Raw genomic sequence first — 144,179 nt, 5'->3', positions numbered from 1 at the left:
CAAATAAATAAGTAAGGGAGTGTAGTTCACATAGTTTCATTTTCATCCAAATATGACCTTACTACCCTTGCAATCATCAATTGACTACGGTTAGGGCAAAAAACGACTTATCTTACGTTTTTCAGATGGAAGTTTTAAGTTGTTTCTGCTTTCGAGGCAAACCCCCTAAAAAGGAACACTTTTATGAAGTAATAGTAATTTTATCTATCTCCCCTCCTGTTCCCCCTCGTCCTTTTTCTTTAATTTCCTGCTCCCCTGCGTATGCAGCAGCAGACAGATAGAGGAATGAGTTGAATAAATCCCCAGGTTTATCACTCTCAGCATGTGGCTGTTTAGGCTTTCAGAGACAGAATTCAAATAGTCCTCTGGCTCAGACTCTAGGGTCCTATTGTTAGATACTGTCACTGTGTTTCCTCTCCTCTCCTGTTGATTTTGTGTCATGTTCTTGTCATTGAAATAAATAGCACCCTGGTGAAAAACATCAACTTATGTTTAAATTAAATGTAAGCTAATGGTATCTACTGAGGGTGAGTGTGTTTCATGAGAGAAGCATCAGGCAGAGCGATCATAGCAGAGAGTAGAGCTTGGGTGCATGGCTGGTGTTGGGATTCAGGTCATGGTGAGGTGGAGAGAGCAGGTGAGATGACAGACAGTCACATACAGATAAAACACTGTCACACCATCCATCAGAGAGAGAGAGAGTGAAAGAGAGAGGGGGTAGAGATAAAGGGAAGAGAGAAACAGAGCGAGCATAAAGAGAGAGGGAGTGAGAAAGAAAGAAAGAAAGAAAGAAAGAAAGAAAGAAAGAAAGAAAGAAAGAAAGAAAGAAAGAAAGAAAGAAAGAAAGAAAGAAAGAAAGAAAGAAAGAAAGAAAGAGAAAGAAAGAAAGAGAAAGAAAGAAAGAAAGAGAAAGAAAGAGAAAGAAAGAAAGAGAAACAGAGAGAAAGAGATGATGAAAGAGAAAGGGAAAGGAAGAAATGGATGAGAGGGCTTAACACCAAGGACAGGCAGGATGGACTTAACATCTCTCCAGGGGCTGTCAAGGGATCCATCATCTTCAGCTCCTCAGACACTCCTGGGGTAGAATACCAAGAGTGGAAGTAATGTCCCAATAGTCAGAGAGAGCTTTCTTTCCTCCTCTCTTCCTTTTCTTTCCTATATCACTACTGCCCTGTCTTGACTGGGATAGAGAGTGAGTGAGAGAGAGAAAGAGAGAAATAGAGAGAGAGAGAGAGTGAGAGAGAGACAGAGATAGAGGGAGGGAGAGAGATTTCGTAGAATACTTTCTAGATAATCATGGGAAGGAAGGCTGTCTGATTCTTTTGCCTGACAGAAATTAGCGGTATGTAATGATATAATTAGGCATTGATGTAGATGTGATGTAGACGTGACGAAGATGACTGGGGTCCTAATGACATGGCAGTCTCCATAGCCACCCTCATTAACTATTCAACTCAGAATAACCATTCATCTGGACCATAGACCTCAAAAGTCAAATATTTATTAGGTCTGATTAGGAGATCCATATTTTAGATGTGATTATGTCTCATTCCTCTTAGTGACTTTAAATATTGAAATTAGATTAGATGCGACACCAACTCTGATGAATCCAGACATACATCAGACAATTCACGTTCTTTTTTTAAGTGTGTCAAAGGAGCAGTATTCAGCACATTTGATATTTCTGGAATCCCCTCGCTCTTTCTTGTGTGGGCTTTTTGAGAAATTAAACAATGATTGAGCTCCTTCATGGCATTACCCAAATGGCCCTCACACTTTTTATCAATTAATGAATCCAAGGGAATGCTCACTAAAAACTAAATCTCCATTTCCACTATTGTGTTAGCACTGTGGGAAAAATGAAATCCTCAAGATGGATGGAGTGGGGCCTAGGACAGAGGCTGCAGCCTTTGCCAAAGGGAGAGATCAGTCTACTCTGTGAAAGTAGTTGTGTGTGTGTGTGTGCGGTTTGCTGCATGTGTGTGATTGTGTGTGTGTGTGTGTGCATGTTTGAGCGTGTATATGCATTTGTGTGTGTGTGTGTTCTTTGTTAGGAGGAGTGGTGTTTGAGGGTTTAAGAGGCTTCCCATTGACTGTGCCTCAGCCTCCAGGAGCATGGGAACCTGGGTTCTCTCTGAACCTCCATTGGTGGATCAGTTAGCCTGTTAACCCTGCTTCACTCTGGCTGACGAGAATCCATTAGCTCTTTGTTAAAACCAAAGGAAGCCACTACTCCCCTGGAGAAACAGAAAGAGACACCAATATCACTATACACACTGCCCAGTCTATTTCTCTCTGTCTTCCCTTTCTCTCTCTATGTTTTTCCTTCTCCCTCTCCATTTGTGAGATAAATGCTGCCACCTAGCACAAGAGACTTGCTGGAGTGGAAAATAATACAGCAATAGAGAAACTTGTGCCTGCCATAAAGGTTCGGACCCATTAGTAACTTATAGACATACTACATTTTCTCCTGTTACAATAGTTTATTGCACTGTAATTTTGCTCAAAACAGACCTATGAGTATGACGGTTGGTGTAATAGCTGACATATGTGAGGGAAGAGAAAATGTTGCCAGATGACGTGTAAAGATCGGCCTTTTTATATAAACAGACAATTTGATGCATTACTTCAATTAGGCCTGCTTTTGGGGTTGGCTGGTTCGCAATCCATTAAGCAATATGCAAATAGTTGTGTTTGTTTGGGTTGATCGGGAGAGGATGGAGAGAAGGGGGAGGAGAGGAAGGAGGTGTAGAGGGAAGAGAGGAGAATGCTGTATAATTGGACAGTCTGCTTTCCTCTGCTACTGGCTTAATGAGGCAGACACACACACACACACGCACACACATTACTGTTTTCCATTTGCACTGTTAAACATTCCTTAAATGCTAAGTCGTTTTTTTTTTGTATTTATGGTTATCCAGCTGTATGTGTGTATGTATGAGAGACACACATTGCTTTGTTTATTTGGTGCATCTCAAGACTGTTTAAAAGGCATTAGGTGTGTCCCACTTCAGTTGTAGAGAATCTGGGGAGACCTTGCTTCCCTGCTTGTAATCTTCAAATATGTCCAATACAAACTGTCCCAACATATAGTCACATCAGATGGCCTGTGTTTACAGATATAGGATCTTAATCTGATCACCTTCTGCAGGAAATGTAAAACTTGTAGTGTAGTTGAGGTTTAAAAAGGCTTCTGAAGTTTGTAATTTCCACTTTGAAATTTCAGACTTGAATTTCCCATAAGAAAAATGTATCAACCCCTACAAAAATGTCCATTATTTATAATCCACATAATAATTCAAATTTCCTGTGGCTGCAGGATTAAATTCCTGCTGTAGCAAACTGGCTTAAATTAAGATCGTACATCTATATGTATCCCCATCCCGGTGTAGCTATGACCCATTACTAGGTCTTAAGGTATATACTCTATTCTGTTGACTCTACTCTGCAAAAGATAACTTGATCTTGAACCTGGGATGTTGCTGATTGGTCAGTCAGTTAGGTAGCGGATACTTAAATCAGTTATTCAGTTCTCAACTTGATCTCTTAAACCCTGAACTCAGAACATCCTGTAGCCGCTACGCTGCAACTACAACAACCCACATTACTCATTGATACTAGCTCAGCCACCTGAATATGATATTATACTATTGTATTGAGGCCTATCTGAATATGTATCTGAATAAATGGAGATGGGCCAGTATGATAAATGCTTTTGTAAAGACAGATGTCCTATAATGAGACTGGGTACTGAATACATGTAATAAACATGAAATAAATTTGTTTCTATTTCCATGTGTCGGACCCCTTCTCTCCCTCTCTCCCTATTATAATCCCAGTTGGTTTAGTCCTTTTATCTCCTCTCTATCGGTGACCTCTGGGTCTCATTCTCATGCTAAACTGCTGTTCATTGTCTAAAAACATGGCACCGCATCAGTCAGGTGACCTGAATATTAATAGTCTTTACAGAGGAAGAGAGAGGTTTTATGTAGATCCATCTCTCTCCTCTCCATCTTTATCTCATAGAGCACCCCATTACTGCTAACCCTGCACCCTCCAACCAGCCTCCAGTGTGGAACCAGTGTGTGTGTGTGTGTGTGTGTGTGTGTGCCTGTGTGTGTTGACCCCACATTAATTCATAATACCTCCACTAACAAAGGCCAGGACTGACAATAATGCCTCTCTGATATGCTAAACCAGGTCCAATCTGCAGCTGTGTGTTACCGTACATACTCATCCTCACTGAGACCTACTCAGCCCTAATTCTCCTATTGTCTCAGACCAATAGGAAACCACTTATACTGTATTATGGTGGGTGTGTTTTGTCCGTCTGAACAATGATCCGATGTGTGTGTTTGTCAACAGGTAGGGTGAGAGGATACAGGTGTGGTATTAGACAAACAATACAGACAATACATTTTAATTGAATTTGATACATTTATTAAATTTAGTAACTGGATTGTTGTGGCACTTTCACAAAGAGCAGAGAGCAGAACAGCTTGTCCTGGTACAAAGTGGACATGTGATGTTAGATGTATTTATTTATTTATTTATTTATTTATGTATTTATTTATTTATAGGGGACAGTGCACATTAATCAACATCAATATTACAGTAATGTAACATCCATGTAAATGTGCCGGGTTTAGCCAAAAGCTAGTTTGCACCCGTAGTCCCTGGGCAGGTAAGGGGAATTACACAGCCACAATGCAAATATAAAAACTCACAAAAAAGAATACAAAATACAAATACATTACATCCAATACAATACGATTCTAACAACAACCTATTCATAATAAAAACACTATCATCAGCTGTCGTCTTACATATGAGGAAACACAGATAACTCATGTGTACAGGTTTGGAAAGATTTGAGCTATGTTTTCAATTTTGCAGTAATCAGTGCAGTTTCTCAAGTCCATGGGCAGTGTATTCCAGTATATTGTAGCTCTTACTGAGAGGGCTGATTGTCAGAGTTTACTGTGTCGAAAAGAGACAACACAGTCCCCTCTAGTTACTGCCCTTGTTATCCTGGAGGTGCTTTCCTTGAGCATAATATGCTGGCATAGAGGTGGAGGGGCAAGGCCATGCAGGATCTTAAAGATGATGGATGATGGAGCCCATAGTACAGAAGGCTACAGACTTTATTTTAGATACAGTCACCTTTAACCAACACCTATACCAACAACCGACCAAGCCTAATATGTCTGCACCAAGAAAATTACGTATCTGTGTTTGATTCTGTCGCCTAGTACACAGTAGATGCACACATACACACACACACAAATAACCTCACACACAGCTTTTATCCATCATTAATTGATTCCCTCTTTGCCTAATTTACCATAGCTATGAAAAACTCCAACAATTTCAGCCACATCAATTTACTCAAGTTCCGTGAGCTCTCAAACAATTTAGCCTGAACTTTAATTACTGTGCTAGTCATTTGCAAGTTTTTTCCCTCTGAGGCCCTTTTGACATGAATGGTGTTTGTGTGTGTGTGTGTGTGTGTGTGTGTGTGTGTGTGTGTTATAAATCATTTAAAAATATTGTATTACTCCATTGTTGTCATGTCATTACACAAAACTAGATGATCAAAGTTGGAGATGGTACTGGCCTGGATTATGAGTTCTGTGTTGTTGTTTTTTTCATCCTGTTTCATGTTATGATCACAGACGTTATATCAGTTTGTCTGTCTATACTCTATGTTCTATATCTATGGTTATGATGTCAGGTTAGCTTATACTAGATCTTAGCTTAGAGGTAACTTCTATCTTTTTCGGTTTGTATCCATCATCATGTTCTCCACTGCACCTAGCTCTGACCCAAAGACATCAGTGTTTAGCAGCACTGCACAGCTCCAATCATGGTAGTTGTTTGCCTTTTAAAAAACAAACTGATTTCTAACAGGAAAACCAGGTGTTTGAACTCTACAGCCAATCTGTAATACTCAAAATGCAACAAATGCGAGAAGCTGAGACAAATAACAGATACAACAGAGACCTCTAGTGGTGTTTTAGCAGAACAGTCTCAGCATCACTGGCTTTACCTGCAGTCACAACTTCATACAGGAGAGGGCTCCAGCCACACTCCAGTCACTGTGCACTTTGCAGGCACATACACTGAGCAGGCACTCACACATACACAATACACTGATGCCATAGCTCTATTCCCCTGTCTTCAAACCAACAGCAACAGTCTGAGTAATGAGAAAGCAGACTACTACTGGAGACTGAGCATGGACAGAGACCTCTGAAATCAAATAAAATCCAATTGTATTCGTCATATGCTGTAGACTAACAGTGAAATGCTTACTTACGGGCCCTTCCCAAAAATGCAGAGAGAACGAAAATAGGGAAATAATAGAAAAGTAATAACACATAATAATAAAAGTAATAATAAATATGCAATGAGTAACGATAACTACAATGGGTAAATATAACTAGGAATGAAGTGACTAGTCAACAGGACAAATAATAAACAGTAGCAGCAGCGTATGTGATGAGTCAAAAAAGTTAGTGCAAAAAGGGTCAATGTGGATAGTCTGGGTAGCTATTTGGTTAACTATTTAACTAACTATTTAGCAGTCTTATGGCTTGGGGGTAGAAGCTGTTCAGGGTCCTGTTGGTTCCAGATTTGGTGCATCGGTACCGCTTGCAGTGCAGTAGCAGAGAACTGTCTATAATTTCAGTGGCTGGATTCTTTGACAATTTTTACGGCCTTACTCTGACACTGCCTGGTACAGAGTCTTATGGCTTGGGGGTAGAAGCTGTTCAGGGACCTGTTGGTTTCAGATTTGGTGCATCGGTACCATTTGCTGTGCGGAAGCAAAGAGAACTGTCTATGACTTCGGAGGCTGGAGCTCTGACACCGCCTGGTATAGAGGTCCTGGATGGCAGGGAGCTCGGCCCCAGTGATGTACTGGGCCATACACATCACCCTCTGTAGCGCCTTGCGGTCAGATGCCAAGCAATTGCCATACCAAGTGGTAATGCAGCCAGTCAAGATGCTCTCAATTGTGCAGCTGTACAACTTTTTGAGGATCTGAGGGCCCATGCCAAATCTTTTCAGCCTCCTGAGGGGAAAGGGGCGTTGTCGTGCCCTCTTCACGACTGTGTTGGTGTGTGTGGACCATATTTGATCCTTAGTGATGTGGACACCGAGAAACGGAAGCAGTGTGTAGGAGGGAGATTCCTAGATGTGAGAAGTGTACAGGACGACATGAGACAAAGGAATGTGTAGTATCGGTGGACAACGTTCTGTGTGTAAACTATAGGGGTACCCATGGTGCTGGAGAACAGAGGTGTCTGGTGAGAGAAAGACAGGTTGAGGTTGCCAGGATCATAGTAAAAACTCAAATCAAATCAAATGTTATTTGTCACATATACGTGTTTAGCATATGTTATTGCGGCTGTAGCGAAATGCTTGTGCTTCTAGCTCCGACAGTGCAGTAATATCTAACAAGTAATATCTAACAATTTCACAACATACCCAATACACACAAATCTAAGTAAGGAATGGAATTTAAGAATATATACAAGCAATGACAGAGCGGCATGGACTAAGATACAGTAGAATATTATAGAATGCAGTATATACATATGAGATGAGTAGTGCAAAATATGTAAACATTATTAAAGTGACTAGTGTTCCATTTCTTAAAGTGGCCAGTGATTTCAATAGGCAGCACCAGCCTCTAATGTGCTAGTGATGTCTATTTAACAGTCTGATGCCCTTGAGATATAAGTTGTTTTTCATTCTCTCGGTCCCAGCTTTGATATTTCTGTACTGACCTCGCCTTCTGAATGATAGCGGGGTGAACAGGCAGTGGCTCGGGTGGTTGATGTCCTTGATGATCTTTTTGGCCTTCCTGTGACATCGGGTGCTGTAGGTGTCCTGGAGGGCGGGTAGTTTGCCCCCGGTAATGCGTCCGGCAGACCGCACCACCCTCTGGAGAGCCCTGAGGTTGCGGGCTGTGCAATTGCCTTAACAGGCGGTGATACAGGACGACAGGATGCTCTGAATTGTGCATCTGTAAAAGTTTGTGAGGGTTTTAGGTGCCAAGCAAAATTTAATCAGCCTCCTGAGGTTGAAGAGGCTCTGTTGTGCCTTCTGCACCACACTGTCTGCGTGGGTGGACCATTTCAGTTTGTCAGTGATGTGTACGCCAAGGAACTTGAAGCTTTCCACCTTCTCCTCTGCAGTCTCGTCAATGTGAATAGGGGGGTGAACCCTCTGCTGTTTCCTGAAGTCCACGATCATCTCCTTTGTTTTGTTGACGTTGAGTCAGAGGTTATTTTCCTGGCACCACACTCCCAGAGCCCACACCTCCTCCCTGTAGGCTGTCTCGTCATTGTTGGTAATCAGCCTACTACTGTTGTGTCATCTGCAAACTTGATGATTGAGTTGGAGGCGTGCTTGGCCACGCAGTCATGGGTGAACAGGGAGTACAGGAGGGGGCTGAGCATGTACCCTTGTGGGGCCCCAGTGTTGAGGATCAGCGAAGTAGACATGTTGTTTCCTACATTCACCACCTGGGGGCGGCCTGTCAGGAAGTCCAGGACCCAGTTGCACAGGGCAGGGTTCAGACCCAGGGACTCAAGCTTAATTATGAGCTTGGAGGGTACTATGGTGTTGAATGCTGAGCTATAATCAATGAACAGCATTCTTACATAGGTATTCCTCGTGTCCAGATGGGATAGGGCAGTGTGCAGTGTGATGGCGATTGCATCGTCTGTGTAACTATTGGGGCGGTAAGCAAATTGAAGTGGGTCTAGGGTGACAGGTAAGGTGGAGGTGATATGATCCTTGACTAGTCTCTTAAAGCACTTCATGATAACAGAGGTGAGTGCTACCGGGCGATAGTCATTTAGTTCAGTTACCTTTGCTTTCTTGGGTACAGGAACAATGGTGGCCATCTTTAAGCATGTGGGGAGAGCAGACTGGGAAAGGGAGAGATTGAATATGTCCGTAAACACACCAGCCAGCTGGTCTGCACATGCTCTGAGGACGCGGCTAGGGATGCCGTCTGGACCGGCAGCCTTGCGGGGGTTAACATGCTTAAATGTCTTACTCACGTCGGACACGGAGAAGGCGAGGCCACAGTCCTTGGTAGTGGGCCTCGTCTGTGGCACGGTGTATCCTCAAAGCGGGCGAATAAGGTGTTTAGCTTGTCTGGAAGCGAGACGTCGGTGTCGGCGACGTGGCTGGTTTTCCTTTTGTAGTCCTTGATTATCTGTAGACCCTGCCACATACGTCTCGTGTCTGAGCCATTGAATTGCGACTCCACTTTGTCTCTATACTGATGTTTTGCCAGTTTAATTGCCTTGTGGAGTGAGTAGCTACACTGTTTGTAGTCTGCCATATTCCCAGTCACCTTGCCATGGTTAAATGCGGTGGTTCACGCTTTCAGTTTTACACGAATGCTGCCATCTATCCACGGTTTCTGGTTAGGGTAGGTTTTAATAGTCACAGTGGGACCTTATCACCTATACACTTCCTGATAAACTTAGTCACCGTTTCAGTGTGTTCGTCTAAATTATTTTCACAAGCTACCCGGAACAGTAGTGCAGAAGGTGTCGTATGCTGAGGCAGTGACGAGATTAGTAGAGGAAGATGGGTCCAGGGTGAGGGATCCTAAGAGGATCCCTGTGAGTAGGCCGATGCCAATAGAGAGTGATAGGAATAACATCTGCTTCAGTAAGGTTGTTTTTATGGCATTCATGGCCATGGTTTTCAATTGTAGCCCAGGAATGGAACATAAAGGATAGATGTTGTGGTGAATAGATGTTGTGATTGCAGCTGCAGAGAAGTACTTGAATGTAGGATATTTTACTGCAGAAGAGTTTTAAGATCTTTTGAATGATAGTGTCCCATCCTCCCAGGCTGCTGGCCTGAAGTAGGATCAGATAGGGCCAACGTATTGGAATAGTGGTGAGGTTTTAATGGGTGCAGGGTTAGTTGGTAGGGCAACTTTTTCACAAAGTGTAATGAATTCATACTACAGAATAGTAGGCTGACACACAGCCAATATGGTAGGTGGTGGCATGCATCTATAATATTTGTTTGCAGACCGCCATAATACCAAAGAAGAAGACACCGATGAACTTGAAGCCCCACTACATCCCCGTCGATGTGAATGGGGGCGTGCTCAGCACTCAATTTCCTGTAGTCCACAATCAGCTCCTTTGTCTTGCTGACGTTGAGGGAGAGGTTGTTGTCCTGGCACCATACTGCCAGGTCTCTGACCTCCTCCCTATAGGCTCTATCATGGTCGTCAGTGTTTAGGCCTACCACCGTCGTGTCGCAAGCAAACATAATGATGGTGTAGGAGTCATGCGCTGCCATGCAGTCGTGAGTGAACAGGGAGTACAGGAGGGGACTAAGCATGCACACCTGAGGGGCCCCTGTGTTGCGAGTCAGCGTGATGGATGTGTTGTTGCCTACCCTCACTACCTGATGGCGGCCCGTCAAGAAGTCCAGGATCCAGTTCAGAGGGAGGTGTCCAGTCGCAGGGTCCTTAGCTTAGTGATGTGCTTGGAGGGCACAATGGTGTTGAACGCTGAGTTGTAGTCATTGAACAACATTCTCACATTTAGCTCAATGAGGATGTTGCCTGTAATCCATGGCTTCTGGTTGGGAGATATACGTACGGTCACTGTGGGGATGACGTTGTCAATGCACTTATTAATGAAGCAGGTGACTGATGTGGTAATCTCCTCAATGCCATTGGATGAATTCTGGAACATATTCCAGTCTGTGCTAACGAAACAGTCCTGTAGCTTAACATCCACTTCACTGGACCACTTCCGTATAGAGTACGTCCCTGGTACTTCCTGTTTGAGTTTTTGCTTGTAAGCAGCAATCAGGAGGATAGTTATGGTCAGATTTGCCAAATGGAGGGTGAGGGAGAGCTTTTTATGCGTCTCTGTATGTGGAGTAAAGGTGATCTAGAGTTTTCTCGCCTCTAGTTGCACAGGTGACATGCTGGTAGAAATGAGGTAAGACAGATTTCATTTTTCTTGCATTAAAATCACCGGCCACTAGGAGAACCCCCTCTGGATGAGTATTTTCTTGTTTGCTTATGGCCCTGTACAGCTCATTGGGTGCAGTCATAGTGCCATTATCGGTTTCTGGTGGTAAATAGACAGCTACGAAAAATATAGATGAAAATTATCTTGGTAAATAGTATTGTCTACAGCAGGGGTATTCAACTCTTACCCTATGAGGTCTGGAGCCTGCATGCTGGTTTTCTGTTCTACCTGATAATTAATACATCCACCTGGTGTCCCATGTCTAAATCAGTCCCTGATTAGGCAACAATAATTAATAAAAAAATAGTGGAACTGGCTTCCAGAGTTGAGTTTGAGGGGTCTCCAGCTTATCATGAGGTATTTTAACTCAGGCGAGCAAAACCTTGAGACTTCCTTAATATTAGAGATTGCGCACCAGATGTTGTTAGCAAAGAGACACACACCTCCCCCCTTGAGCTTACCCAACGCTGCCGTTCTGTCCTGCCTATGCATAGAAAAAACAGCTAGATGTATATTATCCATGTCCTCGTTCAGCCATGACTCCGAGAAACATATGATATTCCAGTTCTTCAGGTCCCGTTGATAGAATAGTCTCGAACGGAGCTCGCCAGTTTATTCTACAGTGATTGTAAGTTCGCCAATATAACGGAGGGTAGAGGCGGTTTATATACTCGCCGACGTAGTTTCGTCAGGGTGCCCGCACATTGGCCTCTCTTACGCCGCCCTAGGATTAGGGCCTAGTTCGGGCTGAGCAGCATGTCCTGCACCTCTGACTAGTTGAAGTAGAAATCTTCATCCAAATTGAGGTTAGTAATCGCCGTTCTGATGTTCAGAAGCTCTTTTCAGTCATAGGATGCGAGGGCGGAAACATTATGTACAAAAAAGTTATGATCAGCACAGAACAACACACAAAATAGCGGAATTGGTCAGGAGCCCATAAAACAGCAGCTATCCATTGCAGTGCCATTCTATCCATCTCTGGAGATGGATAGAGAGGTGGAAATGAGTAGAGGAGGGATGGAAGGATAGAGAGTTGAAAACACAGATCTAGGTAGAGCCTGTCGAGGCCAGTGGATGTACCTCAGCCTGCTCTGAGATATGAGAGGGTGGATGTACCTCTAACTATGTGATGACAGGAAAGGCTAGATGGTAAAACACACATTACAAGCCACATTACGACTACGACTCCAGCTCTGGCTGTCTGGGGAATGAACAGACAAGAATTAGACAGATTAATACATCAGCAGCCTTGTAAACCCCAGCAGAGCACTTCAATAAGAAGAATTTGACAGATCCTGTCCTTACTCACTTACTAAGTGTGTGGTGACAGTAAAGAGAAGCCAGTGAAACAGACAGTGGCCATTTAGAATGAACAGATACCCTGTACAGTAGTAGCTTATAGGGTCCCAGACCAGTACTAAGTGTGTGATGACTGAATGAACTTAGTCCCTGTGCCATACAGCCGGTCTGCTGTCATCAGATGTGCTCGGTGACTAACGAGGGGAAGAACAGAACAGTAGAGTTCAAGGAAGAGAGCTGTGAGGGTTCAAGTCCAGACTCTCCAGAGTGTCCTATATGGAGCAGAGCCCCAGAGAGGGACTGGCCCCTGGAGCTAAAGCCCCAGCTTGCCTATCAACAACCTGGGAAGAAGAGGGGGTAGAGGAGACTGACAGCCCCATCTACTGTATCTATCACCAAAAGGGTAGAGGAGGAGGGTAGAGGAGGGGTAAGGGGGGAGGTTAAGGTACAGAACCCTTAGATGATCATAACTGTATTATTTTGTCCTGAGCCCTTCCACCTAGTGCCAGATCACCCTCTGACAACTTTCCAATTTAGCCACCATGAGGTATTAAAGAAAGACACAGTCCAGAGAGTGTGATAACCCAGTCCCAGAGAGGGCGATCTCCTGGAGGCTCCTGGACTCATGGTCTTGATGCAGACAGGTGGTTCAGACCAGAGGAGGCTGGTGGGAGGAGCTATAGGAGGACGGTCTCATTGTAATGGCTGGTATGGAATCAATGGAATGGTATCAAACACATCAAACATATGGAAACCACATGTTTGATTCTGTTCTATTTATTCCATTCCAGCCATTACAATGATCCCATCCTCCTATAGCGCTTCCCACCAGCCTCCTCTGGATCAGACACTCCTGGGTACCCGGTACCATGACCCTGTCCCTACCCTGGACTGTAAATATACAGAGGAACTGATGACATGCACCTCTTGTCCTCTCTCTGTCTTTCTGTCGCTCTCCTCTCCAAGTTCAAAGGGATCTTTTGTTTCACTTCACACCAGATTTGACTGTACATCTGTAATGTATTTACAGTACAAAACCTTATTGAAACCCCTGTGTCTCTCGCTCCTTACAGCTGTAACGATCCCTGCAGTCTGAGTCGGTTTCTGTCTGGGTATTAGTTTTTCTGCTCGGGATCTCCAGTTTCCCGAGGGTTCTGGAACGCTCCCTGCCTGGTTGCCGGGCAACGTTGCTAGGCGGGAGCTCTCTTGATTTCCGCACCTGCATCCCATCAGCAATCTGCACACCTGGTCCTGATCATCACCCTTCTTAGGCTCTGTCCTAACATCCATTCCCTGCCGGATCGTTAGCCATGAACAGTATGTTTGTCCGTGTATCAGCCTTGGAACTTCTAGCGTTAGTTTTGTTGTTTTGCACCTTTTTGACTTGCTGTATACTTACCTCCGTTTTGTTCTATCTGCAGTCACTCACCCGGAACCTTCACCCCACCTCTGCCTGATGGTCGGCGGCTGCCGAGCCATTACTGGACCTACCACTGCACCCTCAACAACCCATCCACGCCACCCGCTCTGTTCCCTGGATTATTCAGCCTCACTCGTGGATCTATTAAATAAACACTCACCTTTGTTTCAATTTACCTTGTCCTGGTCTGCTTCTGGGTTCTGGCTTAGTAAACCGTGACAACAGCACTCTGAACCGCATCTCCCTCATTCTATCCCCAGCTTCATTAGTTCTGCAGCTTTTTTCCTTTCATTCTCACTCTGACTTTCCTCTCCACTTTAATTATTTGCCTAATTAATTTCAGGCTGTGCGTGTATCAGAGCTGTAACATTTATGTTAATTACTAGCCCAGCCTGAGCCAAGCTACACATGTTTCTGATTAGTTATACATTACACTCTCCAGCTCTACATCTCCAACATCGTTACAGTAATTAGCTCTTCCCTCAAGCATCACATTTTGTTTTGCATAAGTGCCAAAAATGTAATCAGTAATTATATTAGAGAAATGTTGCAAACTAATCAGCACGTACTTGAACTTTACCATAGTATGTTGGATGACAAGGTTTCTATTCTAGAGTCTCCAGAATAGAAAGAAAAACAACCTTATCATGTTCAAATATTGTCAATGCATACAGTATATAGTGAGATGGCTAAGTTAGCATCACACAGTGAAATCGCCTTCCTGAGACCAATGCCTTTGTGCTTTGTGGATCCTGAGTCCTCCGTTGCACGTGTCTGTTGAGAGTGTCTGGTTCTATGTGGCCTTGTAAACTCTGTGCATTTGGCCTAGTTGACTTTGTGTGGATGAACCTTAAAGTGGACAATATAAATGTACTGCACTGAACTTCTAACAGCGTTTCAGTCCCTGCTTTCAATTTCACACTCAATAGCTTCCATGTGCTGGAGCCTAATTGGACCAGGGCACGAGGGGGAGAGTGTGTGTGCGTATATGAATGTGTGTTGTGTGTTTGCACGTGTGATCCTGCTGTTTTACTGTCAATAAGGCTTTCATAAAACACAATAATTCCTTCAGTGACAGTTTGTTAAGAACAGCACACTTACTTCAACCTTTACAACACACACTTCACCCTCACGGCTTTTTATTGTCTCCTAAAACTAACAGATCTAAGCTGAATATCAGAAACAGGCAGCATTTATTTTTCAACTCGAAGCAATGAGCCCAATCAGTCCTCCATGACAACAAAATCATAAACAACAGCGAGGCTAATACGTCCTTAGTTTTGGGGTTATTCTCAGGTAAAACAATTTGGCTAATCTATATTTCCAAGTCCTATTCTTGAAGATCAAGGGGTATTACATTAATTGGAATGACTAGAAATCTTTCAGACTTTGGTTTTTAATGTAAAGATATAGGCTAATCGTATTATTATCTGTATTGAAGTAGAATGCAATGGGTTAGAAGAAGCCTACATAACCCATAAAATAATATGCAACATCCATTTATGGCCAGCTATGTAAACTTTAACATTGATTTATCCTGCAATAAATGTCATTCAATTGGTAATATTCATTTTTGTCTTCTTCTAATGCCTCTTAAGGGGAAAGTAATCTAAAAGTAACTGAAAGTAATCAGATTACATTACTGAGTTTGGGTAATCCAAAAGTTACATTACTGATTAAAGAGTAACCAACCCAACCCTGCTAGCTACCTAGTTTAAATATCAACAGTTCTGACACAGCAGCATAACATTTGATTAACGCTTGATGACACTTTACATCATCATCAATATTCAGTTTGGTTGGCTGATATGCACAGCAGAGAGAGGCAGAAAGACAGAGAGGAGCAACTTCATCAACGACCCTCGCTCCGAACCAACTCCATCCCTTCCTCAGTCGGCAGCAGCAACACAGGTCGTCTAGAGTCTAGCTAACCAACATATACACCGAACAAAAATATAAACGCAACATGTAAAGTGTTGGTCCCATGTTTCATGAGCTGAAATAAAAGATCCCCGAAATTTTCCATACTCACAAAAAGCTTATTTCTCAAAAAATGTGTGCACAAATTTGTTTACATCCCTGTCAGTGAGTATTTCTCCTTTGCTAAAATAATCCATCCAGCTGACAGGTGTGGCATATCAAGAAGCTGATTAAACAGCATGATCATTACACAGGTGCACCTTGAGCTGGGGACAATAAAAGGCCACTCTAAAATGTGCAGTTTTGTCACACAACACAATGCCACAGATGTCTCAAGTGTTGAGGGAGCGTGTAGTTGGCATGCTGACTGCAGGAATGTTCACCAGAGCTGTTGCCAGATAATTGAATGTTAATTTCTCTACCATAAGCTGCCTCCAACGTCATTTTAGAGATTTTGGCAGTACGTCCAACCGGCCTCACAACAGCAGACCACATGTATGGTGTTGTGTGGGCGAGCGGTTTGCTGATGTCAACGTTGTGAACAGAGTGCCCCATGGTGGCGGTGGGGTTATGGTATGGGCAGGCGTAAGCTACGGATATCGAACACAATTGCATTTTATCGATGGCAATTTGAATGCACAGAGATACTATGACGAGATCCTGAGGCCCATTGTCGTGCCATTCTTCCGCCACCATCACCTCATGTTTCAGTATGATAACGCACGGCCCCATGTCGCAAAGATCTGTACACAATTCCTGGAAGCTGAAAATATCCCAGTTCTTCCATGGCCTGAATACAAACCAGACGTCACCCATTGAGCACGTTTGGGATGCTCTGGATTGATGTGTACAACAGCGTGTTCCAGTTCCCGCCAATATCCATTATATCCAGAATATTATATTATGAAGTTATTATTGAAGAACATTGAAGATAAATCACAATCAGTACAAAAAAATGTTGAGGTCGCTAACTAGCAGATTTACATCCAGCCTGGTCACCTGTGATACAAGTCAGTTTTCGACGTCCAGACATGTCTGAGGACGTCGGAAGATGACGTGGAAACCGGCCACTAGGGGCAACATTGAGCGCTGTTACTTTCAAGTAGGCTTCAGTTTTGTTAGGGTGTTGTGGAAGGGGATGATGGCTGGACATAAGCATCTGCCTATGATTCCAAAGGCTGCAAGGTCAAATCCAGCGATAGAAAGTTGCTTTTGTTTTAAGCCTATCCCAAACCTTAGTCCTTACCTTAACCATTCGGAGTTAATGCCTAACCTTAAGATTTCAGAGTTAATGCCTAAACTTAACCTTAAACAATTTGAAATTTGACGTTTGGAACAACTTCGAAATTTGATGGTTGACAAACATGGATGAACGTCGAATTCTGACATGAGACTGTGAGAGCTGTTTACATCAATCATCAACATCAATGATCAGCTGATAGCCCCCCTCTTTTCACAACATCAATCATGTCTTTAGGAGGCACTGTAACTAGCTTGCTTACAATTTGTGATAAGTGAGTGTGTTGTTGCAGAAATAAATAGGCCTATGGTAAACAATGTAAAAATGTTCGCTACATAGGCAGTTAGTATGTTATGAATTGTGAGATATGAGCACCTGCCCCCTGAAAGGTCTGAGCATGGCCCTGACACCACTCAAGATTTCAAAACAACAACAACAACAGAACTGTCAAAGCTGTAATTCCTTCATAGAGCTATTGCTCTGATTAATTAATTCACTAAAATAACCTCTGTTTTGTATAGAAATCAATAGTAACAGAGCAGTTAAGGCTCTGAGAAATATTGCAACAGAAATAAAAAAGAGAGGGAGAAAGTGAGCAGTGCAATGACAGATGGGAATAGAGACAGAGACAGAGACAGAGGGAGGAAGCAAATAGGGACATATACACTGAGTGCACAAAACATTAGGAACACCTTCCTAGTATTGAGTTGCACCCCCTTTTTCCCTCAGAACAGCCTCAATTCGTCAGGGCATGGACTCTACAAGGTGTCGAAAGCGTTCCACAGGGATGCTGGCCCATGTTGACTACAATGCTTCCCACAGTTGTGTCAAGAAAGACTGGATGTCCTTTGGGTGGTCCCAGCAGCCTTGCAGTTCTTGACACACTCAAACCGGTGCACCTGGCACCTACTACCATACCCCGTTCAAAGGCACTTAAATATTTTGTCTTGCCCATTCACCCTCTGTATGGCACACATACACAATCCATGTCTCAATTGTATCAAGGCTTAAAAATCCTTCTTTAACCTGTCTCCTCCCCTTCATCTACACTGATTGAAGTGGATTTAACAGGTGACATCAGTAAGGGATCATAGCTTTCACCTGAATTCACCTGGTCAGTCTATGTCATGGAAAGAGCAGGTGTTCCTAATGTTTTGTACACTAACTGTAGTTGGCAGCACAACTGGAAGAAAATAACAGGGTGAAACCATGACCCAGTGAACATTTCGCCTTTAGAAAGCCTGTCATATCACAAGTATTATGACCCAAACCCTGGAGCAGAGTTGTAGAAACCCTGACTGGCCTTGGTGTGAAAACAGTCAAGAATCCACCTGAAAACACAGTACAGTACAAAAATCACTTTAAACAAGGCCCTCAATCGCTGACTCAAGTGATTTAATCGCAGTGCCTCTCCTTGATAAAAACACAGAGAAGACCATGACGTAGTTCCCTGAAATCACAATAGTTGACTTTGGATTTACTTTATGACCGATAACCAACATTGGTATCATATGGAGAGACAGAGTTGACCTTGGTGCTGCTCTGGTTTTCTTTGAATCCATTACCGTTTATGGAGGTTGAAGTGTCAACATTGGATCTCCCTCTGATATTTACATGTACGTCATTTAGCAGACGCTGTTATCCAGAGCGACTTACAGTTAGTGAGTGCATACATTTTCATACTGGCCCCCCGTGGGAATCAAACCCACAACCCTGGCATTGCAAACGCCATGCTCTACCAACTGAGCTACTGTCACGCCCTGACCTTAGAGATCACCTGTATTCTCTGTTTGGTTAGGTCAGGGTGTGATTTGGATAGAATCTAGTTTATTCTATTTCTATGTTGGCCCGGGTGTGGTTCCCAATCAGAGGCAGCTGTCGATCGTTGTCTCTGATTGGGGATCATACTTAGGCAGCCATTTTGCCTACCTTTACTTGTGGGATCTTGTTTCTGATTCTGATTCTGATTCTGATTCTGATTCTGATTCTGATTCTGATTCTGATTCTGATTCTGATTCTGATTCTGATTCTGATTCTGATTCTGATTCTGCTTGTTGCTGTTAGCGTTTAGAACTTCAGGTTCAGTTGCTTTTGTCAAGTGTTTATTTAATAAATTAAACATGTACGCATACCACGCTGCACCTTGGTCCAATCCTTTATACAACGAAAGTGACAGCTACACAGGATATATTTCATTGTTATGGCAACAAGGACTTTGGAGATACCGAGAAAACAGGGCAGTGGATCAATGATATTGATGGTGCTTTCTAGAGGATGTTGTGTCATTGTGACATGGGTTTGAATCCCAGGTGGTAGGCTATGGTAGGTATGGAGATGTGGAGTGTTGTATGGTTTGGAATTCTGTCTCTTTCCTGAGCATGGAAAGGATGGGAATTAATATATTATTCTCCTTACAGGCCAGCGGGATGTGCTCTGAGTGGTTGATAAGGTGATGAGGTCACCGCCTGTGATGTCCTTATAGACCACATGGTCTATTGGTGCTTTCAAGACAACTGGGAACTCTGAAAAATATGTGGTCAAATCATGACGTCAGTGATCTTCAGGTCGGAAAGTCGGAGCTCTAGAAAGAGGCCCTAGTTCCTTTGGGGGGTTCCCAGTTGTCTTGAATGCACTGAAGTCGGAAGTCTGAGATTTCCGAGTTCCCACTTCCGAGTTCCCAGTTGTTTTGAACGCGGCATATGGCACACACACACACAAACACACACGGACACACACACGCACATGCACACACACACTCTCAATCTCACATGGCTGCTTTGATCTCTGTTTCAGACTGACTGATATTTACATTTGCATTAATGAAAGCTGGGGAAGTGTTTAAATATACTGTATACACATACTAGAGATGTAATATACATACATAATGTACACACAAACTGGGAGAATATACAGTGTATAAAGAGGGCTTGTCAGGTGTCCATGTTAACAGAGAGAGAGAGTGCATATATATTCAAGAATAAACAATATGCATGGTGGGGCCATCACATCAGACTACAGCATTGTGTGCATGTATGTGTCACTCTCACATTTACATTTACATTTTACATTTTAGTCATTTAGCAGACGCTCTTATCCTGAGCGACTTACAGTTAGTGAATGCATACATGTTTTTTTGTTTGTTTTGTTTTTTGTTTTGTTTTTCATACTGGCCCCCCGTGGGAAACGAACCCACATCCCTGCCGGCCAAACCCTCCCCTACCTTGGACGACGCTGGACCAATTGTGCGCCGCCCATGGGTCTGATCATCTTGTGATTGATCACCTCCCCACAGCGTGCTCTCTCGCTCTGTCTCTCACTCCCTTCTCCTCCTCTCTCTCTCTCTCTCTCTCTCTCTCTCTCTCTTACTATTTTTTAAAGTCATGCATCCTGGGAAGAGTAATTAACACTGGGCTGAAGTCATCAGTTAACTGACTGTACTTCTAACAGACCAGACTGGAGTCTCCTGGGGCCACAGGTGGTCAGGGCCTGGGGAGAGAGCTGGTGGACAGAGAATGGGAGGAGAGAGAGAGATAGAGGAAGCAGAATGAGAAAGGGGAGAGGAGAGGACTGGGGAGAGAGATTGGGGTAGAAAAGAGGGCTGGGGACAAAGATGTGGGTAAAGAGGGCTGAGGGAGAGAGATTGGGGGAGGAAAGGGGAGCGTGTTGGGGAGAGAGGGCTGAGGTGAGAGGGAAATAAGGGGGAGGGAGGACTGGGGGACAGAGATTTGCACATTTTAGAGTGGGTTTTTATTGTCCCCAGCATAAGGTGCATGTGTGTAGTGATCATGCTGTTTAATCAGCTTCTTGATATGCCAGACCTGTCAGGTGTATGGATTATCTTGGCAAAGGATAAATGCTCACTAATAGGGATGTAAACAAATTTGTTCACAAAATTTGAGAGAAAGAAGCTTTTGTGCATCTGGAACATTTCTGGGATCTTTTATTTCAGCATATGAAATATGGGACCAACACTTTACATGTTGGGTTTATATTTTTGTTCAGTGTATATAGATCCTGATCTAAGATAAATATATTGATCCTTATTAGCCTTCGTGATTCTCAGATATCAGGAGACATTCCAGGCTCTTTCCCCTTTCAAATAAACACATTGACAATGTAACTCTCTTCTCCCCTCTCCCTTTCTATCTCCCTCCCTCAGTCTCTCTCCTTCTCTCTTTATCCCACCCTCTCTCTCCCCCTCTCTCTCCACCCTAAATCACTCCCACCCCTCTCTCTCATAGGCCATGTGTGTTCTCCTGTTCTAACTACCATCTGGTATTCGTTTCTGTTTCACTATAAGCTCTGATCTAATTAACCATCCCAAGGAAAATTATATTAGATTTAGAACAAGTTACACAAATCAATGTAATGAATTAAGTTTACAGTAATGTACTGATAAACCAAAGTTTCTTTGGAATTTACAGATATCACACTGTATATTTTTTTTACAGTAACTCACAGGTAACCGGCTGCCTGTAAGTTACAGTAAAAACAACAGGATTTTATTTTTAACTGAACCGTTGGAAATGTACTTTGAGTCTACGAGCCTCACAAAGACACAACTGACCAGTACTGGAAGATGCAAAGCAGAGAAAGGGTTTAATTTCTCAGACTTTACTGCCGTCTCGCTCTCTCTCTCTCTCGCTCTCTCTCTCTCTCTCTCTCTCTCTCTCTCTCTCTCTCTCTCTTCTCTCTCTCTCTCTCTCTCTCTCTCTCTCTCTCTCTCTCTCTCTCTCTCTCTCTCTCTCTCTCTCTCTCTCTCGCTCACTCCCTCTCTCTCTCTTTCTCTCAGATTTACGGCCATCCTGTGTGGTTATGTGTGTCAGAGAGTCAGAAAGTCAAGCTACAGACTGACCCAGACTCCATAGGTGTCCACAGCCACAGCCATTAATAAGAGCTGTGTTCACAACCATTAATAACAGATAAGAGCTGTATTCACCACCAGAGAGGATATCCAACATTAAACAAATTTGACCACATGCAGGACTTACTCCATAGCACTCCAAATCGCTCTATTGTCCTCACATGTACCTCTCTGTAGTCCAGTGTACCTCAGTGTTCCTCTGTTTAGTTAGGCAGTTCATGGTTTGCATGCAAACACTTTAGTATAGTATTGCTTTCCTTAGGCTATGCTTTACAGTGTTATAGTTGTTTTTATGCAAATAATCGTTAGTGATTGTTGTTATCTAGCTGCATTCTCCAATTAAAATGTTAGCTACCCAGCCAGGTCACTCAAGATCCATTGCGAAATTCGACGTCCATCCAGGTAAGGAGGGCATTGGCAGATTACTTCAAAACCAGCCACTATAGGAAATTACCATCAAGTAGGATTGGGTTTTGCTAGGGAGTTGTGGATAGGGATGGGGGTTTTAAATAATTTCACTATTCGAATAGTATCATGAATTGTTGTCGGATATCCGGATATTCTAAATACTTGTGTTTTATTAAACTTACGTTTTTAACCTGAGCACTGCTGTGCGAGAGAGAGAGGCTGGCACTCTATTGCTGCAGCTGTGGATGGACCAGTATGTGTGAAACGGGAGCGAGCAGATGGAGGGATAGAGAGAGACGTCGTTGCCACTAGCCAAGGCAACTCGGCTAAAGCATAGACTAGCTAACTTGTAGCAGCCACAATGTTATTTATCATCCCATATAACAGTGTCTGTCTTGACTGGAATAGCCTATCGAAGCTAGCTAAGCGAATTAAGGCTACATCCTGCATTTCTTCCCAACCCCATTCAGATAAAACAACAGCCTACCTGTTGGTTGCTCGTTGTAGTCTACTCCTTCTCATTTCGCTAACTTTTAACTTTTGATTCCATTTCACATTGCATTAGTGAACTCTCACTCCACTTGCTACACATTGAACCTCTTTGCCCCTTTGATTGGCCAAGATAAACAACAAGCTACAGTACACACATGAAGGCAACCTTATGGGGTGCATGTACAAAAATATACATAAAAAAGTTTGTTGTTTTATTAAATGAATCATTTTAAATTGTATGTATATTTTAATTTAATTTAGAAAAATCATTTTCCAAATAGGCCTACAGTGAGGAAAAAAAGTATTTGATCCCCTGCTGATTTTGTACGTTTGCCCACTGACAAAGAAATTATCAGTCTATAATTTTAATGGTAGGTTTATTTGAACAGTGAGAGACAGAATAACAACAAAAAATTCCAGAAAAACGCATGTAAACATTTTTATAAATTGATTTGCATTTTAATGAGGGAAATAAGTATTTGACCCCCTCTCAATCAGAAAGATTTCTGGCTCCCAGGTGTCTTTTATACAGGTAACGAGCTGAGATTAGGAGCACACTCTTAAAGGGAGTGCTCCTAATCTCAGCTTGTTACCTGTATAAAAGACACATGTCCACAGAAGCAATCAATCAATCAGATTCCAAACTCTCCACCATGGTCAAGACCAAAGAGCTCTCCAATGATGTCAGGGACAAGATTGTAGACCTACACAAGGCTGGAATGGGCTACAAGACCATCGCCAAGCAGCTTGGTGAGAAGGTGACAACAGTTGGTGCGATTATTCGCAAATGGAAGAAACACTAAAGAACTGTCAATCTCCCTCGGCCTGGGGCTCCATGCAAGATCTCACCTCGTGGAGTTGCAATGATCATGAGAACGGTGAGGAATCAGCCCAGAACTACACGGGAGGATCTTGTCAATGATCTCAAGGCAGCTGGGACCATAGTCACCAACAAAACAATTGGTAACACACTACGCCGTGAAGGACTGAAATCCTGCAGCGCCCGCAAGATCCCCCTGCTCAAGAAAGCACACATACAGGGCCGTCTGAAGTTTGCCAATGAACATCTGAATGATTCAAAGGAGAACTGGGTGAAAGTGTTGTGGTCAGATGAGACCCAAATTGAGCTCTTTGGCATCAACTCAACTCGCCGTGTTTGGAGGAGGAGGAATGCTGCCTATGACCCCAAGAACACCATCCCCACCGTCAAACACGGAGGTGGAAACATTAAGCTTTGGGGGTGTTTTTCTGCTAAGGGGACAGGACAACTTTACCGCATCATAGGGACGATGGACGGGGCCATGTACCGTCAAATCTTGGGTGAGAACCTCCTTCCCTCAGCCAGGGCATTGAACATGGGTTGTGGATGGGTATTCCAGCATGACAATGACCCAAAACACACGGCCAAGGCATCAAAGGAGTGGCTCAAGAACAAGCACATTAAGGTCCTGGAGTGGCCCATCCAGTCTCCAGACCTTAATCCCATAACAAATCTGTGGAGGGAGCTGAAGGTTCGAGTTGCCAAACGTCAGCCTCGAAACCTTAATGACTTGGAGAAGATCTGCAAAGAGGAGTGGAACAAAATCCCTCCTGAGATGTGTGCAAACCTGGTGGCCAACTACAAGAAACTTCTGACCTCTGTGATTGCCAACAAGGGTTTTGCCACCAAGTACTAAGTAATGTTTTGCAGAGGGGTCAAATACTTATTTCCCTCATTAAAATGCAAATCAATTTATAACATTTTTGACATGCGTTTTTCTGGATTTTTTTGTTGTCATTCTGTCTCTCACTGTTCAAATAAACCTACCATTAAAATTATAGACTGATAATGTCTTTGTCAGTGGGCAAACATACAAAATCAGCAGGGGATCAAATACTTTTTTCCCTCACTGTATATATTATACAGTGATTTGCTTATTTTGTACTTTTGCCCACTGACAAAGAAATGATCAGTCCATAATTTTAATGGTAGGTTTATTTGAACAGTGAGAGACAGAATAACAACAACAAAATCCAGAAAAACACATGTCAAAAATTTTATGAATTGATTTGCATTTTAATGAGGGAAATAAGTATTTGACCCCTCTGCAAAACATTACTTAGTACTTGGTGGCAAAACCCTTGTTGGCAATCACAGAGGTCAAGGACCTTAATGTGCTTCTTCTTGAGCCACTCCTTTGTTGCCTTGGCCGTGTGTTCTGGGTCATTGTCATGCTGGAATACCCATCCACGACCCATTTTCAATGCCCTGGCAGAGGGAAGGAGGTTCTCACCCAAGATTTGATGGTACATGGCCCCGTCCATCGTCCCTTTGATGCGGTGAAGTTGTCCTGTCCCCTTAGCAGAAAAACACCCCCAAAGCATAATGTTTCCACCTCCATGTTTGACGGTGGGGATGGTGTTCTTGGGGTCATAGGCAGCATTCCTCCTCCTCCAAACACGGCGAGTTGAGTTTATACCAAAGAGCTTGATTTTGGTCTCATCTGACCACAACACTTTCACCCAGTTCTCCTCTGAATCATTCAGATGTTCATTGGCAAACTTCAGACGGCCCTGTATATGTGCTTTCTTGAGCAGGGGGATCTTGCGGGCGCTGCAGGATTTCAGACCTTCACGGCGTAGTGTGTTACCAATTGTTTTCTTGGTGACTATGGTCCCAGCTGCCTTGAGATCATTGACAAGATCCTCCCGTGTAGTTCTGGGCTGATTCCACACCGTTCTCATGATCATTGCAACTCCCCGAGGTGAGATCTTGCATGGAGCCCCAGGCCGAGGGAGATTGACAGTTATTTTGTGTTTCTTCCATTTGCGAATAATCGCACCAACTGTTGTCACCTTCTCACCAAGCTGCTTTGCGATTGTCTTGTAGCCCATTCCAGCCTTGTGTAGGTCTACAATCTTGTCTCTGACATCCTTGGAGAGCTCTTTGGTCTTGGCCATGGTGGAGAGTTTGGAATCTGATTGATTGATTGCTTTGTGGACAGGTGTCTTTATACAGGTAACAATCTGAGATTAGGAGCACTCCCTTTAAGAGTGTGCTCCTAATCTCAGCTCGTTACCTGTATAAAAGACACCTGGGAGCCAGAAATCTTTCTGATTGAGAGGGGGTCAAATACTTATTTCCCTAATTAAAATGCAAATCAATTTATAACATTTTTGACATGCGTTTTTCTGGATTATTTTGTTGTTATTCTGTCTCTCACTGTTCAAATAAACCTACCATTAAAATTATAGACTGATAATTTCTTTGTCAGTGGGCAAACCTACAAAATCAGCAGGGGATCAAATACTTTTTTCCCTCACTGTATATATTATAAGTGTTTGAATACTAATTCAAAATAATACTATTTTGCACTATGGCCTATTTATTGCCTTACCTCCATAATTTACTACATTCGCACACACTGTATATGTATTTTCTGTTGTATTTTTGACTTTATGTTTTGTTTACCCATATGTAACTCTGTGTTGTTGTTTTTATCGCACTGCTTTGCTTTATCTTGGCCAGGTCGCAGTTGTAAATGAGAACTTGTTCTCAACTGGCTTACCTGGTTAAATAAAGGTAAAAAATAAAAATAAAAATAAATAATGTCCATTCGGATATTCAAATATTCAAATAACCATGCACATCCCTAGTTGTGGATGGGGATGGCGGATGGGCGTAAGCCTTAAGCTCTGGGCTAGGCACTCATTTTTTAAAACATTTTTAACCCTATCCCAAACCTTAACCCTTACCTTAACCATTCCCAATGAATGCCTAAACTTAACCCATGACATTTGATGTTGATGGGGGAGGGAGATAGAGGTGAAGGTTTCTACACCAGTTACAACCCCTCACCCATACACATTCTTACAACAAACACTCTCATAATGATCCGAAATCACTTGATAACTTTTGTACCTGGCCACCAATGACACCATTACAACTATCACCCGGCCCGGAGCTCAGCCATATGCCCTCTCTTCCAGCCTAGTCCAGCACAAACCAGCACAAACCAGCCCAGCCCCTCTCTCCCTTCCCAGTCCCAGCCAGGGACTGGTGCCACTAATGCCCTTCCAGCCCACTACCCTCTTACAGAGAGAACCATTGTAGCGATCACTCGTTATTTTAATATTTCCTTTATACTGAGGCTCATGATGGTGCAAATAGCAGCCTTACACAGATTTGGTATTATACACTAATTGAGGGAAATGTGTTTTTACAACTCAGTCTGCCTCTGTCACAGTCAGGTAAAAACACAACACACATACATACACACACGCACGCACGCACGCACACACACACACACACACACACATTTACCCAGATTTCCCACCTCACTGACCCTCAGCTTTTAAAACACTTCCACCTACCCAGACATACAATCAATCTGCTACACTGTTTACTGCTGCTACATCACTCTATATTGGAGAGTTGCTTTTAATGAAACACTTAACTACCTTAAACTGTTCCCCATTAGTCCTAATAGTTGGGTAAAAGGTGTTATAGGGTGGTGTAGGAGTTGCGGTAATGATAGTGTTGGTGTTAAAGTTGAGGTTTTTGGTTTTGCAGTAATCTGTCAATGTGTGGATAATTGGATCTCTAAATGCTCCTAATTATGTTCTAGTGCGAAATACAGTAAAATAATAATTTATAGCTTCCAATGAACACCTTAGAGGCCTGTCAGGAAACAGCCACTTCAGAGCTGGGCTGGACCAATAGGAAGCTGTCTATAAAAGCAGTCGCTGGCAGATGTTGGTTCAATAGTACCAGTTTGAATCACTTAGATCTACACAAATTGATACTGCATTTCAAAGTGCGATCCGCAGCGTAAGCCAGGCTTGAGTGAGTGTTGGTATGTGTCTTTTGTGAGAGAGAGGGGGAGGGAGAATTAAGCAGAGTGAGAGAATGTATCAAGTAAGTGCTAGGGAGAAAGAAACTCCAGCAAGACTGTTGAACTTAAAGAGTTGTGCATGAGGACATCTATGCTGCTATCCAAACATCAGCTACAAAACTGCTAGTTGCCCACATGAAAAAATACTACAGTTTACTATAGAATTATATAATAAACTGTAGTGATGTTACGTTTGATACTGTAGCTCCGACGCATACGTCAAAATCGCTAAGCAGCTAATTTCGAAGCAGTGTGCCGACGCGTGTATCAATTTATCAGAAGTATGTCATCAATGACGTCCAAAGCTTCGTTTGATCATGTGCTTTTTCAAACTGTGAACTTCAAAAATGCGAGATCCCACTGATTTTGCCGTGGCTCTGGTGCTTTCTTTGATTTCAAGCTGCTTTCAAACGCCAACCTTTACTGGACACCGTACTTGCAAATATAGTTAGGATTTTGCACATACAATTTCATGCGATCGGTAGCTTAGCTGGTAGAGTAGGGAACTATGGAACATTCAGGGATGTGAGGGTATGAGGTTGTATCCCATTGAAGGCATACTATTTTGAAAATTGTTTTATGTGAAACCACACTTTCTGCACTGTTGTTCAAATACTTTGTTTTATTTAGTATAATATAAGCTTCTGTCTTCAGCATCCTAAATAATGCCATAGATTCAGTTGTTTTTTAATAGTACATTTGAAGGCAAAACATTTGCATATACCCTGCCCATTCCCCTCCCCCATATCGCAATTTGTGCCACACATAAGTGTACAGATAAAATAAAATAAAAATAGCTATCTGTTCAGACCCCAGTCCTGCCTACAGGTTATGGAAAATTATCTTTGACTTCTTTGTCAAAGATAATAAAACACCATAGTAAACAATAGAGTAATGTCTGCAAAACACTACAGTGTACTACAGTTTGCAGAAACACTACAGTAAATACTACAGTACAGAAAAGTCTGCATAAACACTACGGTAAATACTACGGTATACTACAATCTGCAAAAACTCTACATTAATTTCTATAGTATATACTACAGTTTTATTTTATCACAGTATTTATACTATGGTTAACTGTAAATACTACAGTATACTACCGTGAATAGTACAGTAAATACCATAGTATTGACTTTAGTAAAGTCTGCAAAACACTACAGTGTACTACAGTTTGCAGAAACACTACAGTAAATACTACAGTACAGAAAAGTCTGCATAAACACTACGGTAAATACTACGGTATACTACAATCTGCAAAAACTCTACATTAATTACGATAGTATATACTACAGTTTTATTTTACCACAGTATTTATACTATAGTTAACTGTAAATACTACAGTATACTACCGTGAATAGTACAGTAAATACTATAGTATTGACTTTAGTAAAGTCTGCAAAAACACTACAGTGAATACTATATTATTTATACCATAGTATACTATGGTATTTTTTTGTGCAGTGAAATAAAGAAACATTTATTTAATCTTTAACAAATGTTTCACCCGACAGGTAGCCCTATCTATAGGGTGTACTTTTGATGTCACCCTGTTGGGTGAAACATTTGTTAAAGACGGAATACATTTTACTTTATTTCACTGCAAAGTGTGGACCTTCCTCTTTTTTATATTCATTGTAGATATGGAGCTCAACATCTCAAGGTCACCAGAATTGTAACATCAGGGTGGCTTGAGTGTTTAATTTAACAATAAAGAAGTGCAACGTTAGATATTAAAAAGTGGACGCATTCTCAGAAGGATGCCTATGCAAGCTTAGGGCACTAAAAAGCCAGTGGATTACGGTCTGTTTCTGTCATAATCAGTATTTTTAATCAGTGACGTCTTGACCCATCAGTGACCTTTACCACTGTACTCTACTCTCAGCTCTAACACTTCAGCCTCTCAGAGATTCAGAGAAAAAAGAGATGAGCAGATGGAGCTGAACCTCATGAGGTCAACTGAATTGTAATCTCTCGTGGACAGATATATGTAAATATATCTGGCACCGTAGAATCTGTCGGGAAGGAATGGGATGTGTGGGATAACAAGCAGCAGTAGTTTCAGTGTTTGGGCTTTTAGTCACTGGTTATTTGGACAAATCACGATTTCGCAGGTGTTAGCATCTTGAGAATTTCGTAAGGGGACGGTACATTCGGCCCGTAACTTACAAAGAGAGCGGATGGAGCTCCTTGTTCTGGTTCCACTCCTCATTCTAGCATCTCTTCATCCCTTCTCTTAACACTTATGGACACAGAACTGAATTGATCAGCTGACCAATTATGTGAGACTTTAGTTCTGGGTTAACCGAGCTTACCAGAATTGTAACATCAATGGCTCTTGAATGTTTTATGTTTACAGAAAGAGGTGCAATGTAAAATATTTACACATTTTCAGTTGACAGTTACGCAGAAGAACACCTATGCAAACTTGGCCTACAATAAAGCCAGTGGATCCTGGTCTGTTTCTCTCATAAGTAGTATTTTTAATCAGTGTCGTCTTGACCCATCAGTGACCTTTACACTGCACTCTGCTTTTCTGCTCTGACACTTCAGCCCCTCAGAAAACAGACATGAGCACATATGAAGCTGAACATCACAAGGTCATCATCATTGCAACATTGAGTACTATAATAAGTGAGATACTGTAGAACATATATGAAGCCAGTTGCTTGAATGTGTTACTACTAATACAGAAGCAGAGACCGAGTGTGAGCCACCAGTCATTAAGCATTCTACTGGCTCTTCTAATCACAATCAACCAAGAAACCAGTGACATTTTAGCAGAAGGTGACAAGATTACATTAAAACCCATACGGTTGCAGCAGACTACTGTTTGATCTTCAGATCCGACTCTGAAGATAACCTGCTGCTGAACCAGCATGGTCTAGCTCAGGGGTGTCAAACTCTGTCTGCAGGTTTTTGTTTTTTCCTTTCAATTAAGACCTAGACAACCAGGTGAGGGGAGTTCCTTACTAATTAGTGACCTTAATTCATCAATCAAGTACAAGGGTGGAGCGAAAACCCGCAAATACTGCCCTCCATGGAATGAGTTTGACACATGTGGTCTAGCTGGTCAAGCTGGTCTGACCAGGATGGTCTAGCTGGTTCTGCTGGCCGACCAGCCTGGTCTAGCTGGTCAAAATTGTCTGACCAGGATGGTCTAGCTGGTTCTGCTGGCCGACCAGCCTGGTCTAGCTGGTTAAGCTGGTCTGACCAGTATGGTTTAGCTGGTTATGCTGGCAAACCAACCTTCATTGTGTGTTCGCTGGTGATCAGCCTTTGTTGTGTTTTCACTGGTGACCAACCTTCGTTGTGTTTTTCAACGGTGACCAGCCTTCGCTGTGTTTTGGTAAAGCTAAAGCAAAACCAGCATTAAGTCACATTATGTTGGCTTGAAAGTGATGCTTAATTCATATTGGAATCTAGCCAGAGTGGATTCCCACAATCTGCATTCAGAATGACTGCCTGGATTAGAACAATGAATAAATTAGACTATCTAAACTGTAACAAAAATTTCAATAACGGGGGTGCAAAAAATCTAACCAACTGATTGGATTAGTTTAGAAAAATGCATATTATTTATCTTTGTGTTGCATAAGATTAATTAATCAATCAATGTACATGCACAAACATAGATACTGAAACAAACAAAAAACGTTTGGTTCAAAGGCATGTGTATGAGTTTCAGCCCCTGTATTAGGGTAAAACTAGGGCCTCAAAATAAGGCCTTATGAAATACGTATGGTATTGTGTTAAAGGTCCTGAACAGTCATTCTGAAAAGTACTTTTTCTCTCATTGCTAACTACCAAGAAGTTTGAAAAGACAGGCTGAGTGGGCAGAGAGGTTATATTCATGACCTCAACTTGACTGACAGCTCTTTGAAATGCCTATGTCAAGTAACTTGGATGCAGTGAGCAGTTTCACAGTAAAACCATCTCAAGCAAATAAAACAACATTGAAATTGCATCAATTATTATTATTTTTAAATATATACACTATTGGTCAAAAGTTTTAGAATACCTACTCATTCAACGGTTTTTCTATTTTTTAAAAACTATTTTCTACATTGTAAAATAATAGTGAAGACATCAAAACTATGAAATAACACATGTGGAATCATGTAGTAACCAAAAAATTATCTTGGGTTATGTCTCTTTAAGCTTGGCACATCTAGCCACTGGAAGTTTTGACCATTCTTCAAGGCAAAACTGCTCCAGCTCCTTCAAGTTGGATGGGTTCCGCTGGTGTACAGCAATCTTTAAGTCATACCACAGATTCTCAATTGGATTGAGGTCTGGAGTTTGACTAGGCCATTCCAAGACATTTAAATGTTTCCCCTTAAAACACTCAAGTGTTGCTTTAGCAGTATGCTTAGGGTCATTGTCCTGCTGGAAGGTGATTCTCCGTCCCAGTCTCAAATCTCTGGAAGACTGAAACAGGTTTCCCTCAAGAATTTCCCTGTATTTAGTGCCATCCATCATTCCTTCAATTATGACCAGTTTCCCAGTCCCTGCCGATGAAAAACATCCCCGCAGCATGATGTTGCCACCACCATGCTTCACTGTTGGGATGGTGTTCTTGGGGTGATGAGAGGTGTTGGGTTTGCGCCAGACATAGCGTTTTCCTTGATGGCTAAAAAGCTCAATTTTTGTCTCATCTGACTAGAGTACCTACTTCCATATGTTTCGGGAGTCTCCCACATGGCTTTTGGCGAACACCAAACGTGTTTGCTTATTTTTTTCTTTAAGCAATGGCTTTTTTCTGGACACTCTTCCATAAAGCCCAGCTCTGTAGAGTGTATGGCTTAAAGTGGTCCTATGGACAGATACTCCAATCTCCGCTGTGGAGCTTTGCAGCTCCTTCAGGGTTATCTTTGGTCTCTTTGTTGCCTCTCTGATTAATACCCTCCTTGCCTGGTCCGTTAGTTTTGGTGGGCGTCCCTCTCTTGACAGGTTTGTTGTGATGCCATATTCTTTAAATTTTTTAATAATGGATTTAATGTTGCTCCGTGGGATGTTCAAAGTTTCTGATATTTTTTTATAACCCAATCCTGATCTCCACAACTTTGTCCCTGACCTGTTTGGAGAACTCCTTGGTCTTCATGGTGCCGCTTGTTTGGTGGTGCCCGTTGCTTAGTGGTGTTGCAGACTCTGGGGCCTTTCAGAACACGTGTATATATACTGAGATCATGTGACACTTAGATTGCACACAGGTTCATTTAACTAATTATGTGACTTCTGAAAGCAATTGGTTGCACCAGATCTTATTTAGGGGCTTCATAGCAAAAGGGGTGAAAACATATGCACGCACCACTTTTCCGTTCTATATTCTTTAGAATTTTTTTTAACATTTCACTTCACCAATTTGGACTATTTTGTGTATGTCCATTACATGAAATCCAAATAAAAATCCATTTAAATTACAGGTTGTAATGCAACAAAATAGGAAAAACGCCAAGGGGGATGCCTACTTTTGCAAGGCACTGTATGCTGAGCAATTGTTGGCTGCTTTTCCTTCACTCTGTGGTCCAACTCATCCCAAACCATCTCAATTGGGTTGAGGTTGGGTGATTGTGGAGGCCAGGTCATCTGATGCAGCACTCCATCACTCTCTTTTTTGGTCAAATAGCCCTTACACAGCCTGGAGGTGTATTGGGTCATTGTCCTGTTGAAAAACAAATGATAGTCCCTCTAAGCCCAAACCAGATGAGATGGAATATCACTGCAGAATGATGTGGTAGCCATGCTGGTTAAGTGTGCCTTGAATTCTAAACAAATCACAGACAGTGTCACCAGCAAAGCTCCCCCACATCATCATATCTTCTCCTACATGCTTCACAGTGGGAACCACACATGCGGAGATCATCCGTTCACCTACCAATTTTGACTCATCAGACCAAAGGACAGATTTCAACTGGTCTAATGTCCATTGCTCATGTTTCTTGGCCCAAGCAAGTCTCTTCTTATTATTAGTGTCTTTTAGTAGTGGTTTCTTTGCAGTAAATCGACCATGAAGGCCTGATTCACGCAGTCTCCTCTGAACAGTTGATGTTGAGATGTGTCTGTTACTTGAACTCTGTGAAGTATTTATTTGGGCTGCAATTTCTGAGGCTGGTAACTAATTAACTTATCCTCTGCAGCAGAGGTAACTCTGGATCTTCCTTTCCTGTGGCGGTCCTCGTGAGAGCCAGTTTCATCATAGCTCTTGATGGTTTTTGCGACTGCACTTGAAGAAACTTTCAAAGTTCTTGACATTTTCCGGATTGACTGACCTTCATGTCTTAAAGTAATGATGGACTGTCATTTCTCTTTGCTTATTTTAGCTGTTCTTGCCATAATATGTACTTGGTCTTTTACCAAACAGGGCTATTTTATGTATACCACCCCTACCTTGTCACAACACAACTGATTGGCTCAAACGCATTAAGAAGAAAATAAACTCCACAAAGTAATTCTTAACAAGGCACACATGTTCATTGAAATGCATTCCAGGTGACTACCTCATGAAGCTGGTTGAGAGAATGCCAAGAGTGTGCAGAGCTGTCATCAAGGCAAAGGGTAGCTACTTTACAGCCTCATCAACCAATACACAATACGCCATAATGACAAAGCAACAAAAAAAAGACCTTATTTACATAAGTATTCAGACCCTTTGCTATGAGACTTGAAATTGAGCTCAGGTGCATCCTGTTTCCATTGATCATCCTTGATATGTTTCGCTGCTCTGGCACCCCAATGGTGGAACAAGCTCCCTCACGACGCCAGGACAGCGGAGTCACTCACCACCTTCCGGAGACATTTGAAACCCCACCTCTTTAAGGAATACCTGGGATAGGATAAAGTAATCCTTCTACCCCCCCTTTACTCCAACCCCCCCAAAAAAAAAATATAAATAATAATAATAATAATAATAATAATAATTATTATTATTATTATTGTAAAGTGGTTATCCCACTGGCTATAAGGTGAATGCACCTATTTGTAAGTCGCTCTGGATAAGAGCGTCTGCTAAATGACGTAAATGTAAATGTAAATGTACAACTTGATTGGAGTCCACCTGTGGTAAATTAACTTGATTGGACATGATTTGGAAAGGCAGACACCTGTCTATTTAAGGTCCCACAGTTGACAGGGCATGTCAGAGCAAAAACCAACCCAATGGTCTCCCGAGTGGCGCAGTAGTCTAAGGCACTGCATCGCAGTGCTAGCTGTGCCACTAGAGATTCTGGTTCGAATCCAGGCTCTGTCGTAGCCGGCCGCGACCGGGAGACCCATGGGACGGCGCACATTTGGTCCAGGGTATGGGTTGGAATGGCCGGCAGGGATGTAGCTCAGTTGGTAGAGCATGGTGTTTGCAATGCCAGGGTTTTCCACGGGGGGGCCAGTATGAAACAAAAAATAAAAATAAGAAAATCATAATAATGTATGCACTCATTAACTGTAAGTCACTCTGGATAAGAGTCTCTGCTAAATGACTAAAATGTAAATGTAATGAGGTCGAAGGAATTGTCTGTAGAGCTCCGAGACAGGATTGTATCGAGGCACAGATCTGGGGAAGGGTACCAAAACATTTCTGCAGTATTGAAGGTCCCCAAGAACACAGTGGCCACCAAGACTCTTCCTAGAGCTGACCGCCCGGCCAAACTAAACAATTGGGGGAGAAGGGCCTTGGTCAGGGAGGTGACCAAGAACCCAATGGTCACTCAGACAGTGCTCCAGAGTTCCTCTGTGGAGATGGGAAAAACTTCCAGAAGGACAACCATCTCTGCAGCACTCCACCAATCAGGACTTTATGGTAGAGTGGCCGGACAGAAGCCACTCCTCAGTAAAAGGCACATGACAGCCCGCTTGGAGTTTGCCAAAAGGCACCTAAAGGACTCTCGGACCATGAGAAAAAGATTATCTGGTCTGATGAAACCAAGATTGAACTCTTTGGCCTGAATGCCAAGCGTCACGTCTGGAGGACACCAGGCACCGCTCATCACCTGGCCAATACCATGCCTATGGTGAAGCATGGTGGTGGCAGCATCATGCTTAAGGGATGAACGGAGCAAAGTACAGAGAAATCCTTGAAGAGAACCTGCTCAGGACCTCAGACTGGAGCGAAGGTTCACCTTCCAACAAGACAATGATCCTTAGCACACAGCCAAGACAACGCAGGAGTGGCTTCGGGACAAGTCTCTGAATGTAGAGCCCGGACTAAAGATCGAAGACCTCTGGAGAGACCTGAAAAAGCTGTGCAGTGACGCTCCCCATCCAACCTTACAGAGCTTGAGAGGATCTGCAGAGAAGAATGGGATAAACTCCCCAAATACAGGTGTGCCAAGCTTGTAGCATAATACCCAAAAAGACTCAAAGCTGTAATCGCTGCCAAAGGTGCTTTAACAAAGTAATGAGTAAAGGCTCTGAATGGTAATGTAAATGTAATATTTATTTTGTTATTTTTTAAAAATACATTTGCAAAAAAATCTAAAAACCTGTTTTTGCTTCGTCATTATGGGGTATTGTGTGTAGATTGAAGTGGGAGAAAAAACTATTGAATCCATTTTAGAATACGTCTGTAACGTAACAAAACGTGGAAAAAGTGAACAGGTCTGAATAATTTCCAAATGCACTGTATATATCCCGTGTGGCATGTCTCTTGGTAATGCAGTTCACAGCAGCATCTACGGATGTGTTGACTTGACAACTGTGTCAGAGTTTTGAATGACCTTTCCCCCTATTTTGTTCCATGCAGGCTGAAGACCTAGTTAGCCAGTAACAAGCTAACACCAGACACAGATGCAAGGGGAAATATATAAGTATCTTTGCCATAGTAAACTTTTTATTATATTTGCTGACACCCTACAGTCAAGTTTTGGCACCAGTAGAGTAGCTATCTTGCTACAGTGTACATAAACCACACCCCTATGCAAACAAACCTTCTCCAATGTTGTTTACAAGGCGGTACTTATTCAAATTAGGTAAGAGAATATCATGTTACCATTGTTGTATTAAAATTAGAGTTAAGGTGATGTCATCTTGTCCCCTTAATAATGAATCTAAGTGTTTGACATGGGGGAGGGAACCAGTAACTTTATGATCAAACTTTATCAATGTAGAAGCAACAGTCATTTTTCATACTTTGATCTGGTTTCCTTCAAATATCATCCAATTTCATGAAAAACCTAATTCTGACTGTTCATGTGTTGATTTAACCCTCTCAGTGTTCTAAAAAAAATAATTTGTGTGGATTCTACCAATGAAATATAATTTGTTAAATGGCATTTCAGATCATTTTGATTAGACAAATTCACATATAGTTATACTTGCAGGTATACTTGCAATGGATATTCTGTGTACACTGAGTGTACACAACATTATGAACACCTGCTCTTTCCATGACATAGACTGACCAGGTGAATCCAGATGAAAGCCATGATCCTTTATTGATGTAACTTGTTAAATCCACTTCAATCAGTGTAGATGAAGGGGAGAGAACAGGTTAAAGAAAGATTTTTAAGTCTTGAGACAATTGAGACTTCGATTGTGTGTGTGTGCCAATCAGAGGGTGAATGGGCAAGACAAAATATTGAAGTGCCTTTGAACGGGTATGGTAGTAGGTGCCAGGCACACCGGTTTGTGTCAAGAACTGCAACGCTGCTGGATTTTTCACGCTCTACAGTTTCCCGTGTCTATCAAGAATGGTCCACCACCCAAAGGACATCCAGCCAACATGACACAACTGTGGGAAGCATTTGAGTCAACATGGGCCAGCATGCCTGTGGAATGCTTTCGACACCTTGTAGAGTCAGTTTGAGCCAGTTTGCTACAGCAGTAAAATTATCCTGCAGCAACAGGAATGTGAATTATTATGTGTATTATAGCTAATGGACATTTTTGTACAGGTTGAAAAAATATTTTTATGGGAAAATTAGAAACTTCAGAAGCATTTTAATTTTTTTTGCAGTTCTCCTGCAAAAGGGTGATCAAATTAAAAAAGAACCTACATCTGTTGGCCTACTGTATGAGACAAAATATACATCCAAGTAATTGTACTGTAGTACAGTCTTTTAGTTTTAGTTTATTCAAGTTTTATTTCCAATAGTGCTGATTGCTCTGAATGTCCAACTTCTCTCTCTCTCTCTCTCTCTCTCTCTCTCTCTCTCTCTCTCTCTCTCTCTCTCTCTCTCTCTCTCTCCGCATGACTGACTGCAATTAAAAACTACAACCATTAGGGCTGACACAGGATACAGCAATGATTAAAACTGATTCATTTGGGGAATGTAGAAAACGGACACACACTCTCCTTCTTCCCTCTCCTTTCTCCTCTACCCCTCTCCTCCACTCTACTTCTCCCCTGTCCATATCTGTATTCCTCTCTCTCCTTCCCTTCTCTGTAAGTGACTTGAGATGGTTGATAAGCTGTGAGAAATATGCAGTGAGTTTAGTGTGGTGAGGTCTAGGGACCACATGCAGCGCACCACAACCAGCTACAGTGAGGTACCTAGAGGGGAAACTGCCACATGGCAGGGCTGATACAGATCAAAATGTAGACAGTTTGAAAATATAGTGGGGAGAAAGGGATGAAGAATAGAGATAAATAGAGAGTGTGAGAGAGAGAGAGCGAGAGAGAGAGAGAGAGAGAGAGAGAGAGAGAGAGAGAGAGAGAGAGAGAGAGAGAGAGAGAGAGAGAGAGAGAGAGAGAGAGAGAGAGAGAGAGAGAGAGAGAGAATTAGGCCAATACCCGCTAATTATCAAAATCCAGAAAAGAGCAGTTATATTCTATAACCACTTAAAAGGAAGCGATTCCCAAACCTTCCATAACAAAGCCATCACCTACAGAGAGATGAACTTGGAGAAGAGTCCCCTAAGTAAGCTGGTCCTGGGGCTCTGTTCACAAACACAAACAGACCCCACAGAGCCCCAGGTCAACAACAACAACAACACAATTAGACCCAATCAAATCATGAGAAAACAAAAAGAGAATTACTTGACACATTGGAAAGAACAAACAAAAAAACTGAGCAAACTAGAATGCTATTTGGCCCTAAACAGAGAACACACAGTGCCAGAATACCTGACCACTGTGACTGACCCAAACTTAAGGAAAGCTTTGACTATGTACAGACTCAGTGAGCATAGCCTTGCTATTGAGAAAGGCCGCCGTAGGCAGACCTGGCTCTCAAGAGAAGACAGGCTATGTGCACACTGCCCACAAAATGAGGTGGAAACTGAGCTGCATTTCCTAACTTCCTGCCAAATGTATGACCATATTAGAGACACATATTTCCCTCAGATTACAGCGATCCACAAAGAATTAGAAAACAAACCCAATTTTGATCAACTCCCTTATCTACTGGGTGAAAAACCACAGTGTCCCATCACAGCTGCAATATTTGTGACCTGTTGCCACAAGAAAAGGGCAACCAGTGAAGAACAAACACCATTGTAAATACAACCCCATATTTATGTTTATTTATTTTCCCATTTGTACTTTACCTATTTGTACATTGTTACAACACTGTATATATACATAATATGACATTTGAAATGTCTTTATTCTTTTGGAACTTCTGAGTGTAATGTTTACTGTTAATATTTATTGTTTATTTCACTTTTGTTTACTATCTACTTCACTTGCTTTGGCAATGTTAACATACATTTCCCATGCCAATAAAGCCCTTAAATTGAAATTGAATTGAGAGAGAGAGAGAGAGAGAGAGAGAGAGAGAGAGAGAGAGAGAGAGAGAGAGAGAGAGAGAGAGAGAGAGAGAGAGAGAGAGAGAGAGAGAGAGAGAGAGAGAGAGAGAGAGAGAGAGAGAGAGAGAGAGAGAGAGAAATATAAAGACAAAACATCAGTGGAATCTGACGGAAGATGATGCAATAAGTCTGTAAGAATCATTGTTTTTTCTCTCTGATAGAGACCAAGAGGGACAGAGAGGGATATTGATGCAGAAGGATAACAGATGGAGAGGGAGACAGAATCTAGATATCTATCCAATCACTGCTCAAGCGGGGACAGTCAACCCTGAGCACCGCTGGGAGAAGGACCACTGGCACACACCAATTAAACACACACTCATTAGAAGTGGAGAGCACATGCCTCTCACCCCCACTTCCTATCTCCAGCTGACAAGACTTCACTCACATTTGACATTTTTGTCATTTAGCAGGCGCTCTTATCGAGAGCGACTTACAGTTAGCGAGTGCATACATTTTCATACTGGCCCCCCGTGGGAATCGAACCCACAACCCTGGCGTTGCAAGCGCCATGCTCTACCAACTGAGCTACACGGGGCCTTACACATACACACACCACTGATGTTCTCTGACCTGCTCTGATGTCAATCTCCTCATGGCTTCATCATGACCTCAGAATGACGTCATCATGACATGACCTCCCCAAGTGGTTACAATTTCAGTCCATTGCTTGTCTGTTTATGCATTTTTGTAGAGCAGTACATTCAACAGCACTTTTAAAGGACATGTTTAAAGGACAAGTTTATTTATATATTAGTGCTGATAGAGAACTGGAGTCAGATGCAAAACGATTTTCAGTCTTTAACGCTAAATGTTTTGAATCAGTTTATTAAGGGAGGATAGGTCTTTACGATAACCTAACATCTGTGTTTTATCACACATATGCACACGCACAGGGAGGGAGCGAGGATGTTCTTCTTAATCACATTTTAATGTAATACTACCAGACCATGTCAGGACATGTGTTAAACTCATTCTTCATGGTTTTATCTTCCTCTTAGAGAAAGAATGAGGGAGAGATAGAAATAGAGAGAGATAGAGAAGAGGTATTGATAATCAGATAATCTCAACAGATGTTTATGTCATTATGCAGGAATACAACATTAATCAAGACTTGAAACAGTAGCTATGACATGGAGTCTAGACATTAATTAAATACATGCAAAGCACCTACAGTATGTGATTGAATTACATCAGATGTGTGAAGTTTCTATATGTTTAATTAATACTTGATTTGATTATGAATTGAGGAAACTGAGGACAGGATTCTTAATGGAGGATGAAACAGCCTGAGGACTGGCACTACACTACTGCTAGCTGGCTGACAAGACTTTTCAGACAAATAGATTCTACTGAAACTATTCCCTAACATCCTCAACAGGTCAGGCCTATAAAACTCATCTATTTCCTGGGACAGACAAGTCCCCTTCCTATACTCCCTTAAAGCAGAGGAATTAAATGTTAAAGAGATAATGATATTGATATTGGCAGCTGATCCTGAAAACAGTCATTGTAATAATAGTCAAGACAAGTCTGGTTTCCCTGGTTATTTATCAAGCAATCATAAGTCATTACAAAGCAGATTTAAACCATGCCTCATTAACCGAACACTGCACAGGGCAAACTCATAGCTAGACATACACTACATGACCAAAAGTATGTGGACACCTGCTCGTTGAACATCTCATTCCAAAATCATGGGCAATAATATGGAGTTGGTCCCCCCTTTGCAGCTATAACAGCCTCCACTCTCCTGGGAAGGCTTTCCACTAGATTTTGGAACATTGCTGCGGGGACTTGCTTCCATTCAGCCACAAGAGCATTTGTGAGGTCGAGCACTGATGTTGGTCGATTAGGCCTGGCTCGTAGTCGGCGTTCCAATTCATCCAAAGGTGTTTGATGGGGTTGAGGTCAGGGCTCTGTGCAGGCCAGTCAAGTTCTTCCACACCAATCTCGACAAACCATTTCTATATGGACCTCGCTTTGTGCACGGGGGCATTGTCATGCTGAAACAGGAAGTGGCGGCAGGTAGCTTAGTGGTTAAGAGCGTTGTGCCAGTAACCGAAAGGTCGCTGGTTCTAATCCCCGAACCGACTAGGTGAAAAATCTGTCGATGTGCCCTTGAGCAAGGCACTTAACCCTAATTGCTCCTGTAAGTCGCTCTGGATAAGAGCGTCTGCTAAATGACTAAAATGTAAATGTAAGTGGACTTCCCCAAACTGAAGCCACAAAGTTGAAAGCACATAATCGTCTAGAATGTCATTGTATGCTGTAGCGTTTAGATTTCCCTTCACTGGAACTAACGGGCCTAGCTCGAACCATGTAAAACAGCCCCAGACCATTAGTCCTCCTCCACCAAACTTTACAGTTGGCACTATGCCCATCAGACTGCCAGATGGTGAAGCGTGATCCATCACTCCAGAGAACGCGTTTCCACTGCTCCAGAGTCTAATGGTGGCTAGCTTTACGCCACTCCAGCCGAAGCTTGGCATTGCCCATTGCGATCTTAGGCTTGTGTGCGGCTGCTCGGCCATGGAAACCAATTTCATGAAGCTCCTGACCAACAGTTCTAGTGCTGACGTTGCTTCCAGAGGGAGTTTGGAACTCAGTAGTGTGTTGCAACCGACGACAGATGACACAGTCGCACTCGGCGGTCCCATTCTGTGAGCTTGTGTGGCCTACCACTTCCCCGGTGAGCCGTTTTTGCTCCTAGAAGTTTCCACTTCACAATAACAGCACTTACAGTTGACCAGGGCAGCTCTGCCAGGGCAGGAATTTGACGAACTAAGGTGGCATCCTATGATGGTGCCACGTTGAAAGTCACTGAGCTCTTCAGTAAGGCCATTCTACTGCCAATGTTTGTCTATGGAGATTGCAAGGCTGTGTGCTTGATTTTATACACCTGTCAGAAACGGGTGTGGCTGAAATAGCCGAATCCACAAATTTTGAGGGGTGTATTCAGACCACTTGACTTTTTCCACATTTTGTTACGTTACAGCCTTACTCTAAAATGGATTAAATAAAACATTTTCATCATCAATCTACAGTACACACAATACCCCATAATGAAAAAGCGAAAACAGGTTTTTATAAAAAAGAAACATAAATATCTTATTCACATAAGTATTCAGACCCTTTGCTATGAGACTTGAAATTGAGCTCAGATGCATCCTGTTACCATTGATCATCCTTGAGATGTTTCTACAACTTGGTTGGAGTCCACCTGTGGTAAATTCAATTGATAGGACATGATTTGAAAAGGCAAACACACGTCTACATAAGGTCCCACAGTTGACAGTGCATGTACGAGCAAAAACCAAGCCATGAGGTCGAAGGAATTGTCCGTAGAGCTCCAAGACAGGATTCTGTCGAGGCACAGATCTGGGGAAGGGTACCAAAAATTGTCTGCAGCATTGAAGGTCCACAAGAACACAGTGGCCTCCATCATTCTTAAATGGAAGAAGTTTGGAACCACCAAAACTCTTCCTAGAGCTGGCCACCCGGCCAAACTGAGCAATCGGGGGAGAAGGGCCTTGGTCAGGGAGGTGGCCAAGAACCCTATGGTCATGCTGACAGAGCTCCAGAGTTCCTCTGTGGAGATGGGAGAACCTTCCAGAAGGACAACCGTCTCTGCAGCACTCCACCAATCAGGACTTTATGGTAGAGTGGCCAGACGGAAACCACTCCTCAGTAAAAGGCACATGACAGCCCGCTTGGAGTTTGCCAAAAGGCACCTAAAGGACTCTCAGACCATGAGAAACAAGATTCTCTGGTCTGATGAAACCAAGATTGAACTCTCTGGCGTGAATGCCTAGCATCACGTCTGGAGGAAACCTGGCACCATCCCTATGGTGAAGCATGGTGGTGGCAGCATCATGTTGTGTTGATGTTTTTCAGTGGCAGGGACTGGGAGACTAGTCAGGACTGGGAGACTAGTCCGAGGGAAAGATGAACAGAGCAAAGTTCAGAGAGATCCTTGATGAAAACCTGCCCAGAGCGCTCAGGACCTCAGACTGGGGCGAAGGTTCACCTTCCAACAGGACAACGAGCCTAAGCACAAAGTCAAGACAATGCAGGAGTGACTTCGGGACAAGTCTCTGAATGTGCTTAAGTGGCCCAGTCAGAGCCCGGACTTGAACCCGATCAAACGTCTTTGGAGAGACCTGAAAATAGCTGTGCAGTGATGCTCCCCATCCTACGTGACAGAGCTTGCGAGGATCTGCAAAGAAGAACAGGAGACACTCCCCAGATACAGGTTTGCCAAGCTTGTTGCATCATATCCAAGAATACTCGAGGTTGTAATCGCTGCCAAAGGTGCTTCAACAAAGTACTGAGTAAAGGGTCTGAATACTTATGTAAATGTTATATTTCTGGGGGGGGGTTTCTCTAAAAACCTGTTCTTGCTTTGTCATTATGGGTTATTGTGTGTAGATTGAGGAGGGAAAAAAGCAAATTAATCCATTTTAGAATAAGGCTGTAACGTAACAAAATGTGGAAAAAGTCAAGGTGTCTGAATACTTTCCGAATGCACTTTATAGGTGTACTCCCTTGTTTATTCACAGACTAAAAGTTACGGGTCCGGGTTCCCAGACACAGATCAAGCCTACTCCTGGAATAAAAAGCATGATCAATGGAGAATCTAAAAAAGTCAAGAATTTACTTCAAATTAAATACAAATATTTAATTTAATTAAAAGTAGAGTGAGATTCTGCCTGGAGCAGCACCGCATATATTGAGATGACTTGTTGAATCAACTTTGAAACTTGAGATTGACGTGACGAATAAACGTTGAAACTTTGAAACTTGATGAGCGCGATGCAAGACTTTGCTCTCACACAGTCACACACTGCGCATGTGCACAGATGCGCTCCACGCTGCTACAATGTGATAGCTACAAGACCAAAACAGCTGAGAAGTTAACCTTGCGCTTCAACGCTCTTAGTTGTTCCAGAAATTGACCCACTACTGTTTACTTTGGGCATTTACGTAATCTCGCTGAGTCTACCTTTAATTAATCTGTTTCCAGGAAACCGGCCCTTGGTGTCTCAAAGGATGGCTAGGATACAAAAAAACGATATGTAAAAGGACATGTCTGTTGTGTTGGCTGTATCTATCAACCCCCTCCTCTCTGATAGCCCCAGGGTACTGCTGGCAACTCCAAACCAACCAGAGCTCAGTGTAAACTACCCCACACAGCTATCATAGCACAGTTTAAACAACTGTCTGACCTGCTGGAAACAAATAAATAAGTGTATGCCTAGACGCTCGCCAATCACTAACTAAACACACTAGCAAATAAATAGATGATAGAAGGAGAGAAAACTTCCCTCGCTCTCTCCCTCCCTCTCTGATTACATGTTGTTCCTGCAGTTGATCCCTGTGTTTCCTGTTTTCCTTTGACTGTGTGCGTCTGTGAAGTCTGAAACTATGTTTATGTACCTTCTCTCTACTCTCTGTGGTGCAGACTCATACACATTAACATGTTCACATCTCATATGGCATACAGGGTTTGTTTTCAGGAATTATGAATACATGCTATCAGGTGTTTTTAAATATAATGCAGCCTAATGGTTAAGTCAAAGACAACGGGCTGAGATGTGGCCTTGAGTGTGTGCATGTGTGTTACAACAGTCACCTTACACTCAGTAGCAGTGGCAGGGTGTCTAATTGTCTCGCCTTCACACTGTGAGATGACCCCTCACCAGAGGTCACACACAATGTCACTCTCTCTCATACACAAAAAGAGAACGGCGAACGAGAGTCATAACCCGAAAGTGTATAGCTTCACCTATGTGAGTACTGGTTGTATTTCATTATTCTCAGTGACAGCACTTCCACAAGACATTAAAGAGATTCATAGTTACCCGTCCTGGAGAATTGGTCTTCAAGCGTACCTTGTAAATCTTTGGCCCATCTGAGACCTCTGGAGAGGGTTGTGTTTGTGTGTGTTGACCAGCCATAAATAGTCTGTATATACTACACTCTCAGATTTTTTTTTGCATCATTTGTCCCTGTAGGACGACCCCCCGAAATTAGGCTCCAGATAGAACCCTTTTCAAGTCAGATGGAACTCTTCTGGGTTCCAAATAGAACCTGTTAAAGTGTGCTATTTGGAACCAGAAAGATTTATTTCTGATCTTATTTTTTTATTTTTTTTAAGGGTTCCCCTACAGAGACAAATGGTGCCACGTAGCACTCTTTTTTTTTCTGAGCGTGTACTACAGGAAAGCCATTTGTTAGGTCTGAAACATATCCATAAAAGCATAAAACCCCAATCCTAACTGGATATCCCATCAGTTTTTTGCTAAATCGTGAGTAAATCTTCCATTCTATTGATTCAATGCATGACTAATACAAAAATGCAATATCTGCCTCCTGATCTTTAGTTAGTATTGGGGTCCCAATGACTTTCATGTGTTTTGTTGGTTCTCAAATTACAGCAAAACTCTCATGTTAAACTCACTTTACTGCCTAAGCCCTAGTAGGCCCTCTTAAATAAACTCACATATTATCTCTTATCAAATCTTAATCTAATCTAATGACTAGATTTTCCACTGGCCCATCCGAGTGTGTGTGTGTCTGTGTGTGTCTTACGGAGCTCGTCAAAGTGTTTCCACTCCTTCAGGTCCAGGGATGGAACACACCAGTCTGGCTTTGAGGAGTGTCGTCCACTTATTGGTCAGACTCTTCAACCCTCCCACGTCATTCTGAAACATAACCACAACACAACCATAACACAACCATAGCACCATGTGTGTGTTCTACTCTGAGAACATAAAGAGATGTTATGTTCCTAGGTATCACAGTACATAATGCTCTGGGGAGTCTCAACATTGATAACAGCCCTATCCAGCCCCTGGCTCTGACTAGCTGAGACCTAATTATTGATCTTTATCCTAATTATTGATAAGAGATTATTATTGTGTTGCAGCTGTAGCAGAGCTCCGGGTGCCTGTTGGCTTGTATGGTCTACTAATAAGATGATTAGCTAATGATTGCTAGCCTGTTAGTGCTAATGTGTTTCTGTTGGGTGGTGTGTGTATGTGTGTGTGTGTGTGTGTGTGTGTGTGTGTGTGTGTGTGTGTGTGTGTGTGTGTGTGTGTGTGTGTGTGTGTGTGTGTGTGTGTGTGTGTGTGTGTGTGTGTGTGTGTGTGTGTGTGTGTGTGTGTGTGTGTGTGTGTGTGTGTGTGTGTGTGTGGTAAGTGCACTCTTGGGTGAATAAGGCTGGCTGACGTTCTCCTTACACTACAGATCTACTGCATGATTACTGTGGAAGCAGAAATTACTCACAGATTTCTCTACTTTTTAATTGAGCTGTGTGTGTGTGTGTGTGTGTGTGTGTGTGTGTGTGTGTGTGTGTGTGTGTGTGTGTGTGTGTGTGTGTTCCACTGTCCCATAGGACAGTAATAAGCATTTGCTGACTGAAATAAGCTCTTTCCTTTTCATAGAATCCAGGAAAACACACTCTCTTACTAACATAATTGCATTGCTTGGTTCCATTTGGCTCCCTGTGGCCTTCCCTCATCCCCTTATAGCTCCTTACCATACCCAGTCTACAAATATGAAATGGATGGATAGGTGAAATCCATATGGCAGAAACTCCATGTAGCCTGTAGGAAAGCGCAATGGAACACTCATCACAACTGCTTTCATCTATCCATTCCTATAGATCTGTGATAACTGGAAGGGTAGGATCGAAGAATGGGATCATTTTTATTTATTTTTTTCACCTTTATTTAACCAGGTAAGCCAGTTGAGAACAAGTTCTCATTTACAACTGCGACCTGGCCAATATAAAGCAAAGCTGTGTGATAAAAACAACAACACAGAGTTACATATGGAATAAACAAAACGTACAGTCAATAACACAATAGAAAATCTATATACAGTGTGTGCAAATGTAGTACGTTATGGAGGTAAGGCAATAAATAGGCCATAGTGCAAAATAATTACAATTTAGTATTAACACTGGAGTGATAGATGTGCAGAAGATGATGTGCAAATAGAGATACTGGGGTGCAAATGAGGACAATAAATAACAATGTAAATAACAATATGGGGATGAGGTAGTTGGGTGGGCTAATTACAGATGGGCTGTGTACAGGTGCAGTGATCGGTAAGCTGCTCTGACAACTGATGCTTAAATTTAGTGAGGGAGATAAGTGTCTCCAGGTTCAGAGATTTTTGCAGTTCGTTCCAGTCATTTGCAGCAGAGAACTGGAAGGAATTGTGGCCAAAGGAGGTGATGGCTTTGGGGATGACCAGTGAGATATACCTGCTGGAACGCATACTACGGGTGGGTGTTGCTATGGTGACCAATGACCTAAGATAAGGCGGGGATTTGCCTAGAAGTGATTTATAGATGACGTAGAGCCAGTGGGTTTGGCGACGAATATTTAGTGAGGGCCAGCCACCGAGAGCGTACAGGTCACAATGGTAGGTAGTATATGGGGCTTTGGTGACAAAACGGTCTTCCAATTTGCTGAGTGGAGTGTTGGAAGCTATTTTGTAAATGACATCGCCGAAGTCAAGGATCGGTAGGATAGTCAGTTTTACGAGGGCATGTTTAGCAGCATGAGTGAAGGAGGTTCGTTGCGAAATATGAAGCCGATTCTAGATTTAACTTTGGATTGGAGATGCTTAATGTGAGTCTGGAAGGAGAGTTTACGGTCTAACCAGACAACTAGGTATTTGTAGTTGTCCACATATTCTAAGTCAGACCCGCCGAGAGTAGTGATTCTAGTCGGGCGGGTGCAAGCAGCGTTCGATTGAAGAGCATGCATTTAGTTTTACTAGCGTTTAAGAGCAGTTGGAGGCCACGGAAGGAGTGTTGAATGGCATTGAAGCTCGTTTGGAGGTTTGTTAACACAGTGTCCAGTGAAGGGCCAGATGTATACAAAATGGTGTCGTCTGGGTGGAGGTGGATCTGAGAGTCACCAGCAGCAAGAGCGACATCATTGATATACACAGAGAATAGTCGGCCCGAGAATTGAACCCTGTGGCACCCCCATAGAGGCTGCCAGAGGTCCAGACAACAGGCCCTCCGATTTGACACATTGAACTCTATCTGAGAAGTAGTTGGTGAACCAGGCGAGGCAGTCATTTGAGAAACCAAGGCTATTTAGTCTGCCAATAAGAATGCAGTGATTGACAGAGTCAAAAGCCTTGGCCAGGTCGATGAAGACGGCTGCACAGTTCTGTCTTTTATCGATCGCGGTTATTATATCGTTTAGAACCTTGAGCGTGGCTGAGGTGCACCCATGACCAGCTCGGAAACCAGATTGCATAGCGGAGAAGATACGGTGGGATTCGAAATGGTCGGTGATCTGTTTGTTAACTTGGCTTTCAAATACTTTCGAAAGGCAGGGCAGGATGGATATAGGTCTGTAACAGTTTGGATCTAGAGTGTCACCCCCTTTGAAGAGGGGGATGACCGTGGCAGCTTTCCAATCTCTGGGGATCTCAGACGATACGAAAGAGAGGTTCAACAGGCTAGTAATAGGGGTTGCGACAATTTTGGAAAGAAAGGGTCCAGATTGTCTATCTTAGCTGATTTGTAGGGTTCCAGATTTAGCAGCTCTTTCAGGACATCAATGAATTTGTGTGAAGGATAAGCGGGGGTGGGGGGGGGGGGGGGCATGGGCAAGTTGCAGCGGAGGGTGCAGAGCTGGTGGCCGGGGTAGGGGTAGCCAGGTGGAAAGCATGGCCAGCTGTAGCAAAATGCTTATTGAAATTCTCGATTATCGTAGATTTATCGGTGGTGACAGTTTTTCCTAGTCTCAGTGCAGTGGGTAGCTGGGAGGAGGTGCTCTTATTCTCCATGGACTTTACAGTGTCCCAAAACTTTTTGGAGTTAGCGCTACAGGATGCAAATTTCTGTTTGAAAAAGCTAGCCTTTGCTTTCCTAACTGATTGTGTATATTGGTTCCTAACTTCCCTGAAAAGTTGCATATCGCGGGGGCTGTTCGATGCTAATGCTGTATGCCACAGGATGTTTTTGTGCTGGTCAAGGGCAGTCAAGTCTGGGGTGAACCAGGGGCTATATCTGTTCTTATTTTGAATTTTCTGAATGGGGCATCCTTCTTTCCACTCCTCTCCTCTTTTGACCTCACCCTCTCACCGTCCCCCCCTACTCACAAGGCAGGCAATACGCTTGACCTCATCTTCACTAGATGCTGCTCCTCTACTAATCTCACTGCAACTCCCCTCCATGTCTCCGACCACTACTTTGTTTCCTTTTCTCTCTCGCTCTCCTCCCACACTACTCACTCTGCCCCTACACAGATGGTAATGCGCCGCCGCAACCTTCGCTCTCTCTCTCCCACTACTCTCTCCTCTTCCATCCTATCATCTCTTCCCTCTGCTCAATCCTTCTCCCTCCAATCTCCTGATTCTGCCTCCTCAACCCTCCTCTCCTCCCTTTCTGCATCCTTTGACTCTCTGTGTCCCCTATCCTCCCGGCCGGCTCGGTCCTCCCCCTCCAGCTCCGTGGCTTGATGACTCATTGCGAGCTCACAGAACAGAGCTCCGGGCAGCGGAGCGGAAATGGAAGAAAACTAAACTCCCTGCCGACCTGGCATCTTTTCACTCCCTCCTCTCTACATTTTCTTCATCTGTTTCTGCTGCTAAGGCCACCTTCTACCACTCTAAATTCCAAGCATCTGCCTCTAACCCTAGGAAGCTCTTTGCCACATTTTCCTCCCTCCTGAATCCTCCCCCCTCCTCTCTCTCTGTGGATGACTTCGCCAACCACTTTGAAAAGAAGGTTGACGACATCCGATCCTCGTTTGTTAAGTCTAATGACACTGCTGGTCCTGCTCACACTGCCCTACCCTATGCTTTGACTTCTTTCTCCCCTCTCTCTCCAGATAAAATCCTGCGACTTGTGACTGCAGGCCGCCCAACAACCTGCCCGCTTGACCCCATCCCCTCCTCCCTTCTCCAGACCATCTCCGGTGACCTTCTCCCCTACCTCACCTCGCTGATCAACTCATCCTTGACCGCTGGCCATGTCCCTTCCGTCTTCAAGAGAGCGAGAGTTGCTCCCCTTCTCAAAAAACCAACACTCGACCCCACTGATGTCAACAACTACAGACCAGTATCCCTTCTTTCTTTTCTTTCCAAAACTATTGAGCGTGCCGTCTTTAGCCAACTCTCTTGCTATCTCTCTCAGAATGACCTTCTTGATCCAAACCAATCAGGTTTCAGGACTGGTCATTCAACTGAGACTGCTCTTCTCTGTGTCACGGAGACTCTCCGCACTGCTAAAGCTAACTCTCTCTCCTCTGCTCTTGTCCTTCTAGACCTGTCTGCTGCCTTTGATACTGTGAACCATCAGATCCTCCTCTCCACCCTCTCCGAGCTGGGCATCTCCGGCGCGGCTCACTCCTGGATTGCGTCCTACCTGACCGGTCGCTCCTACCAAGTGGCGTGGAGAGAAGCTGTCTCCGCACCACGTGCTCTCACCACTGGTGTCCCCCAGGGCTCAGTTCTAGGCCCTCTCCTTTTCTCCCTATACACCAAGTCACTTGGCTCTGTCATATCCTCACACGGCCTCTCCTATCATTGCTACGCTGACGATACACAACTAATCTTCTCCTTTCCCCCTTCTGATAACCAGGTGGCGAATCGCATCTCTGCATGTCTGGCAGACATATCAGTATGGATGACGGATCACCACCTCAAGCTGAACCCTGGCAAGACGGAGCTGCTCTTCCTCCCGGGGAAGGACTGCCCGTTCCATGATCTCGCCATCACGGTTGACAACTCCGTTGTGTCCTCCTCCCAGAGTGCGAAGAGCCTTGGCGTGACCCTGGACAACACCCTGTCGTTCTCCGCTAACATCAAGGCGGTGACCCGCTCCTGCAGGTTCATGCTCTACAACATTCGGAGAGTACGACCCTGCCTTACACAGGAAGCGGCACAGGTCCTAATCCAGGCACTTGTCATCTCCCGTCTGGATTACTGCAACTCGCTGTTGGCTGGCCTCCCTGCATGTGCCATTGAACCCCTACAACTCATCCAGAATGCCGCAGCCCGTCTGGTGTTCAACCTTCCCAAGTTCTCTCACGTCACCCCCCTCCTCCGCACACTCCACTGGCTTCCAGTTGAAGCTCGCATCCGTTACAAGACCATGGTGCTTGCCTTTGGAGCAGCGAGGGGAACGGCACCTCTGTACCTTCGGGCTCTGATCAGTCCCTACACACAAACGAGGGCATTGCGTTCATCCACCTCTGGCCTGCTGGCTCCCCTTCCTCTGCGGAAGCATAGTTCCCGCTCAGCCCAGTCAAAACTGTTCGCTGCTCTGGCACCCCAATGGTGGAACAAGCTCCCTCACGACGCCAGGACAGCGGAGTCACTCACCACCTTCCGGAGACATTTGAAACCCCACCTCTTTAAGGAATACCTGGGATAGGATAAAGTAATCCTTCTACCCCCCCCCAAAAAAAAATTTGTAAAGTGGTTATCCCACTGGCTATAGGGTGAATGCATCAATTTGTGAGTCGCTCTGGACTAGAGCGTCTGCTAAATGACGTAAATGTGCCCTTGAGCAAGGCACTTAACCCTAATTGCTCCTGTAAGTCGCTCTGGATAAGAGCGTCTGCTAAATGACTAAAATGTAAATGTAAATGTTATTTTTGAAGCACATCCAGGCATCCTCTACTGACGGGATGAGGTCAATATCCATCCAGGATACCGTGGCCAGGTCAATTAGAAAGGCCTGCTCGCTGAAGTGTTTTAGGGAGCGTTTGACAGTGATGAGGGGTGGTCGTTTGACCGCGGACCGATTACGGACGCAGGCAATGAGGCAGTGATCGCTGAGATCCTGGTTGAAGACAGCGGAAGTGTATTTAGAGGGTAAATTAGTCAGGATGATATCTATGAGGGTGCCCATGTTTACGGATTTAGGGTTGTACCTGGTAGGTTCCTTGATAATTTGTGTGAGATTGAGGGCATCTAGGTTAGATTGTAGGATGGCTGGGGTGTTAAGCATATCCCAGTTTAGGTCACCATGCAGCACGAACTCTGAGGATAGATGGGGGGCAAGCAATTTACATATGGTTTCCAGGGCACAACTGGGGGCTGAGGGGGGTCTGTAGCAAGCGGCAACAGTGAGAGACTTATTTCTGGAAAGGTGGATTTTTAGAGGTAGAAGCTCAAACTGTTTGGGCACAGACCTGGACAGTATGATAGAGCTCTACAGTAGATTGCAACTACGCCCCCTTTGGCAGTTCTATCTAGACGGAAAATGTTGTAGTTCGGGATGGACATTTCTGAATTCAGACACTGCTAGAACATCAGGGTTGGCAGAGTGTGCTAATGCAGTGAAAAACTCAAACTTGGGGAGGAGGCTTCTGATGTTAACATGCAAGAAACCAAGGCTTTTACGGTTAAATTTACGTCATTTAGCAGACACTCTTATCCAGAGCAATTTACAGTTAGTGAGTGCATACATTTTTCATACTGGCCCCCCGTGGGAATCGAACCCACAACCCTGGCATTGCAAGCGCCATGCTCTACCAACTGAGCTACACGGTGGGCTACAGAAGTCAACAAATGATAGCGCCTGGGGGGTAGGAGTGATACTGGGGGCTACAGGGCCTGGGTTAACCTCTACATCACCAGAGGAACAGAGGAGGAATAGAATAAGGATATGGCTAAAGGCTTTAAGAACTGGTCTTCTAGTGCGTTGGGTACAGAGAATAAAAGGGCAGATTTCCGGGCGTTGTAGAATAGATTCAGGGCATTATGTACAGACAAGGATATCGAAGGATATGAGTACAGTGGAGGTACACCTAAGCATTGGGTAACTATGAAAGAGATAGCATCACTGGAGGTACCGATTGAGCCGGTCTCCGCGTGTATGGGGGGTGGGACTAAGGAGCTCTCTGAGGCTGGTTGAGCGTGACTGGGGGCTCTACAGTGAAATTGTATAATAAGAACTAACCCAAACCGTAATAGGCTAAGCATATTGACATGGGAGAGAGGCATAACGCAATCACAGGTGTTATTCGAGAGGGCTAAGAAAACAACTGGTAATGGCGACGAAAGTGTGGGCTGAGGCTAAACAGATAAACAGGATGGGGTACTGTGTAAAGGAACAGTCCAGCAGGCATTAGCTGTGTAGCTGAGTGATCATAAGGTCCAGAGAACAGCAATAAGTAAGTCCAGGAGCAGTTCATAGGCTGCTACAGCACAGGCGAGCAGGAGGCACGGGTGTTGATTGCGCGTGCTTGCGGGCCTGGACTAGCAGATGGATCTTCGTGGTCGTCGCAACGGGAAGCCTGTTGAAACCACATCAGACGATTACGTCGGCAGACCAGTCGTGATGGATCGGCGGGGCTCCGTGTCGACACTAGGAGGTCCCGTCTGGTTGACATAGAGGTAGATAGCCGGGAGATGGGCCTGGCTCAAGGCTAGCTCAAGGTTGACTGGTAAGTCGGGACAGTGGTGATTAGCCAACAACAGCCATTCAGTTGCAGCTAGCTAGTTGCGATGGTCTGGTGTTAAGGTCCAGTGATTCAGTGATTCCGGATGAAAATCCGATATGTTCTGGGTCGATAGCACGCTGTGCAGACTGGCCGATAATTGTCCATGCTAGAGCTGGCTGGTAGGTAGTGCAGGCCACGGACAGTGGTGACGACCTCTAACGGTGGCTAATAGCACGTAGCTAGTTAGCTGGCTAGCTGGCTAGTTTCAGCCGTAAGTTCTTGATAAAAATAAAGAAATAATAGAATCCGTTCAACATTGAGTGAGGCGGGTTGCAGGAAAGTATAGTTAGTTAAAGGATGGAAAGTGAGATAGAGAAATATATACGGAAAAAAGACCAAAAAAAAAAAAAAGGACACAACAGAATACACGACCGCACTACTTGGCCATCTTGGATCATATGAATAGGGAATAAGGAAGAAAATGAAATTGAGCCATAGAGTTAGTATTATACAGTGGGGAAAAAAAGTATTTAGTCAGCCACCAATTGTGCAAGTTCTCCCACTTAAAAAGATGAGAGAGGCCTGTAATTTTCATCATAGGTACACGTCAACTATGACAGACAAATTGAGGAAAAAAAATCCAGAAAATCACATTGTAGGATTTTTTATGAATTTATTTGCAAATTATGGTGGAAAATAAGTATTTGGTCACCTACAAACAAGCAAGATTTCTGGCTCTCACAGACCAGTAACTTCTTCTTTAAGAAGCTCCTCTGTCCTCCACTCGTTACCTGTATTAATGGCACATGTTTGAACTTGTTATCAGTATAAAAGACACCTGCCCACAACCTCAAACAGTCACACTCCAAACTCCACTATGGCCAAGACCAAAGAGCTGTCAAAGGACACCAGAAACAAAATTGTAGACCTGCACCAGGCTGGGAAGATTGAATCTGCAATAGGTAAGCAGCTTGGTTTGAAGAAATCAACTGTGGGAGCAATTATTAGGAAATGGAAGACATACAAGACCACTGATAATCTCCCTCGATCTGGGGCTCCACGCAAGATCTCACCCCGTGGGGTCAAAATGATCACAAGAACGGTGAGCAAAAATCCCAGAACCACACGGGGGGACCTAGTGAATGACCTGCAGAGAGCTGGGACCAAAGTAACAAAGCCTACCATCAGTAACACACTACGCCGCCAGGGACTCAAATCCTGCAGTGCAAGATGAGTCCCCCTGCTTAAGCCAGTACATGTCCAGGCCCGTCGGAAGTTTGCTAGAGTGCATTTGGATGATCCAGAAGAGGATTGGGAGAATGTCATATGGTCAGATGAAACCAAAATATAACTTTTTGGTAAAAACTCAACTCGTCGTGTTTGGAGGACAAAGAATGATGAGTTGCATCCAAAGAACACCATACCTACTGTGAAGCATGGGGGTGGAAACATCATGTTTTGGGGCTGTTTTTCTGCAAAGGGACCAAAACGACTGATCCGTGTAAAGGAAAGAATGAATGGGGCCATGTATCTTGAGATTTTGAGTGAAAACCTCCTTCCATCAGCAAGGGCATTGAAGATGAAACGTGGCTGGGTCTTTCAGCATGACAATGATCCCAAACACACCGCCCGGGCAACGAAGGAGTGGCTTCGTAAGAAGCATTTCAAGGTCCTGGAGTGGCCTAGCCAGTCTCCAGATCTCAAACCCATAGAAAATCTTTGGAGGGAGTTGAAAGTCCGTGTTGCCCAGCGACAGCCCCAAAACATCACTGCTCTAGAGGAGATCTGCATGGAGGAATGGGCCAAAATACCAGCAACAGTGTGTGAAAACCTTGTGAAGACTTACAGAAAACGTTTGACCTGTGTCATTGCCAACAAAGGGTATATAACAAAGTATTGAGAAACTTTTGTTATTGACCAAATACTTATTTTCCACCATAATTTGCAAATAAATTCATTAAAAATCCTACAATGTGATTTTCTGGATTTTATTTCCTCATTTTGTCTGTCATAGTTGACGTGTACCTATGATTAATATTACAGGCCTCTCTCATCTTTTTAAGTGGGAGAACGTGTACAATTGGTGGCTGACTAAATACTTTTTCCCCCACTGTAGGTCATACTAGATATCCCAAGTCCATAACATGTTAGTGATAAATACATGTTCTTATCCTATTTAAAGTGCTTCTAATCCTACTGATGGAGACCAAGGCCTGTATACACAAAGCATATCAGAGTAGGAGTTCTGATTTAGGATCAATTTTGACTTTTAGTTCATAATGAATAAGATTGTATGGACAGATCCTAGATCAGAACTCCTACTCTGAGACGCTTTTTGGATACAAGCCCTGATCTGGTATTGTTATACAGTACAGGCTACATTTGGCTCAGGACTTCAAATTACTTATTCTCCCAGTTCAGATCCCCTGGATGTGCTACCTTTTAGTTAAGTCCTAAACAGTATGGAGAAAAGTAATAAACAGCACTTATTTCTACTCTGTGTAAATACATCTGTTCACTTCCAATATTTGATCCTCTAGTAAGAGTATGTGATTTAACAGAGATTAGGCAGGAAGCGTTTTAGGATTTGTTTTTAAATGCCTTCCCACTGGGCACAGGCGTCAGTTCAATGTGCAGTTTTGATTTACATTTGGTTGAGTTGTCAACGAACGTTGAATTCAACGTGAAATCAAAAAACATATGTACCATGTCATTGGATTTAGGGTAAGATTTGGGTGAAAAAAAGACGAAATTCCCTTACGTTGATGACTTTTTGAAAATACAATCAGTTTTCCACGTTGATTCAACGTCCTCACATAGATTTTTTTGGGTTGAAATGACGTGAAAACAATGTTGATTCAACCAATTTTTTGGGCTCAAGTTGAAATGGGCTCAAGTTGAAATGAAATCCCCACTATGTTGCCAGATCTTTTCTCTCATTCTAAATCTATGAAGCAAGTTAGGTTGAAATGCTGGTATGTGTATGTGTGTTTCAGCACTGTCATGGGTGAATGCATTGATGACACCAAAGTCACACACATACGCACACCCATACTCTAGGGAACCATGTTGATGTGCGATGAGTTGACATGAGGAAGGGCAGGAGTACACACACACCCACCCATAACACACACACACCCATAACACACACACACCCATAACACACACACCCACCCATAACACACACACCCACCCATAACACACACACACATACACCCTGTCATAAATCTCAGAACCAGTGAGGGGAGGACATAGCTCTGACCAACCACACCTGTGTGTGTCTGATACATAAAGTTACGGCTCCTGAAGGGAACCCAGTGAACCAGGAAGATAGGCAGGCCAAAGGCAGGCCGCTGAGGATCTCCTCCCTAACACAGCTGTAATCTCTAACCTGCACCTCCGAGGAAGACTGCAGGAATACACCCTGTAGAATAAGAAACAGTAGGGGGCAGATTAACATGCTAGAGAGGATGTGATGAAGAAGCTTGGCGCCGGCCTAGCACAGTGTGAACATTCCATTAAATTAAGTTGCTACCGAATGTATAACCACGTTTGCTATTTTGCTGTAGAATTATCCCAGCAATAGTTATATAATCATCAAAGTCATTTTCAAATGATCCTTTTGCCCCCCGAGGGCGTCCACCATGGCTCTCTACCTCACTCTCTTCTGTGCGAGGGCCTTTGTCTCTTGCCAGGAGAGCCCCGCTTTACTCAATTCCTGTAGTGTGGAGTGACTCCACTTGGTTTTAGGCCTTCCCTGCTTTCCTTTTCCGTGTGGGTTGTAGTCAAGTACCTGTCTTGTCATTTTCTAACTTTATCAGTTGCTACAGTGCCTTCGGAAAGTATTCAGACCCCTTGACCTTTTCCAAAAAAATTTACATTACAGCCTTATTCTAAAATGGATTAAATAAAAACAATTTACTCAGCAATCTACACACAATGCCCCATAATGACAAAGCAAAAACAGATTTGTTGAAATGTTTGCAAATTTATTACAAATAAAAAACAGAAAAATCACATTGACATAAGTACAGTGGCTTGCGAAAGTATTCACCCCCCTTGGCATTTTTACAGCTCAAGTCTTGCCCATTCTTCAAGGCAAAACTGCTCCAGCTCCTCAAGTTGGATGGGTTCCGCTGGTGTACAGCAATCTTTAAGTCATACCACAGATTCTCAATTGGATTGAGGTCTGGGCTTTGACTTGGCCATTCCAAAACATTTAAATGTTTCCCCTTAAACCACTCAAGTGTTGCTTTAGCAGTATGCTTAGGGTCATTGTCCTGCTGGAAGGTGAACCTCTGTCCCAGTCTCAAATCTCTGGAAGACTGAAACAGGTTTCCCTCAGGAATTTCCCTGCATTTAGCGCCATCCATCATTCCTTCAATTCTGACCAGTTTCCCAGTCCCTGCCAAAGAAAAACATCCCCACAGCATGATGTTGCCACCACCATGCTTCACTGTGGGGATGGTGTTCTCGGGGTGATGAGAGGTGTTGGGTTTGCGCCAGACATAGCGTTTTCCTTGATGGCTAAAAAGCTCAATTTCAGTCTCATCTGACTAGAGTACCTTCTTCCATATGTTTGGGGAGTCTCCCACATGGCTTTTGGCGAACACCAAACGTGTTTGCTTATTTTTTTCTTTAAGCAATGGCTTTTTTCTGGCCACTCTTCCGTAAAGCCCATCTCTGTCCCGTGTAGCTCAGTTGATAGAGCATGGTGTTTGCAACGCCATGGTTGTGGGTTCGATTCCCACGGGGGGCCAGTATGAAAATGTATGCACTCACTAACTGTAAGTTGCTCTGGATAAGAGCATCTGCTAAATGACTACATTCTAATTCTATTCTCTGTGGAGTGTACGGCTTAAAGTGGTCCGATGGACAGATACTCCAATCTCCGCTGTGAGGCTTTGCAGCTCCTTCAGGGTTATCTTTGGTATCTTTGTTGCCTCTCTGATTAATGCCCTCCTTGCCTGGTCCGTGAGTTTTGGTGGGCGGCCCTCTCTTGGCAGGTTTGTTGTGGTGCCGTATTCTTTCAATTTTTTTATAATGGATTTAATGGTGCTCCGTGGGATGTTCAAAGTTTCAGATATTTTTTTATAACCCAACCCTGATCTGTACTTCTCCACAACTTTGTCCCTGACCTGTTTGTAGAGCTACTTGGTCTTCATGGTGCCGCTTGCTTGGTGGTGCCCTTTGCTTAATAGTGTTGCAGACTCTGGGGTCTTTCAGAACAGGTGTATATATGCTGAGATCATGTGACAGATCATGTGACATTTAGTTTGCACACAGGTGGACTATATTTAACTAATTATGTGACGTCTGAAGGTAATTGGTTGCATCAGATCTTATCTAGGGGCTTCATAGCAAAGGGGGTGAATACATATGCACGCACCACTTTTCCGTTATTTATTTTTTATAATTTTTTGAAAACAAGTGATTTTTTTCATTACACTTCATCAATTTGAACTATTTGGTGTATATCCATTACATGAAATAAAAATAAAAATCCATTTAAATTACAGGTTATAATGCAACAAAATAGGAAAAATGCCAAGGGGGATGAATACTGTTGCAAGGCACTGTATACAGACCCTTTACTCAGTACTTTGTTCAAGCACCTTTGTTAGCGATTACAGCCTTGAGTCTTCTTGGGTATGACGCTACAAGCTTGGCACACCTGTATTTGGGGAGTTTCATCCATTCTTCTCTGCTGATCCTCTCAAGCTCTGTCAGGTTGGTTGGGAGGCGTCGCTGCACAGCTATTTTCAGGTCTCTCCAGAGATGTTCGATCGGGTTCAATTCCTGGCTCTGGTTGGGCAACTCAAGGACGAAACTTCAGAAACTTGTCCCGAAGCCACTCCTGCATTATCTTGGCTGTGTGCTTAGGGTCGTTGTCCTGTTGGAAGGTGAACCTTCGCCCCAATCTCAGGTCCTGAGCGCTCTGGAGCAGGTTTTCATCAAGGATCTCTCTGTACTTTGCTCTGTTCATCTTTCCCTCGATCCTGACTTGTCTCCCAGTCCCTGCCGCTGAAAAACATCACCACAACATGATGGTGCCACCACCATGCTTCACATTAGGGATTGTGCCAGGTTTCCTCTAGACGTGACACTTGGCATTCAGGCCAAAGAGTTCATTCTTGGTTTCATCAAACCAGAGAATCTTGTTTCCTTCAGCTGCCTTTTGGCAAACTCCAAGCGGGCTGTCATGTGCCTTTTACTGAGGAGTTGCTTCCGTCTAGCCACTCTACCATAAAGTCCTGATTGGTGGAGTGGTGCAGAGATGGTTGTCCTTCTGGAAGGTTCTCCCATCTCCACAGAGGAACTCTGGAGCACTGTCAGAGTGACCATCGGGTTCTTGGTCACCTCCCTGACCAAGGCCCTTCTCCCCCGATTGCTCAGTTTGGCTGGGCGGCCAGCTCTAGGAAGATAATGATGGAGGCCACTGTGTTCTTGTGGACCTTCAATGCTGCAGACAATTTTTGGTACCCTTCCCCAGATCTGTGCCTCGACAGAATCCTGTCTTGGAGCTCTACGGACAATTCCTTCGACCTCATGGCTTGGTTTTTGCTCGTACATGCACTGTCATCTGTGTGACCTTATATAGACTGGTGTGTGCCTTTCCAAATCATGTCCAATTAATTTAATTTACCACAGGTGGACTCCAATCAAGATGGAGAAACATCTCAAGGATGATCATTGGAAACAGGATGCACCTGAGCTCAATTTCGAGTCTCATAGCAAAGGGTCTGAATACTTATGTAAATAAGGTATTTCTGTTTTTTATATTTAATAGATTAGCAAAAATTTCTACATACCTGTCTTTACTTTGTCATTATGGGGTATTGTGTGTAGATTGATGAACATTTATTTTATTTTATCCATTTTAGAATATGGCTGTAACGTAACAAAATGTCGAAAAGTCAAGGGGTCTGAAAACCTTTCGATTGCACTGTATATGTCTCCTGAGTGGCGCAGTGGTCTAAGGCACTGCATTGCAGTGCAAGCTGTGCCACTAGAGATCCTGGTTCGAATCCAGGCTCTGTCGCAGCCGGCCGTGACCGGGAGACTCATGGGCAGCGCACAATTGGCCTAGCGTTGTCCAGGGTAGGGGAGGGAATGGCCGGCAGGGATGTAGCTCAGTTGATAGAGCATGGCATTATAAAAATATGTATTCACTAACTGTAAGTCGCTCTGGATAAGAGCGTCTGCTAAAATGACTCAAATGTAAATATGGTTGGAGATAAGCACAGCGCCATTCACATAGCCCTACTGCCACCAGATGGAGGTATTATTCCTTACATTGTTGGTCATCTTGGCCTCCTGCTTTAATGTGCCCAGCCAGTAGTACACTCCTATCCTATATGTTTTTGGTCGCAGGTTCAGGTATGGCTGAATAATTTATATTATAACATTGACCTGGAGCTAACTCTGCAAATAGCACTGCTGGGTGATTTGAAAAGTTATAGTCAATCGATCAATAATATAATAATACTCTTAGCAAAACATTTTATCTTTAATTTACAATCTGTAGAAACTATGCGAATAGAAAGGTTCAGGACTTTTGTGAAACATCACAGTACAGTTGAAAAATATATGGCTAATCAAAACTCGATGGTGTTCAGAGATAGATGGGAGGGGTTGAGGGAAGCTGAAGGGTGGGACAAAAAAATAACAAAAATAACAAAAAAACAAGAGAACTAATGTAAAATATGCTGTCCGTAAAATGTAGAAGCCTAAGTATTGTTGTTCATTAGTTTACTCCAATTAGGGGAGGGATGATAGGGTTAGGGGAAAATAATAAATAAAGAAAATATATTAAAAATATATGTTTACCAAAATATATATGGGGGATTGGAAATGATGCAGACAATAATAATAATAATAATAATAATAATAATAATAATAATAATAATATGCCATTACAATGACATTGATAGAAGCCACAATCTATCTGCAATATTAAAGGTGATCTACCCCCCTAAAAAATATATAAAAAATTAATAAATAATGATAATAATAAATATACTTCTATCCCCCGGCGACCGCTTAGTACATTAAACATCCTCTATTCAGGGTGCAAAGGAGTCGGTTTCCTCCTTAACTCAATTTAATGGTCCGCCTAACTGCCCGCCCCCCTCCCCCCAAAAAAGGGGAAATATGCATACTGTCTTAATAAAACACAATTTTACACCACCGTGCTAGAGTGGCTAATGCTACTTCCTGATGTTGCGCACCGCGTTCAGCCAATCAGGTTGCAGCAGTCTGTTGTTTCCCCTGGCTGAAGCTTGTGCGCAAAATAAGCAAGTAGCATTTGCCACTCTAGCATGGTGGAGGGAAATCGTGTTTTATTAAGACATTACGCATGTTTCCTCAGTTTTATTCCGCCTTCTCATCATTAAATAGAGATAAGGAGGAAACCAAGGCCTTTGCAGCCTGAATAGAGGATGTTTTATGTACGAACCGGCCGACGGAGGACACACATTACATCAGTCCACTAATTATTATGTATTTTGCAGTTATTAAAAGTATTACTCACTTTAGAAATATTAATCATCAGCTCATTCATTAATTGTTTGCAGCACTTCCGACATGCACTTCCTGATTCTAGGGGGAGATCACAGTGGGTGCCCAATCATACCAAAGATGGTGGATAAGTTAAAATAGTTCACTCAGGCCATTTACCATTGAAAAGAAATGTGTCCGTTCCAGTCTACTTAACTGGGTGTGTCTCCCATAGACACGAATGCAATAGCAGCTGTGTCTGGTCTACTTAGTTCATTCACTTTCATTGAACCAGAAAAATAAATAAAATAAAAACTGCGAGTGGGGTGTCTCGCTTCCTCTTCCGTCTGTGTTCATACCTAGAGAGAATGGAAGCACCACCTTTGGCGCAGGGCTTTAGTTTCTCCCCATTTGTTGTTTTGAGAATATAAATGTATGAGCTCTCTCTATGTTGACTTGAGAAATTGTATGGACTTTTTGTTTTATGCTGAATTATTTTGAGTGTAATACTGTGATGTACTGTAGAGAGATAATGTTGTCACCTCTCTGGAGAAGTGTCGTGGTAGCTTACGACCTTACCTAGGTAGCAGGGTTACCAAATGGTATTTATGCCAGTCTGTTTCAGACCTTCTGGTTGGCCTGATTGTTGGGATCTGCTGGTGTCACATGATATGCACTGCGTACACCTTTCCCGTATGTCATGCGACATGAAAGGCCTGTAGCAGACTTGGGGAGCACGTTGCAAGACCTTGTCAGCTGACAGATGGCCTGTCAAAGGGTTACAGGAGTTGGGGTTCATCTTCCAGCAAGGACTGAGGCACAATGACCTGATAGATGACTGAATTTGAGGCAGGCTGGTAGATCTGTAGGCAAAGTAGACAATAGTCTGTGGAATTCGTGCCAGTGTACCTTCTCTGCTGGCCTGGGATGTTTCATCTGACAATGAGGTGGTTTCTGACCTTGGGTTCTCCAACTGATAACTTCAGCCAGGATGGGTCCTGCTGTTGTTGTTCCTGTAGGTCCTGTCCCATATTGGAGAGTTGGTGGACTAAGGTAGAGGAAGCTTCAGGCTGAGGTGGATCCCTTTGTGGCTCAGGTGGAATTCTGGATGCCTGCTGAGGGTCAGTTTTACACAAGTATCATACAATATTGGACAGTCGTGGTCAAAAGTTTTGAGAATTACACAATAATTGCTCTTCACAACGTTTGCTGCGTCAGTGTTTTTAGATATTTTTGTCAGATGTTACTATGGTATACTGAAGTATAATTACAAGCATTCCATAAGTGTCAAAGGCTTTCATTGACAATTACATTAAGTTTATGCAAAGAGTTAATATTTGCAGTGTTGACCCTTCCTTTTCAAGACCTCTGCAATCCGCCCTGGCATGCTGTCAATTAACTTCTGGACCACATCCTGACTGATGGCAGCCCATTCTTGCAAAACCAATGCTTGGAATTTGATAGAATTTGTGCGTTTTTGTTTGTCCACCCGCCTCTTGAGGATTGACCACAAGTTCTCAATGGGATTAATGTCTGGGGAGTTTCCTGGCCATGGACCCAAAATGTCAATGTTTTGTTCCCCGAGACACTTAGTTATCACTTTTGCCTCATGGCAAGGTGCTCCATCATGCTGGAAAAGGCATTGTTCATCACCAAACTGTTCTTGGATGGTTGGGAGAAGTTGTTCTCGGAGGATGTGTTGGTACCATTCTTTATTCATGGCTGTATTCTTAGGCAAAATTGTGAGTTAGCCCACTCCCTTGGCTGAGAAGCAACCCCACACATGAATGGTCTCAGGATGCTTTACTGTTGGCATGACACAGGACTGATGGCAGCGCTCACCTTGTCTTCTCCGGACAAGCTTTTTTCCGGATGCCCCAAACAATCGGAAAGGGGATTCATCAGAGAAAATTACTTTACCCCAGTCCTCAGCAGTCCAATCCCTGTACCTTTTGCAGAATATCAGTCTGTCCCTGATGTTTTTCCTGGAGAGAAGTGGCTTCCTCGCTGCCCTTCTTGACACCAGGCCATCCTCCAAAAGTCTTCGCCGTGCAGATGCACTCACACCTGCCTGCTGCCATTCCTGAGCAAGCTCTGCACTGGTGGTGCCCCGATCCCGCAGCTGAATCAACTTTAGGAGACGGTCCTGGCGCTTGCTGGACTTTCTTGGGCGCCCTGAAGCCTTCTTCACAACAATTGAACCTCTCTCCTTTAAGTTCTTGATGATCCGATAAATGGTTGATTTAGGTGCAATCTTACTAGCAGCAACATCCTTGCCTGTGAATACCTTTTTGTGCAAAGCAATGATGACGGCACGTGTTTCCTTGCAGGTAACCATGGTTAACAGAGGAAGAACAATGATTTCAAGCACCACCCTCCTTTTAAAGCTTGCAGTCTGTTATTCTAACTCAATCAGCATGACAGAGTGATCTCCAGCCTTGTCCTCGTCAACATTCTCACCTGTGTTAATGAGAGAATCACTGACATGATGTCAGCTGGTCCGTTTGTGGCAGGGCTGAAATGCAGTGGAAATGTTTTTGGGGGATTAAGTTAATTTTCATGGCAAAGAGGGACTTTGCAATTAATTGCAAATCATCTGATCATTCTGGAGTATATGCAAATTACCATCATAAAAACTGAGGCAGCAGACTTTGTGAAAATTAGTATTTGTGTCATTCTCAAAACTTTTGACCACAACTGTAGCAACCTTAACCCACCTAGCAACCTCATCAAGCGGTTCAGACGTCTTGGCTTAACGGTTAAGGTGTTCATTTGTCAGTCATTGGGTTCGAGGCCCAGTCAAGGCTACCCCCCAACTTGCTACATTGGTGTCGGAAGTGGGATGGTGCCCGTGAGGCCGTCAAAGAGGCATGTACATGTGAGCGACTTGTATAGGCTAGAGATGCGTGGGGACACGCTCTCCCGAAGCATTGGGGTAATGGAGCGACCTTAACCCAACACCTAGCGACCTCGTCAAGTGATTGTTAAGGTCTTGGGTTGACATGTCTTAGTAGGGGCGTGGCTTTCATATAGTTCTTTTTGGCCACACGTGAGAGTAAATGTCATTAGGGTTGATCTGTTCCGTTGTATTGTCATCACTTGTTAAGGTGGATCAAAGACACTTTTGTAGCTTTAATGAGGCTTGCGCAAGAGTATGAGTTTCTCAAGTTCCTATGCATAGCCTAATGTTGGGAGAGCTACTACTTTGTTATAATATTATTCATTTCTTATGAATTTTAAGTTAGAATATGTGACGGACCGGCTCAATTCGGTCTTATGTAGCAACATTTAAAATGGTGTTTTTTACATTGGATAAAAGGAGAGACTCAGAACTAGAAAATGGTATATCATACACTACAGTTGAGGAACAATGGGAGAGTAATTCTGCTTTGAAAGTTGATAAACTTCTAACCTCACTTTTTAGAAAATGACCCTTGAATGTTTCGGTACACCTACTGGAGAGCTCTTCTTTGCCTACACCCATTCAGCATCGTTCACACCCTCTTATGCCTTAGCCCCACCCATGTCTTTAACGATTCACTTTTGGCCATGTGCTAAACAGTGAGTCCGGTAGTGTACTAAACAACCAAAGATTTCAAGACTAAAGGCTGGTTTATACTACATCTTTCAACATGTCTGTATACAGTTGTCACAGTGACATTATTTGGTATTTTTGGTATTTTATTAGGATCCCCATTAGCTGTTGCAAAAGCAGCAGGTACTCTTCCTGGGGTCCACACAAAACATGAAACATTACATATTATAGAAAAATAATAAACTAGAACAGCTCAAGAACAAAACTACATACATATTTTTTAAAGGCATAAGTAGCCAACATATCAATACATTCACAAACTATCTAGGTCAAATAGGGGAGAGGCGTTGTGCCGTGAGGTGTTGCTTCATCTGTTTTTTTAAGCCAGGTTTGCTGTTTATTTGAGCAATATGAGATGGAACGGAGTTCCATGCAATAATGACTCTTTATAATACTGTATGCTTTCTTGAATTTGTTCTGGATTTGGGGACTGTGAAAAGACCCCTGGTGGCATGTCTGGTGGGGTAAGTGTGTGTGTCAGAGCTGTGTGTAAATTGACTATGCAAGCAATTTGGGATTTAACACATTAATGTTTCTTATAAAAATAAGTGATGCAGTCAGTCTCTCCTCAACTCTTAGCCAAGAGAGACTGGCATGCATAGTATTTATATCAGCCCTCTGATCATGAACATTCTATTGATGTCCGACATCAAACTTGTCAATTTCATTATAAAAAAGTATAAACACAAAAATGACAGTCTACATGACATCAGCAGCCTGGTGGTCCAAAATAGCATAACTGGTGTATTTTAACACCAATAAACCCATCCGTTTAAAAATTAATTTAGTGTATGTCAATCTAGCAAACCAGGCAACTAAAAGCAACTTTCTAAACAATGTTTTGCTTGGTTTCTAGCTTGTTAGCTAGCTAGCTAATGTTAAGTTAGCTGGCTAGCCAGTTCAAATAATGACCATATCATATATCTGACAACGTCTTAACTTTAGCTAATTTGTATTCATTATTACAGGAAAATAAACTCAAACAAGATCATTATTTACAAGTTATTGGTGAGCTAATTACAGAAAATAGCTTACGGTTGTGAGTGTGATGAAATAAAGGCATGGCATTCTACTGGAGAATTTTAGAACTTGCCACTGTCGTTGGGCTAATGTTATATACTAATTTGACTTTGGTGCAGGTCATGTTGTTCTTCACATTACCGTCTCTGGTAAACACACACTATATCAAATAAAATCTATGTTTATTTGTCACATGCACAGGATACAGAAGGTGTAAACGGTACAGTGAAATAGTTACTTGCATAGTGGAGTCTTTTGTTTAGACATGTAGCTAGCTAGCTAAACAATGAACCATAATCCCAACTCATAACGTTACTACCCTGCATGAATCTACATGTAGCTAAAGCTAACCACCAACTAGGTTCAATGTTAGCTAGCTAGCTAACATTAGGCTATAACTAGCGATGCAAATGTTTCTGAGATACAAATAATATTACTACACAGATCATACATGTAACGTTAGCTAGCGAGCCAGCCAGCCAGCTAACATTAGCTAGCTAGCTAACAGTATGCTTTAACTTGCAATGGATATGACTTTCTGACCAAATTAGAAACATATAATACAGTGGGGGAAAAAAGTATTTAGTCAGCCACCAATTGTGCAAGTTCTCCCACTTAAAAAGATGAGAGAGGCCTGTAATTTTCATCATAGGTACACGTCAACTATGACAGACAAAATGAGGAAAAAAAATCCAGAAATTCACATTGTAGGATTTTTAATGAATTTATTTGCAAATTATGGTGGAAAATAAGTATTTGGTCAATAACAAAAGTTTCTCAATACTTTGTTATATACCCTTTGTTGGCAATGACACAGGTCAAACGTTTTCTGTAAGTCTTCACAAGGTTTTCACACACTGTTGCTGTTATTTTGGCCCATTCCTCCATGCAGATCTCCTCTAGAGCAGTGATGTTTTGGGGCTGTCGCTGGGCAACACGGACTTTCAACTCCCCTCCAAAGATTTTCTATGGGGTTGAGATCTGGAGACTGGCTAGGCCACTCCAGGACCTTGAAATGCTTCTTACGAAGCCACTCCTTCGTTGCCCGGGCGGTGTGTTTGGGATCATTGTCATGCTGAAAGACCCAGCCACGTTTCATCTTCAATGCCCTTGCTGATGGAAGGAGGTTTTCACTCAAAATCTCACGATACATGGCTCCATTCATTCTTTCCTTTACACGGATCAGTCGTCCTGGTCCCTTTGCAGAAAAACAGCCCCAAAGCATGATGTTTCCAGCCCCATGCTTCACACGGGGGGCCAGTATGAAAAAATATTTAAAAAATAATAATGTATGCACTCACTACCTGTAAGTTGCTCTGGATAAGAGCGTCTGCTAAATGACTTAAATGTAATGTAATGTAATGTAAATGTGTTCTTTGGATGCAACTCAGCATTCTTTGTCCTCAAAACACGACGAGTTGAGTTTTTACGCCTAGTTTTCTGAAACGAGTCACATATATAATATGCAAAAATATTGAATGAAAGTTAACTTTGCAGTGTACAAACTTAACATGATGAACAGGAATGACATTCACTCTCACAGCTGGCCAAAATAACTATTGGGAAGTAGTAACATTATTATTTAAATATTATAACAGTGGTAACTGTCCCAACAATGGGATATGCATAGGCACTTGAGGAAATCATTTAGCAGACTCTCTTATTCCAGAGCGACTTACAGTTAGTGAGTGCATACATTAATTATTTTTTCATACCCACATAGCTGATGTTTTGAGGGTGTCAAAGGTGTAACTGCATTGGAGTTGTCAGAGGTGTAACTGCATTGGAGCTGTCAAATCGGTGAGCAACTGCTTTTGATCATTGTCATGAAGCCACACCCATCCCAATGTCATTAGAAGTTCAGAATGAGAAAGTTTAGGATAATTATGACGCTGAAATTGAAAATAATTAAATTAAATAATGAGGATTTCTATCAGCCTAATCAGATGTAGATTACATCTCACATCCCTGTGTCCAAACTTGTAAACAAGGCTGCATGGGATTTCTCTTAATTCAACTCCATGCAGTCAATGGCAATGTCCACTTTAGGTATAATGCCAGGAGCCTCTAGTGGATTTGACAGCTCTAACACAGTTCCACCTCCAACACTGCCAAAACAATCCTTATGTGGATGTTAGCTAAAGCGGATCTGATTGAATAGAGCCCTAGGTTTAAATATATACAAATCAATGTGTTTTCCCTCGCTATTTGGATGGAGGTTATACAGCAGTGCAGTTTATTTTTATTTTTAGGGGGGTTATTGAGTGGGGGTTTGCCATCCTCACTTGCCTCGAGGCAAAACTCCGCACATCCAACTCATCCCTCTCCATCCCATCCATCCAGCATGCGCAAGTGGAGTGCACAGAGAGTTCATCCCTGTGACCGAGACTACCGAGCGTGCGTCAAACCGCTCAGAGGTGAATAAAAAGGAAGGGCGGGGAAATATCGGGGCAATTTAGTTTGTGTGACTTTTATTGCTGCTGTGATATAGGCCAGCTAGCCCCTTGACTGTTTTATTGTTTGGAGAGAGCAGTGCGCGTCAATGACAGGTTTAGGGAATGTTGTTGTTGAGCTGTGTGTGAGTTCGTAACTGGATCATCTGCTCCATCAATACGCACGGGAGGAATCCCGCTCCAGGAGCTACAAGACAACGTTGAGAACAGGTAAATTGATAAATAATTATGGTTAATTGTATTTAATATATTAGGCTTAATGAAGAAATAAGTGAACGCTATATGTATGTAAAATTCGTGTAGAACTTTGCATAATGCAAATAATTTATCTGGTTAGAAAAGTTTACAATGAATAGCCACATTCACATATTTTATTAAATATTTTATTGGGTGTTGGTATTTTAGGCTATGTTTTTTTGTAAGCAGAATGTTTTGATGTCTTCATAGCCTCGTCAGTTTGCCAACAGCTCTTATCTGCTGCATATTGAATTATGACTATTGGCACAGCTAGAGCTCTTCTTGTCTGGAAACACGACATTGACAAACACTAACACACAGGAACGTTTTCTCTCACGACCTCTACAATCCAGAATGTATTTTAATGGGCAGTACTTTACAGGTTGTCTGTGCGGTGGTCCTTTTGGCGATGGGAATGTGTGACAATATATCCACAAGAAAGTAAATTACATAAACTTTTCAAAGCGCTTGGTAGTACATTCTGATTTTTATTGCACATGTTTACATGGTTCTGCGTATGCTTCAGGTGATAGAAATCTGAACGCGCTACCAGCACTTTGAAAATATGTAATTCTACTTTCCTGTGGATATATTGTATCACATTCCTACCGCCAAAAGGACCAACCACACAGACAACCTGTAAAGTATGTTAAAATATAATTTCATTCGACATTCTGCTTGTAGAGGTCATGAGAGGAAACTTTCCTGATTCAAACGCTCATTTCTGCCCTACATAGAATTCAACGCAATTCAACATCGGGTTTCCAGGCAAGAGCAGATCTAACTAAGTATTTCTTAGAAAACAATAGGCCTACAAGAATAGCACACAAACAGTTTATTGACACGGTTTAGATTGGTTTACTAACAAGTGGTGTGTTCCAAAGCTACAGAGATGTAGGACAAAGCTTTTTGATTTAATTTGTGGATTCTAGCTAGAAATAGAAGAGGTGGATAGTTCTCATAAAACAGATTAGGCTACCATGAGCCAGGAGTTGATAAATTGATAAGCCTCATACAGTATACATATTTCTCTCTCTTTATGATATAGTGTTGTCTTTATCTCTCACAGTCCATAAATACTGCATACGATGTGGATGAAAATATGTATCCCCCTGGTATATGAGGAGTATTTCAGAGAGACATAGACAGAATGTTTAAGATAAGTTCGGTATGAGGACATTCTGACAGTCTTCTGACAGTAGTAAACTCTCCTCCTTTACACACTTTTTCTCACCTCAGTGCTAATAGTCTGTGTTCTGAGGTTGTGTGTGTCTGTCTGTGTGTTTGTGTGTGTGTGTGTGTGTGTGTGTCTGTCTGTTTTGTGTGTGTGTGTGTGGGGGGTGTTGATGTGTGTGGTACTGTCTGGTCACTGTGTTGACTCAGTGGCTTTATACCCTTCTGCCAAAATCTGAAGTAGAGCTGAAGTTTTTCCTTAAAAAGAGCTTAAAGGAGCAGCATGACAGAAGATTGACAAAATAATAATATAATAGTTTATGACATTTTATAGTTTAATTATTCATAGTTTTTCTTTGGTTATGTGTGTGTGTTTGGTAACAGTTTTCATAATGTTGCACACACACACACACACAGTGGCTGTGTGGAAACTCTCTGACACCCTGTGGTTTAACTCCAGTCAGTGTAACGGGCAGGAGAAAGACGCAGTCATGACCTGCTACCTTGTTATTCTAGCCATCCCAGCCCAGCCTGCTCCCAGCTATACAGCTGTACTTCAGCTCTACAGCTCTCAGCTCTGCTAAAGGTTTACCTAACACCCTACCAGGACACAGAGTAGGCAGAGAAAGAGAGAGAGAGAGAGAGAGAGAGAGAGAGAGAGAGAGAGAGAGAGAGACATGGAGAAAGAGAGAAAGAGAGAGAGACAGAAAGATCAAGAGAGAAAGAGAGAGGGATGGGGATTGCTCTCCTCTGTCTGGCAGTAGACCAGTAGTGTCAGTCAGGGAGACGTAGGTAAATAAATGCTGGCACATTTTCTGCCATTTCGCCTCAGAAAGACAGAGAAAAACCTCCTGTGATTGGACTCTTTAAACAGCAGCCAATCATTGCCTCACTGACCATGCCTTGTCAGACATGCGTAGGACTGATTAGTGTATGCACAGGCATGGGCATAGACACATAAACACGCAAGCACACACACAGTGGCAGAGACAGGGCGCAAGCAAAGGGCTGGAGGTTGATTCTTATACAGACATTTGTGTTTGAAAATATTTTGCTTTTAGAAGAGGTAAAATGGATAGCAATGAAGAGGCCATATCACACCTGCTTTTATTAAATAAAACAATCAATGCTATATCCAGCTGTGCTGTACAGGCTCCAGTATGCATCAATATTCTGCTGTGTTTAGAATCGCCCTCAGCGCCATTCCTGAGCTGTGTGACAGCGTCATGGGTTTTATGGCTCAACGTTTTCCTGGACTGGGCTGAAAGCATTCCCACTCTCTCAGAACTCTCCTGGTCAGGGGTGGAAGGTGTGTGTGTATGTGCATGTTTGTGTAATAATTATAGAATCTGCACTGACATTTTATCAATAGCATATCAGGATTTTGGGATGTTGAGCCAATGGAACTGTAATCTGTCATGTTTTGTGTTTTGTTTGATTTGAATCATTTCTACAGGAGGTTAAATACCTAGAATCACCTCTGCAGTTGGAAGTTATCTGACTGGTGGTAATAGCATGTCCTTATATGGTTATGCTTTTAGATCCCTTTATGCAAACAGAGAGGGGTACCTTAGATGAGATGGTTTGTGTGTGTGTGTGTGTGTGTGTTGTGTGTGTGTGCCTGCCACATTATTTAAACTGTTACCAAACACAAAAGACGAACATACATAACCAAAGAAACTGACCTTTACTATGAATTATTCAACTAGCGCTCACAGTCTCATGTCAGAATTAGATGTTTATCCATGTTTCCCAAACGTCACATTTCAAAGTGTTTAAGGTTACGTTTAGGCATTAACTCCACATTGTTAAGGTTAGGGTTAAGTTTAGGCATTAACTCCGAATGGTTAGGGTAAGGGTTAAGGTTTCACATAGGCTTAAAACGAAAATCTCAAAAACAACTTTCTATCGCTGGATTCGAACATACAACCTTTGGCCCTAGAAAAACCTACTTGAAGGTAAAAGCGCTCACTTCTGCCCCTAGTGGCTGGTTTCCACATCACCTCCCGACTTCCTCAGACGTTAAATTTTACTTGACATTTTAGTAGACACTCTTTTCCAGAGCGACTTACAGTAGTGAGTGCATACATTTTTCGTACTTTTTTTTCTGTACTGGTTACCCATGGGAATTAAACCCACAACCCTGTCATTGCAAGCACCATGCTCTACCAACTGAGCCACACAGGACCAACATGGATTTACGTTGAATACTGACTTGTATCACAGGTCACCTGGAATTATTATAGTATAAAATGTTATTAACTATTCTATTATTTCTTAGTCAGTCTTCTGTCATGATGTGTGCATTTGTGTGTGTGTGTGTGTGTATGTGTGCATGCATGCATGAAAATGAGTATGTGTGTGCTCAGAGTCTTGAACATCCAGGTGGCACAGGACAGCCCTGCTGGCTCTCATTCCTTCCTGTCTGTCCTCCTCTCTCTTGATACACTGAGTGTACAAAACATTAGGAACACCTTCCTAGTATTGCGTTGGCCTCAGAACATCCTCAATTTGTCGGGGCATGGTGTTAAAGCGTTGACTCCAATGGTTCCCACAGTTGTGTCAAGTTCGCTGGATGTCCTTTGGGTGGTGGACCATTCTTGATACACATTGGAAACTGTTGAACATGAAAAACCCATTAGCGTTGCAGTTCTTGACACACTCAAACTGTTGCGCCACGCACCTACTACCATACCCCGTTCAAAGACACTTAAATATTTTGTCTTGCCCATTCACCCTCTGAATGGCACACATACAAGGCTTAAAAATCATTATTTAACCTGTCTCCGCTCCTTCATCTACACTGACTGAAGTGGATTTAACAGTTCAATAAGGGATCATAGCTTTCACCTGGATTCACCTGGTCAATGTATGTCATGGAAAGAGCAGGTGTTTCTAATGTTTTGTACTCACAGTGTATATCGTTATGTCTACTTCTATTTCCCCTTGTTCACTCCCCTTCACAGAAAGCAATATGGCAGAAACTCAGTTCCCTCAGGTCCATGACCTACTTATCACCATTCAGCTAATAATGTCCTAAAAAAGCCTGAACACCCTTTAGCTCTCCAGGATGGGAGTTGCCCATCCCCTAGCAGGAGTAAGTGTGATGAGTGTTGAAGAAGTATTGCTGTCGCCTCAGGCCACTGGACTGATGTAAATGCAGCACTCAGACCTGTCAAGCCTTTTAGTCACAGGCTATTATTCCTATCAGTGTAGCTCTCAGGATGTTTAGTGTTTAGGGTTACCTGTCCTGTTACTGTCAGTCGGCCTTACCCTCTCTCAGGTGCGTAGGGTTACACACACACACACACACACACACACACACACACACACACACACACACACGCACACACACACACACACACACACACACACACACACACACACACACACACACACACACACACACACACACGCTCGCACACAATATTCTGCACTGACCTGAGGACTCTCACATTTAGACATAACGGAAGATTAAACCGCTACATTAAACATGGAATGAGCCTCTAACAACAGCAGCACAAGTCTGTCATCATAAAACAGTCTCATCTCTGCCAGAGTGCACAAGGACCACAGGGCTGGAACCTGATACTTTCCCTCTTGTTTCCAGCTCTGAGAATGTTTTCCTATAAAAGCTAAATGGAAGGAATTCTGTTGTAATATCGTCCCTTTGGAACCTCACCCTGTATTGATTGAACGCATTAAGGGTTTTGGGGGAAGTTATTTTGTGGATTGCAGCTATTTGTTATCTGACGTTTACATGATAAATGGTCTCCAAAAAAGAGTCACCATTGAAACATCCCCTAACCAAGCCCAGTTATACTGAAAAGTCCCCTAACTAAAGCCGTTATAGGTCATTGGATCCGACCAAAGAGCTTTGTCAGGATGATGTATAGGATTTATTAGGAGGCACATTAGCACAGGAACTACAGCTTTTCCTTATGGCACATGATCAAATAGTCACTGTTCCTTACCTCCTTACCTTCCTTTACGTTTTGGCATGGATTAAAACATTATTGTGGATGAGGTATGATAGCTATTTAAACCTGTAAGATTTGTTCCATCACCATTCATCTAATCATTTCAGTTATCAGATTAGATGGATTCTCAAGTTAACCTGTATGGAAGTATGTCAGGGGGCTCTATAGCAATCATACTGAGTAATCACTTAATAACTTATGCTTAATCAATGTGAGTTTTTAATGTCATTATATAGAGATAAGCATATGCTGCTGTTATGATCAAAAGCTATAATGCGGATAACATCTCAAAGCAGGCTCTCGTTGGTTCCTGTGTTGACTTTCTGTCCTGTTGGATAACCCAGATTCAAACCTCAGAGTGCAGCTGAACAGATATGATGCAATACAGACGCCCAAAACACCTTCACATCATACTATAATGTATTACAGTGAGGGAAAAAAGTATTTGACCCCTCTGCAAAACATGACAGTACTTGGTGGCAAACCCGTTTCTTGTAGTTGGCCACCAGGTTTGCACACATCTCAAGTGGGATTTTGTCCCACTCCTCTTTGCAGATATTCTCCAAGTCATTAAGGTTTCGAGGCTGACGTTTGGCAACTCGAACCTTCAGCTCCCTCCACAGATTTTCTATGGGACTAAGGTCTGGAGACTGGCTAGGCCACTCCAGGACCTTAATGTGCTTCTTCTTGAGCCACTCTTTGTTCCCTTGGCCGTGTGTTTTGGGTCATTGTTATGCTGGAATACCCATCCACGACCCATTTTCAATGTCCTGGCTTAGGGAAGGAGGGTTTCACCCAAGATTTGAAAGTACATGCCCCGTCCATCGTTCCTTTGATGCGGTGAAGTTGTCCTGTCCCCTTAGCAGAAAAACACACACAAAGCATAATGTTTCCACCTCCATGTTTGATGGTGGGGATGGTGTTCTTGGGGTCATAGGCAGCATTCCTCCTCCTCCAAACACGGCGAGTTGAGTTGATGCGAAAGAGCTCCATTTTGGTCTCATCTGACCACAACACTTTCACCCAGTTCTCCTCTGAATCATTCAGATGTTCATTGGCAAACTTCAGACCGCCCTGTATATGTGCTTTCTTGAGCAGGGGGACCTTGCGTGCGCTGCAGGATTTCAGTCCTTCACGGCGTAGTGTGTTACCAATTGTTTTCTTGGTGACTATGGCCCCAGCTGCCTTGAGATCATTGACAAGATCCTCCCGTGTAGTTCTGGGCTGATTCCTCACCGTTCTCATGATCATTGCAACTCCATGAGGTGAGATCTTGTATGGAGCCCCAGGCCGAGGGAGATTGACAGTTATTTTGTGTTTCTTCCATTTGCGAATAATCACACCAACTGTTGTCACCTTCTCACCAAGCTGCTTGGCGATGGTCTTGAAGCCCATTCCAGCCTTGTGTAGGTCTACAATGTTGTCCCTGACATCCTTGGAGAGCTCTTTGGTCTTGGCCATGGTGGAGAGTTTGGAATCTGATTGATTGATTGCTTCTGTGGACAGGTGTCTTTTATACAGGTAACAAGCTGAGATTAGGAGCACTCCCTTTAAGAGTGTGCTCCTAATATCAGCTCGTTACCTGTATAAAAGACACCTGGGAGCCAGAAATCTTTCTGATTGAGAGGGGGTCAAATACTTATTTCCCTCATTAAAATGCAAATCAATTTATAACATTTTTGACATGCGTTCTTCTGGATTTCTTTTGTTGTTATTCTGTCTCTCACTGTTCAAATAAACCTACCATTAAAATTATAGACTGATCATTTCTTTGTCAGTGGGCAAACGTACAAAATCAGCAGGGGATCAAATACTTTTTTCCATCACTGTATAGTTACTATATAGATATTATGACTAATGTTGAGCTCTCTGCAGTCCCATAGGGATGGTAAATGCAGAGTATTTCAGAGTATTTGTTTACTGTAGCCTTTAGGGTTGTGCAATGAAACACATTTCACCCCTTTCACTATAACCCAAGGAGTTCTCGCTCTGTGTGTGTGTGTGTTTGTGTGTGTGTGTGCATGTGTTTGTGTGTGTAAAACACAACAGTTCCCAAACAGTAGAACAGGGAGGTCTCTCTTCAGGAGTGAGGAGAGGTGAGTGAGAGGATAGAGAGCGGTGGCACTAATATTAGTGGAAATAATTGAAAATAAACATTAGTGGAGCATTTATGAACAGTATTACACAGACATCAGTTCAGAGTTCTGTTAGTGTAAGTCAGTGGAAGCATTTTATGAGTGGAGAAACAACAAACTAACACTGTGAGTAAAACATTACAGCACCAACACTGACTGTGAGAAATCCTGCTTAAAGTTACACTGTTGTTATAGGCCCTTCATTTTATTATGTTTCTCTCTTAACTGTGTTTTATACAGTAATAATAGCTAATAGAGACAATTTAAATGTTGCTGGTATATTTTATGTTGTGTATTGTTTCAACATAACATAGTGTCAGTCATGTATTTAGTCTAGTAGACACTCACATAGAACCACATGGGAGTTAGCAACATGCTTTCTTAAACAGCACAAAGAAACATGATTGACTGTTGCCAAGAAAAACAGCTCAAGTCCTGAGAGCTAAAACTAATTAGCTCTGTTATTACGCCAAGTCTGTGCCCTTGGTCAGGGAATAGTGTGTGTGGGTGTGTGTGTATGTGTGTGTATGTGTGTAATAGGAGGTCTAATTCACTTTGTCCTTGATAGATGGAGAGATGTGATTATGGCTTACTTACTGGGTACTTCAGTGGTAGCTAATGCTTTACCAAGGGTGGTCTTTCCTTGTCTCGCTCCCGCTTTCTCCTCACACATACACCATGCATTCAATGGATTTTCAGTCTCTCTCCATTCAGTTAAGGTGTTGAACCGAGAGACAAGGGATTAGAATGTTTCTGCTCATGCCAAGACACGCAGACATCCATGACCTGTTTCGACACACAACCTTTCTCTGTCTATGAAACGTCTCTTCAAACTGTGCTACATAGTTTCCAGGTTAATTAAACTAAGTCTATTCTATGAATTCTTGATGTACCAAACTTAACTTTTTCCATGAAGCAGAATATGTGAGAGAGAGAGAGAGAGAGAGAGAGAGAGAGAGAGAGAGAGAGAGAGAGAGAGAGAGAGAGAGAGAGAGAGAGAGAGAGAGAGAGAGAGAGAGAGAGAGAGAGAGAGAGAGAGAGAGAGAGAGAGAGAGAGAGAGAATATTCCTCTGGTACTGTATATGATCGCCATCAGCAATCCACGACAATTGTGGTTCCATTACAATGATTCCCAAATGATTTGTTGGGGACTCTGGTATGTCGGTTGTGGTTGGTGGTTTAGAAACAGGATTTTGTATATTTAGTGACATGCTTTTTGGTTGGGTGTGTCACTGTTCAGAACAGTTTGGCAAAAACAGTTGGGTAATTCAAAGAAGAATGCTATATTTTTGATGAGACATCATTTTGTCGAGCTGAACACCACACACTATAACAGAACTGAACTTTACACCATCCGGACTCTATTGCTATGGTGTGTGTGTGTGTGAGAGAGAGAACTATTAGCTTTGGTCAGTCACTGACACTATCACCATCATAACCGTTTCCCCTTGCCCCTTGCACTGTGTGCTGCCCACCCTGCCAAAGATAACAGTTACTGTTGCCCTGTCACACACACATACACGCACGCACGCACACACAAACACACACACACACACACGAACACACACACACACAAGCACACACACACACACACACTTAATGCAGCCCGTCAGGAAACAGGGATGTTAGCTTAACCGCATGGCACAGGCTGGGCAACCAGAGAAAAGGAGGCATCTTTCCATCTGCCTCCTTTTCTCTCTCTCTCCCTCTCATGTGATCTATCTAGATGAATGGTGCCTTCAGTATTAGTGTCTTCTGTAATGGAGGCATAGTTACATATTCTCCAGAGACGGTCAGTACGTCAAAGGCTCAGGACTCCATTGACAGTAGGTCAAATCCTCCACACACACACACACACGCACACACGCACTCACACACACGCACACTCACACACACACACACGCACACACACACTCTCTCCCTTTCTATCCAGGCACATAGGGGATCTGATCTGACGTCTCTTTAATACTTGAATAGGGCTGTACCTATCTCTGAAAATAGTGTTTAGTACAGCTAAGCCCACTGCTTTCTTCCTAATTTTCTATCTCTGTCAGAGCTGGCTAAGAGGGTTGTTGAATCTCCTCTCCTAACACTTGAGCTTCTCTCTCTGTTAACACTACATTCTCCAACACATTTACTGCAGAGGTGCTGGTGTTGAATGTTATGTGTGTGTGTGTGTGTGTCTGTGTGTTCCTGTGTGTGTGTGTGTGTGATATGTCTGTTCAAGCGTAAAGTAAGATCCATTACATGAATTTTACTCACCTGGTCTAGATCGTGTCACCACCGCTTGATGTGAGGGAGAAAGACAATCACAACCACTATCTCTCTCTCACACACACACACACACACACACACACACACACACACACACACACACACACACACACACACACACACACATACAAACATACAGTGGGGAAAACAAGTATTTAGTCAGCCACCAATTGTGCAAGTTCTCCCACTTAAAAAGATGAGAGAGGCCTGTAATTTTCCTCATAGGTACACGTCAACAATGACAGACAAATTGAGGAAATAAAATCCATAAAATCACATTGTAGGATTTTTAATGAATTTATTTTCAAATTATGGTGGAAAATAAGTATTTGGTCAACTACAAACAAGCAAGATTTCTGGCTCTCACAGACCTGTAACTTCTTCTTTAAGAGGCTCCTCTGTCCTCCACTCGTTACCTGTATTAATGGCACCTGTTTGAACTTGTTATCAGTATAAAAGACACCTGTCCACAACCTCAAACAGTTACACTCCAAACCCCACTATGGCCAAGACCAAAGAGCTGTCAAAGGACACCAGAAACAAAATTGTAGACCTGCACCAGGCTGGGAAGACTGAATCTGCAATAGGTAAGCAGCTTGGTTTGAAGAAATCAACTGTGGGAGCAATTATTAGGAAATGGAAGACATACAAGACCACTGATAATCTCCCTCGATCTGGGGGCTCCACGCAAGATCTCACCCCGTGGGGTCAAAATGATCACAAGAACGGTGAGCAAAAATCCCAGAACCACACGGGGGGACCTAGTGAATGACCTGCAGAGAGCTGGGACCAAAGTAACAAAGCCTACCATCAGTAACACACTACGCCGCCAGGGTCTCAAATCCTGCAGTGCCAGACGTGTCCCCCTGCTTAAGCCAGTACATGTCCAGGCCCGTCTGAAGTTTGCTAGAGTGCATTTGGATGATCCAGAAGAGGATTGGGAGAATGTCATATGGTCAGATGAAACCAAAATAGAACTTTTTGGTAAAAACTCAACTCTTCGTGTTTGGAGGACAAAGAATGCTGAGTTGCATCCAAAGAACACCATACCTACTGTGAAGCATGGGGGTGGAAACATCATGCTTTGGGGCTGTTTTTCTGCAAAGGGACCAGGACGACTGATCCGTGTAAAGGAAAGAATGAATGGGGCCATGTATCGTGAGATTTTGAGTGAAAACCTCCTTCCATCAGCAAGGGCATTGAAGATGAAACGTGGCTGGGTCTTTCAGCATGACAATGATCCCAAACACACCGCCCGGGCAACGAAGGAGTGGCTTCGTAAGAAGCATTTCAAGGTCCTGGAGTGGCCTAGCCAGTCTCCAGATCTCAGCCCCATAGAAAATCTTTGGAGGGAGTTGAAAGTCTGTGTTGCCCAGCGACAGCTCCAAAACATCACTGCTCTAGAGGAGATCTGCATGGAGGAATGGGCCAAAATACCAGCAACAGTGTGTGAAAACCTTGTGAAGACTTACAGAAAATGTTTGACCTGTGTCATTGCCAACAAAGGGTATATAACAAAGTATTGAGAAACTTTTGTTATTGACCAAATACTTATTTTCCACCTTAATTTGCAAATAAATTCTTTAAAAATCCTACAATGTGATTTTCTGGAATTTTTTTCCTCATTTTATCTGTCATAGTTGACGTGTACCTATGGTGAAAATTACAGGCCTCTCTCATCTTTTTAAGTGGGAGAACTTGCACAATTGGTGGCTGACTAAATACTTTTTTTCCCCACTGTACATACATACATACATACATACATACATACACACACACACACACACACACACACACACACACACACACACACACACACACACACACACACACACACACACACACACACCAGTGGAGGCTGCTGAGGGGAGGACGGCTCATAATAATGGCCGGAACGGAGCAAACGGAATGGCATCAAATACATGGAAACCAGCTCTGATTCCATTTTGTCTGAACAGGAGTGATATGGTGTATCTATGACAATACAAGGATACATTCCACATAACTCCATCTCTCCATCTCTCTCTCTCTCTCTCTCTCTCGCTCTCTCTCTCTCTCGCTCTCTCTCAATTCAATTCAGTTTGCTTTATTGTCATGACATAACAATGTACAGTGGGGAAAAAAAGTATTTAGTCAGCCACCAATTGTGCAAGTTCTCCTACTTAAAAAGATGAGAGAGGCCTGTAATTTTCATCATAGGTACACGTCAACAGACAAATTGAGAAAAAGAAATCCAGAAAATCACATTGTAGGATTTTTTATGAATTTATTTGCAAATTATGGTGGAAAATAAGTATTTGGTCACCTACAAACAAGCAAGATTTCTGGCTCTCACAGACCAGTAACTTCTTCTTTAAGAGGCTCCTCTGTCCTCCACTCGTTACCTGTATTAATGGCACCTGTTTGAACTTGTTATCAGTATAAAAGACACCTGTCCACAACCTCAAACAGTCACACTCCAAACTCCACTATGGCCAAGACCAAAGAGCTGTCAAAGGACACCAGAAACAAAATTGTAGACCTGCACCAGGCTGGGAAGACTGAATCTGCAATAGGTAAGCAGATTGGTTTGAAGAAATCAACTGTGGGAGCAATTATTATGAAATGGAAGACATACAAGACCACTGATAATCTCCCTCGATCTGGGGCTCCACGCAAGATCTCACCCCGTGGGGTCAAAATGATCACAAGAACAGTGAGCAAAAATCCCAGAACCACACGGGGAGACCTAGTGAATGACCTGCAGAGAGCTGGGACCAAAGTAACAAAGCCTACCATCAGTAACACACTACGCTGCCAGGGACTCAAATCCTGCAGTGCCAGACGTGTCCCCCTGCTTAAGCCAGTACATGTCCAGGCCCGTCTGAAGTTTGCTAGAGTGCATTTGGATGATCCAGAAGAGGATTGGGTGAATGTCATATGGTCAGATGAAACCAAAATATTACTTTTTGGTAAAAACTCAACTCGTCGTGTTTGGAGGACAAAGAATGCTGAGTTGCATCCAAAGAACACCATACCTACTGTGAAGCATGGGGGTGGAAACATCATGCTTTGGGGCTGTTTTTCTGCAGAGGGACCAGGACGACTGATCCGTGTAAAGGAAAGAATGAATGGGGCCATGTATCGTGAGATTTTGAGTGAAAACCTCCTTCCATCAGCAAGGGCATTGAAGATGAAACGTTGCTGGGTCTTTCAGCATGACAATGATCCCAAACACACCGCCCGGGCAACGAAGGAGTGGCTTCGTAAGAAGCATTTCAAGGTCCTGGAGTGGCCTAGCCAGTCTCCAGATCTCAACCCCATAGAAAATCTTTGGAGGGAGTTGAAAGTCCGTGTTGCCCAGCGACAGCCCCAAAACATCACTGCTCTAGAGGAGATCTGCATGGAGGAATGGGCCAAAATACCAGCAACAGTGTGTGAAAACCTTGTGAAGACTTACAGAAAACGTTTGACCTGTGTCGTTGCCAACAAAGGGTATATAACAAAGTATTGAGAAACTTTTGTTATTGACCAAATACTTATTTTCCACCATAATTTGCAAATAAATTCATTAAAAATCCTACAATGTGATTTTCTGGACTTTTTTTTCTCGTTTGGTCTGTCATAGTTGACGTGTACCTATGATGAAAATTACAGGCCTCTCTCATCTTTTTAAGTGGGAGAACTTGCACAATTGGTGGCTGACTAAATACTTTTTCCCCCCACTGTACATATTGCCAAAGCTTACTTTGGAGATTTACAATATGAACGTAATTAAAATAATAATAATATTGTCAACGGGACAACAGTAACAACAATAATCAAGGGTCAGAATAACCATACATTGAACAATAACAATATGCATAGAGGACATGTGCAGGTTGGTTGGTTTCACTTTCACTCTCGCTCTCTCTCTCTCTCTCTCTCTCTCTCTCTCTCTCTGTCTCTATCTCTGTATCTCTCTCTCCCTCTCGCTCAGTCTCCATCTAACTTGGTTACTTGGATATGTTTGTTTTTTTGCAGAGTTTGAAAAATGTGTCTATGTAGAATTAATCAGATTAATTAATTTAGTCCGACATTCATGTGTCATGTGTGAAATGTGCAGCGGTAGGACGGAGTCAGGCGCAGGACACAGAACTGAGTACACAACGTACTTTACTCGAAAATAAACAATACTAATCTCCACACAGGGAAAACACACCAGCTCACATAAGTGTATGACACAAAACAAAGTACAAACACGCACAAAACCATGTGGGAACCAGAGGGTTAAATAGGGAAATAATAATAATGCAATGGGAACCAGGTGTGTACAATCAAGACAAAGCAAATAGAAAACAGAAACGTAGATCGGTGGCAGCTAAAAAGCCAGTGACGACGACCGCCGATTGCCGCCCGCACAAGGAGAGGCTCCAACTTCGGCGGAAGTCGTGACATCATGTTAAACATAGATAGGTTGATGTATGTTATCTGTGTGGGAGGTAGAGCGAGAGATAGAGGGAGGAGCGAGAGAGAGGGATGTAGGAAAAGAGGGAGGGTGAGAGGGGGAGAATCTGCATTCTGAAGCATCCATTTGTGATTGGTTAGTTAATCATTAACTAGATGAGATATGTGAAATGTGTTAGGATGTATCACTGCAAGGAAATAACAGATTTTATGAGAGTTCAAGAAACTGCATTGTTATTGGTTACTCAGCCCTACATACAGGTCTCCCGTTAGTCTCACCCCTAGTGTCACCTCTGACCTTCTACTGACTAAACAATTACTATTAAGTCTGTGTCCACTCACCGTAGGCTGCCCCTAAACACTTTGCTCTACTCTCTATCCATCCTGTCCTGTCTAACGGCAGTATTATTGGTCTAAACTCAGTCTTAACACCTCTCTGGTGCAGCGTGAAGAAATATGCAGATCCTAGAACATTTATAACACAACATAAAGGAACAGTTGACACTGGGTCATCAGCCTAATGCAAGAACCATGGGCCAGAATCATCTTGTCATTTAGGTACAGAATTAAATGAGTTTAGCATGAGAAAGAGAGAGACCGATAAAGAAAGAGAGAGGCAGAGAGGGAGGTGAAAGAGACCTTAGAAAGAAGGATGTATGTGTGAAAGATGGTGGCTGTTTTTGTTTGCCTGACCTTCTGTTTTGCGCAAACAGATTTAGATGGACACAAAAGGAGAGGCAGGGACAGGGAACAGCTGATGTTGGCCTGGTACAGAGAACACACATGCCTATAGGGTACCATGGAGAAACAGCTGAATACTCACACACACACACACGCACACACCCTTGCACACACTCACATACACACGCACACACACACAAACAGACAGACACACTCACGCAGGGATAGAGAGGAAGAGAGAGGGAGAGACAGGGAGAGGGAGGGAGAGAAGAGAAAAGACAGAGAAGAAAGATGACTTACCTTGGTTAACTCCCAAACTCCTTGACATTGCTCTCCTCCTCCTTTCAGGACTGTTGAGAAAAAGTAGTGGATCATAGAAGAAAACCTTCACTTTCTCAACATGAAGACTGGAGGGACTGAGCCTGAGCCTGGTGAGAGACAGCCCTGGAGCTTCACTGGAGGTCAGGGCAGGATTAGGCTGTCTCTAGCCCACCCAGGGCTGCTTCTTCTGGGGATGGTACTGCTGGTCCTCCTGCCCTCTGGAGAAAGTGTCAAACAGAGTGTCCCCAGAGTCCATCTCAGCTACAAAGGTAAGAGACTGGGAGCTATGATACAATAATGACATGCTGATGCACTGATAGCTGAATGATATAATCATGTTTAATATATTACTTAACCAGATGAAATTGATTCTACTAGATTTAATAGATGCTTTAGCTGGGAGGATGAACTAGCTATGACCCACCAGTAGGTCCTGAACCAACATTTTGACAAACAGCGGCCTAACTTTAAGTTGGCACAGGTTTTTGGCAACATGCTCTAAGCAAGAAATTACTGCCACATCTACAAAGAGGGAACATGATATCTACAACAGAGGTGGAACTTCATATATGCAGAAAGTGCAACATACACAACAGCTTTTTCTCCATCATCATGCCAGTTACTTTAACTGTTGCTATGATAGCTACCTGCAGTATTTTTATCAGTAGCTATGTTGAATTATCTGTAAATGAGCCGTTCTCTGGTGCACTATCCAGATGATTGTTCTGACTTCTATCTCTCTCCTCTCCCCTCTCTTCTTGATCGTTTTACTTTTATATTTCTTCACTTTTCTTTTCAGCTCATGTGAGTTCGAAGGGTCTTTCCACCAATTCGGTGCCTTTTGAGTAGTATAACTTGGTAAAAATAAATTGCCTAATTTTAACATTATGTAATAAACAGCACATGTTCAACTTAATAAAAAACATGTTTTCCCATCTCAAGAGGTTAAATAAAAAAAAATGACTATAGTAAGTGCCTATTAAGTGCCAAATAAAGTAACAGGGTTGACCATAACAGGGTTGACCGTAACAGGGTTGACCGTAACAGTGTTGACAATTTCTTCTTAAATCAGCCGTAAATCCCTTTGTGACAGGGGGATTGGAAGCATGTTCTGTGCAACAGGGAGCGGCAATTGAATGCAAGCTGCACAAAAAAAATTGAATTGTGAAAACATTTCTAGCCTGTCTATCTATGGGTAACAGGGTTGACATGTTATGCTCGACCCACTCAGCTTTCCACCACAAAACACCACAAAATTGCAAACAAGAGTAACACCAGCTCACCTGCTTTTACACTATGATTTGACTGTTAGATGTTCAATGTTTCTTTTGAAAAACAAATATGTAAAAATAATAGTTTCACCATATTAAAATAAGAGTTCAGTTAATGTAACAGGGTTGACCTTAAAAAAAGGGACAGTTACTTTTTTTTTCTTCCTTAAAATGAAACCCTAATCAAATTAAATACATACTAATCTTCAGAAATTACTTGGTCAAAGCAACAAAATAACTAGGGCTTTACAAAGATGTTGCTGTTAAGTGGGTTAAAATCTTCCTAGAAGTCACAGAGGATACACAGAGGGTACATGTCACAATGCTGCATGTTGGCACTTTAGCAAGCCTTTATCCATAATAAAAATCATATTTATTGAATATTCCATATGGTCTATATTAAAGGGCACTTCATTTAATATAACAGGCTTTTAAAATGCAATACTTGTGCAAAATTTCTACTTAAAACACAAAAGGCAATAATTTCGTGGAACGACACACAACTGTTATCAGAACAGACACACATACCAATACGCACACCAATAAACAATCACTTGGCCGCTGTGTTAAAAGATATGAGGTGTGAAAGCTTGAAAACAGAGAGACAGCTATGTAGGGTGGTCCGTACTGTAGGTACTAAAGGGAGAGCGTAGAGTTGTATTGCATTTATCATGCTGTAAAACTACAATAACTGTAGTCTTTTCAGCCTCCACTGTATGACAACTTGGCTTTAGTCTGTACAGTAAGGAAAATCTCTTTTACACTCTGTTACCATGTTAAATCTCTGAAGCATTTATAGTGGTGATGATGAATAGGCAAACATTTAATTTGTTTTAAATGCACATGTACTTTATAGAGTTCTATATTGATACAGAAATACACAATGAGTATGGTATATAAAGTATGTAGCTCAGTCTGCCATGTGTGTACATAAATCTACACTGAGTATACTAGACACCCCCCCCTCTTTGCCCTCAGAACAGCCTCAATTCGTTGGAGAATGGACTCTACAAGGTGTCGAAAGCATTCCAAAGGGATGCTGGCCCATGTTGACTCCAATGCTTCCCACAGTTGTATCGAGTTGGCTGGATGTCCTTTGGGTGGTGGACCATTCTTGATACAGACGGAAAACTGTTCAGCATGAAAAACCCAGCAGTGTTGCAGTTCTTGACACAAACCGGTGCGCCTGGCACCTACTACCATACCACGTTCAAAGACACTTACAGTTGAAGTCGGAAGTTTACATACACCTTAGCCAAATACATTTAAACTCAGTTTTTCACAATTCCGGACATTTAATCCTAGTAATAATTCCCTGTCTTAGGTCAGTTAGGATCACCACTTTATTTTAAGAATGTGAAATGTCAGAATAATAGTAGAGAGAATTATTTATTTCAGCTTTTATTTCTTTCATCACATTCCCAGTGGGTCAGAAGTTTACATACACTCAATTAGTATTTGGTAGCATTGCCTTTAAATTGTTTAACTTGGGTGAAACGTTTCGGGTAGCCTTCCACAAGCTTCCCACAATAAATTGGGTGGATTTTGGCCCATTCCTCCTGACAGAGCTGGTGTAAATGAGTCAGGTTTGTAGGCCTCCTTGCTCGCACACGCTTTTTCAGTTCTGCCCACAAATGATGCTGCCACCCCCGTGCTTCACGGTTGGGATGGTGTTCGTCGGCTCGCAAGCGTCCCCCTATTTCCTCCAAACATAACGATGGTCATTATGGCCAAACAGTTCTATTTTCATCAGACTAGAGGACATTTCTCCAAAAAGTACGATCTTTGTCCCCATGTGCAGTTGCAAACCGTAGTCTGGATTTTTTATGGCAGTTTTGGAGCAGTGGCTTCTTCCAGACTTGTGGAGGTCTCCAATTGTTTTTCTTCTGACCCACTGGAATTGTGATACAGTGAATTATAAGTGAAATAATCTGTCTGTAAACAATTGTTGGAAAAATTACTTGTGTCATGCACAAAGTAGATGTCCTAACCGACTTGCCAAAACTATAGTTTGTTAACAAGAAATATGTGGAGTGGTTGAAAAACGAGTTTGAATGACTCCAACCTAAGTGTATGTAAACTTCTGACTTCAACTGTAAATCTTTTGTCGTTATGCAATTTAGCAGACACATTTATCCCCAAAATCATTTTTATGTGTGCATAAATGTTTCGTATGGGTGGCCCCAGGAATCGAATACACAATCCTGGCATTTCAAGCACCATGCTCTACCAACTGAGCAATACAGGACCACAATTGGTCTGGCTGTGTGGTAGCTGTGGTCCTCTGTGTGTGTCAGTGTGTTTAGTGTTGGGTAAACTAGAGGCTGTGTTTGTTTTTAAACCCCACCAAAGGGAAGCTATAACTCTTTAAAAACCCATTCTACCCCAAAGCAAAAAAGTGTCCCGGGGGGTGGGGGGTAATAATTATAATAATTTCTGCACTGCAAATTGATCACAAATAAGCCCAAAAATAGATTGTATTTGAAAAGAACAATAATTTGATACCTTGATTACATTGAGACACAATCACGTCTCTTTTTTTTGTGGGAATACTTGGGAACACATTTTTAGCTGAATTCCTGGTGATTTTACAGTATTTTTTGACCGAAACCCCTTTTTTACTAAAAACTTTGTGGGGGCAAAAAAAATACGGGTTTTGGCCCGTGGCTGCCTGTTGCCGACCTCTGCACTACAGTAACCCAGATACAAACCCCCTCATCCCAATTCCAGCCCTGGACTCTCACCCCTTAACACCAACCTTCTTCCCTGACCAAGTCTCCTACAAACCCAGCATGGCTGAAAACATAAGCTCATTTACATGTTGTTATTTTCCAACATAAATACATTGTAGTACATAAGTACTGGTAGAAATAATAACTTTCTGAAACACTCTATTTATTTAGCAATTTGGCCTGTAGAAATATGCATGTCCAGCTCTGCAGCTTGTCTTGTTTCATGCCAGTTGAATATCTGAGCCTTAGAACTCAGCAAAACTCAAATATTCAGAATGTTATCAGATTAGGCTCTGAGAGTGTATTATGAAATCCATCAAAGCAAAAGCTTCCATGACGGGAAGTCAAACTCTACTGAAGTCAATCATCTCCGATTGAACGAATTCCTCCAAAACATCATCATCCCTGATTGACCACACGCTTCAAACAACATCATCTCTTTATGATCACAAACTTAAAATACACACATCATCCCTGGCTGAATGAACTGGAGTTCAGAAAGGGTATTCGCAGTGAACTTTCCTCTCAATAACCATCAGACAACATTTGTCCTTTGATTCCTTCAGAGGTGAAAGAGTTCAGCATTTTTCAAAAGGGAGAACAATCAACAACATAGCACTGTGTTGTGTTGAACAACATTCAAGGTTCACTGATGCTCTAGTCTGAAACCTCTCTCAGTGTCTGTGTGGATCCTAAACATGTATGGCTACAGTATGGCTCCCGTCCAATCACACACAGCTAAATAATCCTGATGTAATCTAAATATTATCACAGCAGACTGTGTTTAGTTATTGTTTTTGTGTGTATTTCCAAAAACCTGTCATGAGGATGAGCTGTGACGACAGTATGAGGGTACTGTACATATGTTACTGTCGTACTAGTGGCTCCTTGCCAAGTAACTAGGCGAACAGTTTGGCTAAAATGTATAATATGATCATATTAGGACATTTTGGTTTATGATGTAATAATACTGGCATATATTCTACAGAGTTAATCTGACTGGCCCTCCCACTTTAAACTCATGCAAATCAGTTGTTCCATAACCCACATGCTGATCCAGATCCAGACAAGCAGTTTACTTTATAGCCCTGAATTATATGTAACTGTAAATCCATGTTCTCCATCTCTCTTTGCCAGGGGAACACTTCCATGTCTTACATTTTTCCAAGCTGATTCAGGTCGATGGTTCTGTGATATTACACAATGTTCCTATACAGTATAGCTGGAGTGTTAACCCTCCAACCCAATACAGTTATGACATTCCAATCTGAAAACAATCCTCATCCTGTTTTACATGACATCGATTAAGTTTGACTGAAGATCTCAATGTTTTAACTCTGGTATCTGATTAACTTGAGATAAAAACTATAAAGTATTTCCCTGCAGGATATTCATCTGTATATCATAAGCAGACACATATTTCTCTGTCACTGTTGATTCCCATCCTCAGAGAATAGGGTGGGGAGGAGAGGAAGCCTCTTAGTCACCATATAGTGAACACACCCTGGGCTATGGCGCTGTAGCTGTCACACGCACAACCGCTACACATGCACTCAGACAGTCCATCAGTTTTATTTTTTAATTTTTTATTTAACCTTTATTTAACCAGGTAAGCCAGTTGAGAACAAGTTCTCATTTACAACTGCGACCTGGCCAAGATAAAGCAAAGCAGTGCGATAAAAACAACACAGAGTTACATATGGGGTAAAAAATACATAAAGTCAAAAATACAACAGAAAATATATATACAGTGTGTGCAAATGTAGCAAGTTATGGAGGTAAGGCAATAAATAGGCTATAGTGCAAAATAATTACAATAGTATTAACACTGGAATGCTAGATGTGCAAGAGATTATGTGCAAATAGAGATACTGGGGTGCAAAAGAGCAAAATAAATAACAATATAGGGATGAGGTAGTTGGGTGGGCTGATTTCAGATGGGCTGTGTACAGGTGCAGTGATCGGTAAGGTGCTCTGACAACTGATGCTTAAAGTTAGTGAGGGAGATAAGAGTCTCCAGCTGCAGAGATTTTTGCAATTCGTTCCAGTCATTGGCAGCAGAGAACTGGAAGGAATGGCGGCCAAAGGAGGTGTTGGCTTTGGGAATGACCAGTGAGATATACCTGCTGGAGCGCAGACTACGGGTGGGTGCTGCTATGGTGACCAATGAGCTAAGATAAGGCGGGGATTTGCCTAGCAGTGATTTATAGATGGCCTGGAGCCAGTGGGTTTGACGACGAACATGTAGTGAGGACCAGCCAACAAGAGCGTACAGGTCACAGTGGTGGGTAGTGTATGGGGCTTTGGAGACAAAACGGATGGCACTGTGATAGACTACATCCAATTTGCTGAGTAGAGTGTTGGAGGCTATTTTGTAAATGACATCGCTGAAGTCAAGGATCGGTAGGATAGTCAGTTTTACGAGGGCATGTTTGGCAGCATGAGTGAAGGAGGCTTTGTTGCGAAATAGGAAGCCGATTCTAGATTTAACTTTGGATTGGAGATTCTTTATGTGAGTCTGGAAGGAGAGTTTACAGTCTAACCAGACACCTAGGTATTTGTAGTTGTCCACATACTCTAGGTCAGACCCGTCGAGAGTGGTGATTCTAGTCGGGTGGGCGGGTGCCAGCAGCGTTCGATTGAAAAGCATGCATTTAGTTTTACTAGTGTTTAAGAGCAGTTGGAGGCTACTGAAGGAGTGTTGAATGGCATTGAAGCTCGTTTGGAGGTTTGTTAACACAGTGTCCAATGAAGGGCCAGATGTATACAAAATGGTGTCGTCTGCGTAGAGGTGGATCTGAGAGTCACCAGCAGCAAGAGCGACATCATTGATATACACGGAGAAAAGTGTCGGCCCAATAATTGAACCCTGTGGCACCCCCATAGAGACTGCCATAGGTCCAGACAACAGGCCCTCCGATTTGAGTGGGGTTATCTTAAGGCCTGATGCTAGCCGCTAGCCGATGTGATATGCTATCTAACTCAAATAAACCAGTAGAACTCCATGGGGATAATCAGGGTTTGCTGAACAGTGCCTGGAGAGAGACTGGCTGGAGCTCAGAGCGCTAAGCTAAGTGCTAACAGTGAGGCTAAGCAGGGCCATTCCCTGGGATCCTAGTGCTGTGTATTTACCGAGCAAATTACAGAGTTAACCAAGGGCTAGCACGACTAAGCTCTCTGTAGGTTTAGTGTGGAAAGGGCATAGGGGCTCTGTGTGTTTGTGTGTGTGAGAGAGAGAGAGAGAGAGAGAGAGAGAGAGAGAGAGAGAGAGAGAGAGAGAGAGAGAGAGAGAGAGAGAGAGAGAGAGAGAGAGAGAGAGAGAGAGAGAGAGAGAGAGAGAGAGAGAGAGAGAGAGAGAGAGAGAGAGAGAGAGTGTGTGGGGGTGATGTGTGTGTAGGAAGAGGTATTAGGGGGCGAGGGAGGGGGTCTAAAAGTTCAAATATTGGTGGTGAGTAACTTCGCTAAGCCTTCACACCCTAAGGCTAATCACAGAGTCAAACCTCTCACAGTGACCCCCTCACACACCCAGATCTCTGGAGTCACCAGCCTTCATTCACCCAGCATAGAAACATAAAGTCAACATCACCTCAATGTGGGGCAGTCTGGGGTGAGGGCAGGGGTGAGGGAAGCTCTGTGTGTGCTTTAGTCTGGTTCGTCAAGTGAAGTAAAGTACCAAGTTAGCTACGGTGGTTTTGGGAAGACTCACCCAAATCAATTACCCCGAACAAGAAAAGTACTTTCCTCCCAAGTATGATTTCATGCAGCCTGGTCTCATTGACGAGACACTAAAATGTGTATGATATGTTACGTTTGGTATGGTTACAAAAGACAGAAGGTTACTTAAGGCATTAAGGCAAAAATACAGGGAGGATGGTTAGGTGGGCGTGTAGGTGGGTGTATAACATGAACGTCTAACAACCCAAAGGTTGCATGTTTGAATCTCATCACGGACAACTTTAGCATTTTAGCTAATTAGCAACTTTGCAACTACTTACTACATTTTAGCTACTTTGCAACTACTTAGCATGTTAGCTAACCCTTCCCCTAACCCTTAACCGTAACCCTTTAACCTAACTCCTAACCCTAACCTTAAACCTAACCTTAACCCCTAACCCTAAACCCTAGCCCAGCTAATGTTAGCCACCTAGCCACCTAGCTAACATTTGCTACAACAAATTAGAATTCACAACATATCATACGTATTGCAAATTTGTAACATATTGTGTGAATTGCAATTAATTACATACAGTATCATACCAATTGTAATTCGTAACATATCATACGAATTGTAATTTGTAACAAATCATACGAAATGGATAATATAAATCCACAAATGAATACATACAATACCTTACCAAACATAATATACATTATACAGTGGGGAGAACAAGTATTTGATATACTGCAGATTTTGCAGGTTTTCCTACTTACAAAGCATGTAGAGGTCTGTCATTTTTATCATAGGTACACTTCAACTGTGAGAGATGGAATCTAAAACAAAAATCCAGAAAATCACATTGTATTATTTTTAAGTAATTAATTTGCATTTTATTGCATGACATAAGTATTTGATACATCAGAAAAGCAGAACTTAATATTTGGTACAGAAACCTTTGTTTGCAATTACAGAGATCATACGTTTCCTGCAGGTCTTGACCAGGTTTGCACACACTGCAGCAGGGATTTTGGCCCACTCCTCCACACAGACCTTCTCCAGATCCTTCAGGTTTCAGGGCTGTCGCTGGGCAATACGGACTTTCAGCTCCCTCCAAAGATTTTCTATTGGGTTCAGGTCTGGAGACTGGCTAGGCCACTCCAGGACCTTGAGATGCTTCTTACGGAGCCACTCCTTAGTTGCCCTGGCTGTGTGTTTCGGGTCGTTGTCATGCTGGAAGACCCAGCCACAACCCATCTTCAATGCTCTTACTGAGGGAAGGAGGTTGTTGGCCAAGATCTCGCGATACATGGCCCCATCCATCCTCCCTTCAATACGGTGCAGTCGTCCTGTCCCCTTTGCAGAAAAGCATCCCCAAAGAATGATCTTTCCACCTCCATGCTTCACGGTTGGGATGGTGTTCTTGGGGTTGTACTCATCCTTCTTCTTCCTCCAAACACGGCGAGTGGAGTTTAGACCAAAAAGCTCTATTTTTGTCTCATCAGACCATTGGCATTGGCAAACTTCAGACGGGCCTGGACATGCGCTGGCTTGAGCAGGGGGACCTTGCGTGCGCTGCAGGATTTTAATCCATGACGGCGTAGTGTGTTACTAATGGTTTTCTTTGAGACTGTGGTCCCAGCTCTCTTCAGGTCACTGACCAGGTCCTGCCGTGTAGTTCTGGGCTGATCCCTCACCTTCGTCATGATCATTGATGCCCCACGAGGTGAGATCTTGCATGGAGCCCCAGACCGAGGATGATTGACCGTCATCTTGAACTTCTTCCATTTTCTAATAATTGCGCCAACAGTTGTTACCTTCTCACCAAGCTGCTTGCCTATTGTCCTGTAGCCCATCCCAGCCTTGTGCAGGTCTACAATTGTATCCCTGATGTCCTTACACAGCTCTCTGGTCTTGGCCATTGTGGAGAGGTTGGAGTCTGTTTGATTGAGTGTGTGGACAGGTGTCTTTTATACAGGTAACGAGTTCAAACAGGTGCAGTAAATACAGGTTATGAGTGGAGAACAGCTTCTTAAAGAAAAACTAACAGGTCTGTGAGAGCTGGAATTCTTACTGGTTGATAGGTGATCAAATACTTATGTCATGCAATAAAATGCAAATTAATTATTTAAAAATCATACAATGTGATTTTCTGGATTTTTGTTTTAGATTCCGTCTCTCACAGTTGAAGTGTACCTATGATAAAAATTACAGACCTCTACATGCTTTGTAAGTAGGAAAACCTGCAAAATCGGCAGTGTATCAAATACTTGTTCTCCCCACTGTATATACAAATGTATGTGCACACCCCTTTAAATTTGTAGATTTGGCTTTTTGAGCCATACCCGTTGCTTTCAAGTGTATAAAATTGAGCACACAGCCATGCAATCTCTACAGACAAACATCGGCAGTAGAATGGCCTTACTGAAGAGCTCAGTGACTTTCAACGTGGGACCGTCATAGGATGCCACCTTTCCAACAAGTCAGTTCATCAAATTTCTGCCCTGCTAGAGCTGCTCCGGACAACTATAAGTGCTGTTATTGTGAAGTGGAAACGTCTCGACGCAACAATGGCTCAGCCGTGAAGTGGTAGGCCACACAAGCTCACAGAACGGGACCGCCGAGTGCTGAAGAACTTGACTGGCCTGCACAGAGCCCTGACCTGAACCCCATCGAGCACCTTTGTGAGGAATTAGAACGCTGACTGCTAGCCAGGCCTAATTGTCCAACATCAGTGCCTGACCTCACTAATGGTCTTGTGGCTGAATGGAAGCAAGTCCCCGTAAAAATGTTCCAATATCTAGTGGAAAGCCTTCCCAGAAGAGTGGTGGCTGTTATAGCAGCAAAGGTGGGACCAACTCCATATTAATGCCCATGGTTTTGGAATGAGATGTTCAACAAGCAGGTGTCCACATACTTTTGGGCATGTAGTGTATCATACTAATTTGAGTGTCCTGGATTTTTGTTTACTTTGTTACGTCTACCCCTGAGTCCAGGTTGTTTATTACATATTTTGGTCATGTATGTGGTGCATAACATAAAGTTTCTAACTGCATTTGAACTATGGAGAGATTAGACTAGGTTAGAGACAGGTGAATGGATATTGTGAAAACATGCATACATACCTCTCACTGGTCTGGCTCTGAAGCTCAGCTCTCACTCTAGAAGAAAGTATTCATGGATTAGCAGGAGATATTCAGGGGTGGAGGGCAGGTGCTGTGGTATCTGGATTAGTTTATGGATGTATGGGAGCTATTCAGAAGGCTTTCCCCTCTGGAACTCAAACTGTAACTTTGATCAGGGTCTAATCTAAACCTAGTCTTGACAGACATGTGACATCAGTTTAATGGTCAGGTTTAACCATTTGGATATTTAGTGAAGATGATGATTGATGGTGTATAGGTATGGATATGTTGGGGTGACAGAGATCTATTACAATGGTGATGGTGGGTTATTGATAGTGATGCAGGTATGGCGGTGACTGAGGACAAACCCACTCTTCCTCATCTCCTTCTCCATCTACAGCCAGTCAGTAACACTGTGGGTTGAGGTCACTTTATCCTGGCATCTTTAACACTGTCACTGTATGAAGATTAAACCCACTGTATTATCTCATTATACCCTTATTGTAATGTGAGTGTAGCGTGCCCATGCATTAGCTTCTCTTTCTGTCAGTCTGCAGTCTAAAGTCTATCTGTGTGTGTAGGAGAGGTGATGAGCCATAAGACCAACACTCTCTCTCTCACACACATGCACAGACACACACACAAACACACACACACACACGCATGCACACACAGAAGGATTTTCAGTCTCTCTTCATTCAGTTAAGATGTTGAATTGTGAGACAAGCGATTAGAAAGTTTCAGCTCATGCCAAGACACGCAGACATCCATCACCTGTTTCAACACAACCTGTCTCTCTCTATAAAATGTCTCTCCAAACTATGCTCATAGTTTCCAGGTTCATTAAGCTAAGTGTATTCTATGAATTCTTGACGTAACAAACCAAACTTCTTCCATGCATCAGAATATGTGTATGAAAGTCGCATGCATGCCTGTGTGTGTTTTGACCCTAACTCTCTCTCTCTCTCGCTCTCTCTCTCTCTCTCTCTCTCTCTCTCTCTCTCTCTCTCTCTCTCTCTCTCTCTCTCTCTCTCTCTCTCTCTCTCTCTCTCTCTCTCACTCTCTCTCTCAGAGCTGGTCCAGGGTGGTAGTGTATCAGTGTTCCTGAGTCCTACTGATGGTCTCCATTCCCACTCTGTGTTGTTGGATGAGGAGAGAGGCAGGCTGCTGCTGGGAACCAGAGACTCAGTTTACCTACTGGACCCTGACCACCTCAGTAGAGCCCCCAGGAAGGTATGCTACACCTGCAACCCTTCTGGAGAGCAACTTTTTACTTTAATTATGCAGGGAATTTGGGGGGCGCAATCTTTATCCAAATAGCTAGATAAATGTAATTGTGTGGGAAAGGACAATGTAAAAATAAAAATATCTAAGCCAACACAGTATAATTTGGCATGATTATGCGAAAAAGGGTATGAGCCGGACCTATTGGAGACAGTATAGTATCTCTCTCCAGCAGAAGGAAGGAAAGCCCTGGGCAGAACTCAAGTCTTAACAGCTGACTAGCTATAACCCCATGCAGACACAAACTGTCACTCCTCAGACATGCACACTCATGCATGGAATCACCCAACTCTCTCCAATAGGCTCCAATAGGCTCAGCTACAGTGCCTATCGGTTGGAAGTCTACACCCCCTTGAACTTTTTTCACATTTTGTTGCGTTACAAAGTGGGATTGAAATAGATTTCATTGTATTTTTTTTCATTGATCTACACAAAATATTCCATAATGTCAAAGTGAAATGAAAATTCTACAAATTTTACAAAAATGAAATAATAGGGGTTAACATAATTTTGGAATGGCTACCACTTCCCCATATATACAACATCTGTAAGGTCCATTAGTCAAGTATTGAATTTCAAGCACAGATTCAACTACAAAGACGGACAGTGATTGGTAGATGGGTAACAATAACAAATCAGACATTGAATATCTCTTTAGGATCTCTTTAAGCATGGTCAAGTTAATAATTATGCTGTGGATGATGTATTAAACCAACCAGACCCATCAAAGATACAGTCGTCCTTCTGAACTGAACTGTAGGACAGGAAGGAAACTGCTTAGGGATGTCACCATGAGGCCATTGGTGATTTTAAAACAGCTAAAGAGTTCAATGGCTGTGATGGGAGAAAACTGAGGATGGATCAACAGCATTGTAGTGACTCCACAATAATGACCTAAATGACAGAGTGAAAAGAATAATACAAATATACAGACAAAAATATTCCAAAACATGCGTATGCAACAAGGCACTAAAGTAATGCAAAAACAATATAAAAACACAGCAAAGGAATACACTTTTTGGCCTAAATGCAAAGCCTTATGTTTGGGGCAAATCCAGCACGATACATCACTGAGGAACTGCCTTCATATTTTCTAGCATGGTGGTGGCTGCATCATGGTTTGTGTATGCTTGACATCAGCAAATAGTGGGGAGATTTCCAGGATAAGAAGAAACGGGATAGAGCTAAGCACAGGCAAAATCCTAGAGGAAAACCTTGTTCAATCTGCTTTACACCAGACACTCCGAGAAGAATTCACCTTTCAGCAGGACAATAACCTACAACACAAAGCCAAATCTACACTGGAGTTGTTAACCAAGAAGACCGTGAATGTTCCTGAGTGGCCAAGTTACAGTGTTGACTTAAATCTGCATGGAAATCTATGGCAAGACTTGAACATTGCTGTCTAGCCATGATCCCCAACACCTTAACAGATATAAAATAATTTTGAAAAGAATAATGGGCAAATATTGCAAAATACAGGTGTGCAAAGCTCTTATTAGACTTACCCAAGAAGACTCACAGCTGTAATCACTGCTAAAGGTGTGTTTTATTGACTCAGGGGGGTGAATACATAACTAATCAAGGTATATTAGTGTTTTATTGTTCATTCATCTTTAAAACATGTTGGAATTTTTCTTCCACTTTGACATTACAGAGTATTTTGTGTAGCTCGTTGACAACAAATGACTATTAAATTCATTTTAATCCCACTTTGTAACACAATAAAATGTGAAGAAATCCAAGGGGGTGTAGACTGTCTATAGGCACTTGGTATGTTCCATGGACTCATTACTAGATACTAGATTTAGTTTCCCATCATTGTATCTGTCATTTAGGCAGTCATTTAAACCTGACTGTGCTTGTGCTGCATATCTTCCACCTGACTACTGACACAGCTATGTGGATTGGATCTGTGAGGAATGCTGCGTAATCAGTGATGTATTGTAGTGGTGGGCAGAGGTTGTAGAGTGGATGGAATTAGCACCAGTCAGTTAACAGGGTGCTCTGTCTGTCTATCAGACTACCTGCTGACCTTGACTTTGACCTAGACCACACACGTGCGCACACACGTGTACGCGCACACATACAGCTGCAAATGGGACACATACACTCAGTATATAAAACATGATATAGACTGACCTAGGGGAATCCAGTTGAAAGCTATGATCCCTTATTGATGTCACTTGTTAAATCCACTGCAATCAGTGTAGATGAAGGGGAGGAGACAGGTTAAAGAAGGATTTTTAAGACTTGAGACAATTGAGACATGGATTGTGTGTGTGTGCAAGACGAACGGGGTATGGTAGTAGGTGCCAGGCACACCGGTTTGTGTCAAGAACTGCAACCCTGCTGGGTTTTTCACGCTCAACAGTTTCCTGTGTGTATCAAGAATGGTCCACCACCCAAGGACATCTAGCCAATTTGACACAACTGTGGGAAGCATTGGAGTCAACATGGAGCGCTTTCATCCCTGTGGAATGCTTTCATCACCTTGTAGAGTCCATGCCCCGATGAGTTAAGGCTGTTCTGAGCAACTCAATATTATGAAGGTGTTCCTAATGTTTGGTATACTCAGTGTAGATTTGAGGTTGTAGAAGCGAGTGTGTGTTTATGCAGGTGTGGTTGATCCCTGCGCGAGACCGAGTTAAGTTTATTTGATCTTTATATCTCGTTGTTGTAAGCCTGAGTGGTGCTTTCTAACTGTTGATTTCTGGTCATTGATACTAATGCTTGCCAGATAGTTAGACTAGATTATTCTGTGGTAGAGCTGTGTGAATATGAGTATACAAAACATTAAGAACACCTGCTCTTTCCATGACATAGACTGACCAGCTGAATCCAGGTGAAAACTATGATCACTTAATAATATCACTTGCCCTGACGAATTGAGGCTGCTCTGAGGTCAAAATGTTTGGTATACTCAGTGTATATCTAGGAATAAGATAGACAGAAAATTAGACACACATTCACAGGTGTGTCTCATTTTCCTTAGTTTGTAACACATCTTACCGTCCTATTTCAACTGGTAAGAACCTGATATTTACAACTATGACTACATTGAAATTGCACTATAGGTACAATTGAATTCAACATAATCCTTACTTACCTGCGACAAATGGTACCTGTTGCAAAAATGGTACCTATTACAATGAATTCCAAAGTTACCAACAAGTAACCACATGATATGCCAAGTTCTAAGTGAATACCAGGTACATTGCAGATTGTGAAATCAAGTGTGACCCAATCATCCCATTGTGAAACGAATGCATTGATTGATTGGTGGTATAGGATTTATGTTACTGGAATTCTCAAATCCAGCTCAAGCCAAAATCCTCTCACGTGCCCAGACCTGTAATGTACTATACTGTGTACTTAATATGTCATATCAGAAGACTTGTTGTATGAATTCAATGGAGCGAGGCAGTATTATAGAATCCTAATACGCTGACGGAGGTACGTGTATATGCGCGTGTGGGGGGATGTGTGGAGTCTGTGTAACCCCAGTGATGGCGCTCCTTGGTAGTGGGTTATGGGGTGAACATGCTAAGAACATAAGCCAGTTATAACATGTGTGAACATCGGCTACATTACATACAAGGGACACAGAACATTATCCCCCCTTAAGATCACTGTTAAGACAGACTGATTCCTGTCTAATTGACATAAGTTTCCTACTCTCAGGGTTTTGTGCGTTATGCTTTGTTCTTATGTGTTGAGTTGTGTGGTTCTAATGCAGGATCAGTGGTATTGTTTGTAGTGTGTTGTATGTCATGTAAACCTCCCTGTCCATCTATTCCCAGATCAGCTGGCCAGCCCCCAGAGACAGAGTGGAGATGTGTAAACTGGCCGGCAAGAATGCTCATGTGAGTACAATCTGGAAAAAGCCTGAAGCCTTGTTTCATTCACATTGACAATACAATCACGGTTCCTTTCTTCTTACTCTCAGTTGGAGTGTGGCAATTTTGTGCGTGTGCTCCACAACTATAACCGCACCCATCTGTACACCTGTGGGACAGGAGCCTTCCACCCCATGTGTGCCTTCATTGAGATCTCAGGACGCAGAGAGGTAGAGTCGGAGAGAACACACACACACACACACACACACACACAACACACACTGCTTACTTACACAGTCTTTCTCTCTTTCTCGCTCTCTCTCTCCTTCTCTTCAGGAGGGTGTGTTCCAGTTGTTGTCCGGTACAGTGGAGTCTGGGAGGCTGAAATGTCCTTACGACCCCTTGCAACCTTTCACCTCTGTACTCACAGGTCAGACTATGCCCCATCATAATGTCCTATTTTTACTACCCTAGACCTTCTGATGGTATCTCAGCCCCACCCTGACACCATTCTACACCCACATTCAGCCCTAACTCCTTCTCGCTCCTGTCCTGGTGTTCAAAACCCCTCTACAAAACCCTCATCATGTACGCTCACACTCTCTGTGTGTGTGTTGTTATGATGAGGTAAGAAAGACATTGTCATCTCCTAAGCCAAATCCTAATTTATCTGAAATATTTTTGTCAAGGCTAGATTCATTGAAACATGTTTGCTCCACATATCTTCTTTCAGAAATCTGGTTACAAAAACCCCTCACTTCATGCCAAAGAATGTCATATCACTGAAAGCATGATGCACAATTTAGAGAGATTGACTTTGTGTTTGTTCAGGTTTGCTTTCTTGCTTTTTATCAGAGTTGGGCTGGCTACTCTAATAGGTTCACATTTACAGTTTTACTTGACCCTCATCATCACTGGTCCAGGCCTAACCCTCCTTGTGTCTGATTGGTTGCAGACCAATTCCTGTATGCGGGCACAGCATCAGACTTCCTGGGTAAAGACACAATGTTCACCCGCTCCCTGGGCCCGCCCCCCGACCAGCACTATATACGCACTGACATCTCAGAGGACTACTGGATCAACGGTACACACACACATACACACACATACACACACACACGCACACACATGCACGCACACACACGCGCACACACACACACACACACACACACACACACACACACACACACACACACACACACACACACACACACACACACACACACACACACATTGTAAATACTTCATTTGAATCCACAAATCACATTACATCTTAAAGGATTCAAACATTTCAAAGGTCGTTGAAGATGCACTATGCAGAAATCTATGCAGAAATCGCTCCAGCATTTCCTGGTTGCTAAAATTCTAGTAGTTTGCCTAATTTCAGGTTATGTGCCAACATAAGCAAGTATAGTGTAGAGAATCATTGTACCATCTACACCGTTGTGAAATATATTTTCTATAACGAAAAATATTGTATTTTCAGCTGTTTGAAGCTGGTGTACAAAACCGAAAGTAAAAGACGCAAAAACTAAACTTAAGAATGGTAGTCATAGAAAAGGTGCACATATAACCGATGCACCGCTTCTTAGGCTTGCTTTCAATGACAAAGACAGATCTATAACTCTATTTCTATGTGAATTTGGTCGGGTCGCCCAAAAAGTTACATATTGCAGCTTTAAGGAAACAAAAAGCACCTTCTCCTCCACACAGCTAGGCTGCCCATAATGGCTGAAACAGAGCAGTACCTAGCCAGTTGATTTGCTCTACCCTTAAGCAGGCCTGTAATCTAAAGGCCACGTACCATAAGCCTATGTACGTGGCCGAGACTGCCAAATATCAATGCCACCAACTTGCATTTGTATCCCAGGCTGTCCAAGCATGATATGAGGGGCTGGTATTTAAAGGTGCTACACATAGTATTTTTTTGCATTTTTGCATTGTAATTTCAGAAAATGTCCATAATATATCTGCAGTAATAGTACAATTATAGTGTTTCACAGTATTACTTATCCGCCAGTGTTGTGATTGGCTGTGATATTCGCCTATTGATTTCTCCCACCGGGTCGTCATCTTTTGTCAAAATGGGAAAGCTGTTTTGACTTTGTTGCTGTGTTATCTAGTGGATATCGGGTCAAGTGGCCAATGTAGATATCTCTCTGTCATTTCCTGGTTGCTAATATTCTACACTGTTCACTACAGTTTCAGTTTATGTGAGAAAACAAGCACTGAATAGTGTTGGGAATCATTGTACCATCTAAATCGCTGTGAAATAAATAGACAAAACAATATCACAAGGCCTTACTTTGATGGCCTAGTTTTACCCTAACACAGTGGTGTTAGGAAACTCCTGGTTTACATGCCACATCAGGCCTGCAAGTCACATTAAGCTGGCTTGCAAAGTGATGTGTAAATCCTATTGGAATCCAGCCAGAGTTAGGATATCCAACAGTTCATTCACCAGCAACCTTCATTCAGAATGACTGTCAGGGTTAGGAAAGTTGAAAAGGAGACTACCTAAACCATTTAAACTGGAACAACCATTTCAGTAACGAGTGCAATACATCTAACTAACTGATTGGATTGGTTTAGAAAAATGTATGTTATTTATCTTTGTGTAACATAAGATTAATCAATCAATCAATGTACATGCAAAAACACCGATATTAAAACAATCCTAAAATAAAATTGACCTGCAGTAGAGCATGCTGGAAAATATGATAATGATGGGAGTGGCTTTGATGGGACTGTTTTACTCTCGAATGTGTAAAACAATAACTCTGGTTATTAACACCAACACTGGGGGTTATTTTACACCACTGAGTGTTAATTTCACTCTTACAGAGTGAATGTAACTCCTGAATCAACACAAGAAATGTTACACAGAAAAATCAACACTGGCCAATTTGCTGTGCACACACACAACATACACACACACAAACACACACACACGTATTGTAGAGCTGTGAATTATGAGTTTGTAGAGCCATTCATTGTGGCATGACATTATATCTCAGTAACTGTTGGCCTGGTTCTTTTGAATACATCCTTCCTCTCAGTCTCGGTACATAAGGCTTGGTTGAAGCAGGTGAGTTCAATCATAGGATAGTTTTGCCATTGAGTGTTTCACTTCCCAGTCTTTCCATTGATACACAGAGCTGTTTTGTGTTCTCAGGGTGGGCTTGAGTGAGGTAATTGGCATTCCTGCCCAAAGCAAACAGTCCAGTTATTCATTTATGACTTTTACATGAGTTCCACACTAAAGACAGCACACCTACTGTACAGGGCATGCATACTGTACCTACTAGGGGATTTACAGTATGTCACAATTCACAGGTCCCTGGTCTACATACACACACTACAAGCACTATTCTATGATACACGCTCCTCTCCATCTATTCTATGAATCACTCTCGTGTACGTTTGTCATGGATCAACAGATGTCACCAGTTTCCAACTCCTGTCACCACATTTCAGAGCCAGGGGCGGGGTGTGAGTGAGATCTCTGGAGGCGTGCTGTCACTGTGTGTGTGTGCGTGCGTGTGCATGTGTGTGTGTCAGGGGTTCTGGAACATCTTACCAAACGTACAGTAACAGTGACTATGTGTAGTGTGTGTGAGCAGGCCTACATTAGACTATTTTAAGGAATCTCCCCAGAGGCTTCGGTTAGTTTCCAGGGTTGATATCATGTTACCGTAACACTCAGATCACGGCCACAGACTCTTTCTTTCTTTCTTTCTTTCTTTCTCTCTCTCTCTGTCTCGTTCCTTTCCTCTGTTCCATGGCTCTGTCTGGAGGTATTTTAATGTTCATAAATCAGGGTGCTCAGAGGAGACTGAGGCGCGTGTTAACTCTAACTTCTAAAAGACGCTCCGCTGTGTCCATAGGGTCAGGCAGGAAATGAACAATGTTGCTTTTATAACTCTCTCTCTCTCTCTCTCTCTCTCTCTCTCTCTCTCTCTCTCTCTCTCTCTCTCTCTCTCTCTCTCTCTCTCTCTCTCTCTCTCTCTCTCTCTCTCTCTCTCTCTCTCTCTCTCTCTCTCTCACTCTAGAGGCCAGGTTTATATCAGCTCACCCTGTGTCCGATACCTACAACCCTGACGATGACAAAATCTACTTCTTCTTCCGAGAGTCATCACGCGACAGGAGCGATAAGAGTGTCCTGTCCCGCGTAGCACGCGTCTGCAAGGTGAGAGAGGGGAGAGGTGTAGAAGGGTGAAAGAATGAAGGTGAAGAGTGAGGGATGGTTTGGGGAGAGGTCAGGGAAGGGGTGAAGAGGAGGACAGCCATCTAACAGGGCGCATGTACAGTGATAGATCTGTGTCCACTACTATAGTGCTAGCTTCTCCCACAGATATGCTTAAACCTCCCTGGGAGGATACATCCTGGTACATTCCTTTGTGTAGTCTGCTGACAGAGGAGCGGACCACTGCTGTCAAAGAGGGTAAATCATAGTTCAACCTCTCTTTGTGTCTGGCTGACAGGGCAGCCTAATGTCTCGTCCCAGTTGAGGTGTATGAATTAAGGATGCCCTTACAAGAAAATTAAAATAAAAACGACAACGTGAAAAAAACACGTAAATAGTCCGGATGGCCATTTGATGAAAAGTTCAGCAGTCTTATGGCTTGGGGGTAGAAGCTGTTAAGGAGCCTTCTGGACCTAGACTTGGCGCTTCGGTACCGCTTGCCCTGCAGTAGCAGAGAGAACAGTCTATGACTTGGGTGACTGGAGTCTTTGAAAAAATTTTGGGCCTTCCTCTGACATTGTCTAGTATATAGGTCCTGGATGTCAGGAAGCTTGGACCGAGTGATGTACTGGGCCGTACGCACTACACTCTGTAGTGCATTACGGTCAGATGCCGAGCAGTTGCCATACCAGACAGTGATGCAACCGGTCAGGATGCGCTCGATGGTGGAGCTGTAGAACTTATTGAGGATCTGGGGACCCATGCCAAATCTTTTCAGTCTCCTGAGGGGAAAAAGGTGTTGTCGTGCCCTCTTCACGACTGTCTTGGTGTGTTTGGACCATGATAGTTTGTTGGTAACGTGGACACCAAGGAACTTGAAACTCTTGACCCTCTCCACTACAGCCCCGTAGATGTTAATGGGGGCCTGTTCGGCCCTCCTTTTCCTGAAGTCCACGATCAACTCCTTTGTCTTGCTCACATTGAGGGAGACGTTGTTGTCCTGGCAACACACTGTCAGGTCTCTGACCTCCTCCCTGTAGGCTGTCTCATGGTTGTCGGTGATCAGGCCTACCACTGTTGTTTAGTCAGCGAACTTAATGATGGTGTTGGAGTCGTGCTTGGCCACGCAGTCGTGGGTGAACAGGGAGTACAGGAGCGGACTAAGCACACACCCCTGAGGGGCCCCAGTGTTGAGGATCAACATGGCAGATGTGTTGTTGCCTACCCTTACCACCTGGGGGCGGCCCATCAGGAAGTCCAGGATCCAGCTGCAGAGGGAGGTGTTTAGTCCAGGGGCCTTAGCTTAGTGATAAGCTTTGTGGGCACTATGGTGTTGAACGCTGAGCTGTAGTCAATGAACAGCATTCTCAAATAGGTGTTCCTTTTGTCCAGGTGGGAAAGGGCAGTGTGGAGTGCGATTGAGATTACGTCATCTGTGGATCTGTTGGGGCGGTAAGCAAATTGGAGTTGGTCTAGGGTTTCCGGTATGATGGGGTTGATGTGAGTCAACAAAGCACTTCATGGCTACCGACGTGAGTGCTACGGGGCGGTAGTCATTTAGGCAGGTTAGCTTCGCTTTCTTGGTCTGCTTGAAACATGTAGGTATTACAGACTCGGTCAGGGAGAGCTTGAAAATGTCAGTGAAGACACTTGCCAGTAGGTCCGCGCATGCTCTGAGTACACGTCCTGGTAATCTGTCTGGCCATGCAGCCTTGTGAATGTTGACCTGTTTAAAGGTCTTGCTCACATTAGCTACGGAGAGCATGATCACACAGTCATCCGGAACAGCTGGTGTTCTCATGCATGCTTCAGTGTTGCTTGCCTCAAAGCGAGCATAAAAGGCATTTAGCTTGTCTGGTAGGCTCGCGTCACTGGGCAGCTCGCGGCTAGGTTTCCTTTGTAGTCCGTAATAGTTTGCAAGCCCTGCCACATCTGACGAGCGTCAGAGCCGGTGTAGTAGGATTCAATCTTAGTCCTGTATTGACGCATTGCCTGTTTGATGGTTCATCTGAGGGCATAGCGGGATTTCTTACAAGCGTCAGGAATTTCTTATACACTACCTGTCAAAAGTTTGGACACTTCATTCAAGGGTTTTTGTTTATTTAAAAAAATGTTTACATTGTAGAATAATAGTGAAGACATCAAAACTATGAAATAACACATATAGAATCATGTAGTAACCAAAAAAGTGTTAAACAAATCAAAATATATTTTATATTTGAGGTTCTTCAAATAGCCACCCTTTGCCTTGATGACAGCTTTGCAAACTCTTGGCATTCTCTCAACCAGCTTCACCTGGAATGCTTTTCCAACAGTCTTGAAGGAGTTCCCACATATGCTGAGCACTTGTTGGCTGCTTTTCCTTCACTCTGACATTGGTGTAAATGTGGAGTTTTCTTATTTGTGAAACTGCAAATTAGAATTGCAAGTTCAGATTTGAAAAACAATGACGTTAAAGCTTTTCACATATGAAACTGCAAATTAGATTTTTACACTTGTAATTCCGCATGTGAAAGTGAGATTTTCATGTGTTGTTTTACATGTGAAAAAGGCAAATGTGATTTTTACATGTGAATGTTTTTCACTAGTAAAACCGCATATCCGATACTCACGTGAACGTTTTTAACGTGAAACCCCACATTTCACATATGGAACTGCAATTCACATGTTATTCTCCTCACGTGTAAAGGTGGTGTTAACATGTGAACTCAAAATGTAATACATGTGAAAATATGGTTTCACTAGCTAAATTGAAGCTCAACATGTGAAAACAGCTATTTCTTTGTAAGGGTGACAGTAGGAGAGTTGGTCCAGTCCCATGTTGGTCCTGCCCCTACTCTAGCCCCCTACCCATTCTTTAGGTTCTACCTCTATCCCTAGCCCCTACCCGTAGCTCTTATTCCTTCCATGTTCACAGTTCTGAAGGAGCTGAATTAGTGAAGCGATACAGCATAAGCTCTACTCAGGCTTGTTGGGGGCTAGATGGAGACTACAGCCATAGAAATAGAATCTAATTCTACACTGTAAAAAAAATCCTGTTGTTTTTATGGTAACTTATTGGCAGCCAGTTACCTGTAAGTTACAATAAAAAAGGTACAGTATGTTACTGTAAATTCCAAACGTTGGTTTAACATCGAAAATAGAAAGAAAAGTAAAAAAATACATATATTTTATTCCAATTTTTTTATGAATATCGCTAGCAACAACAGAATAAACACATTTTGAATTACACTAATTGGAGCCAATTACACTGGTGTATCTGACATAGGCTTTGAAAAAGCACCCGCAAATAGGCTACCAGTGCGGCAAGTGCAGCAAGTGGTAAGCTTTCTTGACTTGAACAATCCTTTTTGCCAAAACATGGCTAACCTTTGTTTAACCAGCTAAACAGCTGCTCTTAGAAAAAAATTGTTTGGAGTTACCTTTCTGTATAATAGGCTATGTTAGAGTGTACACTTCCTCCAATTATAATCTACCAAATCTATTCATTTTAAAATGTTGATTATTCTCCTTACCATTATCATTCACCTGATGTTAATACAAGACCAGATTTTTTTTATTTTTTGTTAATATATGATGGGGGTCCCTGTGCTGCCATTTGCCTGGGAGGGGGTCCCTGGGCAAGAAAAAGTTGAAGACCGCTGCTGTAAAGTTTTCAGTAATGTACTGTTAAGCCAAATTTTATTTGGAATTTACGGTAACATACTGTACCTTTTTTTTTTACAGTAACTCACAGGTAACTGGTAAGTTATCGTAAAATCAACAGGAGTTTTTTTTACAGTGTAGTTCTGTGACTACAGCAGGTTGGTTAGTTGAATCAGGTGTTTTACTTCTTGGCTTGAACAAAAGTATGCACCCACACGTGCTATTGGAAGCTCCTGGCCACTGCTGGACGAAGAGATTCAGTTTCAGTTCCCAGCTATGTGAGGTTTGGTATTTTTTGGTAGTAGGGAGACTGTCCCTGTACTGCGTTATGTCGCCACATCTTCCCAAAATAAAAAGTCCAAGCTCTATTGCCAAATTCCCAGTTACAGGCACTTGGAGTGTTTATGACTTGGGAGTAAGCTTTAAGGCCGGCGAGGCAGGAGAGGCAGGAGAGGGATTCCTTTTCCTGTGTCTACAGCTGACCATAGAGGGGTTCCTCCCTGGATAAGTGGAATAACAGAGCTTCATTTGAAGATAATCCCATTTAGAAAACGCTAAAGCCATTATCCTAACTCTTTCTATAATTGTGTGTCTATTTAAGATAGTCTTCGGGCCAAGTTCAATAGGGAGGTTAGTCTAGGGCCCTTGTGCTGGATAAAGGGGCCCTGTACTTGAGATGTATACTTGAGTACTCCTGCCCTAGCCCAGAGAACGGCACTTTTTATTGAGAAGAGCACTCAGTCAGGGGTATACATATGCTAATTAGAATCTCTGCATAATTAATGAGCTTGCTAGTTTACCTTCAATTATTCTTCCCTCCTCTTTCTATTTCTTTTGTTTTATTTCTCTACTTTTTTTCTGGCTTCAATTCCTCCTTCGTACTGTTATTCTTGTTCTACTAAATCCCTCTACCATATTCTCTCCTCCTTGTCAGTAATTTGCTTCTTCAGTCCTCTCTCCCTCTTTTGTCAGTTTATTCTGACTGCCGTCATCATTACCGTTAATGAGCAGGCCTCATTCCTCTGCCAGTTAAATAATCACATTTAACCAGGTACATGTGTCTGTCTTTATCTGGGTTTATTTAAACTAGTCTCAAACAGGAGTTTAAGATGTCAAGGTCTGTAAAAAGGTGTGCTGTTGTGTTATGCTTAATATGTCAGGTCTTTGGACTAGACTATGGTTGTTTCATGGTTTTAAACCTGATTTCAGTTGTATTTGTGTGTCAGACTATGATTGTGTTATGGTTGTGTTGTGGTTGTGTTTCAGAATGACGTGGGAGGGTTGAGGAGTCTGACCAATAAGTGGACGACTTTCCTCAAAGCCAGACTGGTGTGTTCCATCCCTGGACCTGAAGGAGTGGACACACACTTTGACGAGCTCCGTAAGACACAAACACACACGCACACCTGACACGCTTCCATGTTTACACACACACAACACATGCGCACTAAATGCCACATTCTTACCTTTTGTGTTTGTGTCTGTGTGCGGTGTGTGTGTGTGTGTTGTAGAGGACATATTCATGCTTCCCACTAGAGATGAGAAGAACCCTGTAGTGTATGGAATCTTCACCACCTCCAGGTAAAATTACACTTAGTACACCATACCTTACACCAGTGTTTCCCAACTCCAGTCCTCCAGTACCCTCTAGGGCACACATTTTTGTTGTAGCCCCAGACAAACTCACCTGATTTAACTCATGGAGGGCTTGATGATTAGTTGACAAGTTGAATCAGGTATACTTGTCCGGGGCAACAACAAAAATGTGTACTGTTGGGGGTACTGGAGGACTGGAGTCGGGAAACACTGCCTTACACCATACCTTACTGAGACATCTCTCTACCGCTCCGCTTATTTCTCCCACTATAATATACTTATTACACTGTACTGTGTTACTCCCCCAGCTCTGTGTTCCGTGGCTCGGCGGTGTGTGTGTACAGCATGGCTGACATACGAGCTGTGTTCAACGGACCCTACGCTCACAAGGAAGGACCTGACCATCGCTGGGTAGAATATGAGGGGAGAATACCTTACCCTCGCCCTGGAACGGTACACAAACAAACACGCTCATCTCTGCTAACCCTACCCCGCTCCATTTCCCTCCTGCCTGAAAGCTGACTGCATATTGTTTCTGTTCAGGATAATTTGGAAATACCCTCCTCTTAAATGGCTTACAATATGACCCAATCCTGATATATGACACAGTCCTGATTAACAATAATAAATACCTATCTATTGCATGTGCCTGTGCGCATAATTAATTAATAGTCTGTGAGAGTGTGTGACAGAAGTCAACGTTTATATGTGAAACCATGCAAGTGTTTGTGTGTGTGTGTGTGTGAGGTTGTGTGATATATGACCCAGTCTCTGTCTTGATGAACAATAATAAACGTCAGTCTGGGAGGCAGCTTTGATGATGTCACTAAGTCGTCACGGTGATCACCGCCGTATGTGTCCTGTTCCACAGTGTTTGTAGAACTGATTAGCATGAGGTACTGTGACTGGTGTGTGTGTGTGTGTGTGTGTGTGTGTGTGTGTGCAGGTGGACGTTTATTGGAATGAGTCTTGTCCTTGAGGCAGAACTGAGTGATTTCTGTTAGATGGGCCAGCTGCAAAGAAAAAATTGGCTATATTGTAAAAATTCATTTAAGGTTAAGGTTAAGCATTAGGGTGAGTAGCGTGGTTAAGATTAGGGTTAAGGTTAGGGTTAGGTTTAAAATCTGATTTTATGACATTGTGTGGCTCAGTTGGTAGAACATGGCACTTGCAACGCCAGGGTTGTGGGTTCGATTCCCACGGGGGACCAGTAAAAATGAAAATATATCAACTCACTACTGTAAGTCTCCCTGGATAAGAGCGTCTGCTAAATGACAAAAACATTTAATTGTGGCTGTGCCAGCTAGTGACTTCTCGGCAGAGCTGCCTCCAGAACAAGATTCATGATGAAAAACACTAACCCGCTATGGACATGTTTAACTATACTTGTGGGGACCAGAATGCCCCACAAGAATAGTAAACAAACAAAACATTTGACCAACTGGGGACATTTTGTCAGTCCCCACAAGGAAAAATGCTATTTCTATGGGGTTTGGGGTTAAGGTTAGAATTAGGGTTAGGGTTAGAATTAGTGTTACGGTTAGGGTTAGGTTTAGGGGTTAGGGAAAATAGGATTTTGAATGGGAATTCATTTTATGTCCCCACAAGGTTAGTTAAACAAGATTGTGTGTGTGTGTGTGCTTTACGTGTGTGTGAGAGAGAGAGAGAGAGAGAGAGAGAGAGAGAGAGAGAGAGAGAGAGAGAGAGAGAGAGAGAGAGAGAGAGAGAGAGAGAGAGAGAGAGAGAGAGAGAATCCAGAGTCAACAAGCATAGCGCCATAAACTGATGGCTTATTACTGTATTGTAAAAGGAACAGACCGGTATGAAAAATGTATGCACTCACTAACTGTAAGTTGCTCTGGATAAGAGCGTCTGCTAAATGACTAAAATGTAAATATACTAAAGGATTGTGTGCTCCAAATGTACTTAATTTAGAGGAGTACCTCATCTCACCACCAGATGGTGACACATACCTGTTATTCAGAGGCCACTGGCAAACCTGAAAAAAAATCAAATTAAAATGTATTTGTCACACGTGTTTAGCAGATGTTATTGCGGGTGTAGCGAAATGCTTGTAACTAATGACAGGGAATCCCAAAAATGTCTGTGTTACCAGTAGGTACCTAGATCAGTATTTGCTTTAAGGTAGACATCCATACTGTCTTTTTGTTGACTGAACTTTCTATACCTCTAGATAAATTGTGTCAGTTCATCTCATTTAGTCTCTGAAACTACACATTATTTGATGTCTCTTTTCAGAAACTGACAGTATCTTCCTTCCTCAGTGTCCCAGTAAGACGTATGACCCCAGGATAAAAACCACCAAGGACTTCTCAGACGAGGTGGTAAGCTTCATCCGCTTCCACCCCCTCATGTTCCGCTCTGTCTACCCCCTGACCGGCCGGCCCTTGTTTACACGTGTACGTGTCGACTACACACTGACACAGATAGTGGTGGACCGTGTCATGGCTGAGGATGGACAGTATGAAATCATGTTTCTGGGGACAGGTGAGAGATTCCAACACACACATCCACACACATGCTCGGACGCACACTAACACACACATAATTCTGTTTTTTATGATCTAATATTGATGTGTTTGAAGGCTGTTTGAATGTTGGAGACTGTGTTCGGTTGCAATAGGTTTCTTCAGTGTATGAGTCAATGAACCCCTTATCTTTGCTCTAATGCTCAAAGCTCTACAACATCATAGTCTTTTTGGAGCCAAGTAGTCGCATTTCAGTAGAACTCTCTCACTAGAAAGTTTCCAAAAGAGAAGGCCACTGTGTGCATGTGTCCATGTATGTATGTGTTTCTTATGTGTGTGTGTGTGTGTTCAGATGCTGGTTCAGTTCTGAAGGTGGTGAGCATCACTCAGGAGAACTGGTCCACTGAGGAGGTGATTTTGGAGGAGCTCCAGGTGTTCCAGGTAACAAACACACACAGAGAGTTCATTCTGTTCCCCCGAGGCCTGTTTGAACCTGATGTGAACTTTTTTAAGACAAACACTGTACTTGTTTCTCTCAAGGGGTTGTCAGCTCATCAAAGAGCAGTAAAATATTAATGTCCTTCTATTCTAAACACACAGCAGTAGATCTAGGGGTACAGAGAGGAGAGTTGGTGTGTTTGTCTAGAATCACAGAGATAGAGTGAGTTCCTTTTCTCACATTGATTCACAGACTCATTGGTTGACCTCCCTAACATGAAGTCAGCTCTGTGGCAGGAAAGAGAGCTTGGTTCTTCTCAAGCAGAACTAATTAGCTAACTGCTTTACGTATTAAAGTATGAATCTGTGTGTATGTGTGTGTAGTGGATATAATGGTTACTTTCTCCTCCAGACTCCCACTCCCATCCTAAGTATGGAGATCTCTTCTAAACAGGTAAGAACACCCCTCTTCTCTGTATCCCTCCTTTCCATCTCCACCCCTCCCTACATTTCTCATATAGCTACAATATACAGTGCATTCAGGAAGTATTCAGACCCCTTGACTTTTTCCACATTTTGTTACGTTACAGCCTTATTCTAAAATGTATTAAATTGTTTATTTTCCTAATCAGTCCACACACAATACCCCATAATGACAAAGCAAAAACAGGTTTTTATAATTTTTTGCAAATGTATAAAAAATTAAAAATGGAAACATCACATTTACATAAGTATTCAGACCCTTTACTCAGTATTTATTGAAGCACCTTTGGCAGCGATTACAGCCTCAAGGCTTCTTGGGTATGACGCTACAAGCTTAGCACACCTGTATTTGGGGAGTTTCTCCCATTCGAAGCCACTCCTGCATTGTCTTGGCTGTGTGCTTAGGGTCGATGTCCTGTTGGAATGTGAACCTTCGCCCCAGTCTGAGGTCCTGAGCACTCTCCTGAGCAGGTTTTCATCAAGTATTTCTCTGTACTTTGCTCCGTTCATCTTTCCCTCGATCCTGACTAGTCTCCCAGTCCCTGCAGCTGACAAACATCCCCACAGCATGATGCTGCCACCACCATGCTTCACCCTAGGGATGGTGCCAGGTTTCCTTCAGACATGACGCTTGGTATTCAGGCCAAAGAGTTCAATTTTGGTTTCATCAGACCAGAGAATCTTGTTTCTCATGGTCTGAGAGTCCTTTAGGCAAACTCCAAGCAGGCTGTCATGTTCTTTTTACTGAGCAGTGGCTTCCGTCTGGCCACTCTACTGTAAAGGCCTGATTGGTGGAGTGCTGTAGAGATGGTTGTCCTTCTGGAAGTTTCTCCCATCTCCACAGAGGAACTCTGGAGCTCTGTCAGAGTGACCATCGGGTTCTTGGGCACCTTCTTGATCAAGGCCCTTCTCCCCCGATTGCTCAGTTTGTCCGGGCGGCCAGCTCTAGGAAGAGTTTTGGTGGTTCCAAACTTCTTCAATTTGAGAATGATGGAGGCCAATGTGTTCTTGGGGACCTTTAATGCTGCAGACATTACGGAGCTCTACGGACAATTCCTTTGACCTCATTGCTTGGTTTTTGCTCTGACATGCACTGCCAACTGTGGGAGCTTATATAGACAGGTGTGTGCCTTTCCAAATAATGTCACATCAATTGAATTTACCACAGGTGGACTCCAATCAAATTGTAGAAAAACTCAAGGATGATCAATGAAAACAGGAAGCACTTGAGCTCAATTTCGAGTGTCATATCAAAGGGTCTGAATACTTATGTAAAAAGTTATTTCTGTTTTTTATTTTTAATAAATTAGCAAAAAAATATAAAAACTTTTCGCTTTGTCATTATGGGGTATTGTGTGTAGATTGATGAGGATTTGTTTTTATTTAATCAATTTTAGAATAAGGCTATAATTTAACAAAATGTGGAAAAGGAAGGGATCTGAATACTTTTCGAATGCCCTGTATATCAGGCTCAGTGCTTCTACCTGCATCTTCCACAGCCACCTTCCCACTCGCTTTCCCTTCTGTCCCCCTCCTCCTCCCCTCTCATCCTTCCCTTGTCCCTCCCTCCCCCTCTCCTCTCCTCCCTCGTTATCTGAGGGTCCGGGATGTCAGCAGACCCTTCAACTCCAATCACAGCCTCCCTTCATCTGCCACAGCCTGTGTGTGTGTGTGTGTGTGTGTGTGTGTGTGTGTGTGTGTGTGTGTGTGTGTGTTTTCATCTCATCATAGCCCATCCCCCAGTGTTTTCCATGTTTCCGTTCAGAGTTTGTTTTGGAATCCCTGGTTCAGACGAGTCCCGACAGATCCATACAAAACATCTCTCTCTCTCTCTCTCTCTCTCTCTCTCTCTCTCTCTCTCTCTCTCTCTCTCTCTCTCTCTCTCTCTCTCTCTCTCTCTCGCGCTTTCTCTCTTTCTCTCTCGCTCTCTCTCTATCATGTGTTGTTGAAGGTTTTGTCATTTAAACAAGCTTTAGAGTTATAGGGTTGACTTCCAGTAATAATAATTGGAGGTTAGAACCCTGAGGATACTGTGCTATATACCGCTGGACATGTGGGTGTACTAAATCACACATGTGCACTCATATGGACACACACACTTTCCAAAATGGAGATCAGAAGAACAGATATATTTTACCACAATGAACCATAGAATAGTGTAAACAACAACATATAACAAGGTGATTAGTTGATTAGTTGAACCAGGTGTGCTGGACTGTACCCTTCTCTGAGGTTGTTTGTTCTCTCCATCTCTGTCTCCATAGCAACAGCTATATGTGGGTTCGGGGGCGGGGCTAGCCCAGGTGTCACTGAGCAGGTGTCACCTGTATGGTCAGGTGTGTGCAGAGTGCTGCCTCGCCAGAGACCCCTACTGTGCCTGGGATGGATACACCTGCTCACGATACATCCCTGCATCCAAGAGGTAGAGTACACACACACACACACACAAAACACACACACAAACACACACATACAGAAACACACACAAGCACGCACGCACACACAGGCATACAATGAGTGTACAAAGCATTAAGAACACCTTCCTGATATTGAGTTTCACGGCCCCCCTTTTGCCCTCAGAACAGCCTCAATTCATCGGGACATGGACTCTACAAGGTGTCGAAAGCGTTCCACAGGGATGCTGGCCCATGTTGACTCCAACGCTTCCCACAGTTGTGTCAAGTTGGCTGGATATCCTTTGGGTGGTGGACCATTCTTGATACACATGGGAAACTGTTGGGTGTGAAAAACACAGCAGCATTGCAGTTCTTGACACAAACCAGTGCGCCTGGCACCTACTACCATACCCCGTTCAAAGGCACTTAAAGTGGAACTGACAGCATTTTAGCTACTTTGCAGATATGAAACAAACACACAATCATAATATCAATATCAAATAGGTTCTATTTGCCTCAACTTTATAAGAGGTTTTGATTGTGCCAGAGCGCAGACTAACTGATGAATTTACGAACACGCAGCACCCACAGAATATGACCGACCAGTGTCAGTAAACGTAGGCAACGAAAGTAATAGTTAGTCAAGAATGCTCTAGATAACATGTAAATAGCTGACCAGCTCTGCTAGGGCGAGTAAAATGGTCAGAGTAAGGTGTTTTCTCATTTGTGTCTGGAAGTAGCTAGCTAGCATTGTTGGCAGGCAAGCTGCAGAAGGACGAGTAGGCTACAATTCCCCATCGTCTATTAGTGCAATTTTGACGGGCAACTAATTTAATACATTTGAGAGGGTTTCTCTAATGTTCCTTCGTTAGATTTTAGCTCATCTTTCTCTGGCTCGCATTAGTTGTTGATCTTTTTGTTGTTGATGTGCATAACTGAGGGAGAGAGCCTACCTTTTCATGGTTGTTTGACCAATAGGACTGTACATTTCCCAAATGTAAGATGACTCCCAATTGGTATTGACATATTTGCAGAAATCCATTCAGATGTATTTTTGGCGAATGCATATTCTCCCATATATGAATATAACATTTTGTAGCCTGAAGAACAAATAAACTATACAGGAGCATATACAACAGCTGTGCCACATTGCTATTCCTTTCATCTAAGGTATCTGAACCATAGCAGGCCTCAGGATCAATAGATTACCTCTTAGTTATCCATGAAATGAGGTATATTTGTCATTTACTCTGACACGTTCATCTTTCACTGTCAGATCAGGAATGTGAAGACGTCCACAAGCATGATTTAATGAACCTGAAGAAGAGAGAAAGTTTATCTCTTACCTGACCTTGCCCTATTTTTGTCCCAATTCAGGGCTCTAGGGACTGTAATAGAGTGTTCAGATATTTTCTCTATTTTATTTTTGGTGGGCTTTTGTTTCTTCAGCGTTTCTCTGTGCCATAGGGGTATTCACCTACCTCTTTCTCTCTCTCTTAGGGCAGAAGCATTGATTAGAATCTCTCTGATGGGCTAATGATTAATGTTACTGTTACTCTCCGTTGTCCTCTTTGTGTGTGTGTGTGTGTCCAGAATAAGTAGCCTAGTCAGACTATAGCAGTGGCCCAAAACTCTACACATTACCTAAATCTATGGCGGATAGAGAGAGATGGTGAGAGACGGGGAGAGAGCAAAAGAGAGAAAGAAAAAATATATATAATGTATGCACTCACTAACTGTAAGTCGCTCTGGATAAGAGCGTCTGCTAAAATGACTAAAATGTAAAATGTAAATGTAGAAAACAATATAGGGAGGCATATACAGTGCCTTGCAAAAGTATTCATCCCCCTTGGCATTTTTCCTATTTTGTTGCATTACAACCTGTAATTTAAATGGATTTTTATTTGGATTTCATGTAATGGACATACACAAAATTGTCCAAATTGGTTAAATAAAAAATTCAAAAAAATTAATATCGGAAAAGTGGTGCGTGCATATGTATTCACCCCCTTTGCTATGAAGCCCCTAAATAAGATCTGGTGCAACCAATTACCTTCAGAAGTCACATAATGAGTTAAATAAAGTCACATGATCTCAGTATATATACACCTGTTCCGAAAGGCCCCAGAGTCTGCTACACCACTAAGCAAGGGACACCACCAAGCAAGCAGCACCATGAAGAACAAGGAGCTCTCCAAACAGGTCAGGGACAAAGTTGTGGTGAAGTACAGATCAGGGTTGGGTTATAAAAAATATCCGAAACTTTGAACATCCCACGGATGGAAAGAAAGAATGGAAAGAATATGACACCACAACAAACCTGCCAAGAGAGGGCCGCCCACCAAAACTCACAGACCAGCCAAGGAGGGCATTAATCAGAGAGGCAACAAAGAAACCAAATATTTTTTATTGTCATTTAGCAGACACACTTATCCAGAGCAACTAGGGTTAAGTGCCTTGCTCAAGGGCACAGACAGATTTTTCACCTAGTCGGCTCAGGGATTAGAACCAGCAACCTTTTGGTTACTGGCACAATGCTCTTAACCACTAAGCTACCTTTCCACCCCACACAGCGGAGATTGGAGTATCTGTCCATAGGACCACTTTAAGCCGTACACTCCACAGAGCTGGGCTTTACGGAAGAGTGGCCAGAAAAAAGCCATTGCTTAAAGAAAAAATAAGCAAACACGTTTGGTGTTCGCCAAAAGGCATGTGGGAGACTCCCCAAACATCTGGAAGAAGGTACTCTGGTCAGATGAGACTAAAATTGAGCTTTTTGGCCATCAAGGAAAACGCTATGTCTGGCACAAACCCAACACCTCTCATCACCCCGAGTACACCATCCCCACAGTGAAGCATGGTGGTGGAAGCATCATGCTGTTGGGATGTTTTTCATCAGTAGGGACTGGGAAACTGGTCAGAATTGAAGGAACTATGGATAGCACTAAATACAGGGAAATTCTTGAGGGAAACCTGTTTCAGTCTTCCAGAGATTTGAGACTGGGACAGAGGTTCACCTTCCAGCAGGACAATGACCCTAAGCATACTGCTAAAGCAACACTCAAGTGTTTTAAGGGGAAACATTTAAATGTCTTGGAATGGCCTAGTCAAAGATCAGACCTCAATCCAATTGAGAATCTGTGGTATGACGTGAAGATTGCTGTACACCAGCGGAACCCATCCAAATTGAAGGAGCTGGAGCATTTTTTCCTTGAAGAACGGGCAAGAATCCCAGTGGCTAGATGTGCCAAGCTTATAGAGACATACCCCAAGAGACTTGCAGCTGTAATTGCTGCAAAAGGTGGCTCTACAAAGTATTGACTTTGGGGGGGTGAATAATTATGCACGCTCAAGTTTTCTTTTTGTCTTATTTCTTGTTTGTTTCAAATATTTTGCATCTTCAAAGTGGTAGGCATGTTGTGTAAATCAAATGATACAAACCCCCAAAAAATCCATTTTAATTCCAGGTTGTATGGCAACAAAATAGGAAAAATGCCAAAGGGGTGAATACTTTCCCAAGCCACTGTAGCTCAGGTTCAAGCTCAATTTATAGAATGTATGTGGTTGACAGTGTAAACATCCATAGATACATCCATAGCTTTCAGAGAGAGGCAGCTTTGGTATCTCTAGTCTTTGTCCAAAACACTTGAATACCTGGGTATTGGGTTCAGTGTGTTATCAAAATGTGGCTGTCTGTATTTGGGTTCAGTGTGTTATCTGTCTGTGGTTGTCAGTTGTTGGGTTCAGTGTGTTGTCCATATGTGGTTGTTGTCAGGATGTTCAGTATGTTAGACAGATTTAACAGGGTATCATGACAGACAGAGCAGCTTAAATCACAGCCTGAAGTAACTCCTGTTACCTATAATAGAAACCCCTGGAAAACAGCAACTCAGGACACACACAGGCACCATTTTGTGTGAGCGTTTAGAAGAGTAAAATGTTGCCCCTGGTCTTGCTGTAGGCTAACTGCAATGAACTCACCTCACACGGAAGAATTTATGTATGCAGCCAAACATTACCTTGACAGCAGGACGTGACCTTATTACCTTTATTTACCTTTCACCCCGACCCTGTGGCATGTGTGTGTGGGTTTATGTATGCATTTTGGATTGACAGGAGAGCAAGGAGACAAGACATTAAACATGGCGACCCTTCCAGCCAGTGTTGGGACACAGATGACAGTAAGTGATAACACAACATATGCTTCCCTCTCGTGTGTGTTGCTCAGCCAATCCCGATATAACATGTTAACACTTCATGAATTTATTTCTGTGTTCTCAGCTCTGCATGGAGGCAGGGTGGAGGAGAGGATCATGTTTGGGGTGGAGAATAACTCGACCTTCCTGGAGTGTCTCCCCAAATCACAACAGGCCACCATACGCTGGTTCATACACAGACCTGGAGCTGAACACAGAGAAGAGGTGAGACAGCACGCACACAAGCAAACACACACACAGGGATTCAAGCTTTTCGGCAATAGTCGTCATTTTGATCTCAAAATAGACCATCCACATGAATTGTGTACACAGTACATGTTGCAGCGATAAATCAACACTTAAAGAGTTCATTTTAACACTACTTCAGATAAAATATGGTCCCACTCTACAGAGTGTAGAAAGTACTCTGATTATGGTGTTACATTTTGAGTGTTAATGTAATACTTCGTAGTTTACAGTTTTTTCCAACTGCTTACACACGTTTTCAAAACGTTCTCCTTTTTTCAAAACTCTACACACAATTCCCAAAACTGCACACACAAAATGCAAAATGCCTCACGTCTCCTTCAAAACCACAAAAATCCTCCATACACAAAAAAAAAAAATGTATGCACGCATGACTGTAAGTCGCTTTGGATAAAAGCGTCTGCTAAATGGCATATTATTTATTATATTAAAATGTAACACTGCATTCAAAATGCCATAAACACATGTCAGAATGAAGCATTTGCATTAAATGGCAAACACTTCTTTCATAATAGCAAATTTTTGGATATACCATGTAAACACTGTTGTTCTCAATCTAAAGCTCTTGGTCTTTCATAATCTTATATCTACATTTCAATACAATGTTCTACAGTGAAAGTAATCTGCTGAGAGGGGTAACAAGTACACTGTAAACACCAATGCAATGTAGAATCAGAAAATATTTATTAGGCCAAACATTACTGTTGTATACAGTAGCATACAACAAAACCATAAACATATGTAAACCAAAAGTATATTCTTTAGAATACAGTAAAGAACACAATTGTGTGTGTGGGGTCCCGGGGGGGCAGTCCAGGAATTGGTAGGGGGGGTCACCAGTGCTAAGCTACGCTTCATCTCTTCTCCGGGCTGGGTCTGGCCACAATACTTCGTCCACATCACAAGATACGTTTTCTCTTGCCAAACATCGAGGGAAGTATCTCCTAGCATGGCGTATCCAACCTTGGACAGAGGCAACCTCTATGTCCCCACATGCGTCCTCCATTGCCTGGAGAAGTGGCATGCGGGCATAGGGTTGGCGATCATACACTTTCCAGCGCCAGGCTGAGAAGAATTCCTCAATGGGATTTAGAAAAGGTGAATATGGGGTTAGGTACAAAACTACAAATTGTGGATGGGTGGCAAACCAATTTTGGACCAGAACAGCCCGGTGAAAACTAACATTGTACCTCTACAAAGTCATGTCGCATATTCTTGACTCTGTCAGAGTTTCTCTCAAATGGCACCTTGTAAAGTTGTTTCATCGTCACTTGGTGCCGTTGGAGGATGCGTTGTATGGTCGACAGGCTTACAGCAATGATGTTGTTAAATATGGTGTCATTATTGAAGATATACTCTCTTATCTCTCAAATCCTAATTGCATTGTTGGCCAAAACCATATTTATAATTGCAGTCTCTTGTACATCTGTAAACAAGCGTCCTCGTCCTCCATGATGTCTTTGCCTTTCCATTCCATTACATTTACATTTAAGTCATTTAGCAGACGCTCTTATCCAGAGCGACTTACAGTTAGTGAGTGCATCAATTTTTCATACTTTATGCAATACTATGCAGTCAGACGTATTTTACAGTACATTACTGTAATGCTAAAATAGTAATTAGATAGTTGCATACCTGTTCTAATTATGGACTCCACTGTAAATCAACTCAAGTTGGGCTGGACTCTCAGTCCAGCCTCTCTCACGGTCAAACCGTGGTTGATCACATGATCAACAAGTGTTGCCCTAATCTCATCAGAGATAGCTCTCCTTCCTTCTCTTCTTTGCCCTCGTCTTCCAACTCTTCATCTTTGACTTTGTCCTCGTTGTTGTCCCCTGCCTCTCCCTCCTACTCCTCTTGCTCTCTGTCCATTGTTGGCATCCATTGTTCAAAAACAGGTAATCTGACCTTTGACCTATTTATAGGCCTATAATACAGTAAAGCAGTGATTGGTTAGTGATCAGTTAAGTAATTAGTGTTTGCACATGTGAGGAGTGTGTGTGTGACCTGGTGAATAAGTGTAGCATTTTGATTGGTTGTGTTTGGAAAAGGAAAGCAAGTCACTTCCTATTAGATTTTTGTGTTTTAGGTAGAGAATTGTGTGTAGCGTTTTGAAAAAAGTGTTTTATGCAATTGACAACTTGAGTCAAAGGCTGAGAAATAGCTTATGGTTTTGGAGATTTGGTGTGTAGTTTTGCACTTTGAGTGAGAGGTTTCAAAAATTGTGTGACATGATAAGATTTTGTGTGTAAGCGGTTGGAAAAAACTGTTAAAAAAATAACACTGCTTTACGTTTGCCAGTGTTTCTCAAATTTATCGCTATGGGGTAATTAACACTCACAGTGTTATTTCTATTCAACACTAGCGTTAATCTAGAGCTAACTCCTATTAGTGTTATGCAAAAACACTGTTACAGTGAGTGATTTGAGGTGTTTTACAGTTTTTTCCAACTGCCTACACACGTTTTCAAAACTATGTCGCCTTTTTTCAAAACTCTACACACAATTCCCAAAACTGCACACACAAAATCCAAAATGCCTCACATCTCCTTCAAAATGTAACACTGCATTCAAAATGCCATAAACACATGTCAGAATGAAGCATTTGCGTCAAATGGCAAACACTACTTTCATAATAATAAATTTTTGCATATACCATGTAAACACTTTTGTTCTAAATCTAAAGCTCTTAGGTCTTTCATAGGCTTATATATACATTTCAATACAATGTTCTACAGTGAAAGTAATCTGCTGAGAGGGGTAACAAGTACACTGTAAACACCAATGCAATGTAGAAACAGAAAATATTTATTAGGCCAAACATTACTGTTGTATACAGTAGCATACAACAAAACCATAAACATATGTAAACCAAAAGTATATTCTTTAGAATACAGTAAAGAACACAATTGTGTGTGGGGGGTCCCGGGGGGGCAGTCCAGGAAATGGTAGGGGGGGGGGGCAGTCACCAGTACTAAGCTACGCTTCATCTCTTCTCCGGGCTGGGTCTGGCCAAAATACTTTGTCCACATCACAAGATAAGTTTTCTCTTGCCAAACATCGAGGGAAGTATCTCCTAGCATGGCGTATCCAACCTTGGACAGAGGCAACCTCTATGTCCCCACATGCGTCCTCCATTGCCTGGGGAAGCGGCATGCGGGCATAGGGTTGGCAATCATACACTTTCCAGCGCCAGGTTGAGAATAATTCCTCAATGGGATTTAGAAAAGGTGAATATGGGGGTAGGTACAAAACTACAAATTGTGGATGGGTGGCAAACCAGTTTTGGACCAGAACAGCCCGGTGAAAACTAACATTGTCCCATATAACCACAAATCTAGCAGGCTCCTGATCTGGATCAGGAACAAGCATTGTGTAAATTGCATCCAGAAAAGTGAGCATATGGCCGGTGTGGCATTGTGATGGAGGACCCCGTTTTTCGCAGATTCTTGACTCTGTCAGAGTTTCTCTCAAATGGCACCTTGTAAAGTTGTTTCATCGTCACTTGGTGCCATTGGAGGATGCGTTGTATGGTCGACAGGCTTACAGCATTGATGTTGTTAAATATGGTGTCATTTTTCATGCTCTCTTATCGCTCAAATCCTAATTGCATTGTTGGCCAAAACCATATTTATAATTGCAGTCTCTTGTACATCTGTAAACAAGCGTCCTCGTCCTCCATGATGTCTTTGCCTTTCCACTCTGTAGAGAATTCAAACACAGTATGTGTTCAGCATAGAAACTGTAAACAATGTACACAAAAATGTAGTACAGCATGATAACCAACCTCATTCATTCAATGCAGTACAGTAAATGGATGGCTTAGAGTTACAAATGTTTATGTAATACTATGCAGTCATACGTATTTTACAGTACATTACTGTAATGCTAAAATAGTCATTAGATAGTTGCATACCTGTTCTCATTTCTGAAGGTTCGAATTATGGACGCCACTGTAAATCGACTCAAGTTGGGCTGGACTCTCAGTCCAGCCTCTCTCATGGTCAAACCGTGGTTGATCATATGATCAACAAGTGTTTCCCTAATCTCATCAGAGATGGCTCTCCTTCCTTCTCTTCTTTGCCCTCGTCCTCTTCTTCCTCTTCCTCTTCCTTCTACTCCTCCTCTTCCAACTATTCGTCTTTGAATTTGTCCTCGTTGTTGTCCCCTGCCTCTCCCTCCTACTCCTCTTGCTCTCTGTCCATTGTTGGCATCCATTGTTCAAAACAGTCCTATACTACAGTAAAGCAGTGATTGGTTAGTGATCAGTTAAGCAATTAGTGTTTGCACATGTGAGGAGAGTGTGTTTGACCTGGTGAATAAGTGTAGCATTTTGATTGGTTGTGTTTGCAAAAGGAAAGCAAGTCACTTCCTGTTAGATTTTTGGTGTTTTAGGTAGAGAATTGTGTGTAGTGTTTTGAAAAAAGTGTTTTATGCAATTGACAACTGAGTCAAAGGCTGAGAAATAGCTTATGGTTTTGGAGATTTGGTGTGTAGGTTTGCACTTTGAGTGAGAGGTTTCAAAAATCGTGTGACATGAAAATATGTTGTGTGTAAGCAGTTGGAAAAAACTGTAACACTATATGGTGAAAAGCCTAATTTGCATATTTCCCATGGTGCCGTTTCTTTTCAAGTGAATTGTAGGGTTACCACCCATGACTGTATTTGTTAGTGACAGAGACATGGTTGTTGAATTCGTTCCTTTTAAAGCCATGTTGCTTTCACCACATGAGTACCTATGCACATGTTATCATACCTTTTTTGACTTTATGAAGCTGTTGGCATAGTTTTACCCTAACAGTGGTGTTAGGAACAACCTGGTTTTTACAAATTACAGGCCACATCAGGCCTGCAAATCACATGATACTGGCTGGCAAACTGATGTGTAGTTCCTTTTGGAATCCAGCCAGAGTTAAGATATCCAACAGTTTGAATTTTTATTCACCTCGCTATCTGCATTCAGAATGGATACCAGGATTAGGAACTCAGGTTAAGGAGACTACCTAAACCATTTAAACCGGAACAACCATTTCAGTAACGGGTGCAATAAATGTAACTAACTGGTTGGATTTATTTAGAAAAATATATGTTATTTATCTTTGTGTAGCATAAGATTAATCATTTGATCAATGTACATGCAAAAACACAGATATTAAAATACCCCCCCAAAAAAAAATATATACCTGCATAGAATGCTGGGAAATATGGTAATGATGGGTGTGGTTTTGATGGGACTGTTTTTCTCTCCACAGTATAAAACAATAACTCTGGTTATTAACACCAACACTGTGGTTATTTTACACCACTGAATGTTAATTTCACTCTAACAGAGTGAATGTAACTCCTGAATCAACACTAGACATTTTAGACTAAAATAATCAACACTGGCCAATTTGCTGTGTAGATCCGAAGGTTCATATCGAAATCATTGGCTGAGCGTCTGGACTGAGCACAGAAGGTTAAATGTATTGAACTTATTAGAAAAGTAGTTAAATTGCACTTGTTTCTCATAATTCATGAAAATAATGCATCAGTGATTTGTATATCCTGCAACTTTCTGAAGAATAACGTCTGTTTCTGTGCGCCTGTGTCTTATTGTGTAGCCAGTTAGCATGCCTAAACAGTCATTTCTAAAGGCTTTCCCAATAAACCTTCCCAACGAAATGTTGATTGCAAAGTAGGCCTACCTGGCAGAATGATATCATAATGATTTGTATCAATTGGGTGGGTATTTTTTTAGCAAACTCTCCCATCACATTAAACACCACTACAAGAACCCCTACATAAACACCGCTAGCGAAACACAATGGTCTCTTGTTAGTGTGCAATTTAATTAAAAGCAACTACCCCCCCCAAATAAATGTTATTTGTATTTTCCACAGACCTCAAAAGTGGTCTCCTAATGTGGTCGAAGCATTGTTGTGGACATAGGACTTCCAATTGTGTTGATTTTCTATTTTAAAAAGTGTGATTTTGAGAGTGAGAACCTGAAAAAAAGATTTTATAGTGCCCTCCCACTGAGCACAGACGTCAATTCAACGTCAATTCCACATTGGTTCAACCTAATTTTGTTGAAATGACGTGGAAACAACATTGATTTAGTGTGTGCCCAGTGGGCTATGTATTCCTGTGTGGGGAGACTGAGATTATCATTACATGTCATGATAAACCTTGAACACAGACCAAAGAGCCAAACTCCCTCTGGAACTATTTTCTCTGTCTATTGTAGTTTGGAAAGTTAGGAGTATTGAGATTAATAAAATGTGTATTACGTACTTATTCTCTGAAAATATACTCATTTTTTCTTGCACTTTACACCGTGTTTCCGTGAGGAAATGTTTTTCTTGCCTTTTTTGGGTCCTCACCCTTTTGCCTCCCTGCACACACACACAGCTTGTAAAGAGGGATCAGGTCAGGGAAGAAGTTAATCTTGTGCTATCAGAGGCTTACAGTACTAGCAGTAGTACAGAGGTTAGTTGTAAGTCATCATGTCCCATGGCTGAAAAACAGACATTTTAACTGCTTAAAACAGACACTTGCTGTTACATCATGTACCCTTACATAACAGCAAAACAACACAACCAACCAAAACAACCTGGAGGGGTGCTTCGATGTTCTAGATCAGCAATCTTTGCAAGAAAAGTAACATTTTAGCAGAGAGAAAACATTTACATTTTAAAGTTAATTCCCTGCAATTCTACACATTTTGCCATGGGGCATAGAGAAAACGATGCTTTGAGTTAATTATACACATTTTACCATGGGGCAGAGATAAAATTCTGCAATTTTATAACTAATTTCATGTAATTCTCCACATTCTGCCATAGGGTGGAGATAAATGTTTGCAGTTTTTAAGTTAATTTCCTGCAATTCTACACATTTTGTCCTGATTTATGCCATTTTTACATTTTAGTCATTTAGCAGAAACTCTTATCCAGAGCGACTTACAGCAGCAATAGAGTACCACAGTATGAGTCATAATACCCATAAAACCAAGCGGTCAAACAGGGAAATGGTTCCAATCGTTTATCTTTTTCCACCATTCATTTTTCCCATAGGGGATTTTAGAAACACTTAAAATAAGGGCTGTGTTTCGTGTAGGCTTACCCTGGCGTTGTGTTTTGATAACCCTGTAAATCTCTCTAGGACAAGGTGACATTTATCAATATATTTGCCTGTATTTACCCCCCAAAATGAAATGCTAATTAGCTGCTAATGTGGTTATCATAAAGAATTACAATTGCCATGATGATCTGGACGAGACTGCCGAATCGAGGCAAAGGTAAAAATCTCTGTATTAACTATTTAATGTTAGCTAAATGTAGTAATGAATAAATTGGCAACATTTCTTTATATGGACAATTCTGTGAAATGTCTTGTGCAAGTTTTAAATTGACACAATACCTGTTAGCAAAGGTGTCAGCTAGAGATGACGTGTTGGAACTTGCAGGGATTTGTAGTTTTGCATGATGTCTACTTTAATTCGAAGCATTTTCGAATCTGAGAGTAAATAGAGCCGAATATATTGATAAAAGTCACCTTGTCCGATAGAGATTTATATGGTTATCAAAATGTCACGCCAGCCTACAAGAAACACAGCACTTATTTTAAGTGTTTCTAAAATCCCCTATGGGGAAAATGAATGGTGGAGAAACGATTGAAACCGTTTCCCTGTTTGACTGCTAGGTTTTATGACACCTCCACTGTGGGGCTCTATTAGGGTAAAGTGTCTTGCTCAAAGGTACACTGGCAGATTTTGCACTTAGTCAGCTCAGGGATTTCTGAATTACAGAAAGTACAGAAAATTACAGAAAATATAAACAGAAAAAATATTTGAAGTGTGTGTACCAGAGTGCACTGAGTTCACTGTTGCCCTCAGACCGGAAGCGGAGCCTGTTTCTAACTCTAGCAGTATGATTGGTTGACTTTGGAACTGCCAGTGTTACTGTAGGAAGAGGTCAGAAGCAGGGTACACTCTTAGAAAAAAGGGTTCCATAAGGTTTTTTTGCGGAGGGATAGGATTCTACCAAGAACAGTTTTGATCAGAAGTACCCTTTTTGGACGACAAGGGTTCTTTGTAAGGCAAAGGGTTCTACCAAGAACCTTTAACATCCTAAGAACTGTTTTTGGAAGAAAGGGTTCTTTGATGATTCTTTGGAAGGCAAGGGTTCTACATATAACCATATATCATATTTCCCAGCATGCTCTATTGCAGGGCGATTTTCAGAATTGTTTGTTTTACTGTAATATCTGTGTTTTTGCATTGATTGGTTGATTAATTTTATTCTACACAAAGATAAATAACATACCGTTTTCTAAACTAATCCAATCTGTTTATTGCACCCATCACACATTACGAGATGATTGTTCCAGTTTAGATGATTGAGGTAGTCTCAGTCTTCAATTTTCCCTATCCTGGCAGTATGCAGGTTGCGGGTGATAAACAATGCCACTAGGAATTACACATCACTTTGCAAGCTAGCATAGTTGGACTTGCAGGCCTGATGTGGCCTGTAAACAAGGAGATTCCTAACACCCCTGTGTTAGGGTATAACTAGTCCCTCAAAGAAAGGCCTTATATACAGTGCATTCGGAAAGTATTCAGACCCCTTGACCTTTTCCACATTTTGTTATGTTACAGCCTTATTCTAAAATGGATTAAATATTATATTTTTTCTCATCAATCCACACACAATACCCCATAATGACAAAGTGAAAACAGGTTTTTAGGAATTTTATAAAATGCATATATATATATACAAAAATAAGAAATACCTTATTTACATAAGTATTCAGACCCTTTGCTATGAGCCTAGAAATTGAGCTCAAGTGCATCCTGTTTCCATTTATCATCCTTGAGATGTTTCTACAACTTGATTGGAGTCCACCTGTGATAAATTCAATTGATTGGACATGATTTGGAAAGACACACACCTGTCTATATAAGGTCCCACAGTTGACAGTGCATGTCAGAGCAAAAGCCATGAGGTCGAAGGAATTGTCCGTAGAGCTCCTAGACAGGATTGTGTCGAGGCACAGATCTGGGGAAGGGTACCAAAAAATGTCTGCAGCATTGAAGGTCCCCAAGAACACAGTGGCCTCCATCATTCTTAAATGCAAGAAGTTTGGAACCACCAAGACTCTTCATAGAGCTGGCCGCCCGGCCAAACTGAGCAATCGGGGGAGAAGGGCCTTGGTCAGGAAGATGACCATGAAACCGATGGTCACTCTGACAGAGCTCCGGAGTTCCTCTGTGGAGAACCTTACAGAAGGGCCACCATCTCTGCAGCACTCCACCAATCAGGCTATATGGTAGAGTAGCCAGACCGAAGCCACTCTTCAGTAAAAGGCACATGACAGCCCGCTTTCTAAAAACCTGTTTTTGCTTTGTCATTATGGGGTATTATGTGTAGATTGATGAGGGGGAAAAAACAATTTAATGCATTTTAGAATAAGGCTGTAATGTAACTAAATGTGGAAAAAGTCAAGAGGTCTAAATACTTTCCGAATGCGCTGTAGGTAATGCATTTTCATAATTTCATTTTAAAGGCTAATAAGGCTGTTAGATTAGCGTTAGTGGTGTAAAGTACTTAAGTAAAAATACTTTAGTAGTTTTTTGGGGTATCTGTACTTTACTTTATTATTTATATTTTTGACAACTTTTACTTTTACACCACTACATTCCTATAGAAAATAATGTACTTTTTACTCCATACATTTTCCCTGACACCCAAAAGTGCTCGTTACAATTTGAATGCTTAACAGGACAGGAAAATGGTCCAATTCACACACGTATCAAGAGAACATCCCTGGTCATCCCTACTGCCTCTGATCTGGCAGACTCACTAAACACAAATGCTTAATTTCTAAATTATGTCTGAGTGTTGGAGTGTGCCCTTGACTATCCGTAAAAAAAAAAAATAACAAGAAAATTGTGGCATTTGTATTGCCTAATAGAATTCATTTGAAATGATTCATACTTTTACTTTTACCTTTGATACTTAAGTATATTTTTGCAATTACATCTAATTTGATAATTAAATATATTTAAAACCGAATACTTCTAGACTTTTACTCAAGTAGTATTTTACTGGGTGACTTTCACTTTTACTTGAGTCATTTTCTATTAATGTATCTTTACTTTTACTCAAGTATGACAATTGGGTACTTTTTCCACCACTGTGTAGTATGCTGTGATGTTCGATGAGTAACCTTGTCTAAGACCTAAACATTCAACTGTCAACTCTCTCTTCTGTAGAGCAGAGAGCCGATGACCAGGGGTCAATCACTAGTGACTTCAAGATGGAGAGGAGTGATAATGATAGTTGTGCAGAAACACAGCCCATACAAATATCAGTTTTTTTTCTCTCTCTCTTTCTGATGCTCTTCTCCTCCACCTCCTGCCACCTCATCTCTTCTCCTCTCTCCCTGAACTCACTGATCGTTATGAGGAAATAGAACCTTCGGAACCCTTTCTCTGTTAGACAGGTGGCGATTGACTGAGACCAGACACTGGAAGAGCAAGAGAGAGCAAGAGACAGAAAGAGAGATTGAGATAGAGGAAGGGGCTTTATTTGTATTTTACATGGAAAAGGGGATGTATTTGAGGAGGCATGAAGAAAAGGGAGAGAGAGAGAAGGAGAGAAACACAGAAAGAGAAGGAGATGGCGAGATACATGTGTTTGTATTAGAGGAGTGGGACTGGGAGGTGAGGAAACGAGAGAGGGACAGGGAGAGGGTGGGGGTGTTTTGGTGAGAAAAGGTGAGCAGAGCAACTCATTGAGACGACAGAGACTGGCCTAATCAACAACTCCAGTCACTACACCTTCTCCTTGTCTCATCTACCTCCCCTATCATTCTATTCTCATCACCCCTCTCCCCTCCCCTTTCTCCTCCATCCTCTCTTCTCCCCTTCTTTCACTTCTCCTCATGTCCCCTCTTTTCCCTGTCTCCTCACCCTTTTACCCCAAACCGTCCCAGATTTCTTTATTGGCAGTGTGTGGTGTGAGTGTGTATGAGTGTGAATATGTGAGTGTGCATATGCGTGTGTTTATGTGTGCCTCTACAGGGGAAACCATAACCCTGTCCTCCCCAGGCAGGGCCATGTGTTTGTGGGTTAGCAACACAATGGGAAGGAGGTTGAAGGATTGGATGCAGGAGTACTCTCGCTGGAATAGTTTGAGCATGACTATGTTGAATAGTGTGTGGATACAGATGCAATATAATATAATTTTCTTTCTAATCCAAACAAAGGAGAAGTCCCACAGAGAAGAACATTCACTCTAACAGCTGTCCACACACATGCTACTGGGGAATTGACCTTTAGAGAAGCTTTTCATTTATCAACGTTTATTATATACTCTACAGCGATTAAGAAAGTTAGGAGCACCACATGAAATTTAGGAGCACAAGAAAATACTATTTTTTTCATTGATTGAGATACAGCCAATATTGGGCCTACTGTAAATGAATTCAAACTACTTTTGAAGCACATGTTGTGCTCCTAGAAACAAATATGTAACACTGTAAAGACATTTGTTTATTATAAAAGCTAAGATGTTGATACGAATACCTGTCATTGAAATTACAATGTAATTTGTGGAATATTAGGTTTCTACATTGTGTAAAAACATACTTTTCCTACTGAGACGCATTATATTGAAAATTGTGCATTGTCTTTAAAAAAATGTCAGATTTGTGATGATGACATGCAAGACATATATTATTCATTCATTGCTAAGAACATTGATCTCCTGAAGAAGCTATCACTTTTCCTTTATTTCTGTGCACCAACATTTTTGGATATACCGGTAAAATTACCAATGAGGTAACATGACTGAGCAAAGTGTAAACAAATGGTTAACGACACACAAGTCGTTTTAGAAAGGTCCATGACATGGTTTATGAATGTGGGCGTATTCACATATAGTCCTCTTTAAAATAACCGATCTCAGGCCTCTTTAAAGTGAACTCTGGGGTAAAAAAAAGCAAAATAACTCAGTTATCTTGTATTCACACTTCCCTTGCCTTTGAATGAGGACTCAACTCTTTTGCCAGTTCACTTCACCTCCTTTGTGGTTCGAGTCCTCTTTGCATTCACATTGCTATGTTTAGAAAGGAACCAATAACGTTTTCCAACATTCACTCAATTCACTTTGGGTTTTTACAAAGTGCAGGACAAGCCATGCGTTACCTACTTACATTTTGGAAGCTAATAGATTGCATTTAGTTAAAACATGGGACATAATAATTGTAATCAGAAGATACTGTTAACATATAAATATAATTGGTAACAGAATAAATAGCAGAAAAATAACTGCAGATTAAATAATGCTGTCATTTAAAAATTTACACCCAATGTAGGCTTCTGCCACTTTAAAATCTAGAATAGATTTTGTACCCTATGTTGTGATTCTCACCAAATATGATGTTGTCTTCTCACACTATTCAAACCCCACAATCGAATAAACAGCGTATAAAGCTCTCTTAGCCTATAGATCACATATTGTAAATAGTCTGAGCTAAAAACTCCACACATATTTGTGAATTTCATGGCAGGGGAAACGATGTTGCAGTAGTCTAGCGTGTGGTGTGGGAATAATGACAACTGCCTTAAAAAAGGGAAACGGACCACGGAATTCAAGTGAACGGAACTCAGACCAACGCTCAAGATGGTCTCAGTTCAGTTCACTTTGGGGGCTCTTTTGAAGGGTCTGAGTTCCTTTGGAGTGTTCACACTGCACAAAAAAATTAGCGAACCGCACTGAGTTCACAAAAATTGGCTGAAAGGGACCAAGTGTGAAAACACCCTAAAATGGGTTCCTAGCAATAAAAATGTTACACCGGTAATATGGGTCAGATCTTTTGACCTGGTTGGGCTACAAGCAAGCCGTTTTCTCTGCAGTAACGGTGCAACCATGACGCTATCGAATCTGCATCGGTTTTTTCTCTAGGGTACTCAGAAACAATGGTACAGCGTAGCCTTATCATTAAAAAAAAAAAATCCTTGTCGCACACTGGTCCAAAACTAAAACTCCTGGTCGCGTATCCAAATTGGTTGTACTTTAGAGCCCTGATACTGTATATTGTTTGTTTGTTTGTAGTGTGACACAAGTAATTTTTCCAACAATTGTTTACAGACAGATTATTTCACTTACAATTCACTGTATCACAATTCCAGTGGGTCAGAAGTTTACATACACTAAGTTGACTGTGCCTTTAAACAGCTTGGAAAATTCCAGAAAATGATGTCATGGCTTTATAAGCTTCATCTCAAGACGTCAGTCAGGAAGTTAAAGCTTGGTCGCAAATGGGTCTTCCAAATAAACAATGACCAAGCATACTTTCAAAGTTGTGGCAAAATGGCTTAAGGACAACAAAGTCAAGGTATTGGAGTGGCCATCACAAAGCGCTGACCTCCATCCTATAGAACATTTGTTGGCAGAACTGAAAAAGTGTGTGCGAGCAAGGAGGCCTACAAACCGGATTCAGTTACACCAGTTCTGTCAGGAGGAATGGGCCAAAATTCATCCAACTTATTGTGGGAAGCTTGTGGAAGGCTACCCGACACGTTTGACCCAAGTTAAACAATTTAAAGGCAATGCTACCAAATACTAATTGAGTGTATGTAAACTTCTGACCCATTGGGAATGTGAGGAAAGAAATAAAAGCTGAAATAAATCATTCTCTCTATTATTCTGACATTTCACATTCTTAAAATAAAGTGGTGATCCTAACTGACCTAAGACAGGGAATATTTACTAGGATTAAATGTCAGGAATTGTGAAAAACTGAGTTTAAATGTATTTGGCTAAGGTGTATGTAAACCTCCGACTTCAACTGTAGGAGCGGGTTATGTTTTATTTAAACATTTGACTGTCCTGCCTTTCCTCTCCTCTCCTCTCCTCCCATCACCCTTTTCCTCTCTTTCCCTTTCCTTCCTTCTGTCCTCCAACTCATTCCATATGTACTCCATCTCTCCTCAATCCCCTCCTCCCTTTTCAAATCTTCACCCTCCGTTTCTTCAGTTTCTTCCCCCCACCCCTCTCTATCTCTCACTCTCTCTCTCTCTTCTTCTCCTTCCATCATTTCCAATCCAGACCGGCTGTGACAGGAAGTACCTTGGACCAGCTGGTCAGAACACCTGCATATCAGTATATGTTCATTCACAGTGTTTCATATCCCCCATATCCGCTGAACATATCCCCTTGTAAAACTCAGTTATAAAACCTAAGAGCTGGTGTCTCCAAACTGTTGACTCAAACAAACCATACTCAGAATAAATGCAGAATCATGTGAAACAAACATTCCACTCTACTCTCTACAAATTACAGTCAGATTCCACCTAAAACACTCCTGACACTTTTATCCACTGATCTGATTGTAAAGTATATATCTATAATAGCACGGTGCTAAACACTAGAACGTCTCTATATGGGTCACCATGTTCAGGTCTGCAGACTCCTATCATATCCCAACTGTAGGGTCTGCTGCCTCTGGCTCAACTACACATCATCAAGATTGAGTGATATTCTATTGAGACCCACACACAGATCACACAAACTAGCTGGCCAGAATGATCTCTTCCTCTTCAAAGCACCCCAACTATCTCTGTTTTCAGTTTCCCCTCTGGCAGGGGGGAGGTATGCTTTGAAACATTCCTGCTTACTCTCTCTCTCTCTCTCTCTCTCTCTCTCTCTCTCTCTCTCTCTCTCTCTCTCTCTCTCTCTCTCTCTCTCTCTCTCTCTCTCTCTCTCTCTCTCTCTCTCTCTCTCTCTCTCTCTCTCTCTCTCTCTCTCTCTCTCTCTCTCTCTCTCTCTCTCTCTCTCTCTCTCAGAGCCCAGATGTGTTGTTTTAGGCTGTGTCACCTGATGAATCATAGGGGATGTTTGTGGGCATGGATAGAGAAGACCATTATCACTCTGCTATGCTAGCGACCCTGACACACACACACCTCTGACCCCATCAGTCAACAAAGACTGCACCCAAACCTTTAATGTGCATCCTGTTTCAAGGGCCATTACCGTGCTTAACACACCTTGGGTACAAATTAGCTGTGTGCGTGAGTGAGGTATTGGTGTGTGTGACTTGTTGTTGAAGGGTTACAGTCTGGTGTTGATAGGTCTGGTTTTCCCTGTTAGACCTTGTGAGTGTTAGTTCACCCAGATATAAGATACAATAATTAGGTGCTTACAAGTGCGTGTGAATTGGACATTTGTTTTTTTTGCATATCCAGAGCCAGGGATCAACCATTATTGATGGCGACCTTGGAGCAATTAGGGTTAAGTGCTTTGCTCAAGGGCACATTGACAGATTTTTCACCTAGTTAACTCAGGGATTTGAACCAGCAACCTTTCTGTTACTGGTCCAACTCTCCTAACCGCTAGGCTACCTGCCGCCCATATCACACATTCCATATGTTTCATTACCATCATATTTGTTAATGTTCTGCTTATCTCCCTGCTTGTGTTTTCTTGGTTGAGTTAGGCTAAAAGTCTGTCCAATGTTTCATTCCTATTATAGATGGTTGTCTTTATAGAGTACTACAGTATATGACTGCTTATAGCAAGTGTACTCTCTCATCTCACCCCGTCTTCCAGGTGAGGCCAGATGACAGAGTGGTCCTTACAGACCGAGGTTTTCTCATCCGTTCTCTCCACCCTGCCGACGCTGGCGTGTATGTGTGTGTGGCACAGGAACACACACACTTCACACACACTCTGCTCCGCCTTACACTTCGCCTCATTCCCTACGTGCATCTGGACGGGCGGACCAAGCCCAGTGAGGAACCCAGCGTTGAGATTCGCCCCGGGGCTGAATCTCGTCAGCGCTATAAGGACTATCTGCGTGTGATGCGTTCTCCCATTGGCTCGCTGGAGGACTACTGTGATTCGCTGTGGCTGGAGAAGAGGCCGGCCAATAGGAGAGGGGGAAGAGGGCAGGGGGCGGGGTTAGGGGCAGGAAAATGGAAACACATCCAGGAGCTGAAGAAGAGCAGGAACAGACGACACCATGGAGAGAGGGGTGCAGAGAGGGATAAAGAGAAGGATGGAGAGAGGGTAGGGCAGCGGAGGAGAGGATGTGGTGGTGAGGGTACCAAAGGGGAGGCATTGCTACTGGAACAGCAGTAGCGAAAAGTGTAATCAGTCAAAGTATTAAGGGAGTGCATCAATGTTTATAGGTGTAAGGGGGGCCATAGGTAAGATGATCATAGTTAGTTGAGGGACAGTTATAACGGCATGGGAACAGGGATCCTGTCGTTGATAAGATGGACCACGATAGACTCTTCTTACAGAGGTATAATCTTCTTTCATACCAGTCAAACACTCACATAGGCCTGGCTTCTCAAACTACACTACCCATGATTCCCCTGGCTGTGCCTCAGTCCAGGGCCATGTCTCAATAGCATCTCAGTGCTTTTGCTGACATACTGTAGCAAAATAACCCTATTTTAGAAGGGTTGACGCTAATGTCAAAAGGGATTTTAAACTCGAGAGTGTAGAACTTGTCTGCTGAATTTGGGACTTTGGAGAGTGTTTAGATTCATTCTGTTTTGATCGTAGTACATGTTAATGCCGTAGTTGTACATTTAAGGGGAAGATCACTGCAATCACTGTGCCTTAGTTGTCACACTGATATTGACTAAACTTGCTATAATCAACGTTTTTTTGACAATTTTAACTACCGCCCTTGCAAGCTAGCCAGCATTAACTAACTAACTAGCTTTTGGGTGGGTAGGTTAGTTCAAAGTCTTAGTTCACAGCGAGAGTGTGACATCACTTTAACATTAGCTGCATCCCTTCTAGCCATAACTATATTTTAGCCTATTGAGACGTGTCCCAGAGGTCAGTGTTTTGTGTCTTAATCAGATGCATTTATGTTGAATGACTGTAAATACTTTTATAACATGTACAGGTGAAACTGCATGCTCTAGTTAAGCTTAGATAGGACCTATTCTACTGCTACTATGATAATCATATATTATGTCTAGAATGAACAAAGAATCATATTTTTGTACAAAGTGAATGTTTCTCTTTTTGTATGTAGATGTATTTTGGTCTTGTCTGAAAGTTATTTAAATAAACTCTTGTCTTATAATTTCTGGATGAGTATGGGGGAGAAGAGGGAGAATGAGTGAGAGAAATGAAAAATGCACCATACGTTTTCATTTTTTTTTACTGCAGTGAACTTTGTTTAGCTCAGCTGGTCCAGTACTGATATAGTAACAGCAGCTGTACACACACACACACACACACACACACACGCACACACGCACACACGCACACACACACACACACACACACACACACACACACACACACACACACTAGCTGACCTTAATGATCTGTCCCTCTTCAAAGCGTGTCAGGATGATTCAGTCCCAGCTGACCATAGATACTGTACAAGGAGAACTGTTTGTGTGTGTGTGTGTGTGTGTGTGTGTGTGTGTGTGTTTTCCATGGGAGATACAGCTGATGAACAGGAGAGGTTGGTTTCTCAGTATTGGGCTGATTGGACAGACTAACAGTATAAAGCCCAAGGTGCACTCTTAGAAAAAAGTAGAATCATACAGGGTTCTTCGGGTTTGTCCCCATAGGGGAACCCTTTTTGGTGCTGGGTAGAACCCTTTAGATAGAACCCTCTATGTAGGGTTCTTCAAAGATCCCACTGTATATGGTTCTACCTAGAACCCTCTATGAAGGGTTCTACCAAGAACCATTGTATAATCTAAAGGTTCTTCTTGGAACCTTCTATGAAGGGTTCTACTGAGAACCCTTTTATCTTTGGAGGGTTCTTCCTAGAACCCTCTATGAACAGGTAGCCTTATTAGCCTTTAAAATGTAATTATGACAATACATTACATATAGAAGGTCTTTCTTTGAGGGCCTAGTTATACCCTCACACAGGGGTGTTAGGAATATCCTGGTTTACAGGCCTGCAAGTCACATTATGCTGGATAGCCAAAAAGTGGAATTGTTTATCACCCGCAACCTGCATACTGCCAGGGTAGGGAAGATTGAATACTGAGACTACCTCAATCATCTAAACTGGAAGAATCCATCTCAGTGATGGGTGCAATAAATCAAATTCCTAACAGATTTGATTAGTTAAAAAAACTGTATGTTATTTATCTTTGTGTAGCATAACGTTAATCCATCAATCCATGCAAAAACACAGATATTACAGTAAAACAAACAATTCTGAAAATCTCCCTGCGATAGAGCATGCTGGGAAATATTTTATATTGTTATATGTAGAACCCTTGCCTTCCAAAGAATCATCAAAGAACCCTTTCTTACAAAAACGGTTCTTAGGATGTTAAAGGTTCTAGGTAGAACCCTTTGCCTTACAAAGATCCCTTGTCTTCCAAAAAGGGTTCTTCTGATCAAAACGGTTCTTGGTAGAATCCTATCCCTCTGCAAAAAAAACTTTTGGAACCTTTTTTTCTATGAGTGTGATCTTGTGATGTAGTATTATACAACCTCTGGGGCCTCATTTATCAATATTGTGTAGAAACTATTCAAAAATTCTCATTACGAACGAAATTTAGAATTCTTGTTCGCATACAAAAAGTGTGATTTATCAAACAATCCTACGAGCGTCATACGTACACCGGTAGGAGATCACCATTGATATACAGTATACCAATTGTTCTCAGCCCCAGTGCTCGTGCATGACCTTGGCTATTTGCATTTCGAAATGCCCCTAATTATCCATATATGGTCAAAATCATCCCTTTAAAGCCTGTGGGAAATATACATCGACGACAATGGCGTAACCAAAAAAAAGCAACAACAACTAAATTCATCTCGAGTCTGAAATAGAGGTGCTAGTGTCAGAGGTTGAGTGCAACCAAAACATTTTATTTGTTTCACTCAGTTGTGGCTTTATCAGTAAAAATGAAAAACATAGCATGGGAGAGTGTAGGAATGACAGTGAACACTGCCTCTTCAGAATGCCGATCAGAGGCAGAGATAAAGAAAAAGTGATTTGAGCTCAAGTAAAAAAAAAGCCATTAGTAGCTCACAGGTGGACATTTACGTCATTTAGCAGACGCTCTTATCCAGAGCAACTTACATGAGCAATTAGGGTTAAGCGCCTTGCTCAAGGGCACATCAACAGATTCTTCACCTAGTCGGCTCTGGGGATTAGAACCAGCGACCTTTTGGTTACTGGCACAACGCTCTTAACCACTAAGCTACCTGCCGGTACAACTGGAGTGCGGTAGAGTGAGACGATCCTCTCTCCTCTAGAACTAAGAATTGCTGGCATCATAGGAGATAACCCACTGGGCACACACTGATTGAATTCATGTTGTTTCCATGTAATTTCAATGAAGTTCCTTCAAAAAGTATTCACACCCCTTGACTTTTTCCACATTTTGTTGTGTTACAACCTGAATTTAAAATGGATTACATTTAGATTGTGTGTCACTGATCTACACAAAATACCCCATAATGTGATTTTTTTTTAGAAATGTTTACAAATTAATAAAAAATGAAAAGCTAAAATGTATTGAGTCAGTAGGTGTTCAACCCCTTTGTTATGGCAAGCCTAAATAACTTCAGGAGTAAAAATGTGCTTAACAAGTCAGATAATAAGTTGCATGGACTAACTCTTTGTGCAATAATGGTGTTTAACATGGTTTCTGAATGACTACCCCATCTCTGTACCCCACACATACAATTATCTGTAAGGTCCCTCAGTCGAGCAGTACATTTCAAGCACAGATTCAATGACAAAGACCAGGGAGGTTTTCCAATGCCTCGTAAAGAAGGGCACCTATTGGTAGATGGGTAAAACATTTTTATCTGACATTGAATATCCCTTTGAGCATGGTGAAGTTATTAATTATACTTTGGATGGTGTATCAATACACCCAGTCACAACAAAGATACAGGTGTCCTTTCTAACACAGTTGATGGAGCGGAAAGAAACCGCTCAGGGATTTCACAATGAGGCCAATAGTGATTTTAAAACAGTTACAGAGTTAAATGGCTGTGATAGGCGAAAACTGAGGATGGATCAACAACATTGTAGTTACTCCACAATACTAACCTAAATGACAGAGTGAAAAGAAGGAACCCTGAAAATATTCCAAAATGTGCATCCTGCTTGCAGTATGCACTAAAGTAATACTGCAGAAAATGTGGCAAGGAAATTAACTTTTTGTCCAAATCCAACACAACACATCACTGAGTACCACTCTTCATATTTTCAAGCATGGTGGTGGCTGCATCATGTTATGGGTATGCTTGTCATCAGCAAGGGAGTGTTTTACGATAAAAATAAACTGAATAGAGCTAAGCACAGTCAAAGTTCTAGAGCAGGGGTGTCAAAGTCAAATGGACGGAGGGCCAAATAAAAAATTTAGCTACAAGCCGAGGGCCGGACTGTTCGAATGTTCATTGAAAAATTTTTAAATGACGCATATAGTCTAGTGAACCTAATTGAACCTACTGAAAACCTAACAAATATATTCCAATATGATCAGATAAATAAAGCAATATTTTCTTATGGCTCTGTCAGTAATCTTTAATTTTCAACAGACACAAAAGACAAATTTCCTTTATATAAAAATCCCCATAACATGAACATTAAATGAAAGAAACCGGTATTCAAGGCACCATCAGTAGCCTATATTTTCTATTTTAGCAAAAGTGGGCTAAATTTACTTCAAAGAAAAAAACAATAATAGCAATTTTCTATCATCCACTCAACTGAAATATTTTTAAAATATAATTGGATTGAAATACAATAAAATAAAGTGCAAAAATCTATTAATCAAAAACAACACTTTGTTTAAGGAGAAGTAACATGCAGTGAAAACAAATATTAAACTTTAACTTTTAAACTTGAACTGAGTAAAAACTCTAAATATGTGATTGCACAGTAATGTTCACTTGTTTGAGGTTGAGGGTGATACTTGGTGGTGTCCCATCTTTTCCACAAGTTCATCAATGTTCGGGGTAAGGCTCTGAGCTGAGGAAATCCTCAGAATTGAGTGGAGGTGTTCAGCAGTAAGTCGACTTCTGTGTGATGTTTTGTTCAGGTTCATCAAAGAAAACAGTTGTTCACACAGGTATGTGCTGCCAAACATAGACAACGTTTGAGCAGCCTGGATGCGCAGCTGGGGCATTGTGTCGGGGAGGAAACGGGCGAACTCCGCAGCACCCACTGCCGCATATTTTGCCCTCAGTGCATCATTGCATTGGAGGTCAATCAACTCCATTTGGAGGTTTGGTGGTGAGCTTTCCACGTCAACAGCAAATGGGTTACCGAGCAGTTCCAACCTGCTTTTTTGTGCTTCAAAGTCAGCAAATCGGCGTCGAAAGTCAGCGGCAAGCATACCTATTTTATCAGCCAACTGTGCGCTCGGGAACGCACTGGTAGAGAGCTTCTCTTTCATGGTCTGGCAGCTGGGAAAGTGGCTCAAATTTTCTTTCCGCATCTGCGTCTCCCACAGAGTCAGTTTGGTTTTAAATGCCTTCACTGTACTGTACATATCAGAGATGACATGATCCCGACCCTGCAGCTGCAAGTTCATTGCATTCAGATGACTCGTAATGTCACACAGAAAAGCCATTTCACACAGAAACATTTCGTCTCGGAGTTGTGTTGTGTCTTTCCCTTTGCTGTCCAAGAACAGACAAATCTCCTCACGAAGCTCGAAACATCTTTGAAGCACCTTTCCCTGGCTTAGCCATCGCACCTCTGTGTGATAAGGCAAATCACCATGCTCCGTTTCTAACTCCGTCAGAAATGCCTTGAACTGGCGGTGATTCAAACCTTTGGCTCTGATAAAGTTAACTGTGCGCGTGATGATGCTCATTACATGCTCCATTTTCAAGGCTTTACCGCACAACGCTTCCTGGTGTATGATACAATGATAAGCTGTCAGCTCACCTGTCGCGTTTTCCTCTTGCATCTTTTCCCGTATCTTCGCCACCAGTCCGCTCCTGTGTCCACACATCGCAGGTGCTCCGTCGGTTGTCAAACCCACGAGTTTTTCCCAAGGCAGCTCCATCTCATTTACACATCTTGACACCTCTTCATACAAATCATGCCCCGTAGTTGTGCCATGCATAGGACGTAAAGCCAAAAACTCCTCTGTCACGCTTAGGCTGGAGTCCACTCCGCGGATGAAAATTGACAACTGGGCAATGTCAGAAATGTCGGTGCTCTTATCCACAGCCAAGGAATATGCAATGAAATCTTTTCCCTTTTTCACAAGCTGCTCTTTTAGATTGATGGACAACTGGTCTACTCTCTCGGCAATGGTGTTTCTGCTCAGACTCACATTTAAAAAGAGTTGCCTTTTTTCTGGGCAAACTTCGTCACAAACTTTAATCATGCAGTTTTTGATGAAATCCCCCTCCGTAAATGGCCGGGCTGATTTAGCGATCTCTTCTGCCAAAATAAAACTGGCCTTGACAGCAGCCTGGCCTTGTGATTTGGCTTTTTTGAACAGAGCCTGTCGAGATTTGAGGCCTCGTTTTAATTCCTCTGCCTTTTGTAGCCTTTGTTCCATGTCCATATTCTTGTTTTTGTCCGCGTGTTTCGTTTCATAATGTCGTCTCAGATTATACTCTTTCAGTACCGCCACACTTTCTCCACACAGAAGACACACAGGTTTTCCAGCTACCTCCGTGAACATATACTCCGACTCCCACCTTGTTTGAAACCCCCGGTTCTCAGTGTCCACCTTCCGTTTTGCCATTTTTGATGGGTATCTGAAAGTTAATTTTACTGTGATGCTGACGACTGCTGTGCCAATAAATATTGAAATGAAGCAGCCTACTGCTCGGTGCGTCACCGTTGCATTGTGGGAAATGTAGTATTGGTGCGTGTAAAAGATCTGCGGGCTGCCGGCTTGCTGCGGTCTGCGGGCCGGTTCTAATAATAAATCAAGATCATCCCAGGGGCCGTAAAAAACCTTCTCGCGGGCCGGATGTGGCCCGCGGGCCTTGACTCTGACATATGTGTTCTAGAGGAAAACCTGGTTCAGTCTGCTTTCCAACATACACTGGGAGACAAATCCACCTTTCAGCAGGACGACATCCTAAAATGCAAGGCCAATTATACACTGGAGTTACTTACCAAGACGACATTGAATTTTCCTGAGTGGCCTACTTACAGTTTTGACTTAAATGGGCTTGAAAATCTATGGCAAGACTTGAAAATGGCTGTCTAGCAATGATCAACAACCAACTTTACAGAGCTTGAAGTATTTTTAAAAGAATAATGGGCAACTATTGTACAATCCAGGTTTGCAAAGCTCTTAGAGACTTACCCAGAAAGACGCACAGCTGTAATCACTGCCAAAGGTGATTCTAACATGTATTGACTCAGGGGGTTGAATACTTATCTTATCAAAATATATTAGTGATTTATTTTCCATTAATTAAAACGTTAGAATTTTTCTTCCACTTTGACATTACAGAGAATTTTGTGTAGATCGTTGACAAAGAATGACAATTAAATCCACTTTAATCCCACTTTGTAACACAACAAAATGTGGAAAAAGTCAAGGGGTGTGAATACTTTTTGAAGGCGCTGTACGTTAAACCAACGTGGAATAGACATGCCCAGTGGGAAGTTACTGTCAGGGATACTACCGGGGGGGTGACAGTAACCCCAGCCCAGTGTCTGATTCAAAGCCATCACAAATTCAGATTGAAGGTAAGGATACAGCATATTAATTTAATCCAATTAATATTCATGTTATTGAAAACAATAATAAAGAAAGGTTGTCCTTTCTGTTTAAAACAAACAATTGTAGGCTAATGATTCAAAGCAAATAATGAATCAAACAATAACTTGACACAGCATTAAACATAAAAAAATGTATTTTGCAGAGAGTGACTCGCAGAGATCCTTTTGCCTGTGCCACCCAGGGGGAGTCAACTCGTGCTAGTGCCACATCAAGTCAGGGGGCCAAAGGTGCGGATTGAAGGCCCACACAGACTGTATGATTTCAGCCGTGTTATGCAAAAATGTTGCCATCCCACAGAAAATGTCCATGTCCTGGGCAAATTCTTATCTTGTAAATGATTGTCGG

At 42.4% G+C, this 144,179-nt stretch overlaps 1 protein-coding gene across 1 annotated transcript; it reads left to right on the top strand.

Moving 5' to 3' along the window:
- Positions 1 to 69,228: 69,228 nt before the first annotated feature.
- LOC121576581 (semaphorin-3D-like) lies at positions 69,229 to 137,215 on the top strand. The gene is made up of 18 exons (XM_041889824.1): positions 69,229 to 69,501; positions 84,545 to 84,786; positions 96,373 to 96,533; positions 100,388 to 100,450; positions 100,534 to 100,653; positions 100,760 to 100,853; positions 101,379 to 101,507; positions 104,476 to 104,612; positions 109,521 to 109,635; positions 109,766 to 109,835; positions 110,159 to 110,303; positions 112,136 to 112,358; positions 112,692 to 112,780; positions 113,190 to 113,231; positions 115,525 to 115,682; positions 119,773 to 119,837; positions 119,938 to 120,077; positions 135,718 to 137,215. The coding sequence occupies exons 2-18, from the start codon at positions 84,597 to 84,599 to the stop codon at positions 136,246 to 136,248; spliced, it is 2,472 nt and encodes an 823-aa protein (XP_041745758.1). The 5' UTR covers positions 69,229 to 69,501; positions 84,545 to 84,596; the 3' UTR covers positions 136,249 to 137,215.
- The last annotated feature ends 6,964 nt before the right edge of the window (positions 137,216 to 144,179 follow it).

Source organism: Coregonus clupeaformis, chromosome 23, assembly GCF_020615455.1.
Source record: "Coregonus clupeaformis isolate EN_2021a chromosome 23, ASM2061545v1, whole genome shotgun sequence".
NCBI lineage: Eukaryota > Metazoa > Chordata > Actinopteri > Salmoniformes > Salmonidae > Coregonus > Coregonus clupeaformis.
The sequence above is the reverse complement of the archived record's forward strand: the minus strand, read 5'-3'. Positions and strand labels throughout refer to the sequence as shown.

Bases quoted from the DNA above. Each gene is read 5' to 3' on its own strand.
- LOC121576581 (XM_041889824.1), top strand. From the start codon at position 84,597: ATGAAGACTGGAGGGACTGAGCCTGAGCCTGGTGAGAGACAGCCCTGG. The intron at 84,787-96,372 runs GTAAGAGACTGG...TCTCTCTCTCAG, and splicing joins AGTCCATCTCAGCTACAAAG to AGCTGGTCCAGGGTGGTAGT. The intron at 100,854-101,378 runs GTCAGACTATGC...GATTGGTTGCAG, and splicing joins TTTCACCTCTGTACTCACAG to ACCAATTCCTGTATGCGGGC.